The following is a 140,867-nucleotide window of genomic DNA, read 5'->3' on the forward strand; positions in this document are numbered from 1 at the left end:
GGCAAAAGAGAGCATGTCTATGTCTCACAGTCTCCACAGAACCCCAGGAGCTGAGGTGAGGATCAGGGCTGCCATGGACTGTTGTGTAGGTTATGCACTCTACAACACTAGGTATGCCACATGCTGGTGGTGGCTGAACCAATCTCTCTGGAAGAAATTCCAGTGCATTGCCCATGCTGAGAAAACAGACTACAGATGACACAAGCCACAGACATGAGCAGGGGATGCAGTGACAAGAGCCAATACCCAAAGATGGGTCAGATAAGCTGTCCCTCAAACAAGACCAGTGGGAAGCCGGCAAAGGAAAACTCTGGGGAACCCTCCTCAACTGCTCTCATACTGAGAGAAAAAGACTAGGGAAGAGACCTTCCTGAGGAGACAGGACTTCACTAGGGAGTGGGAACTCCAACCTGGCTGAAGGACATAGTTGGATATGAAGGTTTTGGTGAAGTTTTTATTAAAGGGTCAGAAAAATACATCAATCATAGGTGGCCAATTTGATGCATTTTCATGATAAAGTAAACACACCCATGTAATCAACACCCAGATCAAGAATCAGAACTGACCAGCACCTAGAGTCCCCCTAAGTCCGTTGTACACGCTTCTGTATGGATGATATACTTCAGTGAAAGCTTCGGACAGCGTAGACTAGTTCTGCCCAGTTTCTAACTTCATACAATAGAAGATACAGTTGGTATTCTTTAGTGACTGGATCCCGGAGCTCACCGTCATGTTCGTGGGGTGTGCCTGTCATGTGTGCGGGACCCCACCTGTCGTGGGATGCATGGCGGCTCATGCATCCCCACTGCTCTGTGGCATCTCATGAAGCGAGTATGCCTGTCCCAGTCAGCTCAGGCTGCCGTCACACAATACCACAGATTGGCGGGCTTCCACAACAGACGTCCATTCTGGAGGCTGGAAGTCGGAGATCAAGGTGTCACAGGGCTGGTTGCTCCTGAGGTCTTTCCCCGCGGCTTGCAAGATGAATGCCTTCTCGCCGTGTCCTCAGGGCCTTTCCTCTGTGTGCACACGTGTCTGGTTATCTCTCTGTGTGTCCAAATTTCCTCTTAGAAGGACACCAGGCGGGGAGCCTGGGTGGCTCTGTCTGCCTTCAGCTCAGGTCATGATCTCAGAGTCCTGGGATGGAGCCCAGCATCGGGCTCCCTGCTCAGTGGGAAGCCTGCTTCTCCCTCTCCCACTCCCCCTGCTTGTGTTCCCTCTCTCGCTGTGTCTCTCTCTGTCAAATAAATAAATAAAATCTTTTAAAAAAAAAAAGAAGAAGAAGAAGAAGAGGCACCAGAGAGGGCCTCTCCCTCTCGCCCTCCATCTGCCTCCCCCTCTCCCTCCCTGCCCCCGGCCCCGCCACCATGGAAAGACACAGCAACAACCTAGCCATCTACAAGCCAAGAAGAGAGCTCTCACCAGAAACCAAATCAGCCAGCACCCTGATCTCACACTTTCCAGCCTCAAGAACTGTGAAAAATAAGTTTTCTTTTTATTATTATTTATATTTATTTATAACTGAAGACCCCAGTCTATAACATTCCGCTATGGCACCCGGAGCTAATACCGGCCCCCCCTTTCGTATACTTATTGAACATTTGAATATCCTCATTGGAAAGTGCCAGTTCAAGCCATTTGTCTATTTTCTGTTGAACACAACTGTGGATGTGTCTGAGTTCTTTATATATTTTGAATCACCTGTTGGATATATTTATTATAAATATCCTCTCTCGGTCTGTAACTTCTTTTTCACACTGTTAAGGGGTATCTTTTGATGATCAGAAGTTCTCCATTTTAATGCAGTTCCATTTTTGCAATTTCCCCCTTATGGTTAATGCTTTTTGTGTTACATTTAAGAAATCTTTCCTTATTCCAGAGCCTGTTCATTTTAAAGGCAATTTCAAGTAAAAAAGAAATGAGGTTTCAAAGTAGAATGAATCATTTAGAGAGAAAATTCTCAGTAACAATTTTATGTACATCTGAGTTGTAATGTGAAATTTCTAACGCCACAACATCTATTTTAGACTTAATTAGATTCTGAAAATGAAGTTAACCGGGTAGGCACTTTTTAAAAATTAATCATGGAAGAGCAGGGCTGGAAGAAGTTAAAAAGTCTTGCCTGCATCAATTTGATTCAGATCTCCAGGGAGCCCCTCTCTGGGCCGGGCTGGCTGCTGGGAAGTAGGAATGTGAACAGGGAGGGAGTGGCCCGGTCTACAGGGCCTGGGGTCTGGCAGGGAAGGCAGTGTGCCCTAAATCATCAGATGTTGATGTCCAGGGAGAGCTTTTGTGTCCCAGGCACCGCATAGCCTCAGAGGAGAAAGGCACATCTGCCTGAGAAGGGAGGCCTCCTGTGGATATGGAGGGCATTTTTTGTCAGGGAGAGTGATGTGATCCATGGTGTGTGTTCACAAGGGGCTGGATTTGAATGGAGCACATGGAATCTGCCTTCCGAGGCCCCTGTGTGCCTCACTGACCAAAACTCCACAGCAAAACTGCCAGATATCCCTTCCTAAGCCTGTGATGGCAGCAGGTGACCGGCTAGGAGATCTGGGATCCTGGATCCAAGGACCAAAGCCAGGACACCGGGTGGGCTACATCCGTGACTCATCGCCTAGATCTGCTCCTTGGGGGAGTAGGTGGATTTTCAACTTACCAGGGGAAGACCCCCCCCTTGCAGAGAAGTTGGTTTGGAAGCCCCAGACATATAAAGAAAACTAGGAAAAGGAATCTTCCCCTGCTGAATCCTCCAGGAAGATAATTTCCTGCCCTTTCATATAACCATGTTTTGATTGTAAACGCCTTGCTTTTTTTTTTATTAAATTTTTTATTGTTATGTTAATCCCCATACATTACATCATTAGTTTTTTTTTTTTTAAGATTTTATTTATTTATTTGAGACAGAGAGAATGAGAGAGAGAGAGCACATGAGAGGGGGGAGGGTCAGAGGGAGAAGCAGGCTCCCCGCCGAGCAGAGAGCCCGATGCGGGACTCGATCCCGGGACTCCAGGATCATGACCCGAGCCGAAGGCAGTCGCTCAATGAACTGAGCCACCCAGGCGCCCCACATCATTAGTTTTTGATGTAGTGTTCCATGATTCATTGTTTGTGCATGACACCCAGTGCTCCATGCAGAATGTGCCCTCTTTAATACCCATCACCAGGCTAACCCATCCTCCCACCCCCCACGCCTTGCTTTTTAAATAATGCACACCTGGCCAAAGAAATACGTTCGGGACTGGTTGCAAAATGAAACAAAGATGCTCGGTGGGTAGAAGAAGAGGACAGGCTTGACGAAGCACCAGTTGGAGCCAAGGCTATTCTAAACGCTTTATTCATATGATCTTGTTTTACCAGAACACAAAGGTAGGGTATAATGTTCGCCATTTCACAGTTTCCATGAGCAAACAGAGATTCAGAGACGTTAAGTGCCTTCCCCAAAGTCACACAGCTCAGAGGATGACAGCCAGAAATCACACTTGGGTCTGAGCTCCACATTCTCTGGCTAGAATTACAAGAAACAAAAGGATGCCATGCCTGTGGGGCCTGGTTGTTTCACAGCTACCTAAAAAAACGATAAATAGCCCAGGGAAGAGAGGGTGGCAGCCTGGTGTGACTTCAGGGGACCTAAGTGATTCCACAAACAGGTCTCTTCTGGCCCGAAGCATCTGGCTTCTCTGTGAGTCCACCCTTCCTAACAGCCACCTGGGAATGCCCTTGACTCTCTCTTGTCCTGCCTCTGAAGGTCCCCATCCTGACTTTCCCTTTCCCAACATTCTCCAGGCTTCTGAATAGGATCTCTTTCTTGTTGATAAAATAATAACACTTATTATAATTAATTTTATTATTATTATCATTAAAGTCTTTGATTCTAGGCCTGTTGCTTACTATCATCCTTAACTGGGCTGCATGACAATTGGCGATGAACTGCTCACAGGCGATTTGGGACAGTCCTGACACGCCTGAGGGCTTGGAAAATATGCCTGAGAGGCTCTGCTGGGCTCCAGGTCATTTCTAGCTCCGTGGGTTCACCCCCAGCCTTTCACACCCCCTGTCCTCCCTACCTGCTCAGCCCCTGTGTAATTAAGTATCTCACTGGTGTGTGTGCAATGCTCAGGTCAAAGAACGCGTGGGATGTTCCCATCAGCCAAGTGTCCCCGAGCCGCCCTGTGTCCCCGGCAGCCTGCTGATGGATTTCTGCACTGTCTTCCCTCTTGAGAACTGTTAGCTCAACCCCTTTTCTGGGAAAGGCTGACCCAGCAGGGAAGCAGGAGAGCTGGTGAGGCTTTCTGTCTTCGGCGCGCTGCATGTTAAACAGGCGTCAAGAAGAAATGAGCCTGGGAGAGGAGTGGAAATTCAAGCAGGTAGGGAAGGTGGCTAAATGCTGATCAGGAAGGAACATAGTCACAGATGCAGGCTGTCTTAAAAGAATCTGGACTTGGAAGAAGGCTCAAAAGGTGGTTATGGCTGTCTGTCTTTTCCAAAGACGGAGGCAATAATGTCTCCCACCCCTCCCCAATACCCGTGTGCTTCTAGAACCTTGCCCCACCCCTCAAGAGGTGGGGTCTAATTCCCTTCTGTTTGACATTAGGTGAGGTTTTGTGACTGGTTCAATGATGCTATGTGAGACTTCCCAGGCTGGGCCATATTCTACCATATTCCACCTGTAGTCCTCACTTGTGTGGGTTGTTTTTTTTTTTTAAGATTTTATTTATTTATTCATGAGAGACAGACAGAGAAGGAGAGGCAGAGGGAGAAGCAGGCTTCCCGCAGAGCAGGGAGCCCGACGTGGGGCCCGATCCCAGGACTCCGGGATCACAACCCGAGCCAAAGGCAGACGCTTAGCCGACTGAGCCACCCAGACGCCCTGTAGTCCTCACTTGTGAAGCCTTCAACCAACTGGAAGCATTTCGACCACCCTGAGGCCACCATGCTGTAAGGAAGCCTAAACTAGGCCACTGGGAGAGGACACACAGAGGCCCTGACCCCGCATGAAGGGACAGAGGTGACTGGCCAGCAGCCTACCCCTCCAGCCACTGTCCAATGGCAACCACGCAACCACGTAAGAGACTGGGCATCCAAGGTGCAGACCACGGGCATGCCCTCTGTGGTTCCGGGCCTCCCCACAGCCAGCACCCCAACTCCATGGTGCTCCCTGGCCCCGGGGCAGCCATAACCACCTTTTGAGCCTTCTTCCAAGTCCAGCTTCTTTTAAGACAGCCTGCATCTGTGACTATGTTCCTTCCTGATCAGCATTTAGCCACCTTCCCTACCTGCTTGAATTTCCACTCCTCTCCCAGGCTCATTTCTTCTTGACGCCTGTTTAATATGCAGTGTGCCGAAGACAGAAACCTCACCAGCTCTCCTGCTTCCCTGCTGGGTCAGCCTTTCCCAGAAAAGGGGTTGAGCTAACAGTTCTCAAGAGGGAAGACAGTGCAGAAATCCATCAGCAGGCTGCCGGGGACACAGGGCGGCTCGGGGACACTTGGCTGATGGGAACATCCCACGCGTTCTTTGACCTGAGCATTGCACACACACCAGTGAGATACTTAATTACACAGGGGCTGAGCAGGTGGGGAGGACAGGGGGTGTGAAAGGCTGGGGGTGAACCCACGGAGCTAAAAATGACCTGGAGCCCAGCAGAGCCTCTCAGGCATATTTTCCAAGCCCTCAGGCGTGTCAGGACTGTCCCAAATCGCCTGTGAGCAATTCATCGCCAATTGTCATGCAGCCCAGTTAAGGATGATAGTAAGCAACAGGCCTAGAATCAAAGACTTTAATGATAATAATAATAAAATTAATTATAATAAGTGTTATAATATTATAATAAGTGTCCTCCGGGACCTGCTAACGTACTGTGGTTTCTACCCCTGCCCACCTTACTTCCTGCCCCAGCTCCCCCTCCTCCTGGTCAGGAGTCATTGCTAACAAGGCTGTCTGACGGAGCCTCCCTACTGTCACTGACCAATATCGGACACCAAGGTGCAGACCACGGGCATGCCCTCTGTGGTTCCGGGCCTCCCCACAGCCAGCACCCCAAGCCCATGGTGCTCCCTGGCCCCGGGGCAGCTGTGTTTGGATTCAAGTCCTCAAACACTCTCCCTTGAGCAGCTTCGGTCTCGAATCCCTTTCTTTCTCCTGGGTCAAAGAACAGGTTACAGCATCATCCGTCCCACAGTCCTTGTGTCTCATCCAGCCCATCCCCAAATAAAACTCGTCCCTCCTCCCCTCCGCACAGATCAGAGCTCCCACATATCCAAGAGACGCCGGGTTGGAGGAGAATGTTTTTGGAACATCCAGGCCCTGCACAGCCCACCAACCCTGCTCTCCTAACCAGAAACATTTCAACCAATGGCCTGGTCTCCACCGGGCACAGCAGACCTCGTGGAGCCAGAAACTGAGAAAAGCACTATTTAAATTGCATTTCAGTGAAATGAGGGTGAAGGAATGGAGACGGGCTGGCTTCCAGTTCTGGGAAGCTTTCCTGGTGGGTTTTCTGGGATCCTCGTTGCAAGTTGCATTTGAGACTCGCAGAGACATCAGTACCTGATGGGGACCTAGAACTACAGGGTTATCTGCAAACTATTTGGTTTTTAAATGCATGCAAATGATGCCCTGCAGACGGAGATGACTCTACAGCGGCTCCGAGCGGCTTATCCGAGTCAAGGTCTGCGTGATTGATTGCATCCCTTGGTGGGAGGGCATCTCCATTCTTTCAGGGCACCAGGGGTCCGAGAGGGTTACTGGGACTCGACCGGACGTTTTGTAAACCCATGCAGGACAGAATCTGAGCCAAAATCTGCAGCTGTTTCCTTCCCACTTGGAGTGTGTAGACTAAAGACAATGAAACTCTTCCTTGAAACTCTTCAGAAAATTAAAGACATGGAAAAGAAATGCAAAGCAAAGAGAGCTTTAAAGAATCCAAGACAAGGAAGGACACGCTTGGAGTTAGAGAAGGGCGATGGAGGAGGAACTGGAATGGAAATGCTGAAGCAGAACGGGCTGTGATCAGACTGCAAATGAGACCGGCGGGAAGCAGCGTATTCAACACACTTATGCTCACGGCCACTCAGATAGCACTTCCCCCAGCCTCTACCTGGCCCGAGGCTTTTGAAGAAATAACCAGAATGTCCTAAGAGCAGGGAAAGCTGTCTGGCCCAGCATCTCTTTCCTCCCTTTCCTTGGCCGTGCCCTCTGTCCGCCGCTCCCCGCCCCCTGTTTTCATGACCCGAAGACCAGATCATTGATTGAGTCTCACTGTGGCACACTGGGCTGCCCATGCCATCACTCCTCCAGGGAGCCCACTCTTGTCCCCGTAGCCACCTCCCTCTGTGACGGCTACATAGTCCATCCGTCCCAGCCAATGTTAGCGGTGCCATGCCCCTCGCCGGTGATTGGTTTAGGCAGGAACACATGATATAATTCTGTCTGGGGAGGAATGAGCAAAAGTTGATGGGGAGCTCTGGGGTGCTATTTCATCACTGGTTAAAAGAGACTCATGGCAGGGGATGCTGTTGGGTCCCCTCCTGCTGCTGCTGGGACTGAGGCGACCAGAGTGGGATGAAGCCGGGCTGAGTTTGGAAAGAAGCTGGGTCTTCAGTAGTGTCATTGAGCTGCTGAATTCTCTCCCTTGGAGACATCCACACTTGGGTATTTTTATTGCGAAATCCCCTTCCAGTTGGTATCTCTGTTGCTTGCGTTTGGAAATAGACTCACTGACATAACCAGTTCACTTTCACTCCCTTGCATTCTTCCAGCTCCTGCCCAGTTGCCTTGGGGAAAGAGGGTGCTCTGTCTCGTTTCCATTTCTTATTCCTTTTGTGAACCCAAAGATGACTCTATCGATCGCTGGTAAGTCGAGGTGACAGCTCAACCTTGTGCCTCTTCCATAGAAATGGAGACTTTTATTTATTTTATTTATTTTTTTAAAGATTTTATTTATTTATTTGACAGAGAGAGAGAGAGAACCCAGAAGGAGAGGGAGAAGCAGGCTCCCCACTGAGCAAGGAGCCTGATGTGGGACTTGATCCCACGACCCTGGGATCATGACCTGAGCCAAAGGCAGACGCTTAACCGACTGAGCCACCCAAACGCCCCAGAAACTTTAATTTTAAATCTAAAGGGGACATCTAACTCCAAAGCTCAGGCTCTCATTTCAGAGGTCACAGATACATTTGAAAATCTGGTAAGAACTAATAAGGAGTGCCTTAGAAAAATGAGTGTCTACACACAACATGCCCATAGGCTAAAGCTTTCAGAGAGACTCAGAAATCACCATTGAGAATCTCTACAGTTGCAAGGATGGTCATGGTGCTGTGTGCCCAACCTATCCTAGATGTTCTTATTCAAGAAATGGGATGGTAAAAATTTTCTTCACCAGAATTCAGGGGAAGGCTATGAAACAGAGCACCGGGTCAGGGGCAGGTGGGGGCATACTGCTCTCAATGAGAGAAGTCATAGGAAGACGGAAGTGTATTCTCCAAGGGTCTGTGGAGTGGATGGCGGGGTGGGGGGAGGAGAGAAGAATTCTGGAAGACAACCTAGTGACAACGGGGATACCTGGAGCCCCCCAGACAGCAGATGGCCATGGTGCAAGAAACTCTTCTGGATAATCCCCCAAATCTTCAGGGGCATCTCCAAACCTCCAAACCCATGCAATATGGGGAAAGGTGGGGTTTCCTATGGAAAGTAGGATGGGCTAAGGTTCATGTCTGGGATCAGTGTTCACCAACACACACAGGCATGGAGCGTGGGGACAGAGAGCAGCATAAAGACAATGCATTAAAAAAGAAACAAGGATTCAGAATGGGAATTTTCAGGAACTATAAGAAAAACTCCGAATCATCTAACCTATCACACAGATACGCCAACCCCCCCGGGGGTCAGGGAGGCCCCAGTGGTATTTGAGGCATACACAGCCCTGAGTTAAAAATGTGCCCAGGGGGACAGCAGTTGGCAAGTGACGAACTAGGGTCCCAACTCATTCTCAGATCCATCAAAGTAAAGACATTTTCAGGGTCCCTTGTCTTCACTACTTCACAATATTACCTTCTGGTTTTATCATCACGGTGCAATAATTCAGCTACGTTCACTGCTCTTGCATGATTATTAATTAAGAGTCTGTTATTTGTGTAAGGGACTCAAGGTTTCAGTGTTCAGATGCTGACACTCCTCTCTTCTCCCTCTGGGATCTCACACCAAAGGAGCTGTGCTCACCAGGGAGGAGAACCAACTGGGAAATCAGGTACTGCTGTGTGAATCCGGGTGACCAAGGTTTTGCCTGGAACGTGCCCAGTTTGTATCTATTTTCCCAGGGTCAGTAGGAAACCTTCCTTTCTCTTTCAAAATGCCTGATTTGGGTGATGAATTCTATAGGGGCTCAGCTGGGCTCTGGTATCAGCTGATTGGCGGGTGTGGGGGGGGGCGGCAGTTCAGATTAGCAAACCTACATGGACACCTGGTCCTCACCTCTCCACCCCCAGATCTCAGACACCTGGATCTGCAGCCTTCATCCTGGGGGGGAAAGTGGACCAGAAAGAGAGGCCAGCCTTGGCCTTGTTGGATGTGAGTCCTGCATGGGGCAGAAAGTGAAAGAGGATGGGTGGGCCTACCCTGGGAGAAAACATGTTTTGCTCTGTTGTACTTACCACGTGGGGATGGGAAGGGCAAGGGGAAAGTCACTGCTGTGCCCTCACCTCTGATGGCAAACCGTCTTTCTAGCAGTAAAGTTATTAGTTGTGCCAATCAGATTTCCTAACGCTCAAGGATGAACAGAAAAAGCCAGTGTATGAAGGAAGAGAGGGACGCGGGCCCGGAACGAGGGCCCGGCGCTGGGAGGGAGATGCCTGGCTCCTCCTGGGGTGGCCGCAGATGTACTGACATGGACCCTGGCCTTGGCAGACCAATTTCGTGGTTTCTGCAAAACTAGATTTGGGCTTCCCAGGCTTCCTGAGTGAGCGATGCCTTGCAGTAATGGTCCTCGGTCTTCGACTCAAGGGTGTTTGTTTTTCTTGGAATCCAGGGCACCCCCACCTCTGCCCCCACCCTGTGATGCAGGAGACCCCAGCAGGACTAGCAGTGCGGCGTGGTTATGAGCTCCTGAGGAGACCCGGGCAAGTCCCTTCCTCTCTCTCTGCCTGGTTTTCTGTAGCTGGACAGAGGCTGACTTCCACACGCGCTACCTGGGGTGGGACGCAGGTAGAACGGGGCGCGGTGGCTCATCCAATGTCCCTGACCTATGAAAAATCTGGGAAGAAAGGATGATCATAAGGACTGTGGAATGGGGTGACTGTTGCTGAATGCCACAGGCTGAGGGCAAGTCATCATCAGTTCAAAACGTGAAAGCCCGAGGGCCTCCTCCCCTGTGGCCAAAGGGTGGAGGGAGCCGGGGAGCAGCTGAGGACCTCATTGTAAGAGCAGCAGGACTTCAGCCTAGAGAGACTCAGGATGGGATTCTGCAGGCACATAGATGCGCTGCAAAGACTTGACCTGTGATTCTCCTGAAAGCCCGGTGCCTACAAGAATGGTTGACCACCCCCTCGTTAGAGGGCGCTCCTCCCCCTCATGAGGGGGTGCAGAGCCTCCCAGGAGACAGAGACCTTAGGAAGAAGGGCTTGCCCTCCTTCCAATCTGTCCCACCTGCCCTCTGGCCACCAGACCTACAAGGAGGGTCAAGAGTCAGCTTAGCTTGAATGTTAGCAGAGCTGCTTTGTTTGCGCTGGGAAGGGAGGAGACGGACTGTGTGTTGGGGAGCTCAGGTGTCTGCTGAGACACACGCCAATCTGGAAGATTGTGCCTGGAAGGAGATCCTCATGGCGCTGGATCAAGACGGTCAGAATATAAGCCCAAGGAGGAAGAGTTTTGTCGATGTGAGCACAGGATTTAACACCCAGAGAAGGTCCTCGGGGCTTGAACTGATACCCTGCCAGGATGACTCTTGGAAGCTTGGAAAAAGCAATGCCCTCATTAAGTGAACCTGACATGCCAAAACTGCTGTGGAAGATTCTAGAGAGATGGATCAAAGGCCTCAGGAAGTGAGCAGCTAGAAAGGATCTAATATATGACACCTTACCCCGCTCCCCTCGCCCCCAGCCGATTAAGTTCCCTGGGAAGGCCTGGAGATCACTCCCTTTACCAACGCAGTAAGAAATGCTCTGGTGGAGGCACCGGAATTGATACTTAGTGCTGGCTGTCCACAGCAGGCGGGGGAGAGATGTAAGAGGAACTATTACAGACCTAGGTTCCCTAGTAACAGTGGGGATGATGGGATCTGGGGATGACAGAGGTCAGGTGATAGTGCTCAGCCATCAGAATCAAGGCGGGAGTGATTACCATCGTGGATGACGAATTTGGAAGGGCAACCAGGAGTGCCTGACTATGGATATGCATAGTGAAGACAATGTTCCTGTGCATAATGAAGATGGACGGGCATCTAACGGGGGTATTGCTTTATATACATATAATCAGAAGTGACCACGGATGAGCAGAAGGCCAAGGTCAGCCACTTCACGTACAGTCACGATCCCTTGCTCAGCTTCCAGACTGGAGCCAGTTCTTACTCAGAACCCATCCGGGGATCCGGCATAAACAGGGCCAGAGGGCACAAGGGAGCCTCATGCGCAGGTGCACAGACCTCGAGTTCCCCATCTCTGCTGTGCTCGTGTCTCAGCTGACAGAAGAGGGAAGGCCTGAGCCTGGATCACGCGTGGGCTTGCTCGGAGCGTGGGTGCTGTTGCGCTGCAGCCCCAGGTAGGGGTGAAAGGCACCAGAGGAAGGAAATCTTCCTGATGGGCGGGGCTTTGCAGAGTGGGCGGGTCATGCACCTCATGCGGACGGAGAATACACACAGATGTGTGAGCTGTGCCAACTGGCTTGGCCGGTTGATCGGGTGTCTGCGAGGAGCAGGATTGGAAGATCGGGGACGAGGAGGTCCAGGGAGGAGGCGTATGACGGGCCTACGGGTGTAGGCACCGTTGTGAGGATTTCTGTGCCACACGTTTTGGTCCCTGTCCCCGACCACTCAGGGTTTGCACCGTGGGCTCATGAACACAGAGCCACGTGGCAGAAATGGGGTCTGTGTGGGCCGATAGCATGGCCTTCCACTTCCCAAAGCTCATCCAGCACTCGCCGCGGCAGAGGTCTGCCTGCCAGCAACAGGCACCAGCTGAGACCCCAAGGCGGTACCAGCCCTGCGGAAGGGCAGGCAGCCACCTGGGGGAAGTTAACTACTCTCCAGGGGGCAGTGACCCACCCCATCCAGGACGGACGTCTCAGCAAGCACCCTGGCTACACACAGCCCTTGACAATGTCCATCACAGGAAGCCCAGAGAGGTTCTAACTCAGTTCCAAGAATTCATTTCAGGGGTATCTAGGGGACAAGAAATTAAAGAAGTGGAGAGTTGAGATCCCAGGGGATCTTAGTACTGACTCCAGACCCTCCTGAAAGATACAAACTCTGGGGCGCCTGGGTGGCTCAGTCGGTTAAGCGTCTGCCTTCAGCTCAGGTCATGATCCCAGCTTCCTGGGATCGAGCCCCGCATCGGGCTCCCTGCTCAGCCGTGAGTCTGCTTCTCCCTCTCCCTCTGCCCTTCACCCCCTGCTCATGCTCTCTCTCTCTCACCCTCTCTATAAAATAAATAAATAAAATTCTCAAAAAAAAAAAAAGTGCTCAATGCCTACCCACGCATACGTATATATAGTGTTTGTAAAGTTACAGCATCAGAACATGGCTGGACAGGACTGACACTAACTTTGGGGTGGTGGTTACCTCTGGGCCGGAAGGAACAGAAAGGGGTCCGTGTTGTGTACTTCTTATTTCTGAAATATAAGTAACATCTGCAGCAAAGGTAGCACTATCTTAAATTCTGGGAAACCTGAGTAGCTGGTACATCATTTTCTGTATGTTGGAAATATTTTGTGATTTAAAATGTGTTTTTAAAAATATATCAAAACTCGCAGATGGATATTATGAAAATAAGGGAGTCTTTCTGGAGGATGGGTAGAGCAAGACCCTTAATGAGGATTTCTTTCTCTGTTCCACAGCTGTCGGTGGCTTGCTCACAGCATCTAGGGCTGTCTTTCTTTAATGCAAATCTGACCACATTAATTCCCTGCTTAACAACCTTCCATGGCTCCCGACTGTCCTCAGGATAAGCTGATGCAGCCCTCGAAGATGGCCCCCTAACCTCAGGAATGTCCCCTCTCACCACGATGCGCACACACTGCGTGCTCCCCAAAGGCTGGAGCTCCCTGAGTGCACTCTGGCTTGCCTCTGAGACCCACTCGTGCTTCTCCCACCAGTCGGTCTCACCATCATTACCCAAGTCTTTCTCTTCATTCTTCAGCTTAGACATCCCCTCCTCCAGGATTTCCCCTATCACAGCAGTGTCCCCTGGGGAACCCTGCCTGGGAAGCTTCCCTGAGCTCAAGCCCTCTAAACTTAATGCCCAGCCTCCAGTCACCCCACCAGCTGCTCCCCTCGCCCGACTAGGGAGCTGGCCTAGACCCTGGTCCCCTGGGCCCCCTCCACACACGCTCCTTGGTGGGAAGAAAGGCCTCAGAGAGCCTCCTGGCTCCCAGGGCCCCTGAACCAGAGAAAGGCTGCTAATGGGGTGGGGGGGGGGGATGGAGGCAGATGGTTGTTGGTTTTTTGGTGTGGAGGGTTTTTTTGAGATGAAATTTACATAATATAAAATTAACCATTTTTAAATGAACAACTCAGTGGCATTTAGTACATTCACAATGTTGTGCACCATCCCCTCTATCTAGTTCCAGAAGGTTTTCAAAACCCCAAAATAAAACCCATACCCATTACGCATTCAATCTCTACCCCACCCCCACCCCCCACCCGTGGCAACCATGGTCTGGTTTTTGTCTCTGCAGATTTGCCTGTCTGGACATTTCATATAAATGGAATCACATCATAGGTGGGGCCTTTCGCGACTGGCTTTTCTCACTCAGCACGATGTTCTCGAGGTTCACCCACCTTGTGTCCTAGCGGAAGTCAGGGCTTCATTCCTTTCTATGGCTGAGTGATAGTCTGTTGTCAGGATATGCCACTTTGCTATCCATTCATCCACCGATGGAGGCAGATGGAGTTTTGGGGGATCAAAAACTGCCTCTGCCATTTCTTTAAGTGGCCTCCCAGCATTTGCGGGTCCTACGATGTCATCTAGAGGTCCAGCTACGCTTGGGAAAAACAGAGCTTGCAACCTGGGGCCCAACTGATGGCCAGGACAATCCTCGGGATCTGAGCGGTGTTCTCCAGCCCCTCCCTGGCAGGGTCTGCTTTCCTGGCTCTCATTCTCAGTCCCCTGCCAGGGACTCCCTACAACTTGGCCCAACCCTTAGAGCACAGACCCAGGTCTTTGGGGAGAGAGAGCAAAGGGGAAAGGCTTTTTCTTTCCTCTTTCCTTGCGAGGGCAAGACATAATTGCAATCTCCACAGAAGGCGGCCCAGCCTCCAAGCCACCAAAACAACCTGCAGCTGGCCCACAGTCCAGTCACCAGCCTCTCTTCCCCAAGACAGGGGCTCTGTGGGGGCAGGGACAGCCCCACCCAGGCCTGGCCAGGGGGTCAGCCATGTCCACATCTGTTCTGCCAACCATGTCTTGTCCCCACAGCAGGTAGCACCCAGGTGTGGCCCTGCACCAGCTTCCGCGGGCCCCCAACACCCCCCAGCACATTACGATTTCCGCACTCCTGCTCGATTCAGAGGAACGGAATAGGAAAGTCACCTTGTGGGTGGGGGCCCTTGCCCACCCCACCCCGCCCTTCCTTGGGGCCTCTCCCTTCATGCGCTCCCTCCCCCCCACTCTGTTTTTCACACAAGCCTCCCTCCCTGCACCAGGTTTGGCATCACCTTTTCCCAGCTGGGAGCTGGGAAGGGAAGAACGTGCCCATATTATTAAGATAAAAGATTGTTGACTGCGCTTCTTCTTCAAGAGGGAGGAGGCACTGGAAGGAACTGAAAATCAGAGCTCTGCAGCTCAGGTCCTGATTCCAGCCGCAAGCCCTCATTGTGAAGTGAGCTCATTAACGGAGATCCCAGAAAAATCAGGCCAGCCCCTGGGGGGCTGGGCTGCCCCCCCCCGGGGGGGGGAGAGGCTCACTCCCCCTGCAGGCCCCTGACAAGCCCCTTCACCCATCCATCTCTTCCCTCCCCCAGACAACAGGGCCACACTTAGCAGCCCCCGCGGGCATCGGGCATTAGCTAATTAATGTGTTCACCAGCCAGAGATTTTCCACTCAGCAGTGTCTACAGCCCGGGGGGATGTTTCTACAGAGACCCACTCAGAGCAGCTCACTTTTTATTTATTTATTTTTTTTAAGATTTTATTTATTTATTTATTTGAGAGAGAGAGAGAGAGAGAAACAGCATGAGAGGGGAGAGGGTCAAAGGGAGAAGCAGGCTCCCCGCTGAGCCAGGAGCCGGATGCGGGACTCGATCCCAGGACTCCGGGACCATGACCTGAGCCGAAGGCAGTCGCTTAACCGACTGAGCCACCCAGGCGCCCAGCAGCTCACTTTTTAAATAAGAGCAGGAAATCATCTGCCCTCCAGGGGTGGAGCTGTGCCTGGAAAAAATAACCAGCACTGTAGAATTAGGGGTCCTTTCGTACTACCGTGTTCTGAAATGGTACCTTTGGAGGAGGACTTGTGTATCTGTGACTTAATTTCCCAAAATGCACCCAGCAGGACCCCACAGAGCTCTTTATCCCCCTCCAGAATGGAGTCCCAAGATTCTGATCTTCACCTTCCTGGAGGCAGAGGGGAGCCAATCCCAGCGAGAGCCTGAGGACCTGGTAGCCAGCATACTCACCCCTGTACTTACTGAGCTCTTGGGCCGACTTCTCTGAAGACAGAATGTCCCTACATTACTGGGAGGATGGAGGCTCAAAGATGGCCAGCAACTTGCCCAGCGGCTTGCAGCTGCTCCGAGTCAGAATCTGCCCCGTCCCCCCACCTACAGAGCCAACTGGTTCGGCTTGTGGGTGTCAGCCGTAGCCCCCAGCCACCTTTGGTTTGGGCATAAAAACTCATCTGCATTTTCATTAACTTTGTATCTCATCTGGAAGCCTGGGATTTGCTCTTGTGTCCTTTTCTTTCAGCAGGTGGATCCCCGTGCGAAGCCCCTCTGGGCAGATAGACCCAATGAACCTGCTCAGAACTGTGCCTCTACTTCCCAGCCCCTTCCTTAGATCTGGAGATTCATTAAAAAAAAAAAAAAGTGCGTGGCTATAGGGCTGGTGAGAACAGGGGCTTAGGGACTTCCGTAATGGAGGGCACGGGTCCTGATGCGACGGAGATGCTTTGGACTCCTAGGCAAGCAGGATCACTCTGGCCTCAGCCCTGCCCGGCCTGTTATCCCATGCTGGGGGTGGCTCTGAGCCAGCAGCCCAGGGCTGAGCGCTCGGAGAGATGCCTGGACAGGGCTTCTATCCCCACCAGGCTGCCATCAGCATGTCCAACCAGCGCACTGCTAGGGCAGAAGCCACGGATGCCAGCACACAGGAGAGGAGACACTGGGACTCAGAGCCCCCTGCCCTCCACCCCAGCCCCATGCACCCATTCTCCAGATGGAGCTCAAGTAACCCGCCCCATGTCACCTAGCCGAGGCTGAAGAGCAGGTGCTGGAAGCCCCTGGGAAAACGGGAGGAAGGAGGCCAGATTCTTTCAGCCTCAGGCAAATGTCCTATAAGACAGATCCTAAAATAAGGACTGGTGGCCTGGGTGTCTGGAGTGGCAGATATCCCAATGGCCCAAATCTAGTGCCTCGTGCAGAGCTATACTTCCCAGGTCTTCTGTAAGTGGTTGGTGGTAGACGGTTGGAAGGAAAGAGGCCGTGATCACTTGTGGCTGGGACACCTGTCCCCACAGGCTTCAGATGAAGCTCCATTGTCCATCTTTTTCTTTCCCGATTCCCCAGCCCCCGGGGGCAGCCCTCCACCCGAAGAGAAACTGAGACATGGATGAGTCAGGACATTCCTTCCCCGCCGACTCACCCAGCCTGCCTGGGATCAGAATCAGCCAACACCCATTCTGAACAGACTGGTTACACCACCCAGCGCCACCCTCCCGCTGATTCCCACCCAGCTCTGCCTTTGAGGGTGCCACCCGCCCTCCCTGCTGCCCCTCAGGGGCCCACACTCTCTCCATGGCTTCACGGTCCACTTCAACCCTCCCACAGAAGCTCAGCTCAGATGATCCTGACTCCTGGGGAGCATCTCCAGTTCTCAGGAGTCAGGTAAGGGAGTTCTGGTTTCTACTCCACTTAATTCCAAAAGGACTAAAGTCGGCTGTCTACAATTGTTACGGAACCTAGACTGGATCACCCGACGAAAGAACCAAGTGGAGATCTTGGAGGATCCGAGGTTTATTTAACACCGGCGAGCTCATAGGAGAGTGATCTCCAAAGGTCTGAGCCCCGAGCACCAACAAAGGGGGCAATTTATACACTTCTACTTCCGCATACTGGGCACTTTTGGCGTATGCGCAAAGCGGGGCAGGGAGAAGAACCTGGAAGAGCCCTGGGGCAAGCCCTGGGACTCTCCCCCTGGCTTGGTCGGCCATCTTAGGACACAGATTTTCCTTATCATTCCCCCCTTTGATGCCCCTTTAAACACCTAGTTTAGAGGCATCATCTTCATCTTCTAAGGGGTGATAGTGAGTAAGGAGTAACTGGAGTCTGATTTTAGCAATTTGAGCAGTGATAAACCTAGTAAGGGCATTAAGAATACAAGGACCAAATGCTACTATGAGGAGAAGAAATAGGACGGGGCCAACGAGGGGGGTGAACCAAGGGAACCATTGTGAGAGGGTATCCCACCAAGTTGTCCGCTGGAGTGATTCCCACCTGCGATGTACTTGTTCCTGTAACTGGGTCAGAGTTTCTTGGACCACCCCTGACTCATTAGCATAGAAACAACATTCCTCCTATAAGAAAAGGCAGAGCGCCCCATGCACAGCTGTAAGTCAATCCCGCGCCTGTTTTGGAGGACCACTGAGGCCAGTGAACCGAGTTGTTGCTGCAGGGCCAGGGCCCACTGAATGAGGGTGGAAAAATCCGCCATGAGTTGTTGAGTTAACCCCTGGTACTAAACCTGAGAAATCCCGACGCCAATGGCGCCGAGGGCAACACCTGATGAGGCTGGCAGGCTCATGATAAGAGGGATGGCCGTGAGGGAGCATTGCAGGGGAGCACTGAGGGCAGCTAGGTCTCCATATGAGTGGGGCGACGCTCCCAAGGAGGACTGAAAGATCGGGTAAGAGACTGACAAGCGTGCATGATTGATTGCGCAGGGTGATGCAGATGTATACACCTTGATCACAAGCCAGAAGTGTTGTTAGGTGCAGAGACCCAACTATGGCCCGTGATGGGAGAGGAAGTGTTGCCATACAGTGGTACCGGAGCCAGAAAGGGATAATCTGAGGTCCCCGGTGCCAAGGTGGGAGGTGACACAGTAGACTGGTTGAGGATGACACCTAGGTATTGGATGGGACTGGGCTTTATGCATATCCAGCAGTCAGACGCTAGGGGTGGATTTGAGTGGTTAAGTGCTTGGTTGCGCTATAGATGCTTGCTGCGTGTGGATGGGGTACCCAGGGATGCGCCAGGGTGAGTTATTTCTGTCTCACTCTGGAGGTTGTCTGTAAGGCGTGGAGTGAACATGGGCTTAATCATAAATTTGGCCATGGGGTCAGTTCCCATAGGGTGATATTGGCCCAACAGGAGAGTGATTCCTGTAGCCCATGATGTGGCACTGGGTTCGAAGACTGAGAGGGTGAGCAGTATACAGTGATTGTTAGAGCAAGAGGATGGGGTGGTGCTGCATGCCAAGGAAATCCAGATGTCACTGCACTGTTTGAGGTGCCACCACCTAGTGGACTATCATTCCATTCCCAGCCAAGTCGCCACCCATGACTCATATCCCCAGGCTTGCGAACAGAACTGAGGGCAGGTGTTTGGCTGTTGAGGTGTAGGGCCCCCACAGATGTAGATATCTACCAGCCGGTAACCAGAGTGAGGGCCATGGTAGGAACACCGTCTATGAGGTTCCCAGGAGGTATCAAAAAGCTGGCATCCACCAAAATGGAGGTTAACCTTTGGTGTGTGCCCATCCCAGGTGGAAGAAGTCAGTGGGGGCGCTGGTGCGGGATTGAGGGGGATAAGCTGGAAAGTCCACTTGCCAGTAGCAGTGATGTGAGAGTTTGCCCCCCTTGCCTGGCCGGGCAAGCTAGAGACAGTGAGGAGGAACCGCATACCAGGTAGCAGAAGACTGGGACTGACTGGGTTCAGGAAGACCATGGTGAAATGCGCTCAGGAGCAGACAGCAGAGGGCCAGTAAAAGTGGGATCTATGATCTTAGGTAGAGGGAGCCATCACGGCTAACCTGTCAGCAGATGAAACCTGTGGACAAGTAAGTGCAGTAATACACCCTAGGGACACCCAATAAGCAATGACAATAGTAAGCCTCTGGGGGAAAGTCCAGTCAGGAGGGGCAACAGTGTAGAGTCTGACTCCCAAGATGAGGGAAATCACACCGATGAGAGCCAGGGACCACGGTGAGCAGGTGTCCATCAGTCGAAGGTGAAGCTGGAGTGGGTTCGTGAAGTCTGGCTGGACTCTGCACTGGTGCGGCTCCTCGTCCAAATGATGAGCTTTCTTCACTCTGGAGTGGTGGACCCACGGGGTGACACTTGAGACCTTGAGGGCAGTAGGGGCGGTTAGAACAACAGTGTGGGGCCCTGTCCACTGCAGTTTGAGGGGGTCTTTCTTCCAATCTTTGACCCAAACTGAGTCCCCTGTCTGGAAGGAGTATACCTGAGACCCTAAGGAGATTGGGGCCCTCTCAGTGGTATACTTTTATAATTTATTCAGGGTGGCCCCCAGGGCCTGAAGCTGCTCCTGTATCCCTTTATCTCCAACCTGATGCAAGTTTCCTGGAAGGCTTCCCAAGCACAGCGGGGGAGACCATCCATATATTAATTTCAATGGGGAGAAACCTGATGTCTCGGGCGTGCAGCGAGCATGCAGGAGAGCTAGGGGTAGCAGATCCGGCCATGGGAGGTTAGTCTCCTGACAAAACTTTGCTAAGGTTCCCTTGAGGGTGTGATTCATTCACTCTACTTTCCCTGAACTTTGGGGCCGGTAAGCGGCGTGGAGTCTCCAGGTGATGTTGAAAGATTTGGTCAAGACTTGTACAATGTCTGCCACAAATGTGGGTCCATTGTCACTATGGATTGTTAATGGCAGGCCGAACTGGGGCACGATCTCCTGCAAGAGGACTTTAGCTACTTCCTGGCTTTGCTCTGTCCTTGTCAAGAAGGCTTCGACCCACCTAGAGTATGTGCATACTATTACTAGGAGATATCTGAACCCCCTGCTCGGCTGCACATCTGTAAAGTCTACCTCTAGATCTTCGAATGGGGTTGCTCCCATCCTCTGGACACCTGGCGGGGGCCCTGCTGCAGACCGAGCATTATTTTTAGCACATGTTATGTATCATTCACTCATTGCTCGGCATAGTGTTGGCAGCTGACTGATGTAGTGCTTCTTGAGAAGGGCCTCTAATGCAGTTTGCTCCAGATGAGTGAGTCGGTGGTGGTCCTTGACTAGATGCCCTCCAGTTGCTGTTGGAACAAAGATGCACCAGTCTGGCATCATCCATCATCCCTTTTCAGTCAGGGTGGCCCACTCAGCCATGGCCCCTTCCTTTTCCTTTTTAAGGTAACTGGGTGGAGGGACTTCTTCCGGGGGTGTCAGGGCCATGGTGAGGGAAGGGGGTTTGTCCATGTCCTCACTGGCTGTGGTCTTGGCTGCCTCATCTGCCAGATGATTTCCCCATGTTATGGGGTCGTCTCCTTTCTGGTGTCCCTTACAGTGCAGGATTGCTACTTCCTTTGGAAGCAAGATGGCTTTGAGGAGTCTCAGTGTCTCCTCCTTGTCCTTGATAGCTTTTCCTGTTGCAGTTAGGAGGCCCCTTTCCTTGTAGATGGCTCCATGTATATGTACAGTAGCGAAGGCGTACCGAGAGTCAGTATAGATGTTGACTCGCTTGCCTTCACCGAGGGTGAGGGCTCGGACTAACGCATATAATTCAGCCCGTTGAGCTGACCATCCAGCTGGCCTTAGCTTCTAGGACTTCAGTGGTTGTGGTTACTGCATAACCCGCTTTCTGGACACCCTCTTGTAGGTAACTGCTGCCATCGCTGAACAGCGTGAGCTCTGGATTCTTTATGGCTTGAGCCCGCAGATCTGGATGGCTCCCATAGACTTCATCTGTCACCTCGGAGCAGTCATGGTCTGGTTCCCCCTCTTCCATGGGGAGAAAGGTTGCTGGATTTAATGTCCTTACTGTTTAGTGGGTGACCCGTGGGTTTTTGCAGGGGTGCCCTTGGTATTGTGCTAGCCGAGAGTTGGAAAGGAAGTGATGTCCCTGTGTGTTCATGAGGGACACAACTGCATGAGGGACCTTGACATTAAGTTCTTGCCCCAGGGTAAGTTTGTCCACCTCCTTGATGAGTAGGACTGTGGTTCCCAGTGCCCTGAGGCACGGTGGCCATCCCACTGCCACGGGGTCCAGCTTCTTTGACAGGTAGGCAACTGGCCGTTGCCAGGGTCCAACAGTCTGGGTGAGTACACCGAGCGCCATTTTTTCCTTCTCACGCACAAAGAGATTGAAGGGTTTTTCTACATCTGGTAGGCCCAGGGCTGGAGCCCGCCCCAGGGTGGTCTTTATCTCTGTGAAAGCGGCTTCTGCTTCCTCAGTCCAGGCAGGGGGTTCTCGATCTAGTCCCCCTAAGAGATTGTAAAGGGGTCTTGCTATTGCTGAGAACCCAGGGATCCAGATGCGGCAGAATCCTGCAGCCCTCAGGAATTCTCATAGGCCCCTTTTTGTCTGGGGCTGTGGGAGGGAGATGATGACCCTTTTCCTCTCTGGCCCTAGTTCTCTTTTCCCTTGGGTGAGGAGGAAACCAAGGTATCAGACCTGTTGTTGGCAGATTTGTGCCTTCTTCCATGAGGCTTGGTATCCCGAGTCTGCCAGGAGCTGTAGGAGGGCCTTTATGACTTTTGTGCAGTCTTTTTGTGTGTCACTGGCAAGGAGGAGGTCATCCACATACCGGAGGAGGGTGCATCATGTGGCCTCTCTTGGGAAGCTGGCAAGGTCCGCGGCCAGTGCTTCCCCAAAGAGGGTTGGTGAGTTTTTAAACCCCTGCGGGAGGCGCGTCCAAGTCAGTTGCATCTGGTGCCCTGTATCAGGTTTAGACCATTCAAAGGCAAATAGTGGCTGGCTCTGGGGAGCTAAGCGGAGGCAGAAGGAGGCATCCTTCAAATCTAGGCAAGTGAACCATCTGGCCGACCCTGGGATTTGGCCGAGGAGGGTGTATGGGTTCAGGACCACTGGGTGCAGATAGATGGTCACCTTGTTGATGGCCCACAGGTCTTGAACTGGTCGGTATTCCCCTCCTGGCTTCTTGACTGGCAGGAGTGGGGTATTCCAGGCCGAATGGCACTCGACTAGAATACGTGCTTCTTTGAGTTTGGTCAGATGTTCTTGGATGCCGATCTTAGCTTCTTGTGGAAGGGGGTATTGCCTTTGACTCTGAGGTTGGGCTCCTGAGATCAGTTCAACAATGACAGGGGCCTGATTCCAGGCTAGTCCAGGTGGGTTGTTTTCAGCCCATACTGAAGGGAAGGCGAGTCTGAACTCCGGTGGGCTGCTCGGTTGGGCCTGGGCACAGAATAGCCTCCATTCTTCTTCCCTTGGTGTGGTAATTGCTAGTATTAGAGACCCTGTCTCCTTTTGCCTTGGGTTCAATCGGAGGCTAGTGTGTCCAGTGGGCTCAAAGGCTATCTGAGCCCTAAGCTTGGAGAGTATGTCTCGGCCCAGGAGAGGGATGGGGCAATTGGGCAGCTAAAGGAATTCGTGTCAGACCTTGTGGCCCCTGAGTTCGCACTGGCGAGCCTGGCAAAAGGGTTGTTGTATCGCCCGCGTCCCAGTGGCCCCGAGGATGGTCGCAGTCCTTTTACTGAAAGGTGCTACTGGGGAGGTGACAACAGAGTGCTCGGCCCCAGTATCAACCATAAAAGTCACTGGTTGGTCCCCCACCTTCATTTTGACCATGGGCTCATGAGGGCCAAGGAGGAAAGAGCCCGGTCCCCCTCAATCTGAGTCCATTCCCACAAGGCCTATGAGGTCCTCCTCTTGGGGTTCTTTCTTGTAGCAGCTGGGCTTTTGAGCCTTTCCCCGGTTGGGACATTCGTTTTTCCAATGCCCTTTCTCTTTACAGTAGGCACACTGATCCCTTGCCAAGGGGGTTCTGGGCTTCCCCCCTTTCGGTGGTTGGGGTTCTCCCCATCTTTGTGTTGTCCTTTTCTTTCAGGGTGGCAGCAAGGAGGCTGACTTTCTTTTTCATCTTTTTGTCGGTTTCTTGTTTGGCTGCGACCTCCCTGTTCATGTAGACCTTATTGGCAATCTCTATTAGTTGGGTTATGTTCATCCTGGCAAAACCCTCTAGTTTCTGAGGTTTTTTCCTGATGTCCAGGGTGGCCTGAGCCACGAAGGAGGTGTTTACCATCTGTCGGCTTCCCTGGAGTGTATATCCTGTAGGCTTCACATAGTCTTTCATAGTAGTCCCTGGGGGACTCCCCTGGTTGTTGAGTGACTGAGGATACCTTAGTCATGTTCATGGGTTTCTTAGCTCCTGCCCAGATTCCCCGGAGGAGGGCCTCCTGGCACTGGTGGATGTGGACCTGTCCCTTGGTTGTGGTGAAGTCCCATGCTGGGCGCTCTTCGGGTTCGGCCGTATTAGCCCAGGCAGCAGGGTTGATACTGTGTGTGCTCTTCCAGGTACTGCCGTGCACCTTTCACTATTCTCCTCCTTTCCTCTGGGTTAAACAGGGTGCGGAGAAACTGTTGGCAGTCTTCCCAGGTTGGCCGATGAGTCTGGAAGAGGGATTCTATGAGGTCTACCGTGGCCTGTGGTTTCTCAGAGTAGAATGGGGTGTTATGTTTCCAGTTGAGGAGGTTGGTGGTGGAGAAGGGCTGATAATACATCATGGAATGGCCCAGTTGGACTATCCCATCTTCATTGTGCCTCTTGGGTTCCCGCGTCTCTCATACCAGCATTTGGAGGGCGCTTGCACCCAGCCTGGGGCACAGCCTGGCTGCTGGTCCTGGAGAAAGTGAATCTTGGGGTCTGGGGGTGCTGGTGGATCCTCTGGGCCTAGGGGAGCTGATGAAACCAATGGCGGTGGAGTGTCTGGAGCTGAAGGACCAGGTGTAGATGGTATGTATAGGGGTATGTATGGTGGGGGCAGGGTCGGTTCATCCTCAGGATCTCTGGCTAGGATTTGTGGAGACTGGGACTTTTGCTGATTTTCTTTAGGTCTCTTGGATGAGGAGATTAAGACCCTGGCCTGTCCCTGCCTATTGCAAGTGAATTGCATCCAGTAGGTAAGGGTCTGAGCAATTCCTAGCCAGGAGTCAATGTATGGAAACTGGTCAAGGTGTCCTGGTTCTCCTGTTATGACTTGCCATACTTGGCGAATTGTTGGAACATCCAATGTCCCTTCTGAAGGCCACACGACATCAAAGGTGGGCGATTCCAATTCACATAGTGTTCTCAACTTGCCAGGGTTCATCCTGACTCCATAGTCTCCCGAAAACCCCTTCTTGAAATTTTTGATCATGGTCTCTAGAACCATAGGTTTACTCTGCCCTGACCCCACAGTGATGTCCCCGTGTGCAGTGGCACAGAGACAGACAAAGGGGGGTGCCTCCTGAGATGAGGAGACCAATTAGATGCCCATCTGGCCATGTCCCGAAGGAGCTTAGGTGAGGCTTAGCTGTAGCAGTCTCAGTGTTGTGACTTATGATCGGAAACTATTCCGAGGCTGCCATAGTCTGTATGCCATTCACCACAGAATCGCAGATGGGCCCACTCAGACTCCATAGGCTTCTGGGGATCTTAAGGGTGCCCGCCCGTGGAATCACAGAATCAGTCCGCTTGAGCAAGCCTGGTCGGACTGCACATTCACTCACACATTCACACTCCACAAGTTATTACATTCCCTCCCTGGGAATCCCTACCTCTTAGAGGTCTCTGGGAAGTGATCAGGCTCCCCTTCCACCCCAGTGGATGTGGGCCTGTCTGGGTCCTGAGGCCCCAGGCCTTACCGGAATCCGATGTCGGGACCAGGTCCTCACCTGCCAAGTCTCCTCAAGTCCAGCGGGAACAGCGGAGTGGGACCGGCCCGAGGTGACTGAGGTGGGAGACTGCTGAAAATTAAGCAGGGTGCGCCTTCTCCGTTACGATCTCTCATTCCGTCACCGCCCCACCATTGCCCCAGACCGGTGGCAACAATGGGCCAGCACGGTTGGGTTTCCCGGTCAGGAACCAAATGTTACAGAACCTGGACTGGATCGCCCAATGGAAGAACCAAGCGGCACCCAGAGATCTTGGAGGATCGGAGGTTTATTTAACACCAGCAGGTTCAGAGGAGAGTGGTCTCCAAAGGTCTGAGCCCCGAGCACAAACAAAGGGGGCAATTTATACACTTCTGCATATTTGGCACTTTTGGTGTGTGCACAAAGCAGGGCAGGGAGAAGGACCCGGACTGGTGTGCACGCGGGAAGCAGAGCAGGGAGAAGAACCCGGAAGAGCCCCAGGCAGGGACTGGGACTCTCCCGCTGGCTGGCTCGGTAGGCCATCTTAGGACACAGATTTTCCTTATCACAATAAGAGACAAAGAGACCATCCACTATCAAGGCCAGGAATGAAACAATACCAATGTAATGAAGTCCATCAGTGTTTGCTCGGCAGGAGGCAGGAATTTCTTGTATCAGAAATCCTGATTTAGAAAGAGCACTGCAATTTACAGGAAATCTTGCTCTGAGCCTCCTAGCAGGCAAGATGAAAAGGGATTTGTGTTGCTCTCGTTACCAAATTAAAAAAAAAAAAAGTGTGCCCTATCTTCTCAAGGACCCAAACTCCTAGCAAATTTTTCTAACCCAGAAAGAGACTTCAAAAAAATAAGGGGGGAGAGGAAGAAAGGAAAGCAAACTTACTCCTAGCTTTGATGCCCTGAGTTCGAAATTCTGACTACTACTGGATTAATAAGCATAGGCAGTGGCATTTGTGGGAAGTTTTACGAAATAAGCCGAGTTACTTTCCCTATGCAGTTAATCCCTAAGCAGTTTCAAAATCAAGTCTGGAGCCTGGGAAAATGTGAATTGCTGACCCCAACCCTAGACCTCCTGAATTGGGAGATCTGGAGAGAGGGACCCACGAATCTACATTTTCCCTTGTATTCCCCCGTGGAACTCTCAGGCACCCTAAAATTACAGAACTGATTTAAAACTTCCTTTCCCTTAGAAACTGCCTTCTAAGTTGGACTCAGGGAGAGGAGCTCCCCTTCCCCGCCACCCCACTACTGTGGCTTTGAGCAGCAAAAGAGGGCCCCACTCCCAGGACCACGCCCACTGTAAGGAAACCAGAACTTTTTAAGTCAAGCCGCCCCCACCCGCCCTGCTGTGTTAGTCCCCACCCTCTGAGAAGTAGATGCCGGGTGCCTGGGTGGCTCAGTTGGTTAAGCGACTGCCTTCAGCTCAGGTCATGATCCTGGAGTCCCGGGATCGAGTCCCATATCGGGCTCCCTGCTCAGCAGGGAGTCTGTTTCTCCCTCTGACCCTCCTCCCTCTCATGCTCTCTGTCTCTCATTCTCTCTCTCGCAAATAAATAAAAAATTAAAAAAAAAAAAAAGAAGTAGATGCCAAGAGGGGATTAAATGTGCAGGATTTTATTAGAGGAATTGCATGTGGGGCAGAAAACAGAGAGCAGAGGAATCTGCAAGGTGAGTCGGACCCCACGTAGGGTCACCAGATTCAGCAAATAGTCAGCAGGCACAGGCAAACATGAATTTCAGACACACAGCAAATGCTTTTTTAGAATAAACCTGTCCCATGCAGTATTTGGGACATACTTATGCTAAGAATCGTCTGTCGTTTGTATGAGATGCACATTTAGCTGGGTGACCTGTATCGTTCTGGCCACCTTAACTCCAAGTGAAGGAGAAACGTAGGTGGAGCAGCTTAGACCGCTGTGCTGTCTACGGGAGTTTCCACAAAGCCATCCGGGAGTCCTTGAGCCAAAGTTAGGGGGCATCCAAGGAATCCGTGGGCCGGCCTTAGTATCCCTTTTGCACTCAGTATTGATGGGCACATGGGAAGCCTCGTGGCTTCAGCACAAATGAGGGGGTAGATTCAAGACCCAGGAGCTGGGGCCCTTGGTCGGTTAACCCCCCTGTGGTTGGAGGTCTTCCAGGGGCTGGCTCACAGCTGCCACAGTCCCGCTGAAGGGTCGGCAGCAGCTGCCTCGGGACATCTGTCTTCTAGCCTCAGCTTGACCTGCTTGAGGGCCCCACCTCACAAGTAGTCTAGAAAGAGAAATGGTGATGTGGCTGAGTACTTCTTCACCCTCGGGTCAAAGAGTAGGTGTGCGCTGAGTCCATCAGCCTTGCCCAGAACCAAGTCTCTCCCGTGGACTGGATCTTCTGGGCAGGGATGCTGCCTCAGCCCTCAGCCCTTCAGAGACTTCCCCTCCCCCAGTATCTTTGGCAGATGTGACCACGTTGAACCCCTTTCCCACAGAGGTGAAACCCCGGGTCTCCGAGCCCTCACCTCCGTCTCTGGGAACTTAGATGCCCAAGGAAGCGGAGAAGAGATCCGGAGCTCAGAGCTGGTAGTGTTCTAGGCCTGAGGAAGGGTGGGTGCAGCAACAGCTGGTCTCTCCCGGGGCAGGGGTGGGGGTTGGGGGGGTGGCAGAATGACACAGGGGGCCTTAGCCAACCAGGGAGGGGGTCGAGGGAAGCACTCCTCAAACACACCTACAGGTGGGGAGCAGCTGTACCGCACTGTGGTGGTTTTAAAACATGTCCCTAAATTATTTGATATTTCTCCCTTTTAAAGGTACTTGCCGGGTGCCTGGGTGGCTCAGTCGTTAAGCGTCTGCCTTCGGCTCAGGTCGTGATCCCCAGGTCCTGGGATCGAGCCCTGCATCGGGCTCCCTGCTTCGCGGGAAGCCTGCTTCTCCCTCTCCCACTCCCCCTGCTTGTGTTCCCTCTCTCGCTGTGTCAAATAAATAAATAAAATCTTTTCTTTTTTTTAATTTTTTAAATTTTTTTTTAAAGATTTTATTTATTTATTTGACAGAGACAGCGAGAACAGGAACACAAGCAGGGGGAGTGGGAGAGGGAGAAGCAGGCTTCCCACTGAGCCGGGAGCCCGATGTGGGACTCGATCCCAGGACCCTGGGATCACGACCTGAGCCGAAGGCAGTCACTTAACCAACTGAGCCACCCAGGCGCCCCAATAAATAAAATCTTTTTTTAAAAAAATGGTTCTTCCCCTTCCCTAAAGTATGGCATACCTAGTAACTCCTTCCTAATAAGAGATGGCAGGGGTGCCTGGGTGGCTCAGTCGGTTGAGCATCCTTTGGCTCGGGTCATGATTGCAGGGTCATGAGATCCAGTCCAGTGTCAGGCTCCATGCTCAGCAGGGCATCTCTCTCTCCCTCTCTCTCTGCCCCTCCCCCCTCTAAAATAAATAAATAAATCTAAAAAAAAAAAAGAAGTGATAGTGTGTGAGGGCCAAGATTGGGGATAAAAGGCATTGTGGCTTCCTCGTTGCTTTCTCTCTTGGATTGCTTGCCTGGGGGGACACCGGCAGCCATACCAGGGGCATACTCCAGCAGCCCTGTGAAAAGCCCTGGTGGAAGGGAACTGAGACCCCCAGTTGCCCCTGACCTGAGTGAGCCGGTTTGGTATTAACTCCTCCAGCCCCGGTCAAGCCTTCAGATGACTGCAGCCCCAGCCGTCCAGTGTGAGAACAACCTTGTGGGAGACCCTGAGCCAGAACTACCCAGGGAAGCTGCTCCCAGAATCCTGGCCCACAGAAACTGTCATAATAAATGTTTGTTGTTCTAAGGCACTGGGTTTTAGGATGATGTGTTATGCAGCATTATATAACACATATCAGTACTATGGCCCCAAGTTCAAATCCCAGCTCTACTTGGCAGCTCTGTGCCCTAGAATGAGATAGCTAACCCCTTAGTTCCCTCTGGCTGTCGCCAAACAGCAGAGGGAAGCCACCATCTGATCCTCATGTCCTGGAGAGAGCACCAACTTGGAGGCAGAGCTGGCCAACTTGGGTGCCCTGAAGGCAGGCGTCCCCCCAGAGACCGGCCGGTCCTCTTAGGGAAAGAAAAGAGATCTCATCTCTCTCCAAGTATCTTCCATCTTACAGTTGACAAAGTCTTTCAAACTTGTAAGTCAAAATGTTGTCAACTTTATTCTCTGACGAGGCAACGGGTCTGGGGCCCAGCTGCCTGGGCCTGGGGACGGCCCTTAGAATACAAGCGAGGAAATTCAAATTCATGCAGATCTCATCCAATCCTTTCATCAGCTCTGTGCATCCTTCCCCTACCTGCTGCATGCTTTGTTCCTAGCGGCTGACCGCGACTCTCAGATTATCCCCAGCCCCAGGGCCACTGTGTCCTTACTCAGAGCTAGAGGAGCCTTCCCGGGTTCTCCTGAGAATACTCCCTTAATAAACTGCTGCCACACAAATCCTTAGCCCAGGTCCTGGAAGAATCGGACCTGAGACTGTGGGAATGCACTGGTCCGGACCTCCCAGGTGTCATGCCAAGACTTACCATTATTGGACACATGCTTACGAGTTGGGCTGTGCCCTCCACCTTTACAGCCGAAGGTCAACGGGGTGCCAGGTCACATCTGGAGAAACTGGGCATTCCAGGGTTTACGAGACCAGCCCAAGGCCCCACGGCAAAGCCAAGTGCCAGGACTCTGTCTCAGATCTGTTCCCCCAGAGCCACACTCCTGGCTGCACCTCACCGTCTCCCCCACCTAGGCTGGTTGGGAGGTATTTCTACTCGCTTTTTTTTTTTTTTTTTAAGAATTTATTTATTTATTCATGAGAGACAGAGAGAGAAAGAAGCAGAGGGAGAAGCAGGCTCCCAAGGAGCAGGGAGCCCGATGTGGGACTCGATCCCAGGACCCTGGGATCATGACCTGAGCCGAAGGCAGACGCTTAACCATCTGAGCCACCCAGGCGCCCCTCGCTTGCTTTTTTAACCCAGAAGAAACACAGGCCCACTTATCCGGTTGCCACTAAGACCACGTACATTCCAAGGAAGAGACAGCCCTCAAAGCTCAGCCCATTCGCAGCACTGCCGGGATCTCGGAGGGCGGGTTCCATCCCCGGCAGAGCGCTACCTGCAATGTATCCACCGGCCCCCTCTGCAGCGGAGCCTGGTGTTAAATGTAGCTGCTGGGGATGGTGGGCACCCCAACACTGGGCCCCAAAGGCCCTGGCAGGGCAGAGACGTGCGCTTTCGAATGAAGCAACAAATTCCAGCACCAGACTCCCTAGGGAGATGTTCTCAGCTGGAGGCAGCGCCCCACGGGCACTGGAAATGTCTCAGGGGATGGGCTGAGCCTTCTCTCCTTCACTGAGTTTCCCCTGGTAAGCTTGGCGCCCCCATGCTCATCTCCGTGATCCCCCTCTCACTTTGTCCTCCAGTGACTCTGAGCACACAGGGCACAGCGCTGCATTCCCGCCTGTGGGCCTTTGGTGGGGCTGTTCCCCTTGCCTGCAGGGCCCTCTCCGCGCCTCACCCTGTAAACACCTCCTGAGCTGTTTATTATGCCCATACATACTACGATGTAGCGGTTAAGGCTTGGGATCAGGCTCTGAAATCCTGTGGCCTGGGCTCTGTTGCAGACAAATGTGACTGTGGTTAAGTTCTTCAGTTTATATACAGCGCTGTCCTGGGGCAGACGTGATGTGGGCAGGGCGCTCAAGACACAAAGCAGGTCCTTAACGTTTAATTTTAATTGATATGAACCAACTCGCTTGTACCTCACCTCGAGTGGTGGAATGTGGTTTGTCAGATCAACAGATAACGTGTTGGAGTTAACAGTTCCAGCTGAGTGAAAACCTCTCCGGTTGCGGGGGGCGGGGTGGGGGGGGGTTGCGTGTGCTGGGTTCAAATCCCGACTCCTCCCTCTCCAACTGAGTGACTTGGGACAAATCTCTGATTTACTTCCCAAGGCTGTAGCAAGGACCGATATTGCTTTGGAAAACATAAAGCAAGTGCTATACACACGGGAAACATGAGTGGCAAAGGAAAAAAGAGGCAAAGGAATTTAGCTGTCTAATGGTACACTTTCAGGCACCTGCCAGCCAGAAGAGGAGTGGCTTTGGGAAGTAGGGGTCTTCCCAGTGCACTGGAAATCAAGCCCTGGATGATTCAACCGGGGGGGGGGGGGGGGGCGGGTCTCACATAAAGCAGATTCTGGGCTCAGCCAAAGCTCTTCCAGTCCATCGGCAAGGAATTCCATGGAACCTGGGCATTCAGAGTGAAGAATTCTTTTTTTTTTTTTTTAAGATTTTATTTATTTGACACAGAGAGACACAACGAGAGAGGAAACACAAGCAGGGGGAGTGGGAGAGGGAGAAGCAGGCTTCCCGCTGAGCAGGGAGCCTGATGTGGGACTCAATCCCAGGACCCTGGGATCATGACCCGAGCCGAACGCAGACACTTAATGACTGAGCCACCCAGGCACCCCCAGAGTGAAGAATTCTTGAGAAAATAAAGCTTCCATTCAGGCAAAGCAGTATGGGGAACTATGCCAGGCACTTCCGTGTTTCACCATGGCCTGATGACACGTACAACTCTGCAAAGCAGGTGCCATTATACCCATTTTACAGATGAGGGAACTGAAGCACAGAGGCGTGGGCTCCTGCCCAAGGATATGCACTCCACTCCTGGCGGTGCCGGACTCCAACCCAGAGTAGATGTTCCCAGGGTGAAAACTAACAACTGTGACTTACTGCATGTTACAAATCTTCCTCTCCTGTGTCATCTTGTTTGATCTTAACAGCAACCTCTGAGGAAACACATGAATCCCTGACCTAGTGGATCTGTGAGGTCCAGCCCTGGAGCCAGCTGGTGGTCATTTCATTAGCCCCCAGATGAATGACATGAGTGGATATACTTGGGAGTAAGAGTCCTCACAGGTGCCCTGGCCTGGGGGATGGGAGTTAACATGAAAGGAAAGGCCAAACGGAAGCCCCAGAAAGTGCCCCCCTCACCCTCATCACATCCCTACGAGAGTGGCAGACTTGTTCTGCTCTTAACATCGTAAAGGATGCAAGGATGGAGGTCCCCTACAAAAGCCGGATAAACCCTGGAAGATGACAGTAAACTTCCCCAAACTCAACCAAGTAATAGCCCTGACTGCTGTTGCCAAATGCAGGGTCTTGCTAGAGCATGTTAAGAGGAACTTACATAGGGGCGCCTGGGTGGCTCAGTCGTTAAGCGTCTGCCTTCGGCTCAGATCATGATCTCAGGGTCCTGGGATCAAGCCCCGCATCTGGCTCCCTGCTCTGCGGGAAGCCTGCTTCTCCCTCTCCCACTCCTCCTGCTTGTGTTCCCTCTCTCGCTGTGTCTCTTTCTGTCAAATAAATAAAATCTTTAAAAAAAGAAGAACTTACATATGTGATGCAACATTAATCTGGTAAATGCATTTTCTTTCTTTCCCTCCCCCCACCATCCTTATCAGAAACAATTCACTTTCACTTGGGATGGACAGCAGAACACACTGACGATCCTCCCAAGGGCCACACGACTTCCCTCACCCTCTGTCATAATATACTCCAAAGGGACCTGCCTCACTGCATATCCCACAGAACAGTCCACTGCCTTGACGAGACGAGATCACGTAATAGGAACAGAGGATTGAGAAGCGACAAAGAGGTTGGAGACATTAATAAGGCACATGCACTCAGAAGGCGGGAGATCAATCCCATGAGGACTAAGGCCCCCACCAGCCTGGGTCTCCTGGCCAACAGCCCCAGCTGGGGTGCTAGCCAGCAACCAGTGTCAAGCCCCAGCCATGTGAGTGAGCGAGGTGTCAGATAATTCCTGCCCGGGTCTTCTGACTGCCCCAGCTGTCACCATAAAGGTGAGCAAAATAAAGATGGCGGTTGCTTTCCCCTCTGGGCTTTGGGATGGTTGGCTATGCAGTGAAAGGTAACCAGGGCACAAAGACGCGGCCCCGGTTCTGGGAGGATAGACTAACCCACCTTCTGACCACATGCAGCCCATCGCTTCTTCAATCGCTTAGCCTTTTGGCTAAGATCAAGTGACCACATGCAGCCGAGTATCTGACACAGCCTACATGCTGCTTGGCTGTCAGATGTTTACTCTGTTTGCAGATGGAACAAGTCGGTTCCGAACTGGGTGTCAAGCTCCAAGCTGTGGGCACACAGCCCAGGCGGGACAGTGAAGAGAGGCCTCCCAGAAGTGGAGGCATTTATTTGGGACCCATGTTGGAAGATGAGGAAGAGAATTTCAAGAGCAAATAGCAGCACAGATCACAGACCCTGGGAGCTGGAAAGGACCTCAGAGCCCGCTGTTCAATCCCAGCATCCTCAGGTCGGTGTTGGCAGCGTGAGCCCGAGAACCCACATCTCTGGGATCCAATACTGGGGACCTCCCCTCCCCGGGCCGCCTGGATGATGCCTCGGGGGTCTACAATGGTGGCTCTTCTCTCCCTGGCCCGTAGGAGGGATTTGACATTTGTCCACTGGAACTCATCTGTTGGCTGATTTTTTCAAACTGTGTGCTCTGCACTCCTTATCTCTCCATTCCCCACCTTGACCTTTGCAGGGTCCAGCAATTTCTTTTTACCTCCTCAAAGCAGAATCAGCCCTGCAGTTAATTACTCAGATGTCTTCAGGCTTTCATTGAGGAACACTTCCCTCTTGCTCCACAGCCAACGTCCAGCCTTCCCTGTGGACCGTGACTTAGGGTTTAGAAACAGCTTTCCAGACGAACAGCTACTTATTATGTTTTTTTAAGTCATAAAAGCGAAATAAGCACATTACAGAAAATGTTGGAAAATCAAGAAAAAAATTACCACCCGGTCATACCAGCTCATTCTGCTCACCTTAATGTATTTTTTTCCAAAACCTACAGCATTTTATTTATTTTTTTTTAAAGATTTTATTTATTTATTTGAGAGAATGAGAGAGAGCACATGAGAGGGGGGAGGGTCAGAGGGAGAGGCAGACTCCCCGCCGAGCAGGGAGCCCGATGCGGGACTCGATCCAGGGACTCGATCCAGGGACTCCAGGATCATGACCTGAGCCGAAGGCAGTCGCTTTAACCAACTGAGCCACCCAGGCGCCCAAACCTACAGCATTTTAAAAAGCTGTTGTGGGGCGCCTGGGTGGCTCAGTCATTGAGCGTCTGCCTTCGGCTCAGGTCATGATCCCAGGGTCCTGGGATCGAGCCCCGCATCGGGCTCCCTGGTTAGTGGGAAGCCTGCTTCTCCCTCTCCCACTCCCCCTGCTTGTGTTCCCTCTCTCTCTGTGTCTCTCTCTGTCAAATAAACAAATAAAATCTTTAAAAAAAAAAAAACCTATTGTAGTCATACTTTACATTTCAGTGTGAATCCTGAGTTTTCCCTTTTAATGGTGGAGTGCACGCTTTTGTCCTAATTTTCTTTCTTAATGGCATCAAGCGGCTGAGCCACATTTTCTGTAATGTGCTTGCACCACTGTTTGGCATTCGGGTGGTTGCCAGTTTCTGCCTGCAGTAAACTTCTTCCTGCCTAGAACTTTTCCCGAAAGCAGAATGACTTTCTCGTGCCCGATTCCTGGAAGAGAAATGACTGGTCAGAAGTAATGGATATCTTTATGGCTCTGGATATTCGTCCCTTGTCAAATGATCAGAGACTTTATTTTGAATTGGGATTGTTGTAGTGGAAGCCATTATTTTTTTTTTAAGATTTTATTTATTCATTTGAGAGACAGAGAGAGAGCACAAGGAGCAGGGGGAGAGGCAGAGGGAGAGGAAGAAGCAGACACCCTGCTGAGCAGGGGGCTCGATCCCAGGACCCTGGAATCATGAACTGGGCTGAAGGCAGACACTTAACCATCTGAGCCACCCAGGCACCCAGGTGATGCCATTATTGTTATGAAAGTACAGAGCGAATAAAAATCACCCATATTTCCCCCATCTAAAGATAATCACTATCAGTAACAGGTTGGTTTCTTCTCTTCCTGTATTTATTTTTCTTTATGTAAGTTTCAGGGTTTATTTCAGTGCACGCGTGAATTAACATTTAATTATAGTGATACTCTAAATAAATTGGAGATCACAGTTTTCCTTGAGCGTTACAGCTAATCATTTTCCATGTATTGCAAACACTTTGTCAATACCAAGTTTAAGAAATACATAATCTCCCACTGGGAGACAAATCCTCATTTACTTGCCAATTATCTTATTTGGGGCACTTAAACTGATACCAAGTTTTTGCTTTTAAAAATATTTCCTACGAGGGGCGCCTGGGTGGCTCAGTTGGTTGAGCGACTGCCTTCGGCTCAGGTCATGATCCTGGAGTCCCGGGATCGAGTCCCGCATTGGGCTCCCTGCTCTGCAGGGAGCCTGCTTCTCCCTCTGACCCTCCCCCCTCTCATGTGCTCTCTGTCTCTCTCATGCTCTGTCTCAAATAAATAAATAAAATCTTAAAAAAAAAAAAATATTTCCTATGAATACATTTGCAAGTTACGACTTAAAAGGCAATTTGTAAGTTGGGTAAATAGAAACATTATGGAAACTCAGAAGAGTTCACTAATTGGTCTTGATTGTGGAAAAGATTAATTTAAAACCTCTTTCTTTAGACTCAGGAGTGGAATTTGAATAACTGAGGGTGGGGTTTTTTGTTTTGTTTTGTTTTGTTTTGTTTGTCTTAGCTCATTTTTTGACAATCAAAGCAAACCACTGATGGGGAGTCAGGACACCTAGTCTCCCCAGTGGCTGCACCTCCGGCTATATGACCTTGGGCAAGTCACAAGGCCCCCGGTGACCTGAGCAAGTAGCAGATGAGATGGTGCTGGCCCTGAGACCTCGGCACACTCCCTGGCTGGTTCCCTCTCTCCTATGGCCACACGTCTATAGACAGCACCTTCATGAAGCTCTCCTGGATGGCCACGTTTGAGCTGCCATCTGCTTCTGACCCCCTGGGACTCAGCAGGCTGGGGACACAGGTGCCCCAGACTGCAGGCCTGGGGACAGATGGCCGGCGGCACCCCAGAGCAGAAAGCGCACTTGATGCGCAAGTCATTAAAAATGATTCATGCTGCTTCCTCTTTACAGACGTGGAAAGATAAGCCAGAATCTTGTTATGCTGAAAGAAAGGAAAAACCCGAGGGGCATAACAGGTGATAGCGTGCGATCCTTTGTATAAAAATAAAATAGAGCCGAAGGCACACATGTTCTTAAAAATGAGGAGCTCAGGACTGGGAAAGCAGCAGGTGACACACCACCAGCGACAATCACAAAAAGTGTGGGTACTCGTTCCCCAGGTAATCGCTTTATTTTACACATGGATGAGAGTGTGCTCACTGAAGGGGTCCCCTGGGAAATGACAGGCATGGTTTAAAAAAAAAAAAACCCTACAACCAAAAAGAGCTGGAAGGAGGGAGAATGAGGAACAGGGATGGGGAGAGGAGGAATGGGTATGGGGAGGAAAGAGAGTGAGAAAAAGAGAGATGTTGGCCATCTTTTGAACAACCAGGAAGATCTTGGCAAAGCTTCAATGATGTGTCATTTGGGATGAGCTTGTTACAGTTATATTCTTCTATTTTAAAGATTTATTTATTTATTATTTGAGGGGGGTGAGGAGCAGATCTTTTTTTTTTTTTTTTTAAGATTTTATTTATTTGACAGAGAGAGACACAGTGAGAGAGAGAGCACAAGCAGGGGGAGCTGGAGAGGGAGAAGCAGGCTCCCCGCTGAGCAGGGAGCCTGAAACGGGGCTCGATCCCAGGGCCCTGAGATCATGACCTGAGCTGAAGGCAGACGCTTAACAACTGAGCCACCCAGGTGCCCCAGGGAGGGAATCTCAAGCAAATTCTGCACTCAGTGCAGAGCCCGACACAGGCCTCGATCTCACAACCCTGAGATCATGACCTGAGCTGAAATCAACAGTCAGACCCTCAACCAACTGAGTCACCCAGGTGCCTCTTAAAGTTATATTCTATAAAGGCAACCTGCCCCTTGGGATGTCTTTCTATCTCTTAGCAGCTCAGTAAAGGCAGGGACTGTTCCTGGCAGGGATGGGACCAGAGGCCTCCAGGCCTGGTCCTTGTCCCTCCAACACAGCAACAGGAGGGCTGGCCCTGCCAGCATCCAGCCTTGGGGAGAGCTCCACACCAGACCCCAGTTAGCTCACCTGCCCAAAGGAGCCGCTCCAACAACCTCACAAAGCTTCAGAACAAAGCCACTGAAAATGCTAAGGCCCCCAGGGGGAAGATAAGAAGTAACAGAGTCCATATTCTCCAGATGTTTTTTTCTTATCTGCTGGGACTAAGCTCTGGTGACAGAGCAATTAAACTGGACAGAACACGTGGGGCAATGAATATAAAGCAACCATCCTGAATAATAAGGGCAGGAGGTGGGAACTGAGGGGAGAGTGTGCGTGGACAGAGTCCTGCCCTGGGCAGCACACACCCCGAAAGGGACCCTGAAGAAAACCATTCTCTTGGGGCCTGAAAGCCACGACTTTTGAATCTTCTGGCTGCCATTTTTAAAAACTTTTTTTTATATTTAAAGTTTTGTTGTTGTTGTTGTTTTGAGACAGAGAGAGCATGTGCAGAAGGTGGGGCAGAGGCAGAGGGAGAAGCAGACTCTTCGCTGAGCAGGGAGCCCGATGAGGGACTTGATCCCAGGACTCTGAGATCATGACCTGACCCAAAGGCAGATGCTTAATGACTGAGCCACCCCGGCACCCCTCTTCTGGCTGCCATTTTGACAGCCTCTTCCATTCAAGAGAATGGAGAATCTCTTTCTTGCTTTCTCCCTTCACTTTCTGGCTAGGGTCAACTCGGCTGGGTGGTTCAGCGGGCCCAGGGTGAGAACCCCCAGCGAGGAAACATCGTGTACCTCCTAGCTTGCTTGGGAGTTGGACCCAACTGGCCATCCTGTCACTGAGTTGCTGCAGCTTGGAGTCAGAAGCAACGAGCGTGGCCTCAGGTGACAGACACCCTGCTGATGTTTCATATCCTTGGGAGACGGCCTCTCCACTTTTGATTACCTCTCTTGACAGACAGGTCTTCCTTGAACCAAGCTAAAAGCCTCCTTCCTACAACATTCAAACCATGCCCAGAACTCTGCTCTGGAGAGGTACAAACAAGAATTCTAGTCTTGGGGACGCCTGGGTGGCTCAGTTGGTTAAGCGACTGCCTTCGGCTCAGGTCATGATCCTGGAGTCCCTGGATCGAGTCCCGCATCGGGCTCCCTGCTCGGCAGGGAGTCTGCTTCTCCCTCTGACCCTTCCCCCTCTCATGTGCTCTCTCTCTCATTCTCTCTCTCAAATAAATAAATAAAATCTTAAAAAAAAAAAAAAAAGAATTCTAGTCTTGGGTGCCTGGGTGGCTCAGTTGGTTGGGCGACTGCCTTCGGCTCAGGTCATGATCCTGGAGTCCCGGGATCGAGTCCCGCATCGGGCTCCCTGCTCAGCGGGGAGTCTGCTTCTCCCTCTGACCCTCCCCCCTCTCATGTGCTCTCTCTCTCATTCTCTCTCTCAAATAAATAAATAAAATCTTAAAAAATAAAAAAAAAAGAATTCTAGTCTTGTCTCAAGAAAACGCCCTTCAGACAATAAAACCAATCCTCACACATCCCAAACCTGCTCCGATCTGGTCTAAAGCCCCTTGTTTTCCCAAGTGCTGCCTATGTCGCCTGCTCCAGGCTCTCATTACCCTTTTTGGGTTCCTCCATGGATGATCACTATGCCACCACATACCAGAGTGACAGCCATGCGTCCACTGGCCCTGAGTTCTGTCTCTACCCCATAATGATTCTCTCAAGTCCTCACTATAACACTGAAAAACAGACATTGTGATGACCATATAAGGAAGCTGAAGCTCAAAACTATAGAGCAACTTGTCCAGAGCCACACAGCGGGGCGTCAGTGGAACTGGGATTCAGACCCAGGCCTACCTGATGCCAGGACTCAGGCTCATCTCACCAAACCTCCCCTGCTGGTCCTTCCTGAGGCTTCCCAGACAGCAGACACTCTAAGCATCCCAGGAACAGTGGAACCTCCCTTGGCCTAGAGACCCTCCTAACCTAATCAAACATGAGATCGGCATAATCATTTCCATGATGGCTGACCTCATGAAACCCCAGAAGGCCCAACCAGATAAATACTCCCAGAAGAAATTTTTCTTTTTAAAGATTTTTTATTTATTTATTTGAGAGAGAGAAAGCGCATGAGTGGTGGGGCGGGGGGAGGGAGAAACAGACTTCGGGGTGAGCAGGGAGCCTGACCACACAAGGCTCCATCCCAGGACCCTGAGATCATGACCTGAGCCGAAAACAGATGCTCAATCAACTGAGCCACCCAGGGACCCCACTCCCAGAAGAAATTAACACTGCCACCTATTGCCCCCATCTCCCCCACTCCACCTTGGGGGTTGTAAGGATTGTCTGAGTTTCCTCCCCAACACTTTCCTGTTTTTGCCACTTCTTTTTCCCGCACTTTCCTTGGAACTAGCCTCAGATCCTTCGAATATATTTTATTATTTGGAAAATGCAAGCGACAGCCCTAGAAAGAAAAACTAAAGCAGCCCCTAAAATGATGAAAATATTCTGGAATTAGATAGTGGTAATTGATGCATAGCTTTGAGAAAACACACACACAGGAAAAACCAAAACAAAAAAAGCCACTGAACTGTACATTTTTTAAAAAGATTTATTTATTTATTTATTTATTTATTGGAGAGGGAGAAGGTGAGGAACAGAGCCCAAGTGAAGGGGGAGGGGCAGAGGGAGAAGCAGACTCCCCACTGAGCAGAGAGCCCAATGCAAAGCGTGATCCCAGGACCCTGTGATCACCAACTGAGCCACCCAGGCGCCCCTGAGTTGTACATTTTAAAAGGACATTAAAAAGAGTTATACATTTTAAATTACATTTATGTGAATTATATCTCATCCTTTATGGTATATGAACTATATCTCAAAAGAGCTATTAGTCTGGTATCTTTTTTTTTTTGAAATAGCCCATTTTTTAAGGGATTAGAGTGAATTTGGAAAGGTCTGGAAGGAATGAATGAATATAAGCCTTGTGAAAGCCTTAAACACTGTTACACCATGGACATGTTCTATTTGTATAAGTTGACACTGCAAAGCTGGCCATCCTTAACATTCTCTCATTACACAAAGGAATGTTCGTTCCGGTCATTGTGTAAAGTAGAGCAGGCTGGGGCAGCATGGTCTGTGAATCTGGGCTCATTACTAAACTGGGGAATACCTGAAACCAGGGAGGCAGAGCATCCAAGTAGGAAGAGGTGGGGTCTGAAGACCTGGCAGGCTGAGTTTCTTTTTTTTTTTTTTTAAGATTTTATTTATTTATTTGTAAGAGAGCGAGAGAGAAAAGCAGAGGGAGAAGCAGGCTCCCAAGGAGCAGGGAGCCCGATGTGGGACTTGATCCCAGGACCCTGAGATCATGACCTGAGCCGAAGGCAGACGTTTAACCATCTGAGCCACCCAGGCGCCCCAGGCTGAGTTTCTTAATACAGTTTCCACTTCTCACTGGTCTGAAGAATATCTGTAGATGTGCTGTGAATACTGCATTCCCAGGGTGCCTGGGTGGCTCAGTCGGTTAAGTGTCTGACTCTTGATCTCAGCTCAGGCCTTGATCTTAGGGTTGTGAGTTCAAGCCCTGCGTTGGGCTCCACCCCCCCCCCCAAAAAATCAGCATTTCCTCAAATCTCAAATACTATGGATGTATCTGACGCCATGATTGCAGGAACTTCTAAGAAAGAAAAAACATTGTTTTCTTATCTAATCAGCTGTAAGATGCATCCCAATTTCAGAAATGTTAACATGTGAGGAAAAACATGTATGTCTTTGAATCAATGGAATATAATAAAAGGCCTCAAGGTGAAATACATTTGGGAAACCTTTGAGTTAAATAGGCCTCCTTATTGCAGGACTTGTCAGAGCTTTTAGTATGCTCATGTGCACTGTGAGTCTCTACAGAAGGGTGAGGAATGAGCTAGTTTTTGCATGCATTGGTCCGCAGAACCCTTTCCACCAGAGCATCCCAGAGAAGGGGCACTCCGTAAGGTCAACCCAGAAAAATCCTGCTTTAAGGAAAAGAGGAGCATATAGCGACTCAGCCAAAAACCTGGGAGTATTTATATCTGAAGAGAAAATAATCAAACATATGTTGGAAGAACAACTTTAGAAACAAGACTTTTGGAGGGCAAGGGAAGAAAGAAAAGATGGAGAGAAACACAGGAGGCTGATACTTAAAAAGAAATCCAAGCTCCACCCTAAATGAGAGGGAGCATAACGCCCCATTCCCTAAGTGCAGGCTGAGCATAGAGCCTTCCTCCCAGAGAGTACTGCATGGGAAGGGTGGGGGCAGGGAGAGAAACCTGACACACACCACCTCAGCCAGGCAGTCAAGATTAATAATACTAACAGTGCTAAGTCATGTTGACCACTTAGACCCTTGATAAGATGTGATGCAAATGTCATTTTACCTCTGTGATCGTCCTCCCCAAAACTCACGAAGCCGGTCTAATCCTTAGGGAAAAAAAATCAAACCATAACTGTTCAGATTGTGTCACCCTGGAATGAATGACAGGTATGGTTGGTTCTGCATTTATGGAGTTTAATTACCATTGAAAATCACATCCTAGGGGCGTCTGGGTGGCTCAGTCGTTAAGCCGTCTGCCTTCGGCTCGGGTCATGATCCCAGAGTTCTGGGATGGAGCCCCGCATCCGGCTCCCTGCTCAGCGGGAAGCCTGCTTCTCCCTCTCCCACTCCCCCTGCTTGTGTTCCCTCTCTCACTGGGTCTCTGTCAAATAAATAAAATCTTTTAAAAAAAAAAAAAAAAACACATCCTAGGGGTGCCTGGATGGCTCCATCATTTAAGCGTCTGACTCTCCTGATCTCAGTTCAGGTCTCCATCTCAGGGTCGTGAGTTCAAGCCCCACATTGGGTTCCACACTGGGTGTGGAGCCTACTTAAAAAGTAAAATAAGTAAAATAAATTATAGTAAAATAAAATAAAATAACATCCAAAAAATCACCACTTGATTCAGTACAGAAACAAAAAGTTGGTTATAAGCACAGAAAGGCATGGAAACAAGGCAGTGGGCCACAAGTTAAACAGCAGAGTAGCAAATATTTGTCTTTACAGGAATGACCACAATTCCTAATTTTCTTGTGGTACTATTTTCTAAGTGCTATGAGTCTTAAGAAACAGACCTAGAAGAAACAGAATGAGATTAGGCTGTTTTGTCACCAAAAAGTGTGCAAACGGAGAGCAGAACACACACCAACAAGGCAAGGGTGGGCGGAGGGATGACTGACTCTGCTGGGTTGGTGAAGGAACCATCAACTGAACACAATGAAGGCGGGAGCGAATGATGCCCCTGCAGCTCAGGTCACGTCAGATGATAAGCACAGCAGACGTCCAGCTGTCAGAGGCCACCCGCTGACTTTGACCGAACTCCCAGCAAATGCAAGCTCAACTGAGCACAGAGGAAACCTCTGGGTCCGTAAAAAGGAAAATGCTAACTTGACCTTGGTATTCTTCCACTTGCCTCAAAATTACACTGACGATGGAGAAGTTCCGAGTGGTAAGAAGCACGGTGCCGTAGATTACTTCGCCGTGGTTTTGTCTTAGTTGTGCGTAAGATAGTGGTGTTTCCGGCCATGGGTGGTGCCTTTGATTTGCTGAGATCTGCAATGTGTGATGGGGCGGAAAACAAGCTGCCTTCATTTAGGAAATACCTTGATAGGGTAAGTCCTGAGAATCTAAAGGCATTGGCACCAAGGTAACACAGTGAGCACATTTTGTGACAGCAGATAACGTCACAAAAAGGAGACAACTGGTGGCTCCTGACAGAAGTCCTATCCCCACCTGTGAGTCCCCATCCCCACCCCATCCTGCTGAGAAAACCAGCGGTGAATCAGGTCAGGCCCCTAGATCCAAATACCCATTTACAGCAGCTATCCGAAGCACAGGAACATGCTAAGACCCTGAGAAATGTTACTGGAGAAAGACCTGGTTTCTTCAAAAATAAATTTTGAGGAAAAAAAAAAAAACAAGAAAGATGAGGGAATCAATTGACTAAAATGGATTTGTTTTTTGTTTTGTTTTGTTTTGTTTTCAAGATTTTATTTATGGGGCACCTGGGTGGCTCAGTCATTAAGCGTCTGCCTTCGGCTTGGATCGTGATCCCAAGGTCCTGGGATGGAGCCTTGCATCAGGCTCCCTGCTCAGCGGGAAGTGGGCTTCTCCCTCTCCCACTCCCCCTGCTGACAAAGAGAGACCCAGCGAGAGAGGGAACACAAACAGGGGGAGTGGGAGAGGGAGAAGCAGGCCTCCCGCTGAGCAGAGAGATGGATGCGATGCAAGGCTCCATCCCGGGACCCTGGGATCATGACCTGAGCCGAAGGCAGTCGCTTAACCGACTGAGCCACCCAGGTGCTCTATGTATATATATATTTTATTTTTTTATTTTTTAAAGATTTTATTTATTCATGAGAGACAGAGAGAGAGAGGCAGAGGGAGAAGCAGGCTTCCGTGGAGCAGGGAGCCCAACTCGGGGCTCCATCCCGGGACCCTGGGATCACGACCTGAGCCGAAGGCAGATGCTTAACGACTGAGCCACCCAGGCGCCCCCAAAATGGATTTAAAAGACACATCATGGACTTAGTGATTTGCTTTCAAGGAACAGAGCAGGGAAAGGGGAAGATAGTAACTTTTTGGTGGAGGAGTCTAGAGATGCCGTGTAGCCAAGCGATGAAGGGAAGCACCACTGGTGATGTCGTGTGGATGCCACGACCACCCCCCCCCCCTTTAGGGAATGATGAGAAGGGGGTTCCACCTCTGTGGTGTTCTTACCAAACATCCACATCCCCTGTCTAATCCTGAGACAGTCGTCAATCTCAGATTGGGGGACATTCTGCAAGATGCCTGGCCAGCACTCAAGGCTGCCAAGGCAAGAAGAATGAGCAAAGACTCAAAACCACTCACAGGTCAGAGGAGACTAAGGAGATGTGAGGACTAAATGCAATGTGGGATCCAAGATGGAATCTTGGGACAGAAAAAGGATATTAGTGGAAAACCTGGTTGAAATCCAAATAAAGTCAAGAGTTTAGCTAATTGTAAAGTACTGGTGTTAATTTCTCAGTTTTGACGAAAGTATCATGGTTTGCAAGATGTTCACATGGGAAGAATCTGGGTGAAGAGTACATGGCATTTCTCTGTGCGATTTTGGCAACTTTTCTGTAAATATAAAATTATTCCAAAATAAACAGTTTATTTAAAAAAACATACCAACCAACTGCAATACCAAAAAAGTGGGTTGTTGGGTGAAAACTGGGCAGAACTGGGCAGGAGTTGGAGACTTGAAGTTGGATGATGAGTACATGGGGGTTCATAGTCCTGTTTTCCCTATTTTTGCATATTTTTAAAGTTCTACATAAGACAAAAAATTATAGTGACATAGACAATGAGGCCAGTCTCAGTTTCCCCACTGGCAGATCAAAGAGGGACACAGCCCATGTGTGCATGAGATGGAGTAGAAGAGTCTTCCCAGGGGAGTGCATATGGATTAGATTCTTAGCCCATTCAGTGGCTGGGGGGGGTGGGGAGGGGATTGCAGGCAAGGATGTTGACTAATGGCTTCCGTGTTGTTTGGTTAACCCTGTCCTAGCCTGTTCTAGCCCAATTAGCCCAGTCTTTTTTTTTTTTTTTAAGATTTTATTTATTTATTTGACAGAGAGAGACACAGCGAGAGAGGGAACACAAGTAGGGGGAGTGGGAGAGGGAGAGCAGGCTCCCCACTGAGCAGGGAGCCCGATGTGGGGCTCGATCCCAGGACCCTCGGATCATGACCTGAGCTGAAGGCAGCTGCTTAACGACTGAGCCACCCAGGCGCCCCCCAATTAGCCCAGTCTTAGCCCCTCGCAGCTCCTGAACTAGTCCTGGACGGGGCAGCAGGAACCTCAGAGCCTCAGCCACAACCCTTCCCCACCCCCTCCTCCTTCTGAAACCATCTTCCTATCCCCAGACCTGGCAGGACCAGGGGGAGGGGCTTGGGCCATTCTGGGGAGGAAAGTTTCCGAAGAGCAGTGGGGGGTGGAAGCCAAGCTGGGAGGGGCTGAGTGTCAGGGGCAGGGGGCACCACGGTGAGCGCAGGCAGAGAGCAGAGGGACGCTGGCCAGCCCCAAGTGCCGGCAGAGCTGGACCAGGATTATTTAGGAAGAACTCATGGGCTCCTGGATGGACATCTGGCTTCTCTGCTGGGAAGGTCACTTGCCGGGTGACTTGTGGCATACCCCTCTCTGAGACTCCAGCCAGCAGGAGGTGAGAACCAGATGAGCTCCAAGGCCTCCAGCTCAGGGATTACATGACTCAGTCCCCTCTCCAAGGGGAAGAAAATCCCGGAAAGCATTTAGAAGGGCCCTTCCCCTCTGAAACTCCAAGCAGAAACGTAGAAAAGAAAGAAGCAAACCTGGCAAGCACAGGCTTGACGGGGGTATGGGTCATATCCGAGGGTGGTGCTCTCCAATGAAGGGCAGGGTGCCTTCTTGGCCCTGCAGGCAAGTGACTTACAAGGAACCACTTGCACAAGCTTGAAGAAGGGAGTAGAGGGGAGCACAGGCTCCAGGTCCACACTCCTCTCTTTCTGCCACCTGACATTCACCTTGACCTCCTAGGTGCTACAATGCGGGGAGGTGATAGAATTATGTATCCCCGGGCTTCAGGTACTCCCAGGGTGAGCGCAACAGTCCCTGAGTCACGGCCCCCTGGTCCACAGCCCCGTGACTATCTGCTCCTGCTCGAGGATTTTTCCTTCTTTGTCTTACTCATCCCAGGACTGAAATTGTACCACGTGGTTACCCTCAGGCAAATTACTTGGCTAGCTAAGTCATCTCCCCACCCCCCACCCACCCTGCCCACGAAACACCCATCTCATCCCAAGACCACAGCAGACTCCTCTGTTTCAAGACTCACAAAGGGGCTTCTGCCCAAACTGTGCCTGGACGGTTTTCTCCCTGAAACAGTAGTCGGTGTTGCAATGATAGTTAAGGGTCGTTTGTGCCCCGGAAGAATCTCCACTTTGTTAACTGGCTTCATCGCCTGGAAAGCAAAGTCTCAGAGAAACTGCCTGATTCAGACAGATGTTCCTCCCACCCTCTGTTCACACCAGATGAAGTCCTGGCACACCAGACCCAATCCCACAAGGCCAGACACCTGGCATGAACCACAATGGCCTCATTCTGGAAGCCAGGGGCCCTGCCCCTTTTCCCCATGAACGGTGCATTCATCCTTTCAGGGTCCCAGTTTCCAGGAGCTCCCCAGGCTCAGCTGGCTGGGTTCCTGGGGCAATCCATGCATTCATTGGCTTGACGAATCCATTCATTCCTCAGCTATTTGTTGAGCACTGATTAGGTACCAAGCGCTGTTTTGGGGGGGCACCGGGAACACCCAGATGAGTAAAGCAGAGACACCTTCCTGCCTTGGGGAGCTGACACTTTCATGCTTGAATAAGACCGTGAAGATGTTGGTGTCCAGACCTCTCTTTCCAGAACTCTCTCTTCCACCCCCATAGCTTCCACTACCACCAAGCAGAAACTCACTTTCCTGCCAAACCCCAAAGCAAAGGCAATCTCAGCCAGCTTCATTATGCATTTACCATGTGCCAAAGACTGTGCTGGACGCATATTACATGCACTGTCTCACGAATCCTTACAACACCCTAGGAAGGACGCCCCCTCATAGCCCCAGTGTACAGATAAGGAAACTGAGGCACACAGAGTGGCACATGCCGGTGAGGAACAGAGCCTGTATTTGAACCCAGGACACCTGACTGCAGAATCCACACTGGTAGTCGCTGAGTCATTGAACTTCACCGGCTTAGGTCAGATTCTTTTCTGGAGTGAATCACTTAGGTCTGCTCTCCCTTAAACAATGCCACAGCACCAGAAAAATCTGCTATGCTTGCCTTAGGATGAAGTTCAGTTACAAGAGACTAGAAGCCCAAACTCATAGAAACTTTAAAAATAAAAGTTGATTCCTCTCTTGTGTAAAAACCCTGCTCAATGTCCAGGGCTGGTGGGTCACTCCATGGGACTGACTCCTTGTCTCTTGTTGCTCAGTTGTCTGTGGATCAGATGCCCCTGGAAAGCACAGGTACGCCGAGGTGTGAGGTGTACGCATCTCGGCCAAACACCATTAGTATTTGAGGATCTCATCCCTTAAAGTAATGCTCCATTTGACTCCATTCTGTCCATCTGTTCCCTTGGGAGGGACCCCCACTATCCTTGGCCATGCATTTTACAACCTGACTCAGTCTGGATCTGGGCTCTCTAAGCCTGGGACACATCACCCTATGGATTTCTTGCCTCTCCTTCCCGCTGGATCCTGTGCTTCCTGTGTCCACAGGCAAACAGACCACAAAGCGATGACAGCTCAAAGGTCACTGTGCAGCCCCTTCCAAGGGCCTGTGAACCTGGTCATAGATTTCTTGTACAATTTGCAAAGGCACAGATCTCAACCGCAAAAAAAGTTCTCCCCCACCTCCCCTTCATCACACTTCCCGTGATGCAGTGCAGCACCGAGTAGCTGTGAACATTTGGGGATCTGGCTAAGGAGAAGTTGAATCAGAAATACATTTAACTGGGGCTTGGTGAGATATAATGTAACTGATTCAAAGTTACTTCCCTGTACAGTTAAATCATTACTTACCCTCATGTAGCAGTGACTTCCAGGAATACTCCCACCTACTTGGCTGACTCAACAGGCGAGGTGACCAAAAGGAGTAAGGTCAGAGGTGGTGTCCCATGATGAACCTGGCCTATAGTACCCAACAGGAAGTATGTGGATGGGGAGGAGGAGTCAAGTTTGACAAGTACAGAGCCGGAAGCCCGTCTGTGGAAAATTCTTCCAATTATCAAAACCAAAATTTTAAGCAGAATATTCAATTCTCATTATGCCTTATCAAAAAATTAAAAAGGGGTGGCTCAGTTGGTTAAGCATCTGCCTTTGGCTCAGATCATGATCTCAGAGTCCTGGGATCGAGCCCCGCATCGGGATCCCTGCTCCATGGGGAGTCTGCTTCTCCCTCTCCCTCTGCCCCTGCTCCTGTGCTCTCTCTCTCACTCTCTCAAATAAATAAATAAAAAATCTTAAAAAAAATAATGTGGGGGCGCCTGGGTGGCTCAGTCGTTAAGCGCCTGCCTTCGGCTCAGGTCATGATCCCGGGGTCCTGGGACCGAGTCCCACATCGGGCTCCCTGCTCGGCGGGAAGCCTGCTTCTCCCTCTCCCACTCCCCCTGCTTGTGTTCCTGCTCTCGCTGTCTCTCTCTCTGTCAAATAAATAAATAAAATCTTAAAAAAAATGAAAAGGTTTTTTTTTTCTGTCAAGAAAAAATGGTTTCTGCAGCAGGTAAACTTATAAATGCACCATACTACTTTGTTCTTTATATTTAATGGGAATCACACAAATAGAATTTGTAAGAATTCCTGTATTTGTAGGGCACCACAGTGTAGAGTGTCTATGAACAGCAAGCGTTTCTGTGTGAATTCAACACAATACATCAAGATGGTAGCTTAGCTTAGCTGATGCATCTTGTTGTGATGAAGTCTGGCAGTTCCGGAAGAAAGAGCACAAGTATGGCATCGAGGAAGCAAAAGGACTTGAAGAAACAAATGATATCAGGCTGTACCTGTGAGTTCATTGTAAAGACACCAGGTTATTTTGCTTGATTTTGTGATGTTGGTGGTATTTTTCCATTTTTTTTTTCAAGTTTGTAATTTGTGGTGATTTCTTTCCTCGTTCTAAATAAATAGTCATTTTTCACCCCTGATTTGCTGGTAACTCTGTATTCTCTTTCTTAAGGTGATTAAGCTCAGCCCACAAACCTATATCTACTCATCTATTTTATGCATTTTTCTTTAAAAAAAAAAAGATTTTATTTATTTACTTGAGAGAGAGTGAGAAAGAGAGAGCACAAGCAGGGGCAGAGGGAGAGGGAGGGAGAAGCAGACTCCCCTGCTGAGCAGGGCAACCAACAAAGGGCTCAACCCCAGGACCCTGGGATCATGACCTGAGCCAAAGGTAGACGCTTAACCAACTGAGCCACCCAGGGGCACCTGTGTTTCTTCTTTTAATGGAACACAGCCTCCAGTATTCTCCTGACAAAAGGTGTGTGGGAGGGGTACCTGGCTGGCTCAGTCAGGGGAGCGTGTGACTCTTGATCTTGGGGTTGTGAATTTGAGCCCCACATTGGTTGTAGAGATTACTTAAAAATAATAGAATCTTTTTTTTTTTAAGGTACGTGGGAGTTTGATGTTTGGGGTTGTTTGTTTATTTTGTTTGTCTTAGATCTTGGATATCTAAAAGTGCCCTTTTTCTACCTTATGCTTAATTGGGAGCATGGCTGGGTATAGAATTCTTGACTGGAATTTATTAAACCTTCAGCATTTGGAAGGTATTGCTTCATTATCTTCTAGCTTCCAGGGCTGCTGTTAAGAAATCCAAACCCATTTTGATTTCTGTTCCTTTGCATGAGACCCATATCTTGCCTCTGGAAGCTATAGAATCTTCTCTTTGTTCATAGGTTTCTGTGCCTTGATGTGAGCCTATTTTATCCATTGTGCTGGACACTCCATAATCTTTAAATCTAGAAACTCAAGTCATGCAGGCTTGGGGGATTTCTTGAATTATATCACTGATGATGTCTTCTCTGTTTCATTTGCTCTCTCTTCTTAGAGCATTATCATTATCAGAGAAATTACTCAGATGTTGGGTCTCCTAAACTGGATCTCTAATTTCTTAATCTTTCTCTTCTATTTTTTTCTTTTTGTCCTTTTGTTTTACTTTCTGGGAAATCTTCCAACCCTTCTATTTATTTGTTAATATCAAATATAATTTTGGGGGGTAATTTCCAAGAACTCTTTTGTGAATCCCTGAATCTTCATGTTTCATAACATCCTGTTACAGCTTCATAGATATAATGTTGTCTGCTATCTCTCTAAGGAAGTTTGTAATTGTTTTTGTTTTGCTTTGTTTTGTTTTCTTCTCCTTATATAGTTCTTTCCTCTAAGTTGCTTCTTTTGTGTTTGGCTAGTTGGTTGACTTTGACTCTATCATATTAGAAGCTTTCCTCAGATGTCTGGAAATCCTAATTGGTCATATTTGAAAGAGAGTTTAAAAAGCTGAGTTGGTGGGGGTTATCAACTGGGAGCCTCATACCTGTGCTCTGGTTATCCTGCTGATGGGGACAAATGTCCCCATATTTAGCTCTCTCCTCTTGGGCTGGTCAGTCTCCAGGAGAAGACTCCATCTCCAGTATGGATGATAAAGCCCTCTATGCTGCATTCTGGGAGGCAAGTTGGGGCCAGGCAGCTGGGGAGTTCAGCATTCAGAATGCATATGCTCCTTTTATCTACCTGTTTTTCAGAACGATTCCTAGGCCTTCAGCTATGCCTGGCACTCTTGACCCAGATCCCTTGGTTTTTAACCTCTCCAGAAAACAGCACTTCAGACTTCTGCTGGTACAGAGGGGCAGTGGCCCAGCCAGGACGAATGGAGGGAAGGTTCCAATGGTCAACCTATAGCACTTCTCAGATAGTTTTCCTTGCTTTAGCCCTTCCTTTATAGTCCCATCCCATACCTTGTGCTACCAGTTCCTAAGTTGTTTTTTTTTTTTTAATGGGTTTCTATGGGTTTTTTAGGTTTTTTGCTTTGTTTTATTTTTTAGTTTTGAGAATTCCATGGTATAAATCATGCTATTTCTCACTCCCCATCCCCCCAGCCCCCTGGGTTAGTGTTCTCCTGCCTCCAGGCTCCTAAGGCAGTTAGTGCTTGTCTCGCCTTCCAGCTTCCGAGAGGATCTTGCTGTTGTCTTCTCTCTGTTCTCCCTATCTTTGTGCACTTATGTCTTTTTTTAAAAGCTCTATATCGTAGCTTTTGTAGGGTTTCCGGAGGGTCAAAATTAGATGGAATAGTTTGTTTTAAAATTCACCCTTCCACCTGTCATTTGTCTCCGGCAACAGAGGGTGACTGCCTGCATTTCTTTCCAGCTCAGAAATAACCTTTTAAAACGGACTCCTTCCATTCAGCCATGTTCATAAGACAAAACATATCCATACCTTGACACTGCTTTGCTCACATTCCACTCCAAGAACCAAGACATCACCTCAAGGCATCTTGACTTCAACTATGTAGTTGGGTTGTCACACAGAGGATGGAGGAATGCCTCCCTGCTTTGCTCACCTCTTTCCCTTTGCTGCCACTGCTGCTGCTATCTGGGACCACTGCCAACTCTTCACATCTGAAAATTACGGACTTGTACATCATTTACAGAAAGTTGGTGTCACTATCCCAGGGAAGGCAGGTAAGCAAACTTCAGAGAAATAAGACCGTAATGAAATAACTTGTTCCTTAGGCTTAAACTTGTCAAGCAGTAATTCTGATATTTTGAATTCAACACCCTGACATTCTATTATTATTATTATTATCATTATCATTATTATTACTCTTATTTTTTTTTAAGATTTTTTTTTAAAGATTTTATTTATTTATTCACGAGAGACAGAGAGAGAGAGAGAGAGAGAAGCAGAGGGAGAAACAGGCTCCCGCTGAGCAGGGAGCCCGATGTGGGACTCGATCCCAGGACCCTGAGATCATGACCTGAGCCGAAGGCAGACGCTTAACCATCTGAGCCACCCAGGCGCCCCTATTATTACTCTTATTATATGTGGGAAACAATGGTGCTATGGATGCTAGGAAAAGATGCTGGGGTATATATCCTCACTTAGAATTAGAAAAACAGACAAAATCTGCTTTTACTCTCTGGGTCAGCATAAACATTTTTTTTTTAAGATTTTATTCATTTATTTGACAGAAAGAGAGACACAGCGAGAGAGGGAACACAAGCAGGGGGAGTGGGAGAGGGAGAAGCAGGCTTCCCGCCGAGCAGGGAGCCCGATGTGGAGCTGGATCCCAGGACCCTGGGATCATGACCCGAGCCAAAGGCAGACGCCCAATGACTGAGCCACCCAGGCACCCCCAACATAAACATTTTAAAAGGGTGTTGGGGCACCTGGGTGGCTCAGTCGGTTGAGTGTCAGACTCTTGGTTACAGCTCAGGTTATGATCTCACGGTTGTGATATGAAGCCCTCTGTGGGGCTCCACACTCAATACAGAGTCCCCTTCAGATTCTCCCCCCCCGCCCCTCCCTGTTTGTGCCCACACGTGCATGTATGCACTCTCTCTCTCAAATAAATAAATAAAATCTTTAAAAAACAAACTAGGGCACCTGGGTGGCTCAGTTGGTTAAGTGGCTGCCTTCGGCTCAGGTCATGGTCCCAGGGTCCTGGGATCGAGCCCTGCATTGGGCTTTCTGCTCAGCGGGAAGCCTGCTTCTCCCTCTCCCACTCCCTCTGCTTGTGTTCCCTCTATCGCTGTCTCTCTGTCAAATAAATAAATAAAATCTTTTTTAATAAAATAAAATAAAAAACAAACTAAAGTTACGCCTGGGTGGCTCAGTCAGTTAAGCATCTGCCTTCGGCTCAGGTCATGATCCCAGGGTCCTGGGATCGAGCCCTGCATCAGGCTTCTTGCTCAGCAGGGAGCCTGCTTCTCCCTCTCCCTCTGCTGCTCCCCCTGCTTGTGCTCTCTCTCTCACACACACACACACACACAAATAAATAAAATCTTTTAAAAAATAAATAAAAAATAAAAAAACTAAAAGCGTGTTTAGATTTTTCTCAAGATTTCTTTCTCTTGATGAGCTTGGCCTCAGTTCAGTGGGGAGAACCAAGAGCCTCCCTAATTTTCTCATCTTCCTCCTTCTCTCTAGGCCTCAGTTTCCCCATCTATCTGCCTGATGAGGAAAGTGGAACAGAAGATGAGCTCACAGTTCAGGTCTTTCTAAGGCCTTCTAGGGAAAGGGTGGGTCCTGCCCTCAGTCTGGACATCTCTGCCTCCCTCGTGGACCGTGGGCTCCCGAGGGCAGAGTTTGCTTTATTCTCATCAGGGAAGACCCAAAGAAGGAAGGGCAGGAAGCTCCTAAGAGATGACTTCTCACCCAGTGCACAAGGAGCGCAGGGGCTGCTGGGAGATGTTCTATGCCTCCCAAGAATTAGACAGAAGTTGGGGCTGGACAGTAGGCTGATGTTTGTGCATGTGCTCCGGTTCCTGTCCCAGCTCTCCTAGGCTGCTCTGGGTGACCCTGGCCCAGCCTCTGGCTGCCCACAGGCACAGGTAGCCCCAGGGGGCCCCATGGAGTCATTCTGGCAGACCCCTAGTCTGCCAGCTGAGTCCCTGAGCCATCTACTGCCTTTCCCTGTGGCCCTGTGGCCCTAGGCTTGGTGTGTGGCCTGTAGGGTGGAAGGAGAACCCACAGGAGCCCCTAAGCCAGACACACAAAGCACACAGGCAGCTGGGAGGAGGCAAAGAGCCCAGGCCGTGGATTTTTACAGCCCCAGACTGGCTTGGATGCTACATGCCCAGACCACACATACTACTCCACACATAAGGAAGGCGCCCTTGTGGACACGTTTGGATTTCCAAGCTCTTGGTTCATTCACTCATTCATGCAACATTCACTCTTCAAAGCAACTCTGCTGGAGGAAAACCCTTCCTGCGCTGTGAAACCCTGCCTCTGTAAATTCCTAACTGGCCTTGGGCACTGTGTCTCCTCTGTAATGTGGAAGGGATGCCATGAGCATTAGAAATGCTGCAGGTAGGGGCGCCTGGGTGGCTCAGCCGTTATGCGTCTGCCTTCGGTTCAGGTCATGATCCCAGGGTCCTGGGATCGAGCCCTGCATCGTGCCGGGCATCCAGCCCCATATCGAGCCCCATATCCAGCCCCATATCGAGCCCCATATCCAGCCCCATATCCAGCCCCATATCCAGCCCCATATCCAGCCCCATATCGAGTCCCATATCGAGCCCCGCATCCAGCTCTCCGCTCGGCAGAAAGCCTGCTTCTCCCTCTCCCACTCCCCCTGCTTGTGTTCCCTCTCTCACTGTGTCTCTCTCTGTCAAATAAATAAATATTTTTTTTAAAAAAAGAAAGAAAGAAAGAAATGCTGCAGGTAAAGTGCCTGAGGCTGCAGACACGCAGTTCCCGCGGCCAAATCAGGTAGGAGACGAGCGAGCCCACGAGAAATCAGGGCTTGGGTGATCCACAAATATGATTCCCTTGCAAAATAGGGCTCACAAGGGCTTTCTTGTCGCCCGGACAGTGAAAAGAAAGCTGATCGGCTTCCCCAAGGGCGACCGTCGCGCCTGTAGGCAAAAAGGTTTGATCACTGTCCGGCTGGAGAGGGAAGACTAGCCCGGGAGAGTGGCGACAAGTCCCAGCACCCTGGGAGGGAGGGGCGGGCGCCGCGGCAGGAAAGGAGGTGGAGACAAAGGAGGGGTCAGGCCGGGCCAGCTCCGGCTCCCGGGCGCAGGGCGGAGTCCGGGCCGGCCCGCACGCACGCAGGTGAGCTGGCCGGGGCGGAGCGCAGCGCAGCCGGTGCCAGGCTCGGGCGCCCGCGGCCGCCGCTCGGAGCCACCGGCCACAGCCGATTTCCCCAGCGAGGCCGAGGCGCCCCGGAGCCATGGCCGGCCAGAACTGCGGGGTCACAATCGCGCTGCTCGGGGTCCTGCTGCTGGGTGCCGTGCGCCTGCTGCGCGGAGCGGGTGAGTGCGGTGCGGCGGTAGCGGGTGGCGCGGAGTGGTGTTGGTGGCCCGCGAGCAGGGTCCCGGCGAAGGATGCGGAGGAGCCGAGGGACGCCGGTGCGGTGAAGGCTGAGTCGGGGTGCACCAACGGCGCGGGGTCCCCGGGACCGCCGGCTCCAGGGCGCGCGGCGTTGGGCGAGGTGGCCGTGCCCTCCTGGGTTCCGAGCGACCTCGTCCTGGGCGCAGGCCGCGGCACCTAGGAGTGTCCCCGGAGCGGGGTGCCCGGCAGTCGGGGGATGAGCCCCGCGCCGACGGCGCAGGAGGAAATAAGAGCGCGCCCCGACCGATTCCCGAGGACCTGCGGCGCCCTGGGGGCCTCCCGCGGGTGCTTGGGGGCGCCGGGGCTGGGTGTGGGGAAGGAGCTATGCTATGCCCTCCTGGCCCACCCTCTACCTCGTCGCCTGGGCCAGGGAGAAGGCGCAAGAGTACAGTGGTTTGGCGCCCGACAGCTCACCGGATCACCCTTGACCCGGTCCGCACGCTGCATTCTAGCACTCCCGAAGTTCGGGAACATTAATTTGAAAATGAAACCGCCGGGCTGGAGAAGGCCGCCAGGTATCCGCGGCGCCGCCAAGCATCCGCGCCGCCGCCAAGCATCCGCGCCACGGAGGCGCTGCAGTCCCGCTCCTGGCGCCTCTGGGTAGAGTCTGCACTGGGGCCGCCGCAGGGGGTCGGCGAGGGGGCGTTGCAGAGAGGTGTGTGAATTTCCAGTAGTTCCGGTTGTGGGGAGGGACCGCCACCTCCCCGCTGCCTCTGCGCTGCGGGTGCGTGCGGGGAGGTGCCCTGCGGGTCCTGCAACTAGCAAAACACAGAAATAAGCAGGTGTACGAACCTGACTGGAGGCCTTTCCCGCAACTAGCGCAGGTTTTGTGATTTTTTAAAGAGCTGTCCAGGAAGCGATTTGGGTCTTTGATTATTCTTTGCTGCAGCTGGAGGGCGGGGGGGTTGTATTTGGCAGGTAGGTGGAATGTGTGAATTAAGTTAAGGAATAAAGCCAAGCGGGTGCCTTGTAACAAACGCCACCATTACAAACCCACAGGAAAGCTTCCTTGTTCCTTCCTCCCACAGTATCCGGTAACGTTGCTGCACGGTTCATAGAACATTTTAAGACTTCATTTAAAACCTTGTACACGTATGCATATTTACTGTAGAACACATTCACTGTCAGCCTGAATTTTCCAGATTTCCTCTGGGGAAGAAAAAAGTTTAAGAATAGAGTGATTTCGTGAGTGAAAATGTGTGTAAATGTGTGTGAGAAAAATGCATGTCCAATCACACTTGGGAGCTGTATGGAAATTGGAATTGAGATGTTTTGCATTGTCTGTGATACCCAGAACTCCTCCAGTAAGAATACAGTGTAAATCAAGGCATTAGTCATGACAAGGATGACAGGCTGGCCCGAACTGGCCTCTGGTAATGCATCTGATTTCACCCGGTGGCTGCCATTTTGGTTCCCGGTAGCTCCAGCAGAGTCCCTCCCTTCCTTCCCGGAAGTGCCTGACTCTCGGAGCCGTGTCTCATGGTTCAGGTATAAGTATGGGGAAGCCTAGCAACTTCCCATCTCACTTTCTTAAATTCCTCCTGTGGTCCTCCGAACTGGCTCTGTCCGGCCACATCTCTGGCCTGAACTGAGGACTGTGTCTCGGAGGTCTTGCAGAGTACAGTTGCTTTGCCTGAAGTCTTGGGGGTGGCCTAATGGGTATGTGCCTTTGAAGAGTTACTGGAGTCTGTCCAGAAAAGATGGAGACACAGTGAACTTGTTTTTTAAATCCCTGAACTCTGGGGCTGGGACGCCCTGGTGGCTCAGTCGTTAAGCATCTGCTTTCCGCTCAGGTCATGATCCCAGGGTCCTGAGATCGAGCACCACATCCGGCTCCCTGCTCAGCGGGGAGCCAGCTTCTCCCTCTCCCTCTGCCCCTCCCCCTGCTCATGCTCACCCTCTCTCTGTCTGTCAAATAAATAAATAAAATCTTTTAAAAAATAAATCTCTGAACTGTTAACAAAGACTCGGTAGAGTGAAGGTGAGGTTGGCATCTCTGCAGAACTGAACTGTAAAGGGAAGTTTGTGTCTTAGTGTGGTGTGTTGGGTGGGTTTGATGTAACCACCCGCCCTCCCACTTCCAAGAGTGAGGGACTAGTTAAGTTGGAATCATAATTTTGTTAAAACCTCAACTTGGTGACTTTTTAAGAACTGCTGGGATACCAGAGTCTGGGTCAGTGACCCCGTTCTTGCCGCCATTGTTTTTGCCAGAACTGTGAGCAGTCATCAAACAATGTGTTCACTCACCCTCGATGAGTATGTGTGTTCATCATTATTCAGATTCAAATGAGGAGCTGGCTGCTGTTGTCTGGAATGTGTAACTGGCAGGACTGAGGATTCTTCCTCACCCCCACAGATCTTCATGACTTAGGGTCAGAGAGGGGTGCTCTGCTGACTGTAGGGAGGTGCTCTGTTGCTGGCCCATCAGCCTCAGCATTCACCTCAGATGCTGCCATTTTGTCTGTGAAGTCTGTACCCTGCCTACACACACGCTCTTCTGGGGGTTCTCCATCAATTAAAATGTTTCAAGAATATATAGTTATTGTAGAAAAATTGGTAATAAATATAACCAACATGAAAAAAAATCTGTGAGCAAAGCACCTTGGTCATTTTGGTGCAGTCTATCTTTGTGTGTGTGTGTGTGTGTGTGTGTAAAACCAAATATGGGACCATCCATTGTATGGCTTTCACCAGTCCCATTGGACATTTAAGTTGCTTTCCGCTTTTCCTGCTAAAAAACAGAACATGCCTGACAATAGGGGACTGCTTATATCAATTCTGATAGGTCCGTTCAGTGAAAAGACATTAAAAATTACATAGTGCAGGGACACCTGGGTGGCTTAGTTGGTTAAGCATCTGCCTTTGGCTCGGGTAGTGATCCCAGGGTCCTGGGATCGAGTCCCGAGTCGGGCTCTCTGCTCAGTGGCAAGTCGCTTCTCCCTCTCACTCTCCCTCTGTCCTCTCCCTCCCTCTCTCTTTCTCCCTTTCTCTCTCTCAAATAAATAAATAAAATCTTTTTAAAAAATCTTTAAAAATATTACATAGCACAGATTCTATACTGACATACAATGATGTTATCTTTATGTTGTCGAGGTTATAAAATAGTATAAGCTGGATTAGCTCATTTGGATATATCTCAGAATGTGTTCTTGTTCACTGTATTGTTCTGCACTTTCTTGACGATTCTGTCTGACTAAAACTCTGGAAATAGAATTGCTGGCATGAAGAATAGAGAAAATGTTCGGGCGGTGGATCCATCCTCCCCCGTGGCCCTGTGGAGGGCTCGTCCTGTGGTCCTGGTGTACATTCCAACCAGCATGTGCAAGCAGCTGGTTCCCACACTCGCAGGCTGTCCTCACTGTTTCAGTAACATCTAGGGAAGAAGTTTTTTCCTCCCTCTAGTTCAGCAAGTAGGGTCTGAACAGTGTTCTAAGAATCTTAGGAGCACCCCAGCTAGATGGTACTAATAGTCCAACAATGATTTTTTTTGGCCAAAAACCAACCAACCAAAAAAAAAAAACAACAACAACCCAGGGGGCGCCTGGGTGGCTCAGTCAGTTAAGCATCATCCTCAGGTCATGATCTCAGGATCTGGAATCTAACCCCACAGTAGCGGGCTCCCTGCTCAGTGGGGGTCTGCTTCTCCCTCTCCTTCTGCCCCTCGCCCCAACTTGTGCATGCTCTCTCTCTCTAATAAATAAATAAAATCTTAAAAAAACAAAAACAAAAACCCAGAACTGAATCCCTTTGTTTATAACACAAGCCTCACCTGGGATTCTGCACAGCAGTGCCGCCTTGGGTTTGGATAGGGGAGGGGGTGGAGTTTGCTGGTTGGAGGGCTTCATGATTGAGCTCAAGGTGGGTGGGGCAGTGGGGGATGACAAGACCCCTGCTATGGGAGACCCATGGCTAAGGCTCTCCACCTGACTGATTAAGAAAAGTTCGTACCCTTTAATTATGATTCTAAATTATCAAAATTATCCCACAATCAAATTATTTCAAACCACTTCCGACAGCCTTGTAATTAGCCCTTCACCTTCTCCCAGGCAGCTGGCAACGTTCTTGATAACCAGGCCAGGAGAGCCAAGTTTCCTACCTCACCCCCTTGTAGCCTTGAATTTGTATTCAGTACATCATTTTTTAAAAACACTAACTACTTCTTGTCATAGCTAACACATATGGAGCATCTGCTCTGGACCAGCCACTCTTCTGAGTATTTTATATGTAAGCATGTCTCACCATCAGTAATTCATTCTTTAAATTTTTTTAAAGATTTTATTTATTTATTCATGAGAGACAGAAAGAGAGAAAGGGAGGCAGAGACAGAGGGAGAAGCAGGCTCCCTGTGGAGCAGGGAGCCTGACGCAGGGCTCGATCCCAGGACTCTGGGATCATGACCTGAGCCAAAGGCAGACGCCTAACGACTGAGCCACCCAGGTGCCCCTAATTCATTCTTTAAAACCAGACATTCTGCATGAAACAAAAACTGATGCCGTACATCTCATTGTTTCATATGGGAAAAACTGTAACAACCCAAACCCCCAACTGTTTCCAAAAGCATAAACACAGAAGGACACCCATCTGTAATTAACCGATTCTATTCAATGTAAATACATAAGACGTCACTTCTGGATTGCCAAACTGTTTATGTGGTTCTTGGTGGACAGCTGCTTTGTGTGTAGTAACTTGCTGAACCCCCACTTGTTGACACTCGGGGCATCTCCATCAGATCCTGACACTCCACCTATTTGTATTTGCAATGTAAGTCGAGACCTTCTGAGTATTATTTTGTTTAAAATGTTGTGTTATGTTTGGAGCTGTAAATATTCCTGTTTCCTCTCTTTCCCCCGGAAAGAACTATGATAGATGAAACCAAGTTTGAGTCAAAAAAACTAAGCTAGGGGCGCCTGGGTGGCTCAGTAGGTTGGGCAGCTGCCTTCGGCTCAAGTCATGATCCCAAGGTCCTGGGATTGAGCCCCACATCGGGCTCCCTGCTCAGCGGAGAGCCTGCTTCTCCCTCTCCCTCTGCTGCACCTCCTGCTTGTGCTCTCTCTCTCTGTCAAATAGATTAATAAAATCTTTTTAAAAATAAAATAAAATAAATAAAAACTAAGCTGCTTTCTCCTAAGAAAATGTAAATTGAGGAGGTGTCCTTGCGGAAACCTGCTAGCCTTTTACCTGTCCATCCTTAAGCAAGTACCCCCACGAAGACCCCTGTGTTGAGGGGCACAGAGAGGTGAAGTCACTTGCCCAGGGTTACCCAGCTGGTAGGGAGTGATGCTAAGATGGCGGCCCAGGTAGCCTGACCACACAGCCCGGCTCCTGTCACCAGTGCCCAGTAATAACCCCTGTGCACAGTGGGACTCCTGAAGACCGCGTTTGCTAGTCCTCTCAGAGACAATGTCTGTGCTCCAGACATGTCCTTTCATTTAAAACAAAACAAGCAACGCTTACTGAGTGCTGTGCTCATATTTGTTCTGGGGATGTGTATGTGCTTTTAGTAGTCAAAGTATTTCAAGACCGTGCTTCGAAAACACCTGGACGCGGTAACAAAAATTCAAAGAGTAGGAAAGGGTGTGTGGGAGGAAGCATGCCCCCATCCACCTCTGACCCCAGGTTTTCTCCCAGAGGCAGCCATGGTTTCTTGTGCATTGTTCCTGAGCTGTTCTACACATGTACAAGTTTATAAATGTATGTACCTTCCTTCTTTACACAGCAGGAGCATAACCATAGTATACAGGATAGGATGTTTCTCACACGTGTCTTGATTTTGTTCACTTTTTGTGATTTTATCCATCTTGTGCTCACTCCAGATTGGAACATATGGGGGCTGTCATTCTTTTTGACGGCTGCATAATATTCCTTGCCGTGGGCACAACATGTTACATTTCACCAGCCCCTTACCAGACTGGATTGTTTCCAGTCTTTTGTCTTTATTTATTTTATTTTATTTTTATAAGATTTTACTGATTTATTTGAGAATGAGAGAGAGAGCATGAGCAGGAGGAAGGGCAGAGGGAGAGGGAGAAGCAAGCTCCCCTCTGAGCAAGGAGCCTGATGCGGGGCTCGATTCCAGGACCCTGAGATCGTGACCTGAGCCAAAGTCAGACCCTTACCCCACTGAGCCAGCCAGGCACCCTGGTCTTTTATTTTTATAAACAGAGCCTCAGTGACCATATTTGCAGTTGACTTCATTAGGCATATAGGCAAGTTTACCTGTGGGTGAAAATTCCTGGAGGAGGGAATTACTGGGTCAAAGGATTTGTACAGAAAGTAACAAAGAACAAATGGAGCAAAGTGAGTGACAGAAGTGAGACAACTTGCCCAAGGTCACAGCTAATGAGCGGTGGTGCTTATCTGTGAATCCGGGCAGACCCGTTTCAGAGTGCAGGCTCTGCACCTCCCCACACTGCGGTTTACTCCTTCCTTTCATCTTTCCAGTTGAAACTAACCATACATTTTAGGCGAGAGAAACGTTTCAAATTTCCTTTTAAATATTTACTTTTGGCTAAGTGCTCAGTGTGCCCAGAGTCCTGGGGGTCAGGAAGACTGAGGCCAGACATGGTTCTGGTAGCACCTCATGTTGACATTGAGGAGTCATTTGTTCTTACTGACTTTTTACATAGGTGAGTCTCATGGTTAAGGTGTAACACACTCTAAGCTGCTATAACACACAGACTCAAATGTAGGTCATGGCTCAAACACAACAGATGCATATTTCATGCTTATATAAGCTCCCAAACAGGGGATCCCCTCCAAGCAGTGATGAGGACCCAGGTTCCTTCCGCTTTCTTGCTCTGCCGTCTTCAACGTATGGTCATCCACATCAAACTGACAGAAGACAGAAGAACACAAAGGGGCTCACATGGGAGGTTTTTATGGCCCGAGCATAGGAGTCATTTCAAATCATTTGTGCTGCCATTCTCTTGGCTAAAACTCAGTGGCATGGCTCCATCCCACTGAAAGGGAGACTGAAATGTAGTCTAGATGTAACCCTGGAAGAAGTTAGCATTGTCCAGTTGGCAAGGCACTGGGCGTAGTGGGCAGAGCACCAGACTTAACAGTCAAGACACGTGGTGCTAACCTCAAGTCTTGTCAACCATGAGCTTTAGGATGTGGGAAAGTTGCCTTGCCTCTCTGGGCCTCGGTTTTTCCAATCTTTAATGTAGGGGCTTGGACCATGCAGAGGAAGCACCAGCCCTCATGTTTTATGAGCTGATTTTAAACCAAAGCTGATCTGCGGGCCTCCTGGAGACCCCTGAGCTAGGGGAACAGCTCAGGCAGATTCATATCCAATGCCCACGAGCTTAGTGGCTGGTGTGCATGTTCAAGTGTGTAGCGCGACTCTTGTCATCTTGCTCTCTTTCTGTCTGTATCTCACATGAGCTCAGGAAAAGAGGCTAGAAGGAAGGAAGTCCCAGCGCAAGCACCTGGGCTCGCAGGGTGGCTCAGGAGAGTCCCCCTGTGTGGAGGACGGTTTCTTGGTGGCAGGAATGATCATGACAAGGACTCTTTATTGTCCTGCGTGATCTCCCCCATTTGAGCCACATTGCCCCCACAACATCCTGACCAGGTTGGCATGGTTTGGTTTGGTTTTCTCTAAATAGTGATGCTGAATCTGTGAGAGAACACAATAGAAAATCAGATTTTGCCTTACAGACATTCGCTTTACAACTTGTATGAAATGAAAAGTTCTTTCTTCAACTACTGGACTTAAAAAAATAATCGGCGCGGGGCGCCTGGGTGGCTCAGTCATTAAGCGTCTGCCTTCGGCTCGGGTCATGATCCCGGGGTCCTGGGATCGAGCCCCGCATTGGGCTCCCTGCTCCGCGGGAAGCCTGCTTCTCCCTCTCCCACTCACCCTGCTTGTGCTCCCTCTCTTGCTGTGTCTCTCTCTGTCAAATAAATAAAATCTTTAAAAAAAAAATAAATTAAAAAAAATAATAATCGGCGCTTCTCAAGTCTCTCCTGAGCAGAGGAGCCCAAGACCAGGGCACCAGTGAGAGCCTGGCTGGTCTGACTTTGCTGGGGAGGGGCTGTCCTCTCGGACCAGCCGTCCATGCTGCCCGATGCCAACACAACTCAGCAATATGACTCCAACACCAGTAAACGCCTCACTTCAGAGTGGGAGCATCTTTAAGTAATGAGTTGGGAAATATCTCGAAAGAACGAATTAAAACTGTTCCACAAGCACAGACAATATAGCTTTCTTTAAGTTTTAAGTGAAATGCCAATACTCCTGACCCTCCATGACAGAAGACCAGAAGATTCTGGGTAAAATGTGCCATTTCTGCAAAAACATATGAAGTACCGATCTGCTGCCTCTGTCTGGGATGATAAAAGTCTCCAGAAATGAGTTTCATCAAAGTCTAATGAGGCCCCAAATTACGTGGAGTTTAAGTTAAGCTGTCGTTTTGAGGGTGGGGTCCACCATGTGGCCACGCACGATGCCACACAATGCTTGGAGCCCTGAGGAGCCTTCTGTAGCCCTTGACGATGTGTGGTCCAGCTGGGAGCCGGGCAAGGATGGTGTCCGTCCCGGCACACGCCGATCCATCCAAATAGATGCCTTATCTTCCGCTACTGATCTGGGGGCAGGAACATCAGGCTGTTTGAAACAAAAATGTTTGGCTAAAGCAGCGTTGAGCCTGAAAACAACTCGCAGATGTTTGGTGAGAGGTCCGGGGACACCCTAAGGGCTGCAGAGAAAAGCCCCTGAGTGTGAAGGGCTCGGGGCATCTCCTGGACCCAGACAGACATCTGGCTCTTACGCAGAGTGGCACGCCACGGTGGGGGAGAGGCCAAGAGCCAGCAGCATGGAGGGAGGCACAGCGGTGTGCCTCTGCTCCCGCTGGAGGTCTCGGGCAGCTGGGAACACTGTCTTCGGGAAGATTCAGCAGTGGTGATGGGCTATCCTCCCTGCTGAGTGCCAGGGAGAGGGGAGCAGAGAAATGGAAGGAGTTGAGCCAGAGGTCTAACTGGGCTCACGGTTACCTGCTAGCTTTTTGGAAGCAATCTCATTCAGACAAGCATTGGGATAGGGCAGAGCTTGGTTCAAGTCCTGAGTCCCTCACCTCTTAACTAGGCGGCTTGGGCTAGTTACTTAACCTCCCTAGGACTCAGTGTCCTCAGTTCCAAATGGGGACATGGCAGCACCTCATGGGTAGCTGGAGGTCTGTATGAAATCACGTCTGTAAACCACTCAGCACCCAGTCTGGCCGAGAACAGATTCCTCAGTTAATGAGAATTGCTATTTCTTTGATTATTTGAGTTGAGCCCACGAAGAACTTAGAGATTTTCAAGAGCAGATGGTCTGGATGGAGCTGCCAGGCCATGGTCTGCATAACCAGGATGCTCGTGGGAGACAGAGGTTGTTCTCCGGCCTCTGCTACCACACGCTGTGCTTCAGTTACTGTCCCCATGCAGGTGACTTTGGGCAGGTGTGAGGACATCTCGTGGGAAGTTCCTAGAAGTGAAGCTGCTGGATTAAAAATGGCAAGAAGTCGGGGTGCCTGGGTGGCTCAGTCGGTTGAGCGTCTGCCTTCAGCTCAGGTCATGATCCCAGAGTCCCGGGATCGAGCCCCGTGTCAGGCTCCCTGCTCAGCGGGGAGTCTTCTTCTCCCTCTACATCCCCCCACCCCACTCATGCTCTCTCTCTCGCTCTCTCTCAAGTAAATGAATAAAATCTTTAAAAAAAAAAAAAAAGACAAGAAGTCATTCTCAATGACACTAGAACAAGTTTTTAAAAATTGTTTGCAAGTGAGTACCTACACACACACACACATTTTCTGTTAGCCAAGAAACTGACCAGACCAGTTTTATGCAACTTTAATGCCACACCCAATTTCTCTGCGAAATGCATGAGAACACCCCAGTAGGCTTCTGAGGGTTATAGTATTCTTGTGAGCAGGTATCATATACCGACCCTAAGCTGGAATGTGCCAAGCCATGGAAACAGAGCTGGACCCCTGCCTTTAATCCTACCCCCCCCCCACTCCCCGCCCTGAGAGACAAAGAAGGATTACCCAACCGGCCTAGAAGTTGCTGACAGTCTTATCAGGCACTTCAGCCTTGGGCTAAATCTGTGGCGAGCAAGTTCTCAACTTGTCAGAACACAGAAGACGTTTTTCAAATTATAAACAGTGCTTGGGTCATCTTGCAGAAGCCCATCACCACCCAATGCAGCCGAACACTGCCATCCAAATCTTCCAGCCTCCCTGGTCTGTGCCTGTGTGGGGAATACAATACAAGTTCTAGCCAGGGACCTGGGGCCCAAGGAAGGTGTGTCCCACTGGCACCTGGAAGCTCTAGATAAGCATCTTCTGCTCCTTGTCCTGGTAGTTGGAGACTGGAAACAACCCAAATGTCCTTCATTAGAAGCCTGGTTAAGTAGATGATGATACATCCCAACAGTAGAATGCTACATAGCCATTTAAGGCAATTGGGTGTCTTTCAGTGTACTGATGTGGAGTGACCCCCAAGATATATTACGGACGGGAAAGCGTAAAGTTCAGAACAGTGAGTATAGCGTGTTGCCTGTTGGCAAAAGGAACTGAAATAAAATCAGGGTGGCGTATAGATATATACTTACATATTCAAGAGTACCTGTGTGAGGACACACAAGAAGCAGACATCACTGGTTGCCCCTGACAAAAACCCCAGATGCAAGATAAAAGCAAGACTTTTTACTGATCAAAACCCTTTTTTTTTTTACTTTGTGCTTCATTTATTTATCTAAGTGTAAAATATATTTTTCAGCTCTATTACGCTATAATATACAGAGCACAAGGTTCATCAATCTCAATGGCACTATTCAATGAGTCTTGTCAAATGCATGATTCAACAGTCCCACCACCCTGCAAAGTTCCTCCAGACCCCTTTGCAGTCAATCCCCAGGCAACCGTTGATTTGCCTTTTGCCTTCTAGCACCAAAGTTTTGCCTTAAAAATAGTCTTAAATTAAAAAAAAAAAAAAATCAAAGCCAGGTTTAAAGATAGCAATCAATACTTCTGTTAAAAAACAGATTTTGTGAATGTAAATACTGTCTTCAAAAAGTCTACAGTGGCTTCCTGGAAGAATTTGGTTGTGTAGAAGGAACGGAGTAGAAGGATCAAGTCACTAGGAATTGGGGAACTCATGACCAAAGCTGCCTTCTCCACGTGGAGTAACTTTTCTTGAAAAGCAAATTGTTGCATTTCTCCCACTATCCACCCTTAGAGCCTAGCGCTGAGCAGACCTAGAGAATTTGATTTTTGGCTAGGAAGTCTTTGAAAGATCTAGCGCAGTCTTAAGCCATTAGGTAATAAATCCCATCCATTCCACAGATCTTGGGGGCCCTCTGTGCTAGACGGTCAACATACAGAGGTAGGAAACCCCAGTCCCTTGCTCTCCAGGGACTCACCATCCAGAAGGGATTCAAACATGTACACTGAGGGCTACAAATTAGAGGCATAGAGGCCTCGACCCAGTTCTGTTTGGTGTGTTTTGAAAAAAAAGAGCTGGATTACAAAGTATTTAGTAAAGCATGCACTTCTGATTCAGCAGATACCCTATGTTGGCCTTTCTCGTTTACATTGCCTGCTTGGGCCCCAAAAGTATGAGTTTGAGACACTGTCCAATGTGTAAATACACTTAAAAGATATATGTATAAAAACTGCAGTAAAGGTTGGGGATGATGGAGACTAGCTTTCGTAGGCAGGAAAAGAGAAGGAGGAGGACAAGGTGTTCTCCTGGTGTCTGATGTCTGTGGGACATCATAACAAACCATGAGGTTGACTCTGGGGTGGAAATGTGGCTCTGTCATTCATTACCAATAATCCCACAGTGTTGTTCTGATATTTCCAGAGCATTTTCCCACCATCTCTGAAAAGACAACTTGCTAAGTGATCCACTATCTGGAAAAATGTAATTAAGGATGATCCTTCGACTCCAGATGGCCAACACAAAAAGATGCTCAGCATCACTCATCATCAGGGAAATGCAAATCAAAACCACAATGAGATATCACCTCACACCTGTCAGAATGGCTAAAATCAACAACACAAGAAACAAAAGGTGTTGGCGAGGATGTGGAGAAAGGGGAGCCCTGTTGCACTGCTGGGAATGCAAACTGGTGCAGCTGCTTTGGAAAACAGTACGGAGGTTCCTCAAAATATTAAAAATAGAACTACCCTAGGATCCAGCAATCATACTACTAGGTATTTACCCAAAGAATACAAAAGTACTAATTCAAAGGGATACATGCACCCTGATGTTTATAGCAGCATAATCTACAACAGCCAAATTATGGAAGCAGCTCAAGTATCCATCGATTGATGAATGGGTAAAGAAGATGTGGTATATACATATACACATATACATATTTATACTACATCTTATTTATCGATATATGATACATAGGTATCATACACACACATGCACACGCACACAATGGAATATTAGTCATAAAAATGAATGAAATCTTGCCATTTGCAACATTGATGGAGCTAGAGAATACTATGCTGAGTGAAATAAGTCAATCAGAGAAAGACGAATACCATATGATTTCACTCATATGTGGAATTTAAGAAACAAAACAAGCAAGCCAAAGGCGGGGGGAGAGAGAGTTAAACCGAGAGAGAGAGAATAAACTGCTGGTTACCAGAGGGGAGGTGGATGGGGGATGGGGGAAATAGGTGATGGGGATTAAGGAGCGCACTTGTGATGAGCGCTGGGTGATGTATGGAAGTGTTGAATCACTATATTGTACACCTGAAACTAATATTACACTGTGTGTTAACCAGAATTTAAATAAAAACTTTTAAAAAATAATGATCCTTCGATATATGATTTATAACTGGAGACCCAGCTATAGGAGCAAAACAGAACATAGTTGGATGAGGATTAAATGCCTCATTGCTCTGGGATTTTCTAGCTGGTTTTGTTCCCATCCTCCTCTTCTTTCCTTGTTAATAGCACTTGGCAGGAGGACCAACTCCTGCTGTAAGGAAGGAGTATGGTTCATGAAAAGGAAAGTGCTCTGAACTACAGTCTCTTCTGTCCCTTTCAGGAATAACCATCTGCTCTTTTCTTCCACCTGCCAACACGATGTGCTTTGGGGCGAGGCTCTCAAAACCCTCATCTCAGCATTCTTGGTCCCTCAACCTTGTTTTTTATCTCCCTGAATTTTTAGCCTAATGACCTTGAGATCACTGGCTAGTCCCAATACTGGCACCGTCCAGGTGCCAATATGACCATCCTTGTTGATGGAATTTGTTCCATGATGGTTGAACCCCTATAATATCCATTCTTGTTGATTTAAGACCTTCCATGTCAATATCTTCTGCAACATCCATCCTCATGGACATAACACCTTCCGTAACAACCGTTCTTCTCTAGTGGCCCTCCTCAGTGATGAGACATCTTCCATAACGGTTGATCTTGTGGACATAACACCTCCCATAATCACCATGCTCTAATGTAACGTATTCTATAATGGCCCTCCTCATTGACATAACACCTCTTGGGAACTGTCCTAGCCCCTGTGGGTGAGGAAAGCATGTGTCTGTCTGGCCCCAAAGATTTCCTGAAGTGTGCAGCCTTCCTTTGCTGACCCTGTTTTACCCTGGGTTTGCTAGAGAAATCACTTTGTTGACCTGGCCTGTGGTCATTTGAGAGAGCTTCATTCGGAGACTTATTGTCCGAGCCAGGCTGTGTGGGTTGACACCCCCCTGCCCTTTAAGAATGCTGGAAACATCAATAACAGCAAGAGGTACTGATCCCTAATCCCTAAAACAAGAGATTCAAACAGTTGGCTGTCTTGGCTCCTGCGAAGGTGATACACCCACCCTCCCCGGTTATGTCCCCCCAAGTAACCAAGAGTTTGGGTCTTTGCAGTTAAGAAACTGGCAGCCCTAAGGCCCCCCAAAGACCCATTTCACCCCTCTCTCGGCCGCCAATTGGTGAAGGCTGATCCCCTGGCTGCAAATGCTGCCGTCTGTCCTTCTGGTTGTGGCAAGTCTGGAGTGAGGGGTGAGTCAGCCAGTGGTCATCCTCCAGACAGAGTATCAGGAACGAAGGTAGGGAAGGAGGGGGGGAGACGTCAGAGATGACAGCAGGAGCGGACATCATCCCTTGCCCAGGACTTGTCGTTCATGAGGAGAGTTGGGATCAGGGCTCTGAGGGGGGCAAGATGACAGGCCAAGAGAGGGGCTCAAACTAGGCAAACAGGCTTGTTTTGGATGGCTAGGCTCCTGCCTCCCTACCAAACATAGTGTACCGTCACAGGGGCCTCTGTCTGCACTAGGGCAAAGGGCAGCATTGATATTCAGAGTGGGTGTTGGAAAAGCAAACAGGATCCTTCTCTCTTTGTTGGTGTTGAGTGCTTAACACAGTGAAGCGGGTCCCTCCCTAGCTGCGGTTGGGGCAAACGCTTGGGCCCCGGTTGCCCAGCAGCCTGTGACCTTGAGGATGGACATCTTGGAGTAGCAACCATGTGTGGGCTTTGGAGTCAGGCAGTCCTGGGTTTGGATCTCAGCCGTGCATCTTCCCAGCTGTGAATGTGAACAGTTTACCTAAAGGATATGCATAGGAAGTACCTGGCAGGTGGCAGATGCCGAACACGTCGGGGTGGTAGGTTATGGCCATCATTCCCAGAGGCCACCTCCCACCAGCCCCCAGCTTTGGCCAGCCCCTACACAGCCTAACACTTCTGGACTCTTGGGGTGTTAAGGCCAGGCTTCCCACTGGCTCTCTCCCTGATGTCTGGTTTTCATCTGAGGACCCTCTTTTTGCTCTTGCTCTGCCCACAGGGCCAGGTGAGATGACCAGCCATGAGCTCTCTCGACCACGGCATGAGCTTCCCTCTGATGCACTCCCCCACCCCTCTCCCGGTCATCTTCCAGCATCTGGACACTCAAGTTTTACAGTAAATACAATGAGGTTAGACATCCTCGTGGATGTACACTTCCAGAAAAGCTGTCCACTTGACATAACACCATAATGGTAACTCAGCTCAGAAGGGAAGGCTCCAGAGCGCCTGGGTGGCTCAGTCAGTTAAGCATCCGGCTCTTGATTTCCACTTAAGTCATGATCTCAGGGTCGTGAGATCAAGCCCCACGTTGGGCTCCGCGCTTAGCGGAGTCTGCTTCTCTCCCTCTGCCCCTCCCTGCACACTGTCTCTCTCTCTCTCTCTCTGTTAAATAAATAAATCTCTAAAAAAGAAGAAGGGAAGGATCCATGTCCTAGACAATACCGTATACTCATCCAAACCCCTTTCCTTGAGCAGCTCAGCAGGTCCTGCCTGGAACCCCATCTGGTTACAAGTTCTATACTAGTTTTCTACTGCTGCATTACAAATCATCACAAATTTAGTGGCTTACAACAGCACCCATTAATTAGCTCATAGTTCTGTAGGTCAGGAGTCCAGATATGATGTGGATGGGTTTCTGCTCAGTCTCCCTAGGCTAAAATCAAGACGTTGGCCAGGCTGCGTTCTTATCTAGAGCTCCGGTCCTCCTCTAAGCTCACATGGTTGTAGCAGAATTCAGTTCTTTGTGGCCATACGTCTGGGGTCCCCCTTTCCTCAATAGCTGAAAGCTGAGCCTACTCACAGCAATTAGCTTCCCACACCCACACTCCCTGCCACGTGGCCCCCTCTATCTTCAAAACCAGCTACAGAGAATCCACCTCTACCAGTCGAATTCCTTTCACACTTCAATTCTCTTTCTCCAGGAAAAGCCCAGACTTTTTTAGGTTGCTCAACTGATTAGGTCAGGCCCACCAGGATAGTGTTGACCTGGCCCTACAACACCATCTAATCACGTGAGTGATATCCCATAATATTCAGAGTCCCTCCCACACTCAAGGGGAAGAGAACATACACAGCGCACATCTTTGGGGCCATCTTGAAATTCTGCCCACCAGAGGGTTCAGAGGCTTGAGGGCTTTGTCCCCTCTGGGGGGGATGGAGGTGATGGCCATCTCTAGATGAGGGCCTACCAACAGCGTGCCTTGTTCTTTCCACTTTACACATACGGTGTCACTGCAGTACTTGCAGAAGTCCCGCATAGTCAATGTTTGGGGCCAAATAGTACAGATAAGAACCCTACAGTTTAAAGAAGTGAGATGGCTTTTCCCAAGCAGCGCAGCCAAGCATGGCCCCAGGGATGACTGGAGAGACTTGGCTCATGAGGCAGGGAGTGTTACGCGCATCAGGCTGAGTGATGGAGGCAAGACTCAAGTGGCCCCCAGCACAGGTCAGGCCTTAATAGAACCTTCTCTCCTGCTGCCCCTCCCTGCTCCCCCAGGAGCGGCTCTTCAAAGCTGCAAGCTGAACTAAATCAAAGGTAGATGTTTTAATAATGAAGCATTTCCCCGTTGTCCTCCCAACCCCATCTCTTAACATTAGCTTTGAGGGATGGTGAATAATAAGGTAGAAATGGGCTCATATAACCTTCTGGAAAAGCCCATTTGAAACTAAACTTATTTTTAGTTTAACCAATTCATGGTTTATGTTCAGACAAGTAAGAGAGTTTTCTTGTCTATGGCTCCTAATCGCCAAGGAATGCAGGCCTGTTAGAACGCTGGTCATGGTAGCCCATCGTTGGGTCTGCAGCACCGAGAAGGTCAAGGTCGCTGAGCGCTGATGGCTAGCAGGCTGAGTGACGTTCTGACCAGCTGCTCACTTTGCAGAGAAATGCCCCTGCTTCTTTTTCATACCCTTCTGCCATCTTTTGAGTTTTCTAGTTATTGACATCATTTTTCGCTTAAAGAAAAATTTCTCCCCCTTCTCAAAAGCGAATATTGTGTTTATGTATGAATTGGAGCCTATGTGTCATTTTGCTCAATTTTTGGTTGTTATTCAAATCAGTGGTTAGCAATTCTCGGGTTTAGAAGTGAAGCACACCGACGTGATGCTCCGTGAAATAAGCAAGACACAAAAGAACAAATACTGAATACTTTATATGAGGTCCCCAGAGGAGCCAGATATATAGAGACAGAATGGTGGGCACCAGGGGCTGAGGGAGGGAAACGGGGAGCTGGTGTTTAATGGGGACAGAGTTTGGGAAGATGGGAAAGTTCTGGAGATGGATGATGGCAGTGGTCGCAGAATAACATAATTATACTTAATGTCACTGAACTGTACACTTAAAAATGGTTACTGTGGTAAAGTTTCTGTTATGTATACTTTACCACAATTTTTAAAATGGGAAAAAAATATTTGTGGGGTTTATTTGTGGGTAGTGGAAGGATGAGTAGTCTCTTCTCTTTTTTCTTTTTTACCACAATTAAGAAAAAAAAAATCAGGGGCGCCTGAGCGGCTCAGTCGTTAAGCCTCTGTCTTCGGCTCAGGTCATGATCCCAGGGTCCTGGGATCGAGCCCCACGTCGGGCTCCCTGCTCAGCGAGGAAGTCTGCTTCTCCCTCTCCCACTCCCCCTGCTTGTGTTCCCTCACTCGCTGTCTCTCTCTCTGTCAAATAAATAAATAAATAAAATCTTTTAAAAAAGAAAAAAAATCAGTGAAGCACCTTTCGATCCCGAGGCTTGCTTTGTAAATGTCCTTACCAGTGGATCTGCTTCTATCCCTATCCTCAGAGGAAGCCTTGCCACACCCCACAGGGTCCCTCTGGCGGGGTCCCACAAGCCTAACTCACCACATGCCTGGTTCAGACCCCTCAGGCTTCAATCCGAGGCCAACAGGCTTTTGTCTGGGCAAACAACAGTTGATTGTAGCCAGAAGTGTGAGGCTCTGCAAGAGTCTAGGACCTGGAGGGCAGAGATTTTTGAATCATTTGTGAATGAGACCCCGTGCCTAGCACTCTGCAGGCACAGAGTGGGACTCAGGCTGGGTTCGGTACATACCCAGAAGGACAGAGAAGGGGGGTTGAGCCTCTCATCAGGGCAAGTTTCAAATAACCTTCTTTTTTTTTGAGTTTTAAAAATTGTTTTATTGAGGCATACAAGAAAATACATAAATGTTAAGTATACAGCTTGATACATTTTCCATATGTATGTATGTACATATATATACACGTGTGCATGTGTGTGTATCCTTCTAGTACCCCGGAGTTGTTCCTCTTACCCCTTCCTAGTTAATACCTGTCTCCCTATCACTGTTCTGACATGTAAGCACAGATTGGTTTTGTCTTCTGGAACCTGATACAAATGGAATCCTACAACATGTAGTCTTTTGTGTATGGATTCTTGTGCAACCATCTCCCTGCTAACTTTGTATCCAAAGGACCTGAACAGCTAATCTCTACTGGCAAGGCCGTTGGGACAAAGCGCTCTAGGGCTGAAACACTGAAGAAATTGGAGATCCAGCAGCTTCTAAACGTGAGCATGCATACAGATGGGTTTTTCGATCTGCTCCTCTGATTCTTCCCCCATCCATCCTTGTGATCTTTAGTGACTTTCACGGGCTGGTAACTCACACTTCAGAGTCTGACAAAATGAATCTTTTTAACATTTCATAAAATGTAAATGTGATTTAAGCCGGCCTTATAGCATGTTAGCATATCATGAATTACTCACAGCGGTCATCAGCTGAGTTATGTTTGTTGTTTAATTCTGCAGTTCCCACGTTCAGTCCGTTATGATGCAACTTTTTGTCCCTCTGTGGCCCTCTTTGAAATCATTCCTTCATCCGGTGCAGTTTGATTCAATCTGAAGTGAAATGTGAAAGTCCACATTTTGGGTTGGCCACAGTCCCAAAGTTTTATACAACAATGTATCCATTTGCTCCAGACTCTGGCCCCGACAGTTGGCAGCCTGGTTGTGGGTCTCTAAAGTGCATCTCTCATAGGGTGTGTTTTCTTTGATCATAAAAGGGAAGGATACAGCAGAAAGGTTTGGATTTGCACATGCATCACCACTTTAGAGAAATAATTCAAAACACAAGCCCTGCAGACAGTTGCTTGCTAGTGTCCCCTTCAGAGGATCGTTCAGTTACTTTAGAAAATAAACAACTTGCATCAGTGAGCATCAATTTCTTTCCTAAAGAGTTTGGGGATTAAGAGTAGGAAGTGAATGGGTGGACCTAACAGTCCCCTGTTTTGATAAACCGTTCCAGCAAGTTGGATTGACTAGGAAGACCCACGGGGTTGCTTTTAACATTGCCCTTTGAACTTTAGGTTAAAATGTCCTCTAGGATTGCTCTCAGAGCCATGGAAATGGTAAACTATTTTAAAGAGAACTATGGGTCTCTTTCACCCAGGGGGTGGGAACGTGACATCCTTGGAACCCTGAAATCCCCGGATGTGACTCAGGAAGGCGGGCCCAGCCTTGTTCTTCTTTGTAGGCTGGCACCTGCTGGACAGCAGCTCATCATTACCTTGCGTCCTGTGGCTGGAATCCACTTTCTTCCCTGCCCTGACCTCCCCGGTGCGGTCCTGTGTCACGGTTCCACCCTTTCCCTGGTGGGAAGTGGCAGGTATTCATCCCCAGGCCTTTTTATTTTTAACTGCGGTCAATGTCCAAATAGGCTAGCTGATCACTGCAGTGTTTAGCGCATGAGGTTAAAGTGTGACCCTTACCTTTGGAGAACCCGTAGCTCTAATGGGAGCGTGGTAGGCGAGTTCTTGTGGCCACCCGTGGCCCAGCATCCTCAGCTAGGAGGTGCCCGTGCTATTTGGAGCTGGAGAATGGTCACCTGTCCCGTTACCTACCTCTTCCTCCAGACTTCCCACAGTAGCCTGAAGCATCCCCCCAGCCCGGCCCCGACCACCACCCTTGCCCCAGCGTCTTCGTGGGGCTGCCTGGTGGGCGGCCATCATTCCACATCCCTTTGTCCTGCAGCAGGCTGCTTTGTCCCAGCCAGGCTGCGGGGGGAGGCTGGTGGCGTGGAAAAGGAGACGAGGTGGTGGGGGGCGGTGGTGGTGTGCCTTATCAGGTCCTGCTTGATTTCCACACCACTGAAGAATGGGCGAGAGTTTCTACCCAGGAGCATTCATTCCCTGCCACGCCAAACTGGAGGCCCGGGTTGAGATTCATCCACTCCAACTAAACGAGAAGGAAATTCCGTAGATGGGGATTTGGGAGCGTCTCCTCAACTGAGGTCTGATTTTTGCCTCTTGAGTCTCGCTGACAGTGGTCTCAGGAAGTGAGCCCACGGGTCGGGACTTCCACAGATGCTTTCCCTAAAGACCTGGCACTAGCCCTTTATTCCCGGTGCTCTCTACCTGAATCCTGGCCGCTTTTCCTTTGCCACCAGCTTGGCCACATGCCTCCCATTCCACAAGCCCCAGGCAGACCCCCCCTCCCCCAAAGCTGCAGAAGAACCATTAGCACCTAAACATGCCAATTTCCCTTCCTCGCATCCTTGCGCTGGGACCTGTCCAAAAAGATGCACAAAAAAGGAACCACATCCCAAACATTTCAAGTTCCAGGGAACTTTAAATCTTAAGTTTAAATTCAGGCGACAGTTGCCAATTATTTTGACATGACGAATGATTTCAGTTACTGCAGGGTGCCTATTTAGCCATTTTAAACAAACATCTTTGCCTCTTGATATCCCAGAGATCCCTGGAGAGCCAGCATCTGGGACATGCTTTATTCCGTCCTGACGGACCAGCGGTGAGAACAAACCAGTCTCATCGCGAAGTTCCTGGCTGAGTGTGGAACTCCTCGGGCAGGGCCAGCTCTGCGGAGTGGTCATCTGTCCAACTGCTCGGACACAGGACCTGGCCCCGCCTCTTACTAACCAATACGCCTGGACAGATGGCTTAAGCTCTCAGCCTCAGCTCCTTCGTTTGCAAAATGGGCATTGATATTAGAACCCACTCTGTGGCGTGGTGCTGGGATTTAGAAATACTTTTACTGAATACAAGCATGGAGGCTGCACATGAGGATCACTCGTTGGGTATTCATTTTAATTATGATGGAGGCATGCCCGGTGCCTAGACTCCAGAGGCTTCTCAGCCAAGGGAGATGGATTAGTTCCTGAAACAGCAACTTGTGTCTTGTTCTGTTTTGTGTGAATGTGAGCAATTAATTCTTCCCAGGGAGGCAGATGGGCGACTCCCTGCCATTGTAAGACTTTCCCTTCAGTTCACCAGGATGTAAATAGACCTGGCCAAGTTGATGCCAGATGGACTTAGGGTGTCTAAACCAGGTGTCCCGCCTCTGCCCGCAGGCTTCACTGCCCCAGGCCCACGGGATGAGTAAGACTCTGAATTTGGTGGTACGACAGTGTTGGTGGTGATGCCCGGGTGTCAGTGTCCTAAAAACAGTGGCACTTCCTCCCCACCTGCTGGCTCACTTGACCTTGGCAGCTTCTTAGAGGGCAGCCCAGTGTGGGACTTAGGAGAGTGGGCAGCGCAGGGGTGCTGGGGTCAAACCAGAATGTCCCCTCTGCTTCCTGTGCTCAGCAAACATGGGGAAGTGAGGTCACATCTCTGAGCCGCAAAGGGTTGCTGGAGTCCCATGAGTCAATACAAATAGAAAGGCTTTGATAAACAGTGAATAGGGCCGGGCCAGGGCAGGGAAGCCGTGGAAGAGCTAAGGAGGCCTTCACGCTTGCACAACCAGAGACTAAATGCCTCCTTCAAGTTTGCCCCAGGGGGAGCCTTACCTGCCTCCCCCTCGTCCCTGCCCGGCCCTGGGCTTTACAGGATCAACAATAATAACAGCTAACCTTGATCACTACCTGGCACCGTTCTAAGCAACTTCATAGGTGTTAACTCTTTTAGTCCTTACAACAACAATGCCAGTATTATCCCCGTTTGCAGATGAGGAAAGTGAGGCACAGAGAAGCTAAGGAATTTGCCCAAGGAGACATAGCTGGTGAGTGGTCCAGCCAGAATTTGATCCCAAACAGTCAAGACTCTAGAATCTAAGCTCTTAACCATTATGCAAAGCTGCTAAGTTATGCTGGTTCCCCAGGGAGGGGGGCCAACTCCAGGGCCGCGACCACGCCCCTTCCCAGCCGGTCCCCTGCCTCTGTCTCCCCCCTCTTCTACTGCATGTTCCTTGCCCTCCAGCCAAAACAACTCCATGGAGTGGCTCCGAGGGAGCCATGTTCTTCATACCTCTGTGTCTTTACACTTGCTGTTCCCTCCACCTAACCTTCCTGAAACCCATCTCACTAGGCCTGGCTAGCAAACTCCTATTTATTTTTCGAGACCCATCTTAAGTTAGGCCTCCTACGCGAAGCCTTCCTTGACCACCACCCCTAGACAGTGAATAGCGGACCTGCAGTGTCTTCAGAGTACCTTGACTCTCCTTGGTGCCTTCAAGTTGCTGACTCTCAGGTGGGGTCTGGTGGGGCAGACAGCCAAATGTATACTGAGCTTACATGAATTCAGGAACTGCTTTCTGCAAAGACTAAAAGCAGGGAAGATCATAGAAGCGGCATGAGTGTCCCCCCAGGGTGGATGTGACTTGGACAGGTGGAGCGCCGTCCCTTCTCGTGTCACTTCCTCAGGCTCTCATGGTCTGAGCGTGCCATGCTCTGAGGGATCACCCCCAATTTAACAAAATGTATTTTGCAAACCTGGCGCCTAAAATTGAATCACTGCTTTGTCTGGTGCTCAACCCGAGATGCAGAGATCCGCTCCACGGATGAGCAAACAACAGCTATAGCCAGTAGACCTGAGAGAGGGATGTTGACGTGCAGTGAGACATCTTCCTAAGAGAGGAAGGGGGTGTTTTGGCCAGAAGGACTCTTTCCCCTTAACGATGTGCTTTGGAATCTGACTCCCATGCAGGCAGTGACTGATCAGCCACGCTGATTCACGGTTATACCACTTGGCTTCTGCGTTCTGTCTCCCTCGACATCCTGGGCTCTCCTGCAGGGCATCATCCGTCTTAATAGGTGTCTCCGGGTGCCCAGGCCCTGCTGGGAACTGTTTAGTCCATTTTTGGTGGATGGAGAGTGCCTGGAAGCCAAGCCCCCCAGGGAACCACACCCAGAATTGAGGCAGCTGGTTCTGACCCATCTAAAAATGTTTAAATCATGTGTGTCGGTCTTTTAAACTGTACTTGACAAATCTGAGAGCAAATAACTTCCCCAGTGTGTATCTGGTGGAATCCCCTTCTTTGAGTTTCTTTTCCTTGCATGTGCTTCCCTTGCAAAGAAATAGGATGGCAGGGAGAAGAAATAACAGGGCTATTTGTATAATATCCTGTGCTATGGTGATTAATGAATGGTGAATAATGAATGGTGATTAAAACAATTGGAAATTCCCACCTGAGAAGCCACTGGTGAGGCAGAAACTAGCAAATCTGTCCTAATAAGGAGAGGTCGGAAGGCAGGAGAGTGAAGAAGAGAGGTGTGATTCATGAGCACCAGCTCGGTGCCTGGGAGCCTGCCCGAACGCTCAGAGCCTGGGAGCCCACACGCTGCTTCCGCGAGGCTTGGCTTGGATTTCTTTCCACCTGGAAGACCTCAAAATCACGCCAGAATCTGGAGCTTTGTCTGAGATTCTGGGAACCCGGGTAATAGATCTTCCAAAATATGACACCAGAGAAATACCAAGTTCCTGGGGAGGCAAAAGCAAGAGATGCTAAAGGAGAAAACACCCAACGACTTTCTTTAAATTACAGTGCATTTGTCAAGCACTCACCTGCGCTGACCCGGTGGTGGGTGGCTGTGGTGGGCAACTGAGATTTATTCCAGCGTTGGGATTTCCAGTTTCAAGGTGTGATTAATGATGGTGAGTTTACAAGAGGGAGATGTGCAAGCAACATGTTCGTTCTCAACCTCGGAACATCTGCGATGAGTTACAAGTTATTTTACTCAAGCAGTGAGGGTCTCTCTGTTACTGAGTGGTAGAGCTGGGGGGAGGTGGGGAAGGGGAGTCCAGAATTCAAGCATGTCCATGGTTGGGTCATTAGCCTCTCACTCCCCATCTGCCCACTCTGCTAGTATATACATCATTGAGGATGAGAGGGGCAGTCCTGTGGGTGATGTGTCCTTGGCTATGACCCCAGGAAACAGCCCGTCATGTAAATCATCCCCTTCTGCTGCAAAGGTGGGTGGGCTTGGGCTTTACTGCGCATGTGTCTCCTCTGGACGATGAGTCTGGAAGCCGGGTGGGGATTCTCTGGTGCGGGGTACCGAAGGAGAGCTGTGAACCATGGCTGGGCAGTGGAATATGCTGGGTTGGCTACGTGGGAGCAGAACAAAGGAACATGGTGAGATGATAAAAGTATGCTCACCTGAAGTGAGCCATCGCCCCCTTTCAAACATTCGTTTTCTTGGTTTGCAAAATGAGTTAGAATGGATATCTGGGTTATTTTGACCCAAAATAAAAAATATAAATAACAGGTAGCATTAGCGATGTGTGAAGGAAGGATTGGTATGTTCAATCACCAGAGTTGGGACACTTGGCTTTCCATATGGGAGAAAATAGTAAAAGTGAATCCCTACTTCCCACCACAGACGAAACAAAGTGTTTCCAATACAGATTCCCATGTCTCACGGTGGGCGTCCTGGACCTTGGGACCTCATCATTCCTGAAGCCCTCCAGAGACCCATTTAGAAACCCCTTGTCTTGGGGCACGTGGGTTGCTCAGTCAGTTGAACATCTGACTCTTGGTTTTGGCTCAGGTCATGATCTCAGGGTCATGGGATCGAGCCCCTATTCGGGCTCCGCGCTCAGCAGAGAATCTGCTTGAGATTCTCTCTCTGTCCCTCTGCCCCTCCCCCTGCTCTCTCTCTCTCTCTCTCTCTTAAGTAAATAAATAAATCTTTAAAAAACAAAAAAACAAGAAGAAACCCCTCTCTGGGCTATTAACTCCCTGGGGGCTGGGACTCCAGCGGTTTTTGTCGTTAAATCATTTGCACCAGGTATAGTCCCCTAGAACATATGATGAACCCTGACAATGTTTATGAAATGAATACACGATTTCAAAAATTCTAAAAGAAAAAAAACATTCTAAAAAAGGTCATCCATTTTTTTCTTTGACTGTCATCAAGAATAGAATAGATTGTCATACACCCAGAATTAGTTGGGGTTACCGACCTGCCTGCAAGCGGGAGGGAAAGCTGAGCAGAGGCTTCGTGGTGAGATCAGCCTTGTTCCCGAAATCTAATTTAAAGATATCTGAAAATATTACACACACCAGGAGAGAAACAAGGCCCACCCCAAAATATTATTAAACCATAGTTTAACTATGGTCGTGACTACTCCTTGTTTCATTTATTAAGTGCCTGCTTTGTGTAGAAACACAATCTTCCTAACACGAGTTCTTCCCTCTTTTTTGTTTATTAAGGCATAACTTACATATAATCAACTTCACCAATTTCAAGTGTACACTTTGATAAATTGGGGCATCTGTGTACAATGTGTAATCACCTCCACAGTCAAGATACAGAAGGTCCTCTGGTCCTACAAAGGCTCCTCCACACCCCCCGCCCGCCCCCTGCCTCCATCCCCTGCCCCCACCTGCCCCCACAGGCAACTACTGATCTGCTTAGGGTCTAACACTTAATTAAAATAACAATAATGGGGCGCCTGTGTGGCTCAGATGGTTAAGCGGCTGCCTTCGGCTCAGGTCCTGATCCCAGGGTCCTGGGATCGAGTCCCACATCGGGCTCCCTGCTCCTTGGGAGCCTGCTTCTCCCTCTGCCTCTCTCTCTCTCTCTCATGAATAAATAAAATCTTAAAAAAAAATAAAATAACAATAATCATCACTGTAGAGTCAGGAATTTTTTAATTTATTTTTTTATTTTGAGAGAGAGAGCACGTTTATGCGCACAGGGGAGGATGGGGGGAAGGGGCAGAGGGAGAGGGAGAGAGAGAATCCCAAGCAAAATCCCCGCTCACAAGGAGCCCGATGCAGGCTCGACCTCAAGACTCTGAGATCATGACCCGAGCTGAAATCAAGAGTCCGATGCTTAATTGACTGAGCCCACCCAGGTGCCCCCTGAGTCAGGAATTTTGAAAAAATGCTGTGGCCAACGGGTGTAAACACAGAGGAGCAATAAGAATGGGGAAGAAGGGGCACCTGGGTGGCTCAGTTGGTTGAGCGACTGCCTTCGGCTCAGGTCATGATCCTGGAGTCCCTGGATCGAGTCCCGCATGGGGCTCCCTGCTCAGCAGGGAGCCCGCTTCTCCCTCTGCCCCTCCCCCCTCTCATGTGCTCTCTCTCTCTCATTCTCTCGGTCTCAAATAAATAAATAAAATATTTTAAAAAAAAAGGGGGGGGGAAGAAATTGATAATCTAGCTAGCCGGGCTGCAGCCCTGAGACTGGACGCAGCTTCCCTTGACCATGAATTAGCCCCGCTGGAGCCCCAGGGTTGGAGGCCACGAGGGAGCGTGCCACACTTTCCGAGACTGGGTGTTCCAAGAATTTTTTGCAAATAGCATGCTAAGACATTTTGACGATTGCAGAAAAAAGAACACAAGGTTGACATACACTGCTTGGCTAGCAGTCTGACAACTGGGTTTATGAACATGGAGCTAGATTCTTTTTAATCTGATGTCTTCAAGAACCCCTGGGCCTCCAGCTCGCTCTCTCTCTCTCTCTCTCTCAAGATTTTAAATGGCTACACTGCTTGAAGATGAAGCACTGGAATATATAAGCTTCTGCCTCGGAGAGTGTTTTCTCTCTCTGAAGCTATTAATTAAGAAGCTCGGAGCCCCTGGTTCCCACCAAGATTGATTAGCCCAAACTGAAATCCGGGGGTGGTGGTATGTCTGTGAGATATATCCAAAGGCAGCCGAGGCAAGAATATGGAGAGGAGAGTTTTCCCTGGAGCCATTGAGAGGCTTGTAACTTCTGCCTCCACACAGGCACCAGGCACTGTCTAGATCCCGAGGCTAACCCTGAAAAAGGCAAGCAAATTCCTGCTGCCTTATGGTAGGAAGGAGCTCACATTCTGATCATGGGCACCAAGAACAAATGAACAAGGAAGACGGTGCTCTCAGGCAAGGACTAAAGCAGGGAGGGACACAAAGCAGGAAGATTGGGAGTGGGAGGTGAAGGGAGCACTTTAGGGGGCTGCTCAGGGAAGGCCGCTCTGAGGAGATGACCTTTGAGCTGAGACTGGAATGACAAAAAGGGCTCAGCTCTTGCTAGAGAAAGCGTTTTTAGAATCAGGACCAGCATGTGCAAAGGCCCTGGGGATGGGAAGGAGGTTAGTGTGTTCAAGAAAGAAGGCAAAGGAGGCCTGAGCACAGTGACCAAAGCAGAGAGGGGTACAAGCCGAAGTTGGAGAGATTAAGACATTTTGCTCCAAAAATGCAAACTTAAGCCAGCTTGAAAGCCGAATTGGGAAGGCAAGTGAGCAGGTATCCCGGTGGGTCGCTGCCGGGCAGTAGTTGGGAATGTTGAGAGTGGCACAGTCACTTCTTCCTCAGTCCGGTACTGATCATACACTGGGAGCTGGCAGGAAATGTAGAATTCTTCTAGCCCAACCCCCTCATTTCACAAACGATGGAACAGAGGCCCAAAGAGGGTAAAGGTCTTACTGATAAAATGGAGAAAATATTTGCAGTTCATTATCACAGACTGAGGGATCAATTTCCACTACTATATAAAGAGCTGCTGGCTGGTCACCCTAGAGCAGAGCGAACAAGCGGGGAGAGAGGTTCAAGAAGAAGTTGACAAGGGGCACCTGAGTGGCTCAGTCGTTAAGCGTCTGCCTTCGGCTCAGGTCGTGATCCCAGGGTCCTGGGATCGAGCCCCGCATCGGGCTCCCTGCTCGGCGGGAAGCCTGTTTCTCCCTCTCCCACTCCCCTCCTTGTGTTCCCTCTCTCGCTATGTCTCTCTCTGTCAAATAAATAAATAAAATCTTAAAAAAAAAAGAAGAAGTTGACAAAAATCCCAACATAGGATCACACACAGCTGCTGGCCCGGGGAACGCAGGTGTGCTCATACCTTCCCATGGGGGCGGGTGGGGGAATGCACAGAACTTTCATGCCAGCTAGCAGTTTTGATAAAATTAAAGCCCATGGCTGGTCAAAAACTAGAAAGCACTCAGATGTCACTCAACAGGTGCATGGATAAATAAACCGGAGTTTATACGGACAATGGAATACTACTTAGCAGTAAAAAGAAACACATTACTACTAATCCCTGCAGGAACATGGATTAAACTCACAAACATGCTGAGCAAAGAAACCAGATACAAAAGAGAATATGCCGTAGGATTCTGTTTCTGTGAAGTTCTGGATCAGGCAACGGATAGTTTTCTGGGACCAGAAGCCGAGGTTGACTGTAAAGGGACATTAAAGGAATATTTAGGGGTGATGAAAATTTCTTATATCTTGACTGTTGTGGTGGTCACGTGTATATCTTAAAAGGAGTGGGCCCTTTTTAATGTATGTAAATTATCTCCATAAAGTTGATTTTAAAAAATAAATTGTTAGGGGTGCCTGGATGGCCCAGCCAGTTAAGCGTCTGCCTTCAGCTCAGGTCGTGATCCCAGGGTCCTGGGATCCAACCCCACGTGGGGCTCCCTGCTCAGCGGGAAGCCTGCTTCTCCCTCTCCCTCTGCCCCTCCCCCCTGCTCGTGCACTCTCTCTCTCTCTCTCTCTCTCTCAAATAAAATCTTTAAAAAAAATTTTTTTTTCCTAGCCTCCACTATTGTGTGTGTATATATATATATATACATATACTGGGCATGTGAAGCGCTCAGGGGAGGAGACAGCAGCTCTTTGCAAACAAATACGTCCCTGTAGAGAGAGACAGTTTCTGTACGTGGACTTTTGTCTACAGTCATACTGAAAAGGTGTGGCAGTTTCTCTGATTGCTATTTAATGCTGCACAGGTGGGGCATGAACATATACTGCTCAAAGCATCTAGGCTGTGATCTAGTGGTTTTAAGTGCAGAAAAATTAATAAAGCAAACGAGACACTTGTCAACACCCATCAGCAATAGGCTGCTTCTTTCCCATTGTAAGGACAACACTGTCATGTTACATCAGACCACCTCCCCCCCCCCAGACCAGGAGGAAGGGAACAAAGGTGTCAAAGAGGGCACCCTTCCTAGACCAGCAGAGGGGACGGCAGCAAGTTTGGAGACCTAAATAAATCATCCTGCTCCCTCTGTTTTTCCTCCTTCCTCCAGAAGCTTCTGAGATTGCCCTGCCACACGGAAGTAGCATTATGGTTTTCATAAAGCCTGGGACCCCACCTCTGCCAGTGAAGCCCTGTTACATCATCAGTTCTAAAAGACATAAAACCTCGTTGACCATCAAACCTGGAGAAAAAGAGGTTTTTTCCTTCAGCTGCCACGACCCAGAGAATCACTTTGTCGTTGAGATCCAGAAGAATATCGGTAAGTACACACTCACGAATGTTTGGCCTCCCTGCTTCTCTTTCCAGTCCTAAACCAGCCTGCAATGCCGAAACTCCACACTCTGTTTAGCTGTGATGTGGCTGTTCGTGGTTCTCAGCGCTTTACACAGGTTACATTGTTGAATCTCCAAAACAGCCCTATGAGAAACTCGCAAAGACAGTGACTTGCCTAAGATAGCATAGCTAATAAGCATCAGCAGGACAAGAACCCAGGTGCTCTGCCTCCAGGCATTGCCTGCCAACCACTGTGCCACACTGTTTCTTGATGGAGCTACAGATCTTCCTTCAGGTCTGGGATGCTCCAGCTGATGTGCTAAGTTTTTAAACTAAAGTTTAAAGTTTTTAAATTAAAACTTTAAAGCTAATTTAATTCAAATTTAAACTAAATTTTAAGCTAAAATTTTGCTGACGAGGAGCAAAAAGGAAGGGAGTCGGAAGACAAAGAAATTGGAGGAGCACCTAGGTGGCTCAGTCGGTGGAGTGCGCGACTCTTGACCTCGGGGTTGTAGGGTCGAGTTTCACATTGGGTATAGAGATTACTTAAAAAATCTGGAAGGAGGGAAGGAAGGAAGGAAGGGAAGGAAGGGGAGGAAGGCAGGGAGGGAGGGAGGAACAAAGGAAGGAAGGAAGGAAATTGGATGGTTGACGACATAATGGTAGGGAGGTGGGTCCAGGAGGCATAGTGGGGAAAACAGCAGCTTTGAGGCTGAGGGAGCTGGGTCTGGCTTCCAGCTTCAGGCTCCTGATTGTGTAAGCTCATCATGTGGCTTTAAATGAGTCACTCAACTGCTTTGTGACTTGGTTTTTTCTTCTGTAAAATAAGAGTCATTGTACCAACCAACAGGGCTCTCTTGAGGGTGATATAAACTAATGGACTAAAAATGTTTGACACACAAGGTAACAAACTATGGTTATTTGGGATTAGTGTTATTCCTCATAATTTTGAATTTCGGATAGGAGATTGACATAACATATAATCACCAGGCAGAAAGAATTAAATGTAGAATCTCCCAATTGCTTTTAGGTGGGCATGCCAACTAGTAGCCTGGATGTAGTAACAACAAGGAGAACACGATCTGGGATCCAATTAAAGCTGTACCCAGAAAATTTCTTTTGCCTTTCATTGAAAATAAATGAATCGGGCAATAGATAAGCAAGAAAAGGGAGTAAAATGAACCTTAGGAAGAAGTTCAGAAAAAACAAAAGGAGGGCGCCTGGGTGGCTCAGTCGGTTAAGTGTCTGCCTTTGGCTCAGGTCATGATCCCGGGGTCCTGGGATCAAGTCCCACATCGGGCTCCCTGCTCAGCGGGAAGCCTGCTTCTACCTCTCCCTCTGCCACTCCCCCTGCTTGTTCTCTCTCTCTCTCTTTTGCTCTCACTGTCTCTCAAATAAATACATAAATAAAATCTTCAAAAAAAGAGAGAAATTAAAGTACTTATCAGCAGCTTTAAAACTACATCTGATAGGGCGCCTGGGTGGCTCAGTTGGTTAAGCGACTGCCTTCAGCTCAGGTCATGATCCTGGAGTCCTGGGATCGAGTCCTGCATCGGGCTCCCTGCTCAGCAGGGAGTCTGCTTCTCCCTCTGACCCTACCCCCTCTCATGTGCTCTCTCTCGCTCTCTTAAATAAAATCTTTAAAAAAAAAAAAAAAAGAATTAAAAAACTACATCTGATAACTAAAGCTAAGGCATGGTTCTCTATAAAGACTAATTAAATAGACAAATCTCTGACTAGTCCCCTGGAAAAAAAGAAAGAGAACATACAGATATACAGCATTGAAAGGATAAATGTTGATTGAATGACATTTACAGAGGCAATTTTTTTTTTTTTAAGATTTTATTTATTTGACAGAGAGAGAGACAGCGAGAGCAGGAACACAAGCAGGGGGAGTGGGAGAGGGAGAAGCAGGCTCCCGTGGAGCAGGGAGCCCGATGCGGGGCTTGATCCCAGGACCCTGGGATCATGACCTGAGCCAAAGGCAGACGCTTAACGACTGAGCCACCCAGGCGCCCCTTACAGAGGCAATTTCTAAAATAGACTATGTACAATATTATGATAATAAGTGTGAAAATCTGAATAAAAGGAATAATTTTCAGGGAAAATGTAATGAGCCAGATTGACTCCTAGAAAGTTAGGATACCTGAATAAATAACCAAGGAGGAGATTGGAAACCATGTCCAAGGTGGAGGAAAACAGGGTTTGGGTTAGTTAGACATGGTTTCATAGAGGATCCTATAAAACTTCAAGGAGAAGATAAGTTCTTATATTTAAACCATTCCAGAGGAGGGTTGGGAAACCTTTTCCGTAAAAGGTAGTAAATATCTCAGATCGTCTCTTTCCCAACCACTGAGCTCTGCTGTTACAAGATGAAATCAGCCACGGATAGTAGGGAGACATCTGGGCAGTGATGTCCCACATGTGTATGCTTGGTGGCAGGGATTGGGCTGGACTGGGCCCATTTGCTGTGATTTGCTGACCCCTGTTCTAGAGCACCGAAGGAGGTGGATTTTCATAGTTCATATAATAAGGCTCTTACAACCCTAAAATCAAAATGTGTCAGAACATTAAAAAAAAAAAAAAAAAAACACAAAAAACCCACTGTCTAAAGAGGTTAAGAGATCCCACGAGAGCCCAGCAAGAGCTAATCCATATGGCCCTGGGCACATTGGAGGTGTGGCTAGAAAGCCCTGGCAGGGGTGGCTTTTTTTTTTTTTTTTTTTTTTAAGATTTTATTCATTTGAGAGAGAGAGAGCATGGGCAGGGAGAGGAACACTGGGAGAGGGAGAAGCAGACTCCCTGCCGAGCAGGGAGCCCGATGCGGGACTCATCCCAGGATCCTGGGATCATGACCTGAGCCAAAGGCAGACGCTTAACCGACAGAGCCACCCAGGCGCCCCAGAGGTGGCTTGATATAATGAAGTTTCCACGAGCTCCTAAAAATAGGTCCTATCTTTACCCACCCGCAAAATCTAACTTTAACCACCTTCGTCACCTTATCGTCTGACCCCATTTCATGGATCAGTCAGCACGACGTGTTGGCAAGAACTCTGGTGGACCAAACACAGCCTGGGCTTTCGTCCTGGGATCGTAGGCACCGCAAACACACTTGTCACCCAGACTCCAGGACCGCCTTGCAAAATTGAGAGCTCGGGTGGGAATGACCTCGGAGGTCCTAGCCAGCTCTGAAATTCTCCCGTGATCCCACTTTGCGTCGGTGGTCCTTTCAGACCCCCGACGGGAGCAGCACTAGGGGTGGGAAGATTTCCTGTTCCAGTGGCCAGAAGCCACTGCCCATTCGGATTCCCTGCCCGGATACAACAAAGTGTCCCTGTTCTGTCTGCCTTCTATCACTTCTTCCACGGGCTCATTTCCTCCTTGAGAGCAGCGTTTTGTGCTTTGTTTTAAAAGGCTTAGGAAACAAAACACATCAAAGGATGTCATTAGCTGTTTGCCTTTGGAAAAAAATTTAACTGCACTGGTCATAAAACAGTAGCATTACAGCCCCAAGGCCGAAGGATAACTGTGCCTCCGGGTTCCAGCCATGAAGGGGGTTGTAAGTTCAGAGTACTAGGTATGTTGATGGGTACGTTGATGGAAAAACCAGTCTTGAAAGGCGAAGCTGAGCACCGTGCCTTCGCAGTTGTGAAACCGTGACTGTCTCAGACCCGGTGTGGGGGGGACGTGGGGTATCCCACAGCCCGGGTTCCATTGCAAAGGGCCTCCATCTGGCTTACTCCAGTCTGGAAAACACAGTAGTTAGGAGGTGACTTGTGTCTGGTTCCCTGGAAGCAGAGCCTGACATGGGGATTTTTCAGTCATTTGTCCAGAGGGTGCTCTCGGAACGAGGAAGCCGTGAAAAAACAAAGCCAAGGGAGGAAGTAAGCGAAGGTGTGGTTTTAGCTGAAGTGTAGCCACTGGCCGGTGCGGGCATATGAGCGGCCTCACCAGGTTGTGTCCCTTGAAACAAGGAGGTCAGGCTTGTTCACCCCTGCCTTGGGGAGCAGTGATTGGCTGTGGGCTGCTACCCACCCTGGGAGGGGAAGAGGTGCAGGCTCTCTGGGCCAAGGGGGCTCCCCCTAGCCCCCCAGTTCCCCCCCAAACACCCACACTGCCAGGAGATCATGCCTCTGCCTGGGAGGAGGGGGCAGCATCTCCTCCAGGGGTCAAGAGAGGGCCTGAGTGGCCTGGTGGCATCCGTGACCAAGCTTGCTTTTGTGACTGTGTTTCAGACTGCATGTCAGGCCCCTGTCCATTTGGGGAGGTCCAGCTTCAGCCCCCCACATCGGCGCTGCCCACCCTCAACAGAACCTTCATCTGGGAAGTCAAAGCTCACAAGAGCATTGGTCTAGAGCTGCAGTTCGCCATCCCTCGCCTGAGGCAGATCGGGCCAGGGGAGAGCTGTCCGGACGGAGTCACCCACTCCATCAGCGGCCGCATTGATGCCACCGCGGTCAAGATCGGGACCTTCTGCAGCAACGGCACTGTGTCCCGCATCAAAATGCAAGAAGGGGTGAAAATGGCATTACACTTGCCCTGGTTCCACAACCGAAACGTCTCCGGCTTCGGCATCGCAAACCGATCTTCTATAAAACGTGAGCACGCCCCTCCATCCCCACCATTGGCCGAGGCTGAAACCTACAAACCCCACCCCCTGCTCTAGGTCAGAAATGGGCAGATGTCCGCACCCTTGTGTGACTCGACCTGAACACCTCGAAGGAAGATCCCACTCTTCCGGGGGTGGTGCGGATCTCCTGGTGTGAACCCACCCTTCTCTATTAAACAAACCGTGTGGCCACTCTCTTTCCTCGGTCCTCTGTGCCCGTGAGGTTTGTTTTCAGAACACGAAGTGGGATTGGCTCTACAGACCGCCCTTGATTACCCCGTTGCTGACTTCTTTGTCCCATCTTCTAGCCCTTTCACATTTCTAGTAATTGTATCCTTGGTGTGCCGAAGCCGGTTCACACCCGCTCGTAACAGCTGATGGTTGACGTTCCGGAATTTTGTGGGCTGACGCTGAGCATTCATAGAAATAAAATGATGTAAACTTACAGTTAAAATAAATTCATTTAGAAACAAAGGTAATAGACACTCAAAACTCATCACTTCCTAATTATTTCGCTACGTTTTACTGTTATCTGTGCTCTTGAGGTTATTGATGTCGGTCGTAACTCTGTGGTGGGAAATGCCATACAACGGGGGGCTACTGCCCATCTGCTCCAAACTCCACATTCATATCATGTTGGTGGCCTGAAATCAGCCATGGTGCGAGTATTTACAGCAAGGAAATGGGCAGACATTACAAATTGGGGCTTTGTTCCCCCCCCCCCCCCCGCTGGGTGGGTCATTCAACATTTAGTCACCCACCACTGATGTATCCTTATCGGGGATAAGACCACACCCAGAGCTCGAGACCTGAGCATTGCTCTCATGGTTCCTCCCTAAGCCTGCTGCCTCTCAGCCATGGACAGCGGGGGCAGGGTCTAATCACCTCCTCTTCTTTCTCTTTCGGGTCCTACTACTGACAGGACTGTGCATCATCGAATCTGTGTTTGAGGGTGAAGGTTCGGCAACTCTGATGTCTGCCAATTACCCAGATGGCTTCCCGGAGGACGAGCTCATGACGTGGCAGTTTGTCATCCCCCCGCACCTGCGGGCAAGCGTCTCCTTCCTTCACTTCAATGTGTCCAACTGCGAGAAGAAGGAGGAGCGGGTTGAGTACTACATCCCGGGCTCCACCACCAACCCCGAGGTGTTCAGGCTGGAGGACAAGCAGCCCGGGAACATGGCTGGGAACTTCAACCTCTCTCTGCAAGGCTGTGACCAAGATGCCCAAAATCCAGGGATCCTCCGGCTGCAATTTCAAGTTTTGGTCCAACATCCACAAAATGAAAGCAGTAAGTGAACCCCACTTTCCTTTCCCCTCCTCCTCCAGCTCCTTCTTTCCTTCCTGGATAGTCAGCTTGGCGTGAGATTCCCGTCCTATTTCTCATCTGTGGCTTCGGGAACACTTGGACTCTGGACTCTCTAAGAGTTTCAGGAAGTGCGTTGAGAGTAAGACAGGCTCATTGGTGAATGCATGGCATGCCGCTCCATTTCAACACAGTAAGAAGCAAATGGGAACTTGCATGCAGGCTGTTGTTTTTAACAAAGGTGTTGGAAGTTTACTTTTTTTTGAGAGAGAGAGAGAGAGCATGAGCAGAGGGGGCGGGTGGTGCACAGAGGGAAAGAGAGAGAATCTTAAGCAGGTTCCACGCCCAGCACAGAGCCATCTCACCACCCTGAGATCATGCCCTGAGTGAAAATCAAGAGCTGGACGCTGAACTGACTGAGCCACCCAGGCATCCCCAGAAGGTTACTTTCTAGGTCACGTGTCTTGACCCTCAGTGTGAATCAATAGCGCCAGCACCATCAGCAATGATAATGACAATGAACCCTAATTGGCCGAGTGCCCCGCACCATGCACACACACTCCGTGCCAAGTCCTGACCTAAGCACGCCACTTAGCTTCAGCTAATCCTTATTACAACCCTACAGGGGAGGCAGGAATTATCCTCAATTACTGGTGAAAAACCAGGAGGTTCAGAGAGCGTTTAGAACTAGCCCAACATCACATAGCTTGTCAGGAGCAGAGCAAGCTCAGAACCCAGAGCCTGTGCTCTGGACCATTCTGAACCCCAGGTGGGTTGATGAGAATGAGGTTGCACCTCACTCTACACACATTTACTGAGATGCCATGAACCCAGAAAAGGTGAGTCAGGGCCAGGACTAGGGCAAAGTGCCCAGCATGCAACGTTGAAGGAGGCAACCCTCTGAGGCGCTTGCTCTTCTGGAGGTGCTCACCCTCAGGGTCGTGTGAGTACAAGGTCAGCCCCTGAGGGCGAGTGCCTCCTTGAACTTTGCTCTGTGGGGAGCGGCGTGGATCTTGAAATCAAAGGTATGAGATGAGTTCAGAGTGGCTGTTCCTGGGGCCCATCTGTAAAGTGGAGTGTGTGAAGGAGCAAGTGTGTGACTAGTGGTCTTCAACCTGTGACGTGGGCTCAGGATGAGTTCTGTCCCGAGGACTGATTCTCAGCCTTGGTTTGGTTAGTATTGACTTCCAGGAAGTAGGTGGAGCCAGGCTGAAATGGTTAAGTGGAAACACGATGTTTATTTAAGTAGAGCTGATAAACATCTAGACAGCAACAGTGTGGGACCCGCCCCAGGGGTTGCCGGGCTGGTGCTGCCTTGGGAATACTTTCTGGGTTTTTCCAGAAGCTGCAGCCCCAGCATAACCAGACTAAGACGCCTTTTGATTTACAATAACCCTGTAGAAGGCATCAGTGTGTGTGTGTCCGCTGACACATTTTTGTGATTCTGCTGTCACAATTGCATCATCACAACGTTGAAAACAGCCACGCAAGCATCTGGAGATGGTGTGGGTTTGAGTTTAGGAGACCGAGGGATTTGTTTCTCATCTCCCCTATGGTGAGTGCTGCCGATGTATTGCATTTCCTGGAATAAGAGCTGAGTTCATTTCCGCAACTCATCAAATTGTTAAACAGGCTTTAACCGGCGTCAAGAAGAGTCTGGCCTTAGGTGCCAGGTAAGTAAAGAGCAGTTAACTGCGTTTAACGCTGTTCCGTGGTATCATGGCTTCACGCAAAGTATAGGGTCTGCCCACGGGGATTTGAATCCCGGTTCCCCTACTTACCAAGTGACTGTAGGCAAGGCACTTAACCTTTGTGTGACTCAGTTCCTCATCTTAAAATAGAGAGGATAGGCCCACCCTCATAGGGGTGTTTTAAGGAAGAAATGAGGTACACGGTGCCTGGCAGGTAGTAAGCGCTCTTTGAGTGTTATCCAGCAGGGTTCTAGATCAAGGAAGGGATGCGGGGTTGAAAATGACGCAGCGCTTGTCCTTCGAGATGGACTACAACCCAGAGAGAGATGCAGGAGGTCACTCCCCAGGAGTTTCACTGGTGTGGCGTGGGACTTCAAGGCAGGGAATGCACAGCAGGCTGACAGGAATTCAGGGGCAGACTCGTGGCAGAGTCTGGCACTTTCCAACCTACCGGGGGGCCCGGATGGTTGATGCCCCTCATTGCCACAGTCAGGGGCTATGTATCCTGTTTCTGCTCTTTCTTGCCTTGGAAATGAGAAAGAAGAAGCTTTGGAGCAGGAGGGAGGTGCTTTAAGAGACTGAATCCCTCGGGTAGGAGCCTCTGCCCTTCCTTCCCCCAAGAGTGTGGAGGCAAACTCCTGCAGCTGGTCCCCCATGGAGGCCTCCCTCTGCTGCGCCTCCCTGAGCCCGGGCCAGGGCCTCTTGCCCCTCGCTTATCCCCCTTTGCCCCAAGTAGAGGAACAACTGCCCAAACCAAAGCCACTACTCCGAGAGCACTCGTGGGGACGGGGGTTTGCATTCATCACACACCATTTTGTATTTATGCATCTGCAGGTCTGTGTCCCACCAAATTCCTCCCAATCAGGAATCTGTCTTATTCCTCTCTCTTCCCACACCCACCACAGTTTCTGGCACATTTCAGCCTTTTGTAAATCCTTATCCTAATCTCAGGAGGCAGCCTCTTGCCCAAAGTGGCTCAAGAACCAGATGCACCATCCAATGGCACAGCCCATCGGAAGGGGCAGGTAGATACGCCTCGGTGGGGGCACCCAGGAGAGGGGCTGTTCCAAGAAGTCAGATGAGGGGAAGAGCGTGAGAAAGAAGAGCAGGAGACCTTCTCAAGCTAGAGATTGGGTGTCAACAGCAACTATGCAAAGCCAAAGCCTCGGCAAGGGCGGAGGCAGCCATCAGAGCTCCAGCAAGCGCCCAACACCCTCATCATCCACAGCAGGACCTGACCACAGTGGGCCCACACTGCAAAAAAAACAAAATAAAAACAATCTCTGAAGGTGGGAAACAGTCAGGTGTTACCTTGAACCTAATTGTCTGCTCCCAAAAACCCTACTATCAACCTTCTCTCTACTTTGCTCAAGAATATCAGATAGGCTCAAACTAGACCCAGAGTAGACCCAGAAGAGTCCTCCAGGGGTGTATTTCCATGACTTGACCACAGACATCCTATGTCGTGGGATGAGGAATGAGGGCTGCCCTGGGCCTGAGGAGTAACCCATCCGGCCTGCTGTAACTGTGTTTGTGAGCACTGACAACTTAGGCTGTCCAAAGCACAGCAGCTCAGCCGGGTTCAAGAGCTCGATTCACGTTCATCTCTACCAAACAGATCTTGTTTTTCAGTGTTCCATTCTGCACGCTCTTTCTTATTCTTTATTTTTTGATAGTACAATACAGTTGACCCTTGAACAACACAGTTTGAACTGCCTGGGTCCACTTATACACAGACTTTTTTTCCCAATAAATACAATATAATACCTTAAAAGTATTGTCTTTTCCTTACCATTTTCTTTTCTCTTTTTTTCCTAAGATTTTATTTATTTATTTGACAGAGTGAGACACAGCGAGAGAGGGAACACAAGCAGGGGGAGTGGGAGAGGGAGAAGCAGGCTTCCTGCTGAGCAGGGAGCCCGATGCGGGGCTCGATCCCAGACCCTGGGATCATGACCTGAGTCGAAGGCAGACACTTAATGACTGAGCCACCCAGGCGCCGCTCTTTTCTTCTTTTTTTTTTAAGATTTTATTTATTTGACAGAGAGAGAGCAAGCATGAGCACGGGGAGGAGCAGAGGAAGAGAGAGAAGTAGGCTCCCCACTGAGCAGAGAGCCGCCTAACCGACTGAGCCACCCAGGCACCCCCCCCCTTATGATTTTCTTAATAACAATTTCTTTTCTCTAGCTGACTTTATTGCAAGAAACAGTACGTCATACACATGACATACAAAATATATGTTAATCGACTATGTTATTGATAAGGCTTCTGGTCAGCAGTGGGCTATCAGTAGCTAAGTTTTGGGGGGAGGCAAAAGTTATATGAATATTTTCAACTGTGGGAGGGGGTCAGCACCCCTACCCCCTCATTGTTCAAGGGTCAATGGTACTACCCTGTCATACCTGTTATTAGTGTCCCATCATTTCCTGGAACTATACAAAATAATTTTGTCCCCCTTGAAGTTTCATCCTGATAGTCACAGTAGAGAAACAATGTCTCTGTTGTCTCCTGCGCCCTGTTCCTCTTTTTATACCATTCCTGCAAGTGGCCCTGTGGTTACTGATCACACAAATTAATAGTAGTCTGCCCAAATATATGGTTCCCTTTAGCCAGAGCAGACCACTAGCTTGCTGCTTTCTGCATCCTCCTCCAGCTTTTCGAAGGTATATTCACTTGCTCTGAAAATACCAGACAGACGAGTATCTTCTGGGTTATCAACCAAGGTAGATGAACAGCAGTTTCCAGCGTGTTACACCGTGTGCTTCCGTTAACCAGTCTGAGTAAATGCTGGTTGGGGAAGCAGTCGTATTGCTTCTTTTTCAGCTCCTGTAGACCTCCAGAAGCCACCTGGAGCCCTTAACGAAATGTTGACTTGGTTTTTGTTTTTGTTTTTTGTTGGGTAACTCAAGCTCGGTGAGTCTTATGTTTGTCCTGGCAGAGTCGACACGTATTGTGGCCTCTGACTTATTCCCATGGAGCCTGTTTTTATTTTAAAGTAAGAAATCTGGGGCTCCTGGGTGCCTCAGTCGTTAAGCATCTGCCTTTAGCTCATGATCCCAGGGTCCTGGGATTGAGCCCCACATCGGGCTCCCTGCTCCATGGGGAGCCTGCTTCTCCCTCTCGCACTGCCCTTGCTTGTGTTCCCTCTCTCACTGTGTCTCTCTCTGTCAAATAAATAAATAAAATTTTTTTAAAAAATAAGAAATCTCGGGGATGCCTGGGTGGCACAGTCGGTTAAGCATCCAACTCTTGATTTCGACTCACGTCATGATGTAGTTAGATCAAGCCCCGTATCCAGATCAGCGCTTAAGAGTCTCTCTCTCGGGGCGCCTGGGTGGCTCAGTCAGTTGGGCATCTGCCTTCGGCTCAGGTTGTGATCCTGGAGTCCTGGGATTGAGTCCCCCATTGGGCTCCCTGCTCGGCGGGAAGCCTGCTTCTCCCTCTCCCACTCTCCCTGTTTGTGTTCCCTCTCTCGCTGTGTCTCTCTGTCAAAAAATAAATAAAATCTTTAAAAATAAGTAAATAAATAAATAAGAAATCTCTATAGATTCTACAAAAATCATTAGGGGCCTTTTGGAAACTTCAATCAATAAGCTAATCCCGTCAAGGGTTTCCAGTGTCAGTAAGTAGCAAATAGTGAAAGGTTGTCTTTTGGAGGGGGGGGTGGATGTCTTTTCAAATATCCAGCTCAAGTGTTTATTACAGGAAGGAAACATGTGCAGTGTTGTAGAAAGAATATGGGATTCTCTTGCGGTAGGAAACTATCAATTAGGTTCCTAGCCTTGAGCAAATACTTGGAGCCTAAAGTCTCTTTCAGCTGTAAATTGGTAACCGTCACACCTACCCCTTCTCCTCCTCCTGGTGAGGGTAGGATAAAGCCACTTGTCAGAGCACATAGGAGACACTGAGTAAAATCTGCCTTATCTTTCCATAGATTTACGAATGTAGATAGTGACATTTCCCTTTAAAGCACCCCACGTGTGACAGGTGAGGGCTGCATACTTCCCTCTTACCCGGACGGCTAAAGCCTTAGGCATCATGGGAATTTACCGTGTCTACCCTGAGAGCCAACCAAAACTGTGGAAAGAAGCCACATCAAACGACTAACGGATGGGATGTGTCTGCAGAACTGGAAAGCCAGACACATGGGGTGTGTGAACACGGAGTCCAGGGTCCTCCTGACGCTCCCTGCGGAGCAAGGTCCATCTTGCCTCAGAATCAGGATCATTTTCCTCAACAAACTCCACTCTGTTTTGGCTCAAGTGCGGGGTGTCTCATCACTGTCCCTTGATCGTTCTACAGTGACCTTCAAAGGAAATGTGAACTGTAAAACCACAGTACCATTCGACACCCACCAGAATGGCTAAAATGAGAAAGGCTGGCAACACCAAATGTTGGTGAGAACGTGGGGCGCTGGAACCCAGACACACGGCTGGCAGGAGGGTACAAAGGCTCAATCACTTGAGAACATCATCTGGCAGAAATTTTCCTCCTAGGTAATTGCCCTAGAGAAATGAAACCATAAGTCTACTCAAAGATCGATAAAAGAATATGTATATAGCAGTTTTATTCATCATTGGAAACAACCTAAATCTCCATCAATCTAGGAACAAACAAATGTGGGATATTCATCCTGTGGAACACCACTCTGTGATGATAAGGAAAAAGCGACTGATATCCACAACAACATGGATGAGCCTTAAATACATTTTCCTGAGGGGAAAAAGCCAGACAGGAGAGTATATACCATATGATTCCATTTATAGGAAGTTCTAGAACAGGTGAAACCTGCAGTGATAAAAATCAGAAAGTCATGACCTTCGCGGGGCATGACTGTAAGTCAAGGGGAATTGATGGGAAAGGGGCACAAAGGACCTTTCTGGGATGATAGGAATATTCTCAATCTTGCTCTGGGTGATAGATACGATGGATATATAAAGTTGACAAAACTCATCACACTGAACACTTAAGATCTCTGCATTTTATTATATATAAATCTCACAACCAAACGTCAAGGGAAGCTATAGCCAGTGGTTAGCGGGTTTGGGAGCCGGACTCTGCTACTAGCAAGCTGTGTGACTTGGGACAAGTTACTACCTTTCTAAGCTTCAAATTTGTAGTTTATAAAAATCAACATGATGAAAGCAGTAATACCTTAAACACATCTAAACTTTGAACTTTCCAAAGCAAAGTTCCATTTATGGTTGCAGACCATCCCTGGAGTACAGTGTGGGTGGTAAAAGCAGGACCCCATCAATATTTGAAGAACTGTCCTTGAACTAAAGCAAGTCTGACAAATTCAGTGCATTTCTAATGCACATCGAGGGACAACTTTGCTCTCATCTTGGGATCAGATGGCTGTTGGTGGTTTTTTTCAGAGGGAGCATCATCCCTATACGAGCTTCGGGAAGCCAGGCCCAGGGTTCGCACGGTTTCTTATCTCCTCTGCACCGCCACCGGCTAGAGAAGAGGAAGCTGGGGTCCACAGAGGCCACGAGCATTACAGAAACAGCATAGACTTTGTAATCCATAAGATGTGGACTTGAATCCTAGTCCCACCACCATCTCCTGGCCTTAGGTTCCCTGTCTGTCAAATGGGGGTGAGGAAGCCTACTATGCTGGACTGTATATTCCAAAATCTTCACCACCCCTTTTGGGGGAGGATTAGATTCGTTACCACATTGGCTACAGGCTTGGCCATGTGAATTTGCTTCTCCAGTGAAATATGAGCAGAAGTGAGTGTGTGCCCCTTCTAAGCAGAACTTCAGCACCCATCCTGTGGTTCTCCTTTCAAACTCTGTCACAGAGCCTTCTCCTTCAGCCCGGATCTCAATTAAAAAGACATGGGGCCCCTGAGTGGCTCAGTCGGTTAAGTGTCTTCGGCTCAGGTCCTGATCCTGGGGTCCTGGAAAGGAGCCCCTTGTCAGGCTCCTTGCTCAGCGGGGAGCCTGCCTCTCCCTCTGCCCCTCCCCCCACACCCCATCCCCCACTCGTGCTCTCTCTCTCAAATAAATAAAATCTTAAAAAAAAAAAAAAGTTAAAAAGACATGCCCCAGTGCTACAGCCAACTCACAATGGATGTGTAAGGTGAATGAAGAATGAATCTTGGTTATTCTCAACCTTCAGATTTGGGGGACCATTTGTTACTGTAGCATAATTTAGCCTGAGCTGACTGACACACTCCCTCTCAAGGATGTATGAGGATTAACAACCCAACACATCATGGACTCTTGACCATGTGCCAGATAAGCAGGTTATGGAGATCCCTGAAGTTCACTTTCTGATGAGAAAAACACAACTAATTGGAAAATGAGGGCTTCCCATTAAAGAGACATTTGCTTCCTTCTTAAACCACACTGTAATGGCATTTAAAATATTTCTAAAAGCATAAATTCCAAGGGAAGTGATAAAGGGAAAGGAGACAATATTCTAACATTTCCCAGCATGGACGTACAGGGGTAACTGATTCAGCAGACCCAAAAGTGCAGAATCTAATCCCACAGTGGGAAACACCAAGAAGAAACTTTCAAAGGCAGGAATTGGCAACATGTCACTTTCAGAACGAGGGCTAAAAGTGGGAGAAGCCACTCCAGCCCCAGATCCACCAAGCAGCCCGGGGACGCTCCTCCCGCAGGCAACAGAAGATAGGAGTTCCTTCCCTGGAAAGGGAAGTTTTTGAACCAAAGATCCCAGTTGCCCTGAAGGTGAAGGCGCTAAGCTGAACACAGGCAGTTTGAGTAAGTTTGATGTGCTGACTCTCGAGGCCCCATCCTGCTTCCTTCGTGGGAAGCCCCAAGTGTGTTTCCTCCATTTGGTGAATGGCGGGCTCTTCTCTGAGGGAATCCAACCAACCCAAGAGAAAAGGTTGAACATGAAGATGTTACGGGTTCCGCAGGAAGCAGTCTGGTCAGAGCACCCTCCAGAGAAGCTCGGTCAACAAGCAGAGGTATTCTAAATAGTGTGTGGCGCCCCACTCTTGGCTCCTCTCCTGGGGTAACCACAGTTACGGATTTGTTGTATTTCTCTCCAGATCTTATTTCTCTTCATTTACATACATAAGTATATACACATAGAAATAGCGATTACATTTGATGTAGAGATCGTATAATCGGACGGTGTCATAGCCTACATTTGTTCTACACTTGCTGTTTTAGTCAACACCGTATCTTGGAAGTTCTTAGATCAGTATATTTAGATCTCCCTCTTTTTTTTTAAGATTTTATTTATTTGAGGGCGCCTGGGTGGCTCAGTCGTTAAGCATCTGCCTTCGGCTCAGGTCATGATCCCGGGGTCCTGGGATCGAGTCCCACATCGGGCTCCCTGCTCAGTGGGAAGCCTGATTCTCACTCTCCCACTCCCCCTGCTTGTGTTCCTGCTCTCGCTATCTCTCTCTCTGTCAAATAAATAAATAAAATCTTTAAAAAAAAAAAAGATTTTATTTATTTGAGGGTGCCTGGGTGGCTCAGTCGTTAAGCGTCTGCCTTCGGCTCAGGTCGTGGTCCCAGGGTCCTGGGATCGAGCCCTGCTTTGGGTTCCCTGCTCAGCGGGAGGCCTGCTTCTCCCTCTCCCACTCCCCCTGCTTGTGTTCCCTCTCTCGCTGTGTCTCTCTCTGTCAAATAAATAAATAAAATATTTAACAAAAAAAAAAAAAAGATTTTATTTGAGAAAGAGAGCCCTTGCGCGTGTGCATGCACACAAGCAGGAGGGAGGGGCAGAGGGAGAGGGAGAAGCAGGCTCCCCACTGAGCAGGGAGCCCCAGGACCCTGAGCTCATGACCTGAGCTGAAGGCAGACACTTAACCAACTGAGCCACCCAGGCCCCACCCCTAGATCTCCCTCTTTCTTTTTAACTGCTAAATAATATTCCACAGAGGCCACGAGCATTACAGAAACCGCATAGGCTTTGAATGTTCATGAATGTTCCACAGAGCATTTAACCCTTCCCGTATTACGTGGTGTCTGGTTTTCCACAGTTCCAGAGCTGCGGTACAAACATGGGCGTATATTCCCCAGTTACACCTCTGGGGTCCCAAGGGGGCAGGCTTTCATCTTCACCCTCTACACTTTGTTTTAATTTGCTTTTCTGTGATGACAAGTGATACTGCAAGTGATACTAAGAACTCCTTATAGGGTGCCTGGGTGGCTCAGTTGGTTAAGCGACTGCCTTCGGCTCAGGTCATGATCCTGGAGTCCTGGGATCGAGTCCCACGTAGGGCTCCCTGCTCGGCAGGGAGTTTGCTTCTCCCTCTCCCGCTCCTCCCTCTTGTGCTCTCTCTCTCTCTCACTCTCTCTCTCAAATAAATAAATAAAATCTTTAAAAAAAAAAAAGAACTCCTTATATTTTGAATATGTGAACATTTCTGTTTCCCTTTCTGTGAACCGCTCAATCCATCTTTCTTACAGATATTTTCTCCCAATGTGTCCCTTGTCCTTCAGCATTTCAGTACCTATTAGCAGACAGATACCTAATTTTTTTTTCTTTTATAATTTGCACTCCGCATTTATAAGGATATTCTCTTTGCTTTGAAATACCAGTCTAATTTTATTCTTGTACTAATGGGAGAGAGAGTTCTAGCCGAGCCAGGAGTGGTTCGTCTTTTCCTCACTTATTTGAAATATAGCATTTATTAGAGACTAAATTATAATATCGATGGATATATCTGTGAATAATAATAATATCTATGAAGAAATGTAATATCTATGAATCTTCTATCCCCATGCTAATACCACACTGTTGCTAATTACTATTCATAGCAGGAGAATACTTAAATAAACAATGGTAAATCTCACTTGTTAACTATCACACAGCCACTAAATTACTGAATATTTTCAAAGACTCGTGAATATGAAAACTATGGAAAAATAAGTAAACCTGTGTAAAGTAATAAAGTAAAAGCTGAGTATAAAATTTTATATATACTATACTTTTAGGCAGTTGAAAATATGCATGCAGGGGCGCCTGGGTGGCTCAGTTGGTTAAGCGACTGCCTTCGGCTCAGGTCATGATCCTGGAGTCCCTGGATCGAGTCCCGCATCGGGCTCCCGGCTCGGCAGGGAGTCTGCTTCTCCCTCTGACCCTCCTCCCTCTCATGCTCTCTGTCTCTCATTCTCTCTGTCTCAAATAAATAAATAAAAATCTTTAAAAAAAAAAAAAAAGAAAATATGCATGCATACGAACAAGGGCTAAAATGAATTTGAAGAAGTAAAAGTGGTTAAATGTGGGTGGTAGAAATTCAGTCCATTATTTTTCCTTTTAAATTTCTCCTAGAGTTCTTGTATGTTCTTATTTTATTATTTGAGGAGCACCTAGGTGGCTCAGTTGGTTAAGCGTCTGCCTTCAGCTCAGGTCATGATTTCAGGGTCCTGGGATCAAACCCCAGGCTCCCTGCTCAGCGGGGAGCCTGCTTCTCCCTCTCCCTCCCCCTGCTTGTTCTCTCTCTCAAATAAATAAATAAAATCTTTAAAAAAAAAAAGATTTTATTATTTGAGACAGAGAGAGCACAAGCACAAATGGGGGAAGGGGCAAAGGGAGAAGCAGACTTCCTGAGCTTCCCGACGTGAGGCTCGATCCCAGGACCCTGAGATCATGACCTGAGCCGAAGGCAGATGCCTAACTGACTGAGCCACCCAGGCACCCGCTTGCATATTCTCGTAATAATAAAACATACTTCCAATGCTCCCCAGCCATGAGACTTTTTATGCTAATTTTTGCCCCTTCACAGGGTGGCTGCTGATCCATGCTTCAGACCTGTTTTCTCTTCGTGGTTTCAGATAAAATCTACCTGGTCGACTTGAGTAACGAGCAAGCCATGTCGCTCACCATCGAGCCGCGGCCCATCAAGCTTAGCCGCAAGTTTGTCCCTGGCTGCTTCGTGTGTCTGGATTCTCGGACCTGCAGCACCAACCTCACCCTGACGTCCGGCTCCAAACACAAGATCTCCTTCCTTTGTGATAATCTGACTCGCCTGTGGATGAACGCCGAGAAAACCATAAGTACGCCCCCTGGGTTAGCACAATCCTCCGGGGCCGTGGGCAGGTCTCGCTGCCCCGCCCTATCTCCTTAGTGGGCTCCACTGGGTAGGCTGTAAATCATATGATCAGAGCTGTCCCCCGCCGTGCAGGGTGAGCAAGGGCAGACAGTGGACAGTGAGGTGGAGACGTGCCCCTCTAGGACCAGAGCCTCGGTGAGAACGGGCGTCCTTCAGAAGTGCATTGCACTCCCAAGCTCATTCCTGTGTCCTCTGCCCAGCCTTCCAGCATCTCTCCTGAGATCCTCTCCTCTGTGTAGCCTCCCGACCCCCGAACCCCCCTCACCCCCGCCTCCAGGCTCACCGCACACTTGTCTCCTCTTGCATGAGACTGAGAGTCTTGAGGTCAAGAACTGCGGCTTGTTCCATTTTTTTGGTCCCTTTAGCCCCTGGGGCTGCTGGACATGTATTAGTCACATACTAAATGTTTGATGAACGGAGGCCAGCAAAACCCCTAGTCCCCTCCCCGCTGGGCCGCCATGACCTCCGACGTGGATGCTCTTAGAGCTTCCACAGATGCGACAGCTCAGGCCACAAGACTTGAGGCAACCTGCCCACTAGGAGGTGGCAGATACCTCCCCAGCTCCATCCCTGCTCTGACCGCCGCACCAAGCTCCTTCCCCACCGTCGGGGGAAAAACCTATGCCCTGCCCATACTTAGCATTTGAGACTCAGAGCCACAGAAGAGAGGCTGACACACAGGAAGAGGACACTTCAACCCTAAGTACTCCCCCAGAAGTTGGTCTGCCAATTTAGGGTGGAGTAAGAACGTGAGAGAGCAAGCGGGGCGGCTAGAAAAGAAGCATCAGGGAGCCCGGAGTGGGGGACGGAGTGGGAGAGGAGAGACCAAAGGGAAAAGCAAGAAAGCCTGGGTGGTCTCTCCCGCTGGGGAGGACACACGGCCGGTCCCCTCCCTGCCCGGTACCACGAGCCCCTCTTTTCCAGGCTGCATGGACCACCGGTACTGCCACAGGAGATCCCACTCCCTCCAGGTGCCTGGGGACATCCTCCAGCTGCCCGTGCAGCTGCATGACTTCTCCTGGAAGCTGCTGGTGCCCAAGGACAGGCTGAGCCTAGCACTGGTGCCTGCCCAGAAACTGCAACAGCACACGCAAGAGAAGGTCTGCAAGACGAGCTTCAGCTACCTGGTGGCCAGTGCCGTCCCCGGCCAGGAACTTTACTTCGGCTTCTTCTGCCCTGGAGGCTCCATCGAGCAGATCCAGGTGAAGCAGAACATCTCAGTGACCCTCCGCACCTTTGCCCCCAGCTTCCGACAAGAGGCCACCAGGCAGGGCCTGACCGTGTCCTTTATACCGTTCTTCAAAGGTAAGGAGGTCTCCCTCTCTCTCCCCAGCTCCCTGCCCCTTTCTTGGTTGGACATCCCTCTTATTTTGCTTCTGGGATCGTCTTCATTAAGTTGTCAGCTTGAAGAGTAGGGAGAGCTGAGTGGGCTGGTCTTCTCACGAGAAATCTGAAAGATGGTGTGTCCTCATCCGGATTCCACCATTCACCTAGTGTGGAAAATCCCGGGAGTTAGAAATAAGACTCTGGGGGCGCCTGGGTGGCTCAGTCGGTTAAGTGTCTTCGGCTCGGGCTGTGATCCCAGGGTACTGGGATCGAGCTCCGTATCGGGCTCCCTGCTTGGCGGAGAGCCTGCTTCTCCCTCTCCCTCTGTCTGCCGCTCTGCCTACTTGTGCTCTCTCTCTCTCTCTCTGTTAAATAAATAAAAATCTTAAAAAAAAAAAAAAAAAAAGAGGGCGCCTGGGTGGCTCAGTTGGTTAAAAGACTGCCTTCGGCTCAGGTCATGATCCTGGAGTCCCTGGATCGAGTCCCACATTGGGCTCCCTGCTCGGCGGGGAGTCTGCTTCTCCCTCCGACCCTCCCGACCCTCCCCCCTCTCATGTGCTCTCTCTCTCTCAAATAAATAAATAAAAATCTTAAAAAAAAAAAGAAAAGAAAGCAAGAAGGAAATGAGACTCTGGGGGCACCTGGATGGCTCAGACAGCTAAGCGTCTGCCTTCGGCTCAGGTCATGATCCCGGGGTCCTGGGATCGAGCCCCATATCGGGCTCCCTGCTCAGCAGGGAGCCTGCTTCTTCTCACTCTCCCTCTACCTGCCGCTCCCCCTGATTATACTCTCTCTCTCTAATAAAAAATTTAAAAATCTTAAAAAAAAAAAAGAAAGAAAGAAAGAAGACTCTGACAGTGGGAGGTGACAGTTGGCAGGCAGCAGGACAAAGAATCAGGTTCAAGCCTTTTTTGGAAGCAGGCAGGGGCTTCAATGAGAGCTAACCAAATATTCCCGAGTCCCAGATATATAAGGTGGTAGCATGAAAATCCTTACGCAGGCATTTGTGAGTCAGCTTTGACAATTTAGAACGTGGCGTGGAGTGCACAGGGGAAGGTGGACCGGGGAGGGTCTCCAGAGCACGAGGGTCCTGTTCCCAGCACAGGGGCTCAGCCCCTCCTGCAAGGCTAGTGTTTGATCTTCAGGGTGCCAGGCAGTGAGCGGGGTCTGAATCCCTCCCAACGGTGAGCTCTCCATGGTTGGTTTTTAAAGTCACAGTCACCATTACAACTGGCTCAAAGTCAGAGGCCATTTAAAAATTGACCAAGACTTTTATCTGAGGTTTACTTCGTACTTTGTTCCCAGAGACCTGAGTGGGGAGGGAGAAGAATCTTTGGCCATAAGATTAAGGTCAGTCCAAGCTGCCTGATATCCCCACAGCTCCCCAAGAAACTCCTTTGGGGAGTCTTGGAAAACAAGACATACCCTCCTCAGTGTGGAACGTTGGAGTTTCATCTCACCTGAAGGTCAGGTGACGTGTCTGTCGGAGGTCTTCAGCTTTGCATTTCTACCATTCTTCCCAGAAACGGAAGCGGTTTAACCTTCGAAACAGAAATTGCTCTGTACCAGTCCTACCGTGGAGCAGAGCGTCAGGTGAATCTTAGCTATGTCGAGGGTGTTTCTGAAAGCAAGCTTTCAGAGATAACCAGTGGTTTGGTGAACTAGCCTGGGGTTTTTTGTTTTTGTTTGGTTGATTGGCTTTGTTCAAAAGACCTGAGCACCTAACCTGAGACTCTAATCTTTGTGCTAACCAACAGTCACTGGCCATGTGCGGCAATTTATGCTTAAATTAATAACAAAATTTAAAATTCAGCTCCTCAGTCACATTCGAGCACATTTTGGGTCTTCCACAGACACGCGTGGTGATGGCTACATGCTTGGGGAGTGCAGATATGGGCACCCAGGAGATATTGCAAGTTCGGTTCCCGACCACTGCAATAAAACAAGTGAAATGAGTTTTTTTGTTTCCCGGTGCATATAAAAGTTCTCTTTACACCATACTGTAGTCTAGTAAGTGTGCAATAGCATTGTGTCTAAAAAAAAACAATGTACATGCCTTAATTTTAAATTCTTTATTGCCAGGGTGCGTGGCTCACTTAGTTGGTAGAGCATGCGACTCTTGATCTCGGGCTTGTAAGGTCGAGCCCCACATTGGATGTAGAGATTACTTAAAAATAAAAGCTTTGTAAGCAAAAAAACCCAAAAAAAACCCCCAAAGAACAAAACAAAAAACTTCCTTGCTAAAAAATACTAACCATCATCTGAGCTTTCAGCAAGTTGCAATCACTGATCACAGATCACCATAGCAAATACAATAATGAAAAATTTGAAATGTTGGGAGAATCACCAAAATGTGACACAGAGACACACAAAAAAAATGGCACCACAGACTTGCTCAATGCAGGGTTGCCACAAACCTTCAATTCTTAAAAATTCACAGGATCTGCAAAGTGTAATAAAATGGGGTGAGCCTGTGGAGAACTTTTCTGTCATCGCAGAAAACTCTAGAAAAGTCTAGACAGGTTAACATCCATTTTGATTCAGTGAAACATCTTGTGTGGATTCTTTCCCCTTTCCTGCAGAGGAAGGTGTTTTCACGGTGACCCCAGACACAAAAAACAAGGTCTACCTGAGGAGCCCTAACTGGGACCGGGGCCTGCCGTCCCTCACCTCAGTGTCCTGGAACATCAGTGTGCCCAGCAACCAGGTGGCCTACCTGACCTTCCTCAAGGAGCGGACCGGCGTTGTCTGCCAGACGGGGCGTGCGTTCATGATCATCCAGGAGCAGCGGAGCAAGGCAGAGGAGATCTTCAGCCTGGAGGATGAGGTGCTCCCCAAGCCAAGCTTCCACCACCACAGCTTCTGGGTCAACATCTCCAACTGCAGCCCTGTGAGTGGCAAGCAGCTGGACCTGTTCTTCTGGGTGTTGCTTACCCCAAGGACTACGGGTAAGGGCCTGCAAGGTCTTGCGGGGGCGGGGGGGTGGACAGCAAATTGGCAGCTGAAGGGTAGGGGGCAAACCTGGGAGGTGAAAAAAATCCAGAAAACATGGATTTGAGTCCTGGCTGTCCATGTATCAGTCAGCGTTTGCATCAGTAATGTTGCATAACAAACCACCCCAGAACTCTGGCTTAAAGACAGCCATTTATTATTGCTTACATGTTGACTAGGCGATTCTGGTGTGAGCTGGACTTATCGGGGTTCACTCACTCATGCACCTGTGGGTAACTGCAGGCAGCTAGAGGACTCTGGTGGTCTGAGCCGTGCACTCTCACACGTCTGGGCCCAGCCACAATCAGCTGGGATAACTAGGTTCCTTGGCTCTCCTCCCCACGCTCCCTGACACTCCAGCCTGGGCCTTGTTCTCATGGCAGAGGCAGAGAGATCCAAGAGAGTCTGGAAGAAGCATACAAGGTCTCTTGATGCTTGGGTTAGGAACTCACACCATCCCTTCTACAGAATTCTTTGGGCCTGCCCAAATTCAAGGGGTGGACAAATAGACTCCGCCTCTTGGTGGGAGGAGCTCCAGAGTCACATAGTCTAAGACATGGTTCGGGGAGGGGGGTAGAACTAGGGCAATTTTGTCGTCCATCTATCACTGTCATTTACTATTAATCTCTCTCTGGGGGCGCCTGGGTGGCTCAGTTGGTTAAGTGACTGCCTTCGGCTCAGGTCATGATCCTGGAGTCCCGGGATCAAGTCCTGCATCGGGCTCCCTGCTCAGCAGAGAGTCTGCTTCTCCCTCTGACCTTCCTCCCTCTCATGCTCTCTGTCTCTCATTCTCTCTCTCTCAAATAAATAAATAAAATCTTTAAAAAAAAAAAAAAGAATCTTTAGATGGGGAGATCATCCTGAATTATCTGGGTGGGCCCTAAATGTAATCACAAGTGACCTTGTAAGAAAGAGGCAGGAAGGGGCGCCTGGGTGGCTCAGTTGGTTAAGCGACTGCCTTCGGCTCAGGTCATGATCCTGGAGTCCCGGGATCGAGTCCCGCATCGGGCTACCTGCTCAGCAGGGAGTCTGCTTCTCCCTCTGACCCTCCTCCCTCTCATGCTCTCTGTCTCTCATTCTCTCTCTCTCAAATAAATAAATAAAATCTTAAAAAAAAAAATCTCTCTCTGGCATAGGGGTAGGCTCTTCACTCCCTTAACCTTCCTCATCTTAGAGGGTAGATGGTAATAACTACCTCACAGAAGTATCATTGGGAATTCAAGTGTTGGGGGTTCAAATGTGGGGACCTGGAAAGTGTGACACAGAACTTGGTACTGGCATTTTTTAAGATTTTATTTATTTTAGAGAGAGAGAGCGTGCGCGGGCGTGCACAAGCAGGGGGAGGGCAGAGGGAGAGGGAGAGGAGAGAGGATCTCAAGCGGACTCTGTGCTAAAAGTGCAGAGCCCAATACAGGGCTTGATCTCATGACCTTCCAAGATCATGACCTGAGCCAAAATCAAGAGTCAGACGCTCAAGCAGCTGAGCCACCCGGGCACCCCTTGGTGCTGGCATTTTTTACTGAGTCCAGTGAAACACGGGAATCCATGACATGCCCTCAGCGGCAGGCCTTGTGCTCCAAGTTGCAGGATCCGCCCAAGAGTCTCCAGTGAGGGGGCGCCTGGGTGGCTCAGTTGGTTAAGCGACTGCCTTCGGCTCAGGTCATGATCCTGGAGTCCCGGGATCGAGTCCCACGTCGGGGTCCCTGCTGAGCAGGGAGTCTGCTTCTCCCTGACCCTCTGACCCTCTTCCCTCTCGTGCTATCTCTCATTCTCTCTCACTCGAATAAATAAATAAAATCTTTAAAAAAAAAAAAAAGAGTCTCCAGTGAGGAAATGCGTTTGTGGCACCGCAATCGTGGTGGGGCCACGTTTGCCTTTATTCCAAGATAATCACAGAACACCACAGAGTGTTAGAACCAGAAGGGACAGTGGAGATCGTTTCTCCAGGCCCCTTCCCTTTCTGGCGGTCAGAGAGACTGCACGTCCACCCCAAGGCCACACAACTGGTTAGCAGCAAGAGAAGTGATGCAAACCAAAAGCCGTAAGGGAGAAGCTCTCCCATACTCTCAGGTTAGCTCCTGGGTTTTCTGACTCTCTTACGTTCATTTTCTGGCATTTATTTCTACTTTTTTTTTTTTAAGTTTTATTTCTTTATTTAAGCAATCTCTATACCCAGCGTGGGGCTCGAACTCATGACCCCAAGATCAAGAGCCACACACTCCTCCAACTGAGCCAACTAAGTATCCCATTTATTTCTATTTCGACCTCTCTCTTAACTTCTCCTTTTGTTTTCTTGTTGAACAAGCAAGAACTTTTTTTTTAAGGTTTTATTTATTTGGGGCACCTGGGTGGCTCAGATGGTTAAGCGTCTGCCTACGGCTCAGGTCATGATCACGGGGTCTTGGGATCGAGCCCCTCATCGGGCTCCCTGCTCGGCGGGAAGCCTGCTTCTCCCTCTGCCTCTACTGTTGCCCCTGCTTGTGCTCTCGCTCTATCAAATAAATAAATAAATAAATTTTTTTAAGATTTTATTTATTTATGTGACAGATAGAGACACAGTGAGAGAGGGAACACATGCAGGGAGAGCAGGAGAGGAAGAAGCAGGCTTCCCGCCGAGCAGGGAGCCTGATGTGGGGCTCGATCCCAGGAGCCTGGGATCATGACCTGAGCCGTTAACAACTGAACCACCCAGGTGCCCCAAACAAGCAAGAACTCTAAATCCCTGTTTGGTGCAGGGCTCCCTGTCTGGTTTATTTCCTTTGTCCTTTGTACAACTGTAGGAAAAGGACAGCACAGATGAAACAACCCTGTCCTTAGTGCCCTCACTTCTGACTTTGCCGCCCTGCTTTCCCCTACAGCCCTCTGCCCCTTTCTCCCATGTAGGCCATGGTGCCTGGATGCACACACCCCACGGTGGGCCCAGAGTAGCCTTTGGAGGGGATCTGGTAGGGCCTGCAGTTTGTTTCACTTCTCTGTCACCGCCTAACAAATAGCCCCAAGATTCAGTAGTTTAGACAACAACCATTTTGCTTGCTCACAATTCTGTCGGTCAGGTATTTGGATAGGACACAGCCACATGGTTCTTCTCTGTTCTCAGATATCTGGGGCTGCCGCCAGATGCCTCAAACAGCTCGGGGGTGGCAGGGATGGGTCATCTGCAGCCTTGGTACTTTCAGTCGGGTTCTGGGTCCGTTTTCCTCACGGAGTCTCCACGTGGTTGGCTTGGGCTTCCTCACAGCATGGCGGCCTCAGGATGGGCAACCTTCTTACACGCTGACTGACTCGCTGCCCCTCAGACAGAAAGTACAAGAAGTTACCAGGCCTCTAAAAGGCCCCAGTACCGGCAAGTCAAGAAGAGTGAAGAAGAAGGGAAATAGGCTCCTCTTGATGTGAGGAGCAGCATGTGTGTCTGGGGAGGGAAGGGATGGATGGCGGCCATCTCTGGAGACTGTCTGCCCCAGTTCATCGTCCGCCTGACCACCCCCGTGTCTCCTCATCCCTCTCCCTCGTGTCTCTGCTCACAGACCTGACTGTCATCATCATCGTGGTCGTGGGAGGTGGCGCCTTACTGCTGTTTGCCCTTGGACTCATCATTTGCTTTGTGAAAAAGAAGTAGGTGGAATTTCTCAAACTGTCTTCCGCCGATCTGACACCTCCTTAGGTCACACAGACCAGAGCTGTCGTTAATTACTCACTTCTTTTCTTGCTTCCCATTCCTCTCCCAGGGATGGGTATTAAATAATATTGCCAGATGTGAGTTATGCTGGGGGGGAGGGGGGACAGAAGACACAGCTGGTGACATGTTAGCCTGCGGTTTTTACGCAGCTGTCTCAGCACGAGTCCCCTGGCAATCATTTACTGTCTGCCCATTAGATGGTGGTCATCCCAGGGATGATCTTAGCAGGAAAATGCTCACGTCAGAACCCCCCCACCCCCACCCCAGGCCAGGGGTCTGAGCCTGCGTCCTCTGTCACTTGGTGAACGCATGCCACCCCAGCTGGTTCTCCGGTTTCTTAAATTTTTGCACTTGTTTATTGGACTCCAGACAGGCACCAAAAAGCGAGCCCTGTGGGCGAAAGGAAGGAAGACCCAGTTACCTGATTCATCTCACCTTCCATCCCCTCAGGATGAGAGCTGCTGTTTTATGAAGGCAGAGCATTGACCTTTTGAGACAGAATAGGGGCGCCACCAGATTTTATCAATTCTGCGCGTATTTCTGATTAAAGCCATGAGGGAGAAGGAAATTGCTTTCCTTAGCGCCATTCAACCTTGCAACAAGCTAAAGAGAATTTTTTCTTTTTTATTATTAACTGGGGCCGTGAGCAAACAACCAAACTTCCCGACCCACAGTGAGACTGTCTAGAAATGTCTCCACTGATGAGGAAGGGGCTGCCCGAGGCAGGTCCAGGGAAAAGCCTCTTCTCCGTGAAATGGAATTGTATACATACCACACAGGGGGAAAGGACTTCTTTCAACAAATTATCATTTTATGGTTTCTCTAGGAAACTTTCTTGTCTGGGGTGCAGTCTCTGCCACCCAGATCAGAAAGCACAGTGTTAACACCGGGTCCCTTCTTCCTCATCGGCAGGGAACCGGGCAAGGGGAGGGTCCACTTCTTGCCTCCATCTCTAAACTGCCCCGGTTCTGGCCTGAGAAGAACACTGGTGGAGACAGTCAAGGCTCCATGGAGCACAAAGGAGGGGCATCCATCTCAGGGCTTCAGGCAGGAGCCTTTGGAACCCATCACCCCAGCCAGAGACTCAGTGTTACAAGTTAAATGGACTACATTATTTTTATCTCAGAAAAGGACAAGAAGCCTGTCCACAATTAGGGAGCTGTCAGCCTGTGCAATATAGGGTCCATTATGTTAATTGAACTAATGTCCTCCATTTGAATCACTGGTCAGCTAAAAAACCAGCATCCCCTGCTTTTGGCTCATGGAGATGGAGGGCGAAGCTTTGTTTTCCTCAGCGGAGAGTGCTAATGCCCGTCCACACCCAAGTACCAAAGAACATTACAAAGCAAAGGTTCATGGTGTTATTGAGGAGCTCTGGCGTGCCCCAGCCTGAATGCCGTCTTCTTTTGAGTTCTGTCCCTTTATGCAGGCTGTTCCCCTTATGCAGGCTACTGCTTGAAGGGACCGGATACCTCCGCTAATACTGAGTCCCACTGTCCCCAACTCCAAACTAAGATATAGCCTCTCATTCCGAGTCTCCTCTGTTACATCACTTAGAATCCAGATGGCCAGAGCTTCTACCCATGCAAAAGAGGGATGAAGCATTAGCTAGGGGAAAGACTGCATCCTAGAGCATTAGTGGGGGATGACCACACTGGATGTGGTCGGGCTGGGGCAGCACCCTTTCTTGTAGGAAAGAGGGGCTGGTTGTCAGCTGTTCCCACCCCTGGATACCCTGCATCCACTGTGAAGACTGGAGACAGAAGCTGGTCCCTTCTAAATGCTCCCAGAGGACAGTAGTTTCAGTTCCAAGGGCTAAGGGATTTGAGGGACTTGGGGGAGACATGCGAGAAACCCAAAGTGCCCCAGTTCCTGTAGGGCTATGCCAATGGAGCGCAGCTAAGATCCTGCTCTTCCTGACTCTGTCTTGTTCCCCTTCTCTCAGTAGGAAAAAGAAGAAAAACAAAGGCCCACCTGTAGGCATCTACAATGGCAACATCAACACCCAGATGCCGATGCAGCCAAAAAAGTGTCAGAAAGGACGAAAGGACAGTGATTCCCACGTGTACGATGTCATCGATGACACCATGGTGTATGGGCATCTGCTACAGGATTCCAACGGCTCCTTCCTGCAGCCAGAGGTGGACACCTACCGGCCCTTCCAGGGCCCCACAGGAGACTGCCCCCCCTCCCCACCCCCCATATGCTCCAGGGCCCCGACTGCAAAGCTGACCACAGATGAGCCATCCCCTGGCTTCCCCGCTGAGTCTGAGACCGAACCATATACCTTCTCCCACCCCAACAATGGGAGCACAGACGTTCCCTTGCTGGACACCCATGAGCCAGAGGAGCCTGGGGAGTAACTTGGACCCATTCCAAAGACTGCCTAAAACAGGGCATTGAGACACCCTTTAGGGGTCTCAAGCAGAAATCCTAAAGAGGAATTATATGGAAGGAATGGCAGGAGGTTTTTCAGGACACCACCGACCTCTGATTTCCAAGTGGACTCATTCCAATCATGGGATGTTGAAAGTGATGAATTCTGACCTGGATACAATCGTCACAGTTCATGTCCTTCTAAACTCAGGTTGGGTTGTAAACCAGCCCATAATGAGAGAGGAGGGCCGTGAGTCACCACGTACAAGGTTGCAACAAGCTCTGGATTTGGATTTGGATTTGGATTTGGACCTCTTCAGGGCAACAATTCCAATCCCTCGGAGCCCATCCAAGGTCCCTGCTCCCACTGGAGCCCCCTGGATGAAAATGATAATGTGCCTTATTATTATTATTATTTATTTGGTGGTCCTGTATATTTAAGGAGTCAAATGCATAACCACGTAGCTCTTTTTACCTGACATGGTGACAACTCATGCGAACTGGTTGGATGGCTGGGTTTTGACTTCTACCGACCACTAGATAAACATGTGCCTGTCCCCTGGAAGGTGGGAATAACTTGCAGTCTGTCCAGCCAAAACAGGGTGTGTCTGTTTGAGGGCATTGATAAGCGACTTCCTGGTTCTCTTGCTCTGCGTGTGGTTATCCCACCGCACAGATTTATCTTGAGTCCTAGAAGTAAGAAAAATTTCCTTGAATTGCTGGGTGGCTGTCCCCGCTCCAACAATACTTTGGCATTTAACGAGAAATCTAGAGAGTATTTTCAACCTCTAGCAATGTCTAAAAATACGCCAGAGAATGGCCACCGTGTTAGCTCCTTGTTGCTACTGTAACCAATTACCTCAAACATGGAGGCTCAACACAACATAGATTTCTTATGGTTCTGGAGAGCAGAAGGGCAAAGTGGGTCTCCCTGGGCTAAAATCGGGGAGTCAGCAGAGCTATGCTCCTTCTGGAGGCTCTAGGGCAGAATTGGTTTCCTTGCCTTTTCAAGCTTTTAGGGGCTGCTCACACTCCATGCCTCGGTTGGCTGGTCACACACGGAGTCGCCCACGCTGCCACGTGACATTGATGCACCTCCTTCCTTCTTTGCCTTATATGGACCTTTCACTTATAAAGCCCACCCACTCAAATAATCCAGGAAAATCTCCCCATCTCCGGATCTGTAATTTAATCACACTGAAAAGTCCCTTTTGCCACGTAAGGTAACACAGCCTCAGGTTCTGGGGGATCAGGACATGGACATCTTTGGGGACCCATGATTCTGGCTATCACACCTCCCTGCCACTGCAAGAGAGACTGGGAAACGACCCAGCCCGCAGGTGTGTTTTGTTTGGCCTGCAGAATCTTTTTGAAGAATTTGTTACTAACATTTAAAATTATACAATTTTTGCATAAAAATCCAGATCAGGAGATCTGGCCGTTTCTGGGGCTCACTGTCACCTGGCGGCAGCTGGTGGGGTGCCTGGTTCCCCAGTTCACCCCAGTCCCCACCACTCCCTCTCGCCTCCCTCACTGATGCTGAGCGTCTGTGGCTGCTGATCAGTGCCCCCGCCCCACCCCCAGGGGGTTGCTTTGTTCATAATGAAATGGAAAGTTTAGGAGCCATATGTGTCTCTTATCAAAGGAGAAGATGGGCCTCAAGGCTGGTGTGTGTTTCATGAAGGTTTTTTCTCATACACGGCCCACATCCCTCATTTATATTAATGATCAGCCCAGCTCCCGCTCACGGGAGCGTTTGCCTCTGTGGGCCCTGATCTCTTCTGGGAGGAGAGGGATCCTGTTCCGGCTTGTCAGCATGGTCCAAACGTCAATGTTTCTGTGGCCAAACCTCCTTTAAAAAATAAATGTGCTTCACTGTGTTCAGTGAATTCACCTTGGAAACGCACTGCCTAGACTTGCTTGCATGTGCTACTTTGCCTCCATGAAAAGGAGTTTTGCAATCTCCTAAATGGTGTGTATTCCAAGGCCTCTTGAACTCTTTTCCAGAAGGAAGGGTTTGTTGTTTGGCTGACACCCTGGGTGCGGCCCCTGGCACCTTTCCCTTGTAAAAGGCGGGCTCCTGCCCAGTTACCTTCGGACTCTTGACCCCCTCCCCATGAAGGGCCAGAGGGCTGGGGCTTCCTCCCCCCAACTGCCATTGTATCATGACTTAAAATCAACCCTGGAGCCCTGGCCTCGGTGCTCTGCCTCCCACGGCCACGGAGCGTGACAGGCCACCCTTGGCCTGGTTGTTGTCACACGCTCCGCCCTTACTTACAAGGGCCCCATGGGGCCATTTGCTTTTAACCGAGAGCTCCAAACTCCAGGCCCAGTTGCCATCTTCCTGAGACCTCAGGCGAATTTAATGTTTTCTGAAGCTATGCCTCCTGGAGGTGCCAGCCCAACATACCTCTGACTCTTTTCTTTAAAACCCAGACCCCACTTAGGTAAAATACGTCAGGGCTGCTGGAAACCACTTGGACACATTTGCTGACGCCTACTGTGTGCCCTGCCCCTGGGTCTGTGGACGCCTGGGCTGCCTCCACGCCCGTCCGCCATGCTTGTGGGGAAGCCCAGCTCATACAGGACGGGGCTTAATGCTGTAGTCCCTTCACACAGGAGGGAAAAGCCTCAGGAAGAGTCGGAGGCGGGAAGCATATAAGTCCTTGGGGAATGTAACCTTGGTCAAGGTTAGAGGACTGGTTTGTGTGGATCTGCAATGCATAACTGGGAATAATTTATTTCGTTGTAGATAATTTTTAGGTACCATTTTATTCATTTCCTACACTTTTTTAAATAAACGAATGTACAGGAAAGAAAAATGGACATCGAGTTGTTTAAATGATTTGGCTATTTGTCCCCTGGTTCGGCTGAGGCCCAGATCCCCCAGTTTATCGTGACAGGCTCAGCAGGGGCTCAGTAGATGTTTGTCTTTTCTGTGTGTTTATGGTACCAGATGCCAGGCTTTGGGCTGCCTCTCTCTGACCACTCCCGATACCCCCCTAGAGGTCTTGGGCCACCATTGCCATTGACTGACATGGAGCCCTAAGCCCCGTGAGGGTCACCGACCACCAGAACAGAAGCAAAGGGTCCCCCACCGTTCACCTTGCCCTTGGAGAAGAGACCCAAGTGCACCGAGGAGATAGGATATTGTTGCATAACAAACCACCCCACACTTTGGTAACTTAGGAACAGTCTTTATTTTGCTCACAAATCTGAGTAGAACTCATCAGGGATGGCTTACCTCTCTGGGGACCTCAACTGGACTCTCCTTTCAAGATGGTGGCATCACCCAGCTGGTGAGTCAATACTAACCGCCGGCCAGGAGCTCTGATTCTTCCTCCCTTGGACCATTCTACAGGACTGGGGCCTTTTTCACAACACGGTGGCTGTGTTCCAAGAGCGAGTGTTCTCAGAACAGAAAGTCGGACCTGCCAGTGTCTGGAGACTTGGGCCCGGAAGCCTCATGGCGTCACTTCCATTCTAGTCTCTGGGCACATTCATCACAGAGCCTGCCCACATTTAAGGGGAGGAAGCAAAGACTCCGCATCTCAGTGGGAGAAGGGTTAAAGAGTTCACAGCCATCTGCTTCAATGGGGCTGGGGAGATTGGAGCCAAGTGTCTAAGCCCCTAGACAGCGCTAACCAACACCTTTTCTCTTGATCACTGCGTTCACATCTGGGCCACATCCCACCTCTCTGGCTGCCCTTTCTCCTGGATCCTGTTCTTGGACGTCAAGCTTCAGTCTTGGGGCTTCTGGCCTTTTGTCTCAGCACACTGCCCCTTGGGGTTCTAACTGTGTCCTCTGTTCTATGATGAGAATGCCCACCCCCCCCAAATCCTAGCTGATAACCTCCCTGGGCCCCAGACCCACATTTTCAGCAGCCTGCTGGATTCATCAGCTCATATGTCCCCGTGTTCCCCAAACCTGATCACTCCAGAGGCAAATTCCTCCCCCATCCCCTTGCACTAAACCTTTAACATGAGTTCATTTTCTGACTCGGCCCCTAACTAGTTGGGTGGCCTTGAGTTGGGTTCTGTTTCTCAAATGTCTACATAGAGTAAATCACCCCAGGTCATGTCCATCTCCAAAATGCTTTGACTCTTCCGGTCACCCAGGCCCGGATGCAGGACCAGACTTTGGTTCATCCCTGTCACTCACCCCAATTGCTTTAGATGCTTCTCTTCTACCTTCCCACTCCCTCCCACCATACATCATCGTGTAACTCCCTTGCTCTGACACCTGTACCTCCAGATTTGTCCCTCAGAATAAAATCCTTGATCTCCTGCTGAGGTATGGCACCTCCAGTTTCCCACCCGGCCCTCCTCAGCTCTCCAGATCTCTTCCTCCATTGAACCCATGACCTCAGCGCTCCATCCCAATGGCACTCAAAACCCTCAGGGGCATCATGGGCACTCCTGCCTGATCGTTGGCTCATGCCACTGTTCCCGGACAACCCTCTACAAGAAGCTGTGCGACCTACCTCCCCTCTCTGTGAAAATCCTACCAGCACTTCAGTCTATCACAGAGCCCACTTCCTCCAAGAAGCCCTCCAGCCCCACCAAGCTCTCCCTCTAAATGGCAATCGTCCTTAGGATGCCTGAGCCTCGTACATCAGTCTCATTAGTTGGGAGTTTGTACTTGCCAATGTCTTGCTCAGCATGGCTGAACTTTTCTCAGAGGTAGGAGTCCATGTTTTTGTACTTGGTTCATCCTCCTCACGTTGCCCAGCACAGCGGGTGCTCAGCAAGAACATCTGTTACGTTCATGGTCAGAACAGAGACATATTGTACTTCGGCGGTGACATCGGGCAGGTATCATACTGGAGACGGCCAGACGGAGGGAAGGAATTCAATGCGAGGCAAAGACCTTATGCTAGAAGCTTTCAAGCCTTCGCTCACGGTGGCCTCTGATGATTGCAGTGGCAATGTTCCATCTCGTTTACTGGTGAGAAAAGGGGCCCAGTGAGATGGAGTCACTTGCCCAGGGACGCAAACACGCAAGAGGCAGGGCAGCAAATGCACAGCCTTTGCTCCTGCTCTGTGGCTCAGTTCAGCCCCGGGGCAGGTAGTGGGGGGACAGCTCCTGGGATCCGGGGATGAGGTAAGGGGCCGCCAAAGTGGCTCAGGGCTCCCATGGGATCCTTTCGTTTCCCCCCTCTTTTCTCCTTCCTCCAGGAGGCCAGGAACTTTGGGGGAAGAAGGCTCAGGGATGCTGCCCCCACCCATAGGCCCTCTCTGGGCTTGGTGTCGGCAGCTCCTGCCTGGGTCAGGGATGCCTGAGAATCTGGTGTTAGAGCCACAGAGCAAAGCACCTGCCAGGCCCTGCCAAATCTAGCTCCCCGACACTCAGCGCTGCCCTCAGCCACAGCCTTGATGGATTCCTGCTCCCCGGGGAAGAGGGGAGTCACACTTTACACTTTACACCTGCATGGCTTCCAAGATCGCCGCCAGAAAGCACCACATCCAGGTACTCTCGGCCTGAGCTCTACTCCAGAGGTAAGTGAGCAATTCCCTGCCCCAGGGCTCACGTTCTCTGGGGGTTCATGGGGCTGTTTTTTGGCTTTAAAGGTCCTTATGAGAGGACGCCTGGGCGGTTTAGTCGGTTAAGCATCTGCCTTCAGCTCAGGTCATGATCCCGGGGTCCTGGGATGGAGCCCGGCATCAGGCTCCCCGCTCAGTGGGGAGTCTGCTTCTCCCACTGCCCCTACCCCCTGCTTGCGCTCTCTCCCCCTCCCCTCAAATAAACAAAATCTTTAAAAATAATAAAATAAACTAAAATCTTTTTTAAAAAGGTGCTTATGAGAAAATAGGATGACACAGAACTCAATATAACCCCCCAGTCTCCTCCTTTCCTCTGGCCTCTTAAAACCCTGCTGCCGATCCATGAGCCACAGGGCTGAGCCCATACGGTCTCTTGGCCAACCTTTGATGGAGGTAATTACCAGGAGCTAGACTGTGGTCATTTCAGACCCACATAACAAACAGGCCTGGAAAAAAATTGGCTGCAAAGTAGCCTAAGGACACGGGAAGAGAGAAGACCCAGAACGGATGCCGGGAAAGATCTCCCGCCCCAGCCTTCAGCCCAGCCCAGCCCAGCAGCAGCGAACCCTCTGGTCTTGGCTCAGGCCTGGCGCCCACTATTATTTTCAACACTTGGACCAGCCAACAGCCCTTCTCAGACCCTAGAGACAGCTTCACGTGTGTGCCCCCTTGCCCCTGCACAGGCCCCGCGCTCAGGAGGGCCCACCCATAGCTCAGTGTTCCCCTGGTGCCAGTTTGAAATCCTTAATAATTGTATAATAATTGTATAATAATTGTATAATAATATGCACGTTTTTATTTTGCACCGGACCCTGCAAATGAGTTAACCACCTCTGCTGGAGGTCAGGGCGGCTACCCGCCACTCACCTCAGAGAATGCAGCTGGCTTGGAGAGATTCAGGAACTCGTTCGGAGCCCGCAGCTAAGTGACAGAACCAAGATTTGAGTCCTGGGGTGTCTGAAGGTCAGTCCCACTTTCTTCAGGGTTCTGGCCTTTGCTTGCTCACTCATTGTCCTCTCCTGCGCACCTGACTTCTGAAACTCTACCGAAGGGCCTTTCTGTATCACTCACTTATTGACTGGTTAAAACACATAATGATTAGGCTGATCATCTGAAAAGAGAACATTTATAATAGGTCACAGGATAGACTATTGATCCATTCTGTCCCATACTGTAGCCACTAACCACATGTAGCTGTTTAATTTTAATATTACATTAATTTTAATTAAGTTGGGTACTAATTAATACATCAAAATATATTAGGGCTTCCTTTTTCAAATTAAGGGTACATGGTTGTGTGTGGAGGGGACACTAAGGTCGGGGGGTGGGAGGACTAGGGAAAGGGGTATGGAGTTCCACACCTGACTTAAATGTGCACCTAAGGGTGTTTGTATGAATAAAGTACACTTCGGCATCTTAATTTGTTTGAATTGAGTTTCACTCCGCTACAATGTTTCAGTCCCTCCCATAGGGCAGTTTCTACACTAGGCATGTGTTCAAGTGCTCGGTAGCCACCTGTGGGTAAGTACTAAGTATGGGACTGACAGGTGGACAACATTTTCGTCATCAAGGAAAATTCTGCTGCACGGCGCTAATGGGTGTGTGTGTGTGTGTGTGTGTGTGTGATCTACAGTACCACCTTCCATGAACCGGATGCTTACTAGGTACTGAGAAGTCTTCAGAAGTGTTTCTATGGCCAGTTTGACGAGCAATGAACACCATCTCTCACTCTCTCCTCATTTTTTTTTCTCATGGCCATGACAGCCTCAGGCTTGCTGGTTTTCCTCCTTCCGCTCTGGTCTTCTCCTCAACCTTCTTCACTGGTTCCACCTTGCCTCCTTCTCTAAACATCAGAGGGGCCCGTGGTTCAGGGTTCAGATCCCTTTTTTTCTCCGCACTCACTCACTTGGTGAGCTTCTCCAGTCACACGATATCTACCTCTACATCCTGATGGCTCCCAGGATGGACCTCTCCCCTGAATTCCGACTTATGTGTCCAACTCTACTCAACATCTTCTTTTGGCATCTAATGGGCATCTCAAATTCAAAACATCCAAAACTGGGGTGCCTGGCTGGCTCAGTGTATAGAGCGTACAACTCTTGATCTCAGGATCGTGAGTTTGAGCCCCACATTGGGAGTAGAAATTATTTTTTAAAAATCTTTTCTTTTAAGATTTTATTTATTGGGGCGCCTGGGTGGCTCAGTCGTTAAGTGTCTGCCTTCGGCCCAGGTCATGATCCCAGGGTCCTGGGATCGAGCCCTGCATCAGGCTCCCTGCTAGGCGGGAAGCCTGCGTCTCCCACTCCCACGACCCCTGCTTGTGTTCCCTCTCTCGCTGTGTGTGTGTGTCTCTCTCTCTCTGTCAAATTTATTTATTTGACAGAGAGAGAGAGCAAGCACAAGCAGGGGGAGTGGCAGGCAGAGGGAGAAGCAGGCTGAGCAGGGAGCCCGATGTGGGACTCGATCCCGGGACTTGATCATGACCCCAGCCAAAGGCAGATGCTCAACCGACCGAGCCACCCAGGCATCCCGCCCCCGCAAAAAAAAACCTTAAAAAAAAACCCCAAATACCCAAAACTGACCTGCTGCTATTTTCCCTCCAAATCCGCTCCTCCTATTGAGGGTAAGGGTGGAGGAACCAGTTTGCTCCAACTCTGTTGACGGCAGATCCATCTCTCCGGTTGCTCAGAGTCCGCCTCGACTCTCTTACATGTATGTTTGGTCTACCAGTAATCCTTTTTCTTTTTTAAGTAAACTCTACCCCTAACGTGGGGCTTGAATTCATGACCCTGAGATCAAGAGTTGCATGCTCTGGGGCGCCTGGGTGGCTCAGTTTGTTAAATGTCTGCCTTCAGCTCAGGTCATGATCCCAGGGTCCTGGGATCGAGCCCCGCATCGGGCTCCCTGCTCAGCGGGGAGTCTGCTTCTCCCTCTGTCCCTCACTCCTCTCTCATTCTCTCTCTCAAATATTTATTTGACAGAGAGAGAGAGAGGGAGAGCACAAGCAGGGGGAGCAGCCAAGGGAGAAGGAGAAGCAGGCTCTCCTTATAAATAAATAAAATAAATAATATAAATAAATAAATAAATAAAAATCTTTAAAAAAGAAAAAATGCTCTACTGACCAAGCCAGCCAGGTGACCTTGGGCCACCAGTAGTTTTAATGGCTCTCCCTAGTATCCAGGATCCCCCACCCTCCTACCTCCACTGCTTTCACTAGGGTCCAAGCCACCATCACCTCTCATCTCGATGATGCTGTCACCTTCTCATCAGTCTTTGTGCCTGCACCTTTGTCCTCTGCTGCCTTGTCTCAACACAGTGACCACAGCGGTTCTGTTTCTATATAAGGCAGATCTCACCCCTGCTCAGAACCCTCCGCATCGCCCCATCTCATTCAGAGTAGAAGCCAAAATCCCTCCTATTGCCCATGAGGTCCTGCTGGACCTGGCCCTATCAATTCTCGAACATTATTAGCTCTTAATACCTACACCACCCACACCAAGCCCTTGTTAATTCTTGAACATTCTGGCCTCACAGTGTTTCTGCTTGCCGTTCTTTCCAACTAGAATGCTCTTTCACCAGAAATCCCTCTGCTCTCTCCCTTACTTCCTTTAGGTCTTTATTTTTTTTTTTAAGATTTTATTTATTTATTTGATAGAGACACAGTGAGAGAGGAAACACAAGCAGGGGGTAGTGGGAGAGGGAGAAGCAGGCTTCCCGCCAAGCAGGGAGCCTGACGCGGGACTCGATCCCAGGACCCTGGGATCATGATCTGAGCCGTAGGCAGACGCTTAACGACTGAGTCACCCAGGCGCCCCATCCTTTAGGTCTTTATACAAAGGGTGCCTCAGTACCTCGGTAAAATCCTACGGGGTCCTTGGCCACACTCTAAAATGCCAAGCTTTCCCCAACCTCCACACTTCATATCAGCTCCCTTGCTTTATTTGTACTCCTTAGGCACTGGTACTATTTAACAAACTATGTTTTTATTTCTTTATCTTGTTTATTGTTGCTCTTCCAACTAAATTATAAGTTTCATGGGACGCCTGGGTGGTTCAGTCAGCTAAGCGTCTGATTCTTGATCTCAGTTTAGGTCTTGATCTCAAGGTTGTGAGTTCAAGCCCTACACTGGGCTTTAAAAAAAAATTACAAGTTTCATGAGGCAGGAACTGTCGGCATATTTTACTCATCTTCATTCCTAGTACCTGGAACAGTACCAGACACAGGGTAGGTTCAAGTTCATATAACAAAAAAGCAATAGCTTAAACAAGACAAAGGCTTATTTTCTCACATATAGGACATTCAGAGGTGGGACCTAGGTTCCCATCTTTCTCCTTCACCATCCTGGCTGTGGCTTCTAACCATCAAGTTTGCTTCATGGTCTTATTATGGCTGCTGGAACTCCAGAAGCCACATATACATTCCAGGCAGGAAGCAGAGAGATGGGGAGTAAAGAACTTTGTGGGAGGGTGCCTGGGTGGCTCAGTCGGTTGAGCATCTGCCTTCGGCTCAGGTCATGATCCCAGGGTCTTGGGATCGGGCCCTTCGTCGGGCTCCCTGCTCAGAGGAGAGCCTGCTTCTCCTTCTCCCTCTGCTGCTCCCCCTGCTTGTGCTCTCCCTCTCTCTCTCTCTGTCAAATAAATAAAATCTTTATAAAAAAAGAAAAAAAGAAGAACTTTCCTGGGAGCTCCACTTAACTTTTTATTATATCTCACCTCTCTCTTCAAGGATGACTGAAAAATTAGCTAGGCACATTCGTGACTCTGGCAATGTAAAGGTCTATTACAGGGGAGAAATGAGAAAATGGATACTGTTTAGGCCATTTGGCAACTTTGCTTTGGTTCTGGTTTTTTATGTATTTGTTTGTTTATATTTGAATATGATTTTAAATCTCTCAAAAACATGCAGTGTTTGTTTCCAGCATAATGTGGCAGTGACATCTGATTTGATGGCTAGATTTTCTTCACTCAGACATTTATGCATTCAGCTCATTTCTTTTCTGTTTCCTGCCTTAGCAATTTAAGAACCTCTAAAGAGATTTCCCCCTATCCTATCCCTTTCCTTAGCTGATTAGAGACCTTGCTAAAAGTCACTGTGTGTTTTAGTTTTATCCTGTCCTTATGGACTAGAGAAATGTCTCCATTAAAAAATATTGCGTCGTTTGGCATTTAAATTTTTTTCTTTTTTTTTTTTCTGGATGTCTTTTTTTTTTTTTTTTAAGATTCTATTTATTTATTTGAGAGAGAGAATGAGATAGAGAGAGCATGAGATGGGGGAGGGTCAGAGGGAGAAACAGACTCCCTGCCAAGCAAGGAGCCTGATGCGGGACTCGATCCTGGGACTCCAGGATCATGACCTGAGCCGAAGGCAGTCGCTTAACCAACTGAGCCACCCAGGCGCCCTAAATTTTTTTTCAAGAATAAAAATGAGCATTTTTTTTGGCAGGCTTCAAATGAGCACTATCATGTAATACAAATGTATCCCATTGTAACACTGTAGAAAGATCTTGAGTCTAGCTGTAACATGATGATGTTTTGTTCTGTTTCATTTTGTTTCCATAAAGGGCATTAACTAACCTCAAAGTACAATTAGCCACTTAAAGTCTACGCATGTGACATAGAGCAATGGTCACCAAGGAGGCCCAAATGAGCTGAGCTGGACAATGAAAAAGCTAATTGGAGCTTTCCATTTAAAAGCTTTCACATGGGGCGCCTGGGTGGCTCAGTCAGTTAAACGTCTGCCTTCGGCTCAGGTCATGATCCCAGGGTCCTGGGATCGAGCCCCACATTGGGCTCCTGGCTCAGCAGGGAGGCTGCTTCTCCCTCTCCCTCTGTCTCCCCCCCGCTCATGCTCTCTCTCTGTATCTCTGTGTCTCAAATGAATAAATAAAATCTTAAAAAATAAAATAAAAAAATAAGGGGTGCCTGGGTGGCTCAGTCGTTAAGCGTCTACCTTCGGCTCAGGTCGTGGTCCCAGGGTCCTGGGATCGAGCCCCGCATCGGGCTCCCTGCTCTGTGGGAAGCCTGCTTCTCTCTCTCCCACTCCCCCTGCTTGTGTTCCCTCTCTCACTGTGTCTGTCAAATAAATAAAATCTAAAAAATAAAATAAAAAATAATAAAAAAGTAATAAAAAATAAAAGCTTTCATATTATATATTATAATAAATTATAATATATTTCATATAATAATTCATATTATAGTTCATTTTTATTTCTCCAATTCCAAGCAGGGTCTGAGTCTGTTGAAACTCAAGGCCTCTAGAAGCCTTACTTGGGTACAATATTTGCCCTTATGGCCTCAATGGGAAAGAAAACTTCTGGACGTTTTCTGCCCTGCTCCAACTAATGTCCCATTCCAGGGCCCAGAGTGTCTCCGTGTGATTTCTGGAACCTGTGTCCAAATTGCCGGGAGTCCTTAAATCAAATGCAAATTCCCAGGCTCCATACACAACTACATAGTCAGGATCTCTGGGACTGGAGTTCTGACATTCTCAACGAGCTTCCCAGTCTTTGGCCAACTGACTGAGCCTTTTCTTCAGAAAGGAGACTCACAAATGAGGAGGCTGGGGCTCACATTCCAGTCCACCTGTGCCACTGTTTGCTGCTCCTTGAGAGACCTCGGAGGACCAGTTGGGGAGTGGGCTGGTCTTTGAGGGAGTCACTGAAGAGTGTTCCAGGAGCAAACCCACGGAAGAAGCCACAGGCCACTCGTCCACCATGTGTCAAGGAGATGGTGCAGATCTATCAATTTGTGCACACAGGTATGTATGTTAAACCCAGCCTATCTTGTTTTTGGGAAACATTTGTCCTCAGACTGACAAAGACCTCAGAATTGCTGAGAGGCAGCTCTGAAGTCCAGCCATGTAACCCAAGCAAGCAACTTAACCCTTCTGAGCCAAAATATCCTCAGTTGTAAAATATGAACCCTGATACCTACTTAACAAGGTGATTATAAGGGTGGGAGAGGTGATGTATATGACAGTGTCTGAATTTAGTAGCCAGTCTTCCTTAAATCTGCACTGAAAAGGAAAACCATTGCCAATAGTCAGCTTATTTTGGCTTGGTCTCATCTTCAGCAAGCTGGTTGCCTTTTCCTGTGAGTTGACAGTTCTCTAGCTAACTGTGTCACATTTGACGATGCTGTTCTCCTCATCCTCTCCAAACTCATTTAGCTGTCAGCTCCAGCAAGCTGGCATGTGATCCTACAGCTTTTGTGCAGCCCTAGAAAGAGACATTCCTAGAAGAAGCATCACAGCATGAGCTGTGGGGGCTCAACAGCCAGGGAAAGGGAAACTGCAGGGTCTCATTTTGTGACACAAGAGCAGTGAGATGAGATATTTGGCTGCCCATGTCTGAGGCAGCCCTGGGCATTCAGGCCTGCCTGAATGGGCAGGGGCACCAGGATCAGAAACAGGCCCCAAAGGAGACAGGGTGGGGGAGGGTGGGGAGGCAGGGAGCAGCACTCCCAGCTCTGTGGCTTGCAGTAACCATAGCAACCATCCAGTCTTTTCTCCTTGCTCCATCTCACTCCCCAAAGGACACCTATCCTTAATGACAAACAACACCACTCCTTTAAAGATGATGCTGGGAAGGAAACACTTTTCTCTATCCTCCAAGATTCTTCTAGCTGGCCTAAGAATTAAATTGACACAAGACAGAGTCACAGGAGAAAATTTCATTTAAACTTGTATATATGGGGAATCCACATACACCTGAGATTCCAAAGACAGTCCAGCAAAATGAGGTTTATATGTCATCCTGAACTAAAGAGGTAGATGGGTAGGAGTGTGGGACTTCAAGGGGAAGGAAATTCACAGGAAGATGAAAAAGTAAATGTTCGGTAAACAAATATTTGCTGGGGAAGCAATGGACATCAGGAGGAATTTTAGCAAACAGACTTGCTAAATCCGTCCCTGTCTACCACCCTTGTTCCTGATAACATGCAGTGATTTAATGTATCCCTCTTCTAAGAATGGGTTCTTCACCGAAATTCTTTTGGGCAGTTAGGGGGAAGATCAAAGTTTCTTCCCCAGTCTTTGGGCCTTGATTACTTTGCAACTTGCTCTGAACCCGTACAATGGTTGGAAACCACATTGATTCTTCTCCAATGTGGAGTTAAGTCAGTGTCTCTAAATAGCCTCTAAGCATTTGAGAAGTTTTAAAAGCAGTTTCTTAAAAAATCTTGTTAAATAGGAGCTGTGAAGTGTTTGCCTTCATGGAAGGAAACTGTGGGACTGCGAATCTTGTCACTGCAATACCCTTGTGTAAGTTTTGAATTTGAACTCTGAGAATGTACTTCTTATTTTAAAACACAATAAAATGGGGGCACCTGGCTGGATCAGTCAGAAGAGCATGTTGCTCTTGATCTCGAGGTCATGAGTTTGAACCCCATGTTGGGTATGGAGATTACCTAAATGAGTGAAAAAAAAAACTTTTTTAAGGACGCCTGGGTGGCTCAGTCAGTTGGGTGTCTGCCTTCGGCTTGGGTCATCATCCCGGGGTCCGGGGATGGAGTTGGGCTCCCTGCTCAGCGGGGAGCCTGCTTCTCCCTCTGCCTGCTCTGCCTGCCACTCCCCCTGTTTGTGTTCTCTCTCTCTGACAAATAAATAAATAAAATCTTTAAAAAAAAACTTTTAAAAAATTAATTAATTAATTAATTAATACAATACAATACAATACAATGAAAATTTCCTTTTTTTTTTTTTTAAAGATTTTATTTATTTATTTGAGAGAGAGAATGAGAGAGAGGGGGGAGGGTCAGAGGGAGAAACAGACTCCCTGCCTAGCAGGGAGCCCGATGCAGGACTCGATCCAGGGACTCCAGGATCATGACCTGAGCCGAAGGCAGTCGCTTAACCAACCGAGCCACCCAGGCGCCCTGAAAGTTTCCTTTTTAAAACTTGTTAAAACTTGGGGCACCTGGCTGGCTCTGTCAGAAGAACACATGACTCTTGATCTCAGGGTCATGGGTTTGGACCCCACATTGGGTGTAGAGATTATTTAAATAAATAAACTTTAAAAATATATTTAAATATATATTAAAACTCAAGATTCTGTGGTTGTTAAATGTCTCCAAAAGCTCCTGCAAGCCTCTATTAAGTCCAGCGTTTCAGACTTTGAGCCTCCCTTCTCTCCTCCCCACCGCTAGGTGCTGGAACCGGTTTGGCCAGATTTCACACCCCTCTGGTCAGAGATCCCATGTTATTCCCTGAGAGGCTACTGGTTGGAAAAGACTAGAAGGTGTAGCAGCAGAAACACTGCTCACACCTCCAGTGACTCAGAACTCCATTGCTCCACACACTCCTCAACTGATGATCTTCCCAAGCCAAGATGTCTCCAGGGAGCTGACAACCAGCCCTAGGAGAGGGGGTATTGGTCTCCCCCCTAGAAAGAGGAGTCCCAGCACCAGCTACCGAAGTGACTTCAAAGCCCTTCATGGGCTCTTCCTGTGGGGGGGGCCCAAGACGTTCAGCTCTGACCTCTCAAAGACACAGGCTAGAGGGACTAAAATCTGTTCAGAACTTAACCTTGGTACTAGGGCTCAGGGTACCAAGGGGGTCAGGCTGCTCCTCAGAGCTCAGGGAGAGCAGCCTGCCATATGGGAAGGGCTACTCAGAAACTCGTTTTGTGACTGCTCTGTAATTTGAGGGGAAGCATATTTTTAGCCAAAATCCAAGTCCACGGGCCTGGGGGTGAATGAAAGAGCCACTGGCTCTGCCTCAGACTTAGACTCAGTGTGTACTTTGGACCCTGGGTGGGCTCCCTGGGGCTCACGAGACCCCATAGGGACCAGTTCCATTCTTGATCCCTTTCTTTTCACAAGACACTAATTACTTGGCCACCAGCCACCCGCAGTGTTGTCTGAGCTCCTTTGCAGGCTGAACACCAGCAGGATCATCCGACATCCCACCAGGTTAAGTCTCTTCCCACCATCACCCCCATCTTACTTACCCCTGATCCCTGCAACCACCCAGGAGGCCCAGCCTGCAGGCTAACTGTCATGGGCCTTTGATCTCAACTAATGACACCTCTTTTGATTTGCAAAGTACCCTCACAAACATTACTGCAGCTTTATCCCACATGCAGCACTGGGTGCCTGGCACTTAATATCTCAGTAAACTCTGAATTGGTTCTTATAACCACCCTGCGAGTCCTGCAGGGCTAACTGTCCTCTTCCTCTTCTTTCTTTTTTTAAGTTTAAATGCAAATAATGTGTGACTATTACTTAATGTCACCTGTAAGAAAGTGGCAGACCTAGAGGTGGACTCCAGCCTCCTGTTTGGGGAGTGGGGGAGGCACAGGGAGGGTCCTCCAAGACACCAGGTGGCACTCCAAAATACATCTATATTCACAACAACATGGATGGACCTAGAAGGTATGATGCTAAGTGAAATAAGTCAGACAGAGAAAGACAAATACCATAGGATTTCATTTATAGGTGGAGTCTTAAAAACAAAACAAATGAAAAAAAACAAACAAACCCAGAAATACACTCATAAATAGAACAAACTGGTGGTTGCCAGAGGGGAGGGCAGTGGGAGGATGAGCAAAAGAGGTGAATGGGATGAAGAGGTACAAACTTCCAGTTATAAAATAAATAAGTCACAGGGATGAAAAATACAGCATAGGGAATATAGAATATGTATAGAATATATACAGCACCTGAATAATGATGTGGGGAACAAGGGCAGCAGGAAATGTAGATACAATTAAATCTCCTTATAACCTGCAGCCCATTGACAAGTACTTGAGGCAGGCAGGGTATAACGTTCCTCCAGGAAACTCCCAACCGTCTTACATTAATGCCTTGCTAGAGGAAAAAACAACCTGAGCTTGACAATAGCCAGGCCTCCAGGATCCAGCAAGTCTTCTTTAGCATGTGAAAGTCATTTTGGAAAATTCCCTTGGTCTTTACCTCCCCCAACTCCATAGTATATAATCAGTTACCCCTCACAATCCCAGTGCAGCTCTGTCTGCCCAGGGTCCTGTCCCGGTGCTTTAATAAAACTACCTTTTTGCACCAAAGATGTCTCAAGAATTCTTTCTTGGCCGTCGACTCCAAACCCTACCACTTCAAACCACATTGAATAATACTGTAATAACTTTGTGCAGGGACTACACTTACCATGGTGAGTGTTTCATAATGTATATAATCATCAAATCACTGCGTTGTACACCTGGAACTCATACAATATTAATACTGCGTGTCAACTATAATTCAATTTTTTAAAATGTATTTATAAAACTTTTTAGTGGCTGTTGATGTCTTCACTCAGTATTTTGGTGCTCCTAATGACATAGACCTGCAGAGCATTAGGGCAAGCCTTCTCTGGGGCCTCTGGCATAGGGATTACTATGACTCAGGATCTGCCTATTTCCCTTCTTCTGCTTAGATGTCTTTCTATAAGTAAAGTCACTAAAAGCTCAGTTTAAAGTCCTTGAAGAGGGGCGCCTGGGTGGCTCAGTTGGTTAAGCAACTGCCTTCGGCTCAGGTCATGATCCTGGGGTTCTAGGATCAAGCCCCACGTTGGGCTCCCTGCTCGGTGGGGAGCCTGCTTCTCCCTCTGCCTGCTGCTCCCCCTGCTTGTGCTCTCTCTCTGTCAAATAAATAAATAAAATCTTTAAAAAAAATAAAAAAATAAAGTTGCTGAAGAGGGGGTGCCGAGGTCGGTTAAGCATCTGCCTTCAGCTTTGGTCACGATGTTGGGGGGAAGATGGGATGGAGCCCCATCTCCTCGGGCTCCCTGCTCATTGGGGAGTCTGTTTCTCCCACTGCTCCTCCTCTTGCTCATGCTTCCTCTCGCTCTCTCTCCAATAAATGAATAAAATCTTTTAGAAATAAAACAAAATAGGGACACCTGGGTGGCTCAGTCTGTCGGGCATCTGCCTTTGGCTCAAGTCATGATCCCAGGGTTCTGGGATCGAGCCCCACATCAGGCTCCTTGCTCAGCAGGGAGACCGCTTCTCCCTCTGCCTGCCGCTCCCCCTGTTTGTGCTCTTTCTGACAAATAAATAAAATAAAACGAAGTTGCCAAAGAAGAATGAATCAATCATTTTATTCAGAGCCCCAATTTTTTTTTTCAGGAAAGCCAAATATTCTTTTTTTTTTTTAATTTTTTTATTCTTATGTTAATCCCCCTACATTACAACATTAGTTTTAGATGAAGTGTTCCATGATTCATTGTTTGTGCACAACACCCAGTGCTCCATGCAGAATGTGCCCTCCTCAATACCCACCACCAGGCTAACCCATCCTCCCACCCCCCTCCCCTCTAGAACCCTGTTTGTTTTTCAGAGTCCATCGTCTCTCATGGTTCGTCTACCCCTCCGATTTCCCCCGCTTCATTCTTCCCCTCCCGCTACCTTCTTCTTCTTCTTTTTTTTTTCTTAACATATATTGCATTATTTGTTTCAGAGGTACAGATCTGAGATTCAACAGTCTTGCACAATTCACAGCGCTTACCAGAGCACATACCCTCCCCAGTGTCTATCACCCAGTCCCCCCATCCCTCCCACCCCACCCCCCACTCCAACAACACTCAGTTTGTTTCCTGCGATTAAGAATTCCTCATATCAGTGAGATCATATGATACATGTCTTTCTCTGTTTGACTTATTTCACTCAACATAATACCCTCCAGTTCCATCCACGTCGTTGCAAAGAAAGCCAAATATTCTTGAGCAATGGTGTTTGCCATTACAGGAAGACACCAAACAGGAAGCTGCAAGAAGTAACTCCTCCACCAGATTATACTAAGACATCCCCAACTCCCCCGGGTGATAGAGGAGAGATCTGGGGAGAAACACATCTGATATAAGGGTAGTAGTATCATCAGCTTCAACAGCTCAACAGGCCACGGAAGAGGCACTTGTCCCTTTGGTCTAATGAGGCTTGGTTATTATTTTGCAGGATTATGGTCAATCGTGTAAAGACAGATTATCCAAAACTTGAAAATTATGCAAAATGATGGACTGAATGTCCTTTCTGAGTCTTCCAGAGCATTGTCTAACAAGTTCACTTAAAGATCATCCAGTGCTATAAGGAAATGAAATTTTTGGTTGACTTACTATTGATTGGGACCTAGACTCTGTTAAGAGTATATCTTCATTTGTAGAAAATTGGTAAGTTGGGAACGATTTTGTCAAGTAGAGATGCAAATGAAATCTGGCCAGTAGAAAAGATAACCTCAAAGGTTATGGTTTCATGGCCCTGTGGGATATTAGCCAGTCTTGTATCTAACTTTGCCAACTTATTCTACGTTGTTTGTCCCACTGAGTGTAGACATGTACTATTACATCATGATTCTTCAGAAAAACAAATAATTCTTGTGGGCTAAGTGTTTTTCTAAAACAAGCTACCACCTTCAAGAGAAGGAGAACAAAATGCATCTGAAGAACCCAGCAATTCTGCTCCCCACTGTTACCCACTCAGAGCTCTGGGTTGGCTTCCAGAGCTGTTGCAAAAAAAAAAAAAAAAAAGGAACAGAAGGAAAGACACCATTGGTATTCAGCTGTAGGAGACATAGTAAGAACTTCCTCATCCTATGGGAAAACGCAATTTGGGTTTTTCGGTTTTTTGGGTTTTTTAAGATCTTATTTATTTATCTGAGAGAGAGTGCACACAGAGGGAGAAGGAGAAGCAGACTCCCCACTGAGCAGGGGCCCAACGTGGGGCTTGATCCCAGGAAACGGGAATCATGACCTGAGCCAAAGACAGACACTTCACCCCCTGAGCCACCCAGGCGCCCTAAGGGAAAAAACGATTTGTTTCAAGTGTGAGGGGACCCCCCACATGGGGCATCCTCCAAAGGTCTAAACAGAGTCTTGTCTCCTTATCCAGTAAGAGAGGCTGAATTAGTTAAGCTGCGGCTTGGGCTTACTGAAGAATTGCTCACCCTACAGAACTTGTAAGCCCCCTGAGTGCAGGGTCGTGGCCTTTGTTCACCTCTGTGTCCCTAGGAAAGTCAAAAAATGGGATGCAGGGGCGCCTGGGTGGCTCAGCCGTTAAGCGTCTGCCTTCGGCTCAGGTCATGATCTCAGAGTCCTGGGATCGAGCCCCGCATCGGGCTCCCTGCTCCGCGGGAAGCCTGCTTCTCCCTCTCCCACTCCCCTTGCTTGTATTCCCTCTCTCACTGTGTCTCTCTGTGTCAAATAAATAAAATCTTAAAAAAAAAAAAAAAAGGGATGCAAAGGGGTGATGTAGCTACACTGAAGATCCAGTCTGATGAGGACTGGCTACAAAAGGACATGAGGGAAAGTGTGGGGGTAATGGGGGTGGCAGTTTCTCTGGGAGCAAATATTTGTCAAAACTGATCAGCAGTTCCCTTCAAATGTGTGCATTTTAGTGTAGGTCAATTGCATCTCAGTAAAACTGATTTAAGAAGAAAAAACACTAATTAAGATTTCCAGTATTTTTAAGATAGTCTGTGACTCATTCTAAGCAATGCCTGGTTTACAGAGGCCAGACTTCACCCTCCTGCTATTTTCAGGGTTTCTATTTGAAATGCAAACCCTTACCTGTGGACACAAATACTTTGGGAGGCCTAGTGACAGCAGAAGTCTTTCCTTACAAGAATCACTTTTTTTTTAAAGATTTTATTTATTTATTTGACAGAGAGAAAGAGAGAGAGAGAGTGCACAACAGGGGGAGCGGCAGGCAGAGGAAGAGGGAGAAACAGGCTCCCCGCCCAAGCACTGAGCCTGATGCTGTGGGGCTCAACCTCAGGACCCTGGGATCATGACCTGAGCCAAAGGGAGAGGCTTAACAGACTGAGCCACCTAGGTGCCCACAGAATCACTTTGAAGAACAACGACAACAAACACCTAAGATTCATCATTTGGTATCAGCTGACCAATTGCCCTTCATTTCTGCTGGCAAAAACAAAACAAAACAAAACAAAAACAAAAACAAAGAATTGTGAAAGTTTTAATTAGAAGGAATGTTAAAGATTATCTGGCGACCAGCCCATTCATTTTACAGTTGCAGAAACTGAGGCCCAGCTGAAGGAAGGACAATGGGGAGATATGTTCTTCAGAGGCGATTCTTCCAGTCAGGGGTTACACCTTCCCAGAAATCTTCCTCACTTCCGCCTGAATGGCAACCTAGTGATATTTCAGCAGATAGTCTCTTTGAGAAGGACCAGTTACAGAGATGTTTCAATAATGAAGACAAAAGTGCCCTATACCTTTTAAAAAAAAGTCTAGTGTCAAATCAGTCCAGTATACCCAGGATGAAGTTGTATCTTCAATTATGTTTTCCTTAAATAACATGGATAGCAAACCCCTTTCGAGATAATGAAGTCTCTGTCTTTGGTGTTTAAAAAAAAAAAAAATCAATCTAATTTATTTTCTCCAGGCCAGAGACATCGATTTTTAAGATAAAAATTTATACTTGCTGCAGATGCTGCAATCACGGACTTCTTGCACAAATAGATCAAGATGTTTCTATCTGTCTTCAGATCCTTGCCAAGAGTTGAGCAATAATTGAACATGACATCACATCTGCTTTGGTCTGCATGAAGAATTTTAGCACCAGTGGCACTAAACTGTGTGGTATTTATTCTGCTGGGTGTCCAACTCAATTCAGTTATGTCAACTCACTCCTATGGAATACATCCGATGTGGAAGACATGGTGCTAAGGCTAAGTGTGGGTGGAGAAGCAGCTGCCCTGTGAAGAGCTAGAAGGAAAGGTTCAAACATGTGGCAGGTGGGGTGGGGGGCGGGGGAGATTACAAACCTTAGGTGATGATAGCATTCACCCATTCATTCAACAAGTGGGGCATGCTTTCTTGAGCTGCTTAAGATACTTCTAAACTAGAAGAGGAATGTTATGTGGGGCTGAGGCTGGAGGGGCAGTAAGAAAATGTGATGAGGACTCTTAGGCAATTTTCATTCAATTTTCCCAATTCGGAGCTTTTGTTTCTAGCATTGCTCCCAAGGCAACAGAATATATTGCAAGTTACTTACATTAGCAAACAAGCTACATTAATCTGTAAACCAATTAAAGCATATTGCAATGATTTCCTAGCAATATCCTTTAACTAATAACTTACATTTTGGATGCTTTAAAAAGAAATCATGCACTGGGGCGCCTGGGTGGCTCAGTTGTTAAGCGTCTGCTTTCAGCTTGGGTCATGATCCTGGGGTCCTGGGATCGAGCCCCACATCGGGCTCCCTGCTCAACGGGGAGTCTGCTTCTCCCTCTCTCTGCCTGTTGCTCCTCCTGCTTGTGCTCTCTCTGTCAAATAAATAAATAAAATACTTAACAAAAAAGGAAAAGAAATCATGCACTGTATCATGGTCCTCAACAATGCTGATGGCCAGAGCAGCTAGAAGGTTATAGATTCTGCACCTATAAGAGACAGGCTCACCTCAAGATTTAATCTTGATCCAAACCTTTGCAGAGAGAACTACTGTTTCTTTAGTAGCAACCTAATATTTTTCTCACCTGAAGGGGAAAGGAAACCCACAATCAAGCCACTGAGAAAAAATAAGTAAATAAACACATAACCAAACAGGCTCAGTTGGAGAGGGTGGCACTCTGGAGTATTTTTTTTTTTTTTTAAGATTTTATTTATTTATTTGACAGAGAGAGACACAGCGAGAGAGGGAACACAAGCAGGGGGAGTGGGAGAGGGAGAAGCAGGCTCCCCGCTGAGCTGGGAGCCCGATGCGGGGCTCGATCCCAGGACCCTGGGATCATGACTTGAGCCGAAGGCAGACGCTTAACGACTGAGCCACCCAGGCGCCCCTGGAGTATTCTTGATCCACCTCAGCATACCCAGGGTTTGGGGTGGAAAGAGTGGACACTTCTACGATGTTTCAGTCCCTTCTCAAGTTTCTGAATTGACATATTTCAAGTCCTCTTTCCCCGGTTCTTTAAGGACCCAAACAGGAAGAAGGTTTTGAAGATAATGGCTACACTAGGGATGAGCTTCTGCAGAACAGACACCATCCTTGGCCCTTCTCTGAACAGATGCTCCAAGATGCTGCATAAGCCATGACATGAGGAAGGGGGAAGGGAATCACGAGCTTTGTCGCTTTGGCTGGTCAAATTCTTCCAGCAAATCCCAATGAAAGAGCTCTTGCCACAAAAGGACCATTACATATAGGACTGCTGGTGCTCAGGGCACATCTTCCTCCCAGGCATCTCCAAGAGCTGCCTCCCAAATGCCAACAACAACAAAAAATCCCCATCCAAAGATCCTGGGTTACCTCAGCCCCTTATCTTTCCAGATCTTTCTACTTCATAAGGTAAAGCTCTCATCCTGGGGCTGTGAGGCAAGAGCCCTGAGGCCAGACATGCAGACCCTTCCTTCCTCCTCATCTCTCAGGGGAGAATGACCAGGTCTTGAGGCCTATGTCCAAACTGTCCCTGCTCTCCATCCTGCCTCCTCCCACTTCCAAGCCACGATTTTAAACTATGAAATGGACCACGGTGAGGACAACTGGTGCAAAAGATGCCTGGGCCTCAGAGGCCCAAGGGGTGAGAAAGACCCTGAGGCTTGGAGTAGAATACCCTGCGGGCGACGCCTAAGGGAGGGGAGGGAGCTTGAGACCAAGGCGGAGCGACGATGCGGCGGAGGCTAGGCTGTGAGGGTGGGGAAACGGATGCGGCAGGGGCGTGGCGTAGGCGGGGACTTGCTGGGGAGGGGAAGGGCAGGAAGGGGGAGGAGCCGGGCGGCACGGGGCCAGGCGGAGCCGGGAGGGGCGGAGCCGGCAATGGTAGGGCGTGGCGGGGGCGGAGGGGCGGAGCCGGGCTGGGGCGGAGCCAGGTTGGGGCGGGGCTGGACGGGGTGGAGCGGGGTCCGGCGGGGGCGGGGTCATGCGGGGGGCTGGACGGAGGGGAGACGGGGCGGTGCGAGACGGGGCGGGGCCATGCGGGGGGGCGGGATCGTCGGGGGCGGGGCCGGCGGCCGTTGGCTGGATCTCACCAGGCGGTTGGCGCCGTTGGTCTCGCGAAGTCGGGTCGGTCCTCGGCCCTCGGCACGCCCGCCCCTCCGCACACAGCCGAGAGCCGCCCTCTGGTCAGGGTGGGCCAGCACCGAGGAGGCCGTGAGCCCCGCTCGGCCCTGCCCGCAAAGGAGCCTTGCACGTGGGCCTCCGGGTAGAGGGCACTGATCGGAGCGCAGAAGCGCGTTGAAGGCACGTTTGAGGCCGCGGCGGCGCGCGAGTGAGGAAGCTGCCAGGACCCCAGTCGAGGACGTGGGCGGGTGGAGAACGAGCCCGTGTATCCGTGAAACTGTGCCACGGGCTTGCCGAGTGAGTTTCTGGCGAACGTCTTCACCGCTGAGGACACGAGAGGTTTGCTCTAGCAGACCCCTCACCTCCCGGTTTGGGCCCGCTCTTTTGCGAGGGGGGTGAGCATGCATCTCCCTCCCACAGTTAAAGTCCGCAGCTCGGAAGGGTGGCGGGGCGCGAGGGCGGCGGGGCTTCGGGACCCTCCAGCCGGGCGCAGCTGGGAAGTGCGGAAACCCTTCCAGGCACCTCTCTGGCGCTCGTCTTCGAGCTCGCGGCCCCTTTCGTCTCGTCCCTCCTTGAAAGTGTCTGTGTTCCGAACTGCTTCCTCTCACCCGTTCGAGGTTGGGCTGTTAATTTTGGCCTCTTGAGTCTCTGGAAGGCCACCCTCGTTATTGATGTGTTGTTTCTCTTGAAAGGCCTGTACATTTCTAAATTGGTGGCTGCTCGGAGAACCCAAGGTGGAGTCTTGGGTAAAGGCTGCTGTGAGCCTGGGCCCTGGCACTTGCTCTGGAGTCCAGCTTCCTTCTGACACATAAAGGTAAGGGGAACCCTTGTCCATCTGGGGCTCCCGCTTCAGCTTACACTCAGCGGGGGACTTTGAACTCCATTCCCGGGGGTGGATGACCCTCTCCTCTTCTCCCTGACCCCTCTCTCGGTGCTTATATGCCCAATCTTGCCAGCCCGGCACCATTTCTCCCCAGATCTGTTTTCCCTTGGGTGAGGAATACTTCAAGGGCAGAGGATTCCCATTCAGGATGAACTTGGCCTCCCCTTTTCTCTGTCTTCTAGGTTCCATGTACAGCTCTGTTTCCCTCTGATGTTCTTAGCTCTTCTCTCTCCCTGAGATGATCAGACTTTCACCATCATGTTCTCTGTACCTTCCATCTTTCCCTCACCCTGCCAGTTCCTCCCAGCCACTAGAAGTGCTTTTTGTATGCCGGCCATTGGGCCCACTTGTTCTCATCCTTGACTTGTTTAAAACTTACTTTGCAGACCTCTGAAGGATACATGTAGCTCCACTTTTGTATGAGTTGTTCAAAGCTGCAGAGCAACTAGTTAGAATTGGAACCAGAGTCAGGAGATTCATCTACACCTCAGCTGTATGTATGAAGCCTTTTCTTTTCTTTTCTTTTTTTTTTTTTTTTGGTCATTGTCTTGCCTTCAGTTTCTTCTCTTTTTCGCTCATAGGATGGATGCAGCACCTTGGAAACAGGCCCAGGAGCTGAAGTCCCAGGACAGGCCAGGACTTGGCCACCTGTGGACCACCTGTCTCTGCCCACAGCCAAAGACCACCAGGAACAAAGTTGGATTTACTGATTTGTTGCAGTGAGGGAGACTGCATACGTGTCTAGATGAGGAGTCCAGGGGCATCTCAGTCTGAAGGTGTTACAAGGGAGTTAGAATAGAACTTGTGTTAAGGACTGTGGGGTCAGTTTCAAGAAAGCAGGATCCATTCTATGATTGGGTATCTCAATTTTTATATAGAAGCTGAGACAAAAACAGCGGAGCTGAAGCTGTGGTTGGTAAAGAGACAGCCATCACTTGCGTTAGCTGGGAGTGGGGGATGTTGGTGGGTTTGGGGGTTTACACACTGGCCTTGATTTTGTCTGCCCTCAGACATGACTGTGGAAGACCTTGCCTGATGTGATCCGTGAGATTGGCTGTATTCAGCAGCAGAACTTCGCAGTCTAGCTGTGAGCCCCAGGCTGGTCGGAGCCTGCTGCCAGGGACTACTTTTCTCTTTCTCACTGCAAAGGCAAAGCCTTGACCTTCAAGTTGCAGCCTTCTCTCTATCCTAGTCTCATATCTTCATGGTGGGATAAGGATCATCCCATTGGAAGAGGAAGAAGGGATGGATGAGAATAAGGAGGGGGATTTGGGGTGGGGGGTGGGGGTGGGGATAGCAGCTTAGCTTAGAGTATTCATATCTCTGTCACCTGAACAGATCCAGGGTTCCCTTTATCTGGATAGAATGGAATTCCAAAGCCATGTTGGCAAGGGCGGCCAGCGGGGGGGCGGCGCGGGGAGGAGGGGGAATTAGGATACCATTGCTGTGCAGGTGCCTTCTGAATTATTGGAGGAAGTCCCAGTAAAAGGGGTAGGGAAGGCAGTAAGAAATGGCCATTCTTAGTACAGATAATCCTGACTTAGAAATACAGTCCACTCTCAGGAAACCTAGGGAGCGTGATCATACATCCCAATTTTCTGTACTAAGTATTATCACTATTCGATTACCTGGGATGTAGTTTTGCTACAAACAATCCGGGTTTATACAAGTCCATTTTTGTAGTGAAGGGAATCCATTACTTGTCTGATCCTCTGAGGAGCAGACAGCAAAATGGGATTAGAATTGCAAGAGGGTTATTTGGGGAAACACCTGTGAGGGATCAAGGGTTTGAGGGAGCAGGAACAGGCAGGGGGAGCCCTCTGCAATACAGGCCCAGCCCCCCTGCTTAAGCAGAGAGGGAGAGAAGGACTGAGGAGGAAGGGCCCCAGGCCACAGGCCGCAGTGCAATTCTGAGAAAATCTTGGCCAGGCCTCTGGGGACTCTGCAGGCTGAACTTCCCCATTAGAGTTGTCCCCATGGTGGCATTGGTGGGAAGGGTGTGGCACCGGGGCCCCTGCCGAGCCCCTCTGCCGTGCTCAGTCATTGCCCAGAGGCAGCCAGGGGCAGCCTGGCCTCCTGTCCCGGAGGGGTGGGGGTGCTGGCAGCTGAGGCCCACTCTCTTGTAGCCACATCCCCTGGGGGGGCCCACGGAGCCTCCTCGGCAGCAGCACTGAGTCATTGAACCAGTTTAAATCCTCCTAGAAGCAGGAGCCAAGATGGGATTAGACATGCAAGAGCTTTATTGAGGGAGATGGTCGTGAGAATTAAAGGGGGGAAGAGGAGGGGGGAAACCCCTACACAAATGTGGTACAACCTGTGTACTGCTGGTGAAGAAATAAACTCACAGAAGAGTGTTTTCTTTAAAAAGCCTCCCTGAAGTCACGTGCACTGAATGTTGGCTTGGGAAATACGGTTTCTTTATAAGTCCCTGAATTTGGAACATCAGACAAATAAGGTCTGCCTCAGCTATTTTTTGCACGGCTCTTTTCTGTGAGGGCTTCGCTGGGACCCTCTTCTCTCACTGCTTCTTAACCTCTCAGTGGTGGGGAGGGGCTGATTTTGCAGACTTGGGCCGTGGCAGCCGCAACCGGCCCTGCGGGCATCTAGTGGGTGGATGTCAGGGGTGCTGATGAACGTGCGGCATTGCACAGAACGGCACCCACAGCAAAGGGTTATCCGGCCCCAGATGTCGGTAGTGCTGAGGCTGAGAAACTGCCCTACCGATCCTCTTCATCCTCTTGCAAGGAAGCCAGCAACATGGGCTTCGTGGGGAGACCCCCAGGGCCTGGGGCCTCCTGGATGGAGATGCTCCTCCGGAATCAGCCTCAGAGCAATAGAGCTGCAAAAAGCCTAGTATTCTGCTGAAGGCCAACCAGCGCTTCCTTTCTATTTAAATAGCGAGTTTTTGTTTAACAAAGGTCCCAGGCTCCCAAGAGATTTCCAGAGGTGTAGGTTAAAGCACATGAAATGCCTTATATAAGTTACAGAAACTCATGACAGAAAGTAAAATGCTTGAACAGTTGATCCCAAGCAATATGCTTTATATGCAGTAACATCTGAGATGTACCCACGCCCGCCCTGACATTCTGTCTGTTGCATTTAGAATGTAATTTGAAACTTTCCCAGCCCATCTTGCTGAAAATCTACCGAGTTTGGGGGACTCTCTCTAAAATTTTCCCTATAAACACTGGCTGAAAAACATGGAGTTCGCTTTTTCTCCTTCCCGTTGACCCTGTTTGTGTTTTGTGTCCCAGCCAATATGACAAACAGCACCAAGGGAATTCCAGGGCGCAGATGTCAGGAGCCCTGTGTTGGAAGAATGGAACCCCACATTCCCATGTGTGTTCACTTAGTCTTTACCAAGGGAATGTGTTAGCACTGAGCACCAGAGATGCAGGTGACTTTGCCCTGGACTGCAGGGCATGGACATAAAAATGTCAGCGCATGGTAAGTGTACTTCCGCCCCTTTCCAGGCTCCGCCCACCGCTACCCTGTCATTTGCCCTGGGAGCCTGACCAGACAGACTGCATTGCCTGGACCTACTGCCGGCTGCCTTTCAGCTGGGTGCACCCAGTGGGAAGAAAGCACCCGCCAAGCTGGGGGGAGGGGGAAGGGGGAGGCCCGCAGAGGCAGGTGTTAAGATATTTCTCCCAGTCACCCTCTGGGCGCTGGCCTGCATTTTCTTTTTTTTTTTTTTTTAAGATTTTATTTATTTATTTGAGAGAGAGAATGAGATAGAGCGAGAGAGCATGAGAGGGGGGAGGGTCAGAGGGAGAAGCAGGCTCCCAAGGAGCAGGGAGCCTGATGCGGGCCTCGATCCCAGGACCCTGGGATCATGACCTGAGCCGAAGGCAGACGCTAAACTGACTGAGCCACCTGGATGCCCCCATATCTCTCTAAATATAGGGGTCCTCACCATGGTTTCGGAGGCTGTAAAATGGACCAAGCAAGCTGCAACTGTGCAAAATAACCTTAATGATCCGTGGGGAAAATTACGACTGACCTTTCAAAAGGTTTGTGAAAACATTACTGTTGCTAAGAGAAAAAGTAGTACAAATATTAAATACACTAATTTGAAACATTACAGACATTGAGAATCAAAGTATTTCTTTGGAAAGTCTTGCCAGGAGGAGTTTGAACAAGTGCCTTGCCTGTTCCTAACTCCCATCTATATTCCAGTTTCTATCACGTTTCATTGCTTTGCTGCATTTTCCTCTTTATTGGCCAGTTCCCTGTTTGTTATCCATCTTTGTAAAATGTCCCCTGAGTTCATCCGTGGGAGACGAGGCACCACAACTGCATGCTTTGCTGTCTGTGCTGCATGAAC

General features: G+C 49.3%; 1 protein-coding gene and 2 long non-coding RNA genes across 3 annotated transcripts in view; 2 read left to right on the forward strand and 1 right to left on the reverse strand.

Moving 5' to 3' along the window:
* Positions 1–54,614: 54,614 nt before the first annotated feature.
* CDCP1 (CUB domain containing protein 1) lies at positions 54,615–114,931 on the forward strand. Its single transcript, XM_054504820.2, has 9 exons — positions 54,615–54,831; positions 83,908–84,117; positions 88,367–88,729; positions 89,663–90,031; positions 101,508–101,729; positions 102,710–103,090; positions 105,694–106,059; positions 109,627–109,714; positions 111,724–114,931. The coding sequence occupies exons 1-9, from the start codon at positions 54,750–54,752 to the stop codon at positions 112,139–112,141; spliced, it is 2,499 nt and encodes an 832-aa protein (XP_054360795.1). The 5' UTR covers positions 54,615–54,749; the 3' UTR covers positions 112,142–114,931.
* A 17,018-nt stretch (positions 114,932–131,949) lies between these two features.
* On the reverse strand, positions 131,950–134,300 carry LOC135365513 (uncharacterized). Its single transcript, XR_010413460.1, has 3 exons — positions 134,064–134,300; positions 133,746–133,930; positions 131,950–133,370 (listed from the first exon to the last, which is right to left on the reverse strand). It is a non-coding gene; the product is annotated as an uncharacterized LOC135365513 (long non-coding RNA).
* A 1,319-nt stretch (positions 134,301–135,619) lies between these two features.
* The window catches only part of LOC123833882 (uncharacterized), a 6,617-nt gene continuing 1,369 nt past the window's right edge, over positions 135,620–140,867 (forward strand). The window contains exons 1-4 of the long non-coding RNA XR_006788361.3: positions 135,620–135,954; positions 136,350–136,471; positions 136,927–137,033; positions 137,122–140,867. The exon at positions 137,122–140,867 is cut by the window's right edge and continues 1,369 nt beyond it. This is a non-coding gene — a long non-coding RNA (uncharacterized LOC123833882). The remainder of the gene's footprint in view (positions 135,955–136,349; positions 136,472–136,926; positions 137,034–137,121) is intronic.

This window comes from Mirounga angustirostris, unplaced genomic scaffold, assembly GCF_029215605.1.
Source record: "Mirounga angustirostris isolate CCGP_5_RB_7025 unplaced genomic scaffold, mMirAng1.0.hap1 SCAF_1, whole genome shotgun sequence".
Classification (NCBI taxonomy): Eukaryota; Metazoa; Chordata; class Mammalia; order Carnivora; family Phocidae; genus Mirounga; species Mirounga angustirostris.

Excerpts from the sequence above, each read along its gene's own strand:
- CDCP1 (XM_054504820.2), top strand. The coding sequence starts at position 54,750 with ATGGCCGGCCAGAACTGCGGGGTCACAATCGCGCTGCTCGGGGTCCTG. Across the intron at positions 54,832-83,907 it reads GCGCCTGCTGCGCGGAGCGG|AAGCTTCTGAGATTGCCCTG; the intron begins GTGAGTGCGGTG and ends TCCTTCCTCCAG. Across the intron at positions 109,715-111,723 it reads ATTTGCTTTGTGAAAAAGAA|TAGGAAAAAGAAGAAAAACA; the intron begins GTAGGTGGAATT and ends CCCTTCTCTCAG.